The 111,465-nt window shown below is 42.8% G+C and overlaps 3 protein-coding genes and 1 pseudogene across 4 annotated transcripts; all 4 read right to left on the reverse strand.

Annotated features, from left to right (window-relative positions):
- Nucleotides 1-20,166: 20,166 nt before the first annotated feature.
- LOC117487401 lies at nt 20,167-24,796 on the reverse strand. The gene is made up of 2 exons (XM_034136014.1): nt 24,706-24,796; nt 20,167-23,903 (listed from the first exon to the last, which is right to left on the reverse strand). The coding sequence occupies exons 1-2, from the start codon at nt 24,779-24,781 to the stop codon at nt 20,722-20,724; spliced, it is 3,258 nt and encodes a 1,085-aa protein (XP_033991905.1). The 5' UTR covers nt 24,782-24,796; the 3' UTR covers nt 20,167-20,721.
- Nucleotides 24,797-49,047: 24,251 nt separating this feature from the next.
- LOC117487402 (histidine N-acetyltransferase-like) lies at nt 49,048-63,113 on the reverse strand. Of its 2 annotated transcripts, none has more exons than XM_034136015.1 (7): nt 59,597-63,113; nt 58,344-58,481; nt 57,454-57,537; nt 52,460-52,685; nt 51,082-51,303; nt 50,609-50,946; nt 49,048-49,895 (listed from the first exon to the last, which is right to left on the reverse strand). In XM_034136015.1, exons 3-7 carry the CDS (start codon nt 57,501-57,503, stop codon nt 49,667-49,669), a joined length of 1,065 nt encoding a protein of 354 aa, XP_033991906.1. In that variant the 5' UTR covers nt 57,504-57,537; nt 58,344-58,481; nt 59,597-63,113; the 3' UTR covers nt 49,048-49,666. The 2 variants fall into 2 exon arrangements, with proteins under 2 accessions (XP_033991906.1, XP_033991907.1); XM_034136016.1 differs by having other exon boundaries at nt 58,344-58,514.
- Nucleotides 63,114-69,638: 6,525 nt separating this feature from the next.
- LOC117487403 lies at nt 69,639-88,684 on the reverse strand (annotated as a pseudogene).
- An 11,927-nt stretch (nt 88,685-100,611) lies between these two features.
- Nucleotides 100,612-108,714, reverse strand: LOC117487405 (zinc finger protein 300-like). Its single transcript, XM_034136017.1, has 3 exons — nt 108,622-108,714; nt 105,889-106,009; nt 100,612-101,565 (listed from the first exon to the last, which is right to left on the reverse strand). The coding sequence occupies exons 1-3, from the start codon at nt 108,640-108,642 to the stop codon at nt 100,853-100,855; spliced, it is 855 nt and encodes a 284-aa protein (XP_033991908.1). The 5' UTR covers nt 108,643-108,714; the 3' UTR covers nt 100,612-100,852.
- Between the last annotated feature and the right edge of the window lie 2,751 nt (nt 108,715-111,465).

Consider the following 111,465-nt stretch of genomic DNA (forward strand, 5'->3'; position numbering starts at 1 on the left):
AAAAGAGAGAGAGAGGGAGAGAAAGAGACATACTTTCATAGGGGGAAAGTAGAAGGTCAATGATAGAAATATAGAATAGAACATATCAAGAAGATACTGTAGTGATCTCTACAATAAAACAGTTTAGTGCAGGACGTCCAAAGATATTAATATGAGGATGTGCAAAACAGACAAACTAATAATGCTTTATTTAAACTTTAAAGAATACTTTAGGTTAAGGTCTTCTTTTGAATAAGAAAAAAGCTTTGGGGGCATCTATATTAAGCCTGACAAAGTACTTAACGTCTAATATATTGCATAGTTTGTTTTGGGACTTGACAATCAACTTTCCTGCAATGTTAACTATGTTGAAGCACTTATTTTAACTGATATTATACATATGTATTATACTCTTATAAGATGTATGTTGATAGAATAAGAAATGTGCAGAATATGACAGTCTAATGGTGGAGGTACACACATATCAGGAGAGGACTCTTTAAAGTGATTCAAGATGGCGCCTGTGTCGGCTCGCCGCTCGCTCAGCTCGCTCAGCTCTCTACCTTTAGCTATCCTGTTTTTGTTTTATGTTTGTCAGAATGTCTCTGCTCTGCTCGTTTATGATCGCCAAGCTCTCCTCCACCTCAGACCCTCACTGGAGTTGATATTGCTGCCCAAACCTACATCTGGCAACCATAAATCGCCCCCCCCCCCTCTACTGTCGGATATCCCCACTTACCTACGCCGGTCACACTGCATCCTGCCTCGCCGAAAGCGCTTTCGACGACGGGGAAAGCGTGGTGGTGCACTGGTCCATCTGAAGGCATACCTGACGGCTTCTTCTGTGAATCATCCACGCCTTGGATGTCATGGCCCTCCCGCTGCACGCCATGTGAGGGATCGGTGGATTCGCCCTGTTTTTCCGGCCGACAAACTGCACGTCAGACAGCATTCCCTCTCGCCTTCTCAGAGATGTTTTTGATTCAGTTGGAGCAAGTATTTTATTACTTTTAAACACCTCTCTTACCTCAGGATGTGTCCCAGCTGCCTTCAAACATGCCGTGGTTAAGCCACTCCTTAAAAAGAAAAATCTCGACCCCTCCATTCTCGCAAATTTTAGGCCCATCTCCCAGCTACCATTTTTATCAAAAGCCCTGGAGCGAGTAGTCTACGCCCAGCTGCAGTCTTTTTTAACCATCCATGGAATCCATGAAAAGTTTCAGTCTGGCTTCAAACCCATGCACAGTACTGAAACAGCCCTTTTAAGAGTTTTTAATGATCTGCTCCTAGCCGCCGACTCAGGTAGCCCAGCTGTCTTGGTGCTGTTAGACCTGACAGCTGCCTTTGACACTGTGGACCATAGCATCCTGCTGTCACGGCTTGAACAGTCCGCTGGCATCACAGGCTCTGCCCTTCATGGTTCAGGTCCTACCTGACAGACCGTAGCTTCTCGGTACAGCTAGGTGCCTTCTCCTCTGCCAAAGCCCCTCTTACCTGTGGGGTTCCCCAAGGCTCGATTCTGGGCCCCATCCTTTTTCTACTGTACATACTGCCCCTAGGTTCGATTCTCACAAAACATAACATTCCCTTCCACTGCTACGCCGATGATGTACAGATCTATCTGCCTCTCAAAGCAAATGTCACACACTCACTACAGCAGCTGATGGACTGCTTAACAGAGATAAAATCCTGGCTGAGCAAAAACTTCCTCAACCTCAACGAGAGCAAGACCGAGGTCATCTTTTTTGGACCGCAACCTCTAGCCTCTCCGGTTGATATTCTGGGTTCTATCAAAAAAAACATCCTCCCCTCGGTCATGAACCTTGGAGTGACCTTCACTAGCACTTTTAAATTCGACAAGCAGGTCAGCACCGTAGTAAAATCCTGCTTTTTTAAAATAAGACTATTGGCCAAAACCAAGTCGTATTTATCTTTTAATGACTTAGAAAGGGTTATTAATGCCTTTGTTACCTCAAGACTGGACTATTGCAACGCTCTGTATGTGGGTATGGACCAGGCCTCAATTAAACGCCTACAACTAGTCCAAAACGCTGCTGCACGTTTGCTGACTGGCCGCAAAAAGCGTGACCACATCACCCCTATTCTGGCCTCACTACACTGGCTTCCAGTTCGGTTCAGAATTGATTTTAAAATCCTTTTATTTGTTTTTAAAGCACTAAATGGGCTGGCTCCGGCCTATATAGCTGAACTCCTCCAGCGCTACACCCCAGCCAGAGATTTAAGGTCTGCTGACCAGCTGCTGCTGGTAGTGCCCAAGACCAGGCTTAAAACCCGAGGGCACCGAGCCTTCGCAGCAGCTGGCCCTAGGCTCTGGAACACTCTGCCCCTCCATGTGAGGTCGGCCCAGACCCTAGGGGTTTTTAAATCTAAACTAAAAACACACTTCTTCTCTCTGGCTTTCTAGTTAGAGCGGAGCACGACTCCTGACTTTTCCGTGTGTTTTATTTTTATTTTGTTTTTAAGATATATCTGTTGTAATTTATTGTCGTTTATTGTGATTTGTAGCAATGTATTTTTATTACATGTACAGCACTTTGGCTCGACCAAAAATCGCTTTTAAATGTGCTATATAAATAAAACCTGATTTGATTTGATTCGATTTTATTTGATATCGATAGATGTCTTGTAATGCACTGTTGAGGAACCTGCGACCCAAGTTTTTTTTGGGGGAGGGGGGACGGGGTGCGTTCAAATCCAGTTTTGGACAGTCTGCCGTGTTTCCATCCCATTTCAAAGTGCTGTTCGACGCTCGGGTTTGTCAAGCGAAGCGGAGAGAATACTTACTTCCGGGTGTAAAATTCTCTAAAGCAACTACTATGAGCTGCTCCGACCCTCGGTCCTGACGGACTCCAACTTGTGTTTATTAATCAAACAAATAAATAAACACAAGGATAATGGTGTCTTATTGTTGAGTAAATAACAGTGTGTGGTTTAGAAAAGAATACAAAATTAGAAGGAAAAAACGATGAAACAATATAGATGTCAGTTTTCTGAGCCCCTACTCTCCCCCTAACTGACAGCAACAAAAGTCCTACATTATTCAATTAAAATAAAGAAGTAAACACAATAAGTGTGGCTTGATATTGAGTTAGAAAAAGGTTGATAAACGCTGTGAGAATGGATCTGCGGAGAGCATTTCTCTGCGATCCCAACTCGTCTATTACCAACGTTCAGGGAGCTCTATGCAAGTCAATGGGACTCCCTGAAACTCGACTCTAAAGGGCCCCCCCTTGCGTTGGAAAGTGACGACAGGGACCCTGACATAACGTCAACATAGGCCGAGTTGGGAGTGAGAATGTGTTGCTGAAACAGAAAAATGTATTAATAAAGGTTCCAAATAAATCAAAACAAAATCAACTTAAATGCGGCTCCTACACACCGGCCCCTAATTGTTCTCTCAGAATCAATTACTCAAATTAGCCAAAAAATAAAGGGAGCCGTAAAATGACCAACAAATAATGAATTTAGAAAAATAAAGTACATACATTACATCCCTTATTGATGTTTAAGGAAGACCTATTATTCTTCCTTCTCCAGGAGGCGGCACAGCTTAGCTATGGGCCTGTCAATAACGGAGGTCTTCGTCTGGAGCTTCACTGTACGGGTCAGACCTCTTGCATCAGGCTTGGTCTCCAGTACTCTGCCTAATGGCCACGACCCCCATGGAGCAGTTGGGTCAACTACCAGGACGACATCTCCAACGCTAAAGTTTTTTCTCACTGTGTTCCATTTCTGTCTCTCTTGGAGCAGCAGAAGGTATTATTGTGTCCATCTATGCCAGAACAGATCCGCCATGTACTGGACCTGCTTTCAGCGGCGCCTGGCATAGAGGTCAGATCTCTGAAACGTTCCCGGAGGTAGGATAGGTTGCGTTTTTAGCAGGAGGATGTGATTGGGAGTCAGTGGTTCCAGGTCGTGTGGATCGGAGGACATGGTGGAGAGAGGACGGTTATTGAGGATGGACTCTACCTCGCAGAAGATGGTTTGTAGGCCTTCATCGTCGAGGGTTTGCTGATGGAGAGTGGAGGTCAGCACCTGACGGACAGATCTTATGAGTCTTTCCCAGACTCCACCATAATGTGAGGCTGCTGGTGGATTGAAACTCCACTGGATTCCTTCAGGGTGCAAAGCGCCTTGGATTTTCCCTTCGTTTAGTGAACTCATGGCCTTTTTGAGCTCAGTGTGGGCATCCACCAGGTTTGTACCATTGTCCGATCTGATATGCTTAACCTGACCTCTCCTGCAAACAAATCTTCTCAGAGCATGAATACATGAGTCTGTGTCTAACGAGTAAGCCACGTCCAGATGTACAGCTCTGCTACTCATGCAGGTAAACAGGGCTCCATACCGTTTAACCATACTCCTTCCTCGCTTCACTTTAAGCGGTCCCAAATAGTCCAATCCGACGTTGGTGAAAGGAGGGAGGTCAGGTAGGATTCTTTCTTGTGGCAAATCGACTATTTTTTTATTTTCTGCAAAACACTTTGAGACTATTTTCCTTGCTGCAGAGTTTCCCTTTAAAACCCAGTACTTTTTACGGAGCTCTGAAACCATTATTTCTTTCTATCAACCCTGCTGACTGTGGATGATAAGAACAATGTCGTTTTAATTGTATTCCAAATACAGCTATCAAATCCTGAATTACTTTATTTACGAAGTGTGTGCCATTATTGCTATAGATCTTCTCTGGAATTCCAAAACGTGGGCTTCTGTGATTTGTCAATGCTTTAGCAACTGTCAATGCATTTGGATTTCTAGTTGGAAAAAACTCCAATCCATTTTGAGTACATGTCAATGATTGTTAGACAATATTTCATTCCCTCACATTTATTTAGTTCAATAAAGTCCATGCAAATGTGCTGAAACGGATACTGGGGCTCAGGTATTTGACCTCTCTTTGGTCTAAACTGTCCCTGAGGGTTATACTGTGCACACACAGAACATGCTAAACAATTATGTTTTTTAGAGTAGTTTGTAAAGACTGTGAATATCTTCTGTATTATGTCCACCATTCCCACTATTGAGCCGTGGTCCAACCCATGGCTCAATATAGCTGCATATTGAAATAAGCTTTTTGGTAATACAACAACCCCTCTTTATTCTGTGTACACAATTTCTGCTTCCAGTATATCTTCTCTTTTTCAGGTACATTTGCTTGCATGTCTTTTAGTATGTCATGATCAATGTGTTGCATATTTTCAGAAATATATTGGTCATTGTCATGTCACTGTCTTTGTGCTGCTTTCTTAGCCTCCTCATCTGCCTTTCGGTGTGGAAACTGGGTCCGTCCCTGTAGTGTGTGCTGCACACGTACAGACCGCCACTCTCTTAGGGAGTCGTACTGCATCCAAAAGTGATAGGATCAAATCTTTATGTGTAATAGGTTTGTTTGTGGGTGTTACCATACCCCTATTTTCCCATTGTTGTGCAAACACATGTATACATGAATACGCATAGTTGCTGTCTGTATAAATGTTAACTGTCTTCCCTCTTCCCAGTTTGCATGCTCTGTTAGTGCGATTAGTTCTGCTGCCTGTGCTGATAAGTGAGACGGCAATGATGCGCCCTTGAGTAGTTTCGTCTGCGTCACTACAGCATAAGTTCCGTCAAGATTCATCTTGCATGAACCGTCAACATACATTGTTATGTCTGCATCAGGGAAGGGAATGTCAGTCAGGTCTGTCCTTGGTAGCAAGGACAGACTCTGTTCTCAGTTTCTGCGATACAGTCATGTGGTTCCCCATCTATCTCTAGCTGGATTTAAAGTAGTACATCTCTCGATAGTGAGATTTGTTTGTGATAGCAACGTAGCCATGCATGCTAAATGTCTAGCTGGTGACATATAGGTTTGTTTATTTTGTAACAATAGTACGGACACTGCGTGAGTTACTTTTAGAGTTAATGATCTAAAGAGCACTATTGTTGCAGATGCCTGTACTGCCATGGAGGCTGCTATTACTGCCTGTAAACAAATGGGCATGGCTCGAGCTATGGTGTCTAACTGTGAGGACTAAAATGCCACTGGTCTATTTCCCCCCCCATGCAGTTGAGTGAGTACTGACGTCATGAATCCAATTCTTACAATCTGCTGTCTGAACAAAGGTTTTGCATAATCTGGTTACATCTATTCCCATTACTTTGAAGGTAACACATGGTTTCTCTATGTGAGCCAGCATTAATTCTACTGTACCTAATTCTAAAATCTCCACTTCCTCATCGGATGAGCTGATAGACACGTTATCTGAACTTGCTTCTGTGTCACTGTCAAGGTCTGAGTCATTTTGTCTTAGGTCATCTTGATTTGGGTTATCTTGTTTTTGGGTTAGTCTGTTCTGTAGTTGTTTCTGTTGTTTGACTTTCTACGTTAGCCTTTTTCATCTGTTCAGGGTCTGTGTTTGTGTGTGATAAATGAATACATGACCTGATTCTGTAGATGCACTTAGCTTTAGTCATGCCTGCTCCACCCAGTCCTCCGTTCCCTCCTGCGGCTTTCTTCATTTGCACTGGTTTCTCCAGTGTCCACATTTGCCACACAAAAAGCAACTTTCCTTCTCCTCCCCGTCCTCCACCTCGTGCCCCACCTCGCCCTCCACCTCGTCCGCCACGGCCCCGTCCGCGCCCTCTTTGATCACCTCGGAAAAGCAATTCAACAGAACATACATCAGAAGTGTAATCATCAGATTCATCCTGTGTTAAAAACACGGCAGTTTGCTTTTGTTTTTTATTTGTATTTTGTTTGCCAATTTCACCACATTCAGAAAATCAGTCACATTCCCTGATATATTCATAACTGGCATAACGGGCATTCTGAATGTCTTACCTGACCGTGTGTTGCTGGGTTCCCCCCTCATGCTGGCTGTTCTCTGCACGGGAGCATGAGGGTCGGTGTGTGGAGGTGTAGGGCGGAGCATGAGGGTCGGTGTGTGGAGGTGTAGGGCGGAGCATGAGGTTCGGTGTGTGGAGGTGTAGGGCGGAGCATGAGGGTCGGTGTGTGGAGGTGTAGGGCGGAGCATGAGGGTCGGTGTGTGGAGGTGTAGGGCGGAGCATGAGGGTCGGTGTGTGGAGGTGTAGGGCGGAGCATGAGGGTCGGTGTGTGGAGGTGTAGGGCGGAGCATGAGGGTCGGTGTGTGGAGGTGTAGGGCGGAGCATGAGGGTCGGTGTGTGGAGGTGTAGGGTGGAGCATGAGGGTCGGTGTGTGGAGGTGTAGGGCGGAGCGGGTGGCCGAGGCAGCGGAGTCGGTGGGGGGGCAGAGGGGTGAGACGAGCAGGAGGCCAGGGGTCCGAGGAGATCCCCGGGGTGTTGAGCTGGTGCATGGTTTTCATCTATCCATTGCTCCTGCATCACAGCAGGTCCCACAGGAGGGAGATACGGAGGAGGGGGTTGGCGGCGTCTGCATACCACTTGATCGTCAAGTTTCTCCAGTTTCTCGGAATAGGGGAGATTAGGATACAAGTTATACAAAACCTCATTTTCTGATTTCTCTTTTTCTGAAAATGCTGTTTCCTCAGCATTTTCCCTTTCTCTCCGTCTCCTCTCTACCTCTCTCTCATGTCCGTCCCTTCTATTCCTTGCTTCGGCTAACCACATCATAGCCCCTAATAAATCCTCTTCTTCCACCCTTTTTCCATTCCCGTTACATTTGTTCTCGATGCTATCAATCAGTTGTTGGCTCCTCTACCACTAACCTCCCTTTCCCTTTACACTCGTTCTGTGCTTCACCTGCATCCATTTAGCATCTCCTGATATGATGACTATTTCTGTTTCTATCTTCTTCCCACGGGTCTCACTGCAGCATGAACCCATGATTAGACCTCTATAGTTTTACCAAAACTAAGAAAAAGTTGTTCTATAGTCCTCCCACAAACTATAAAACTCCCTTAGTTTTCCCCAAAACTAAGTAAAACTGCCCTATAGTCTACGCATAACAAAACTCACAACGGTTTTAGCAAAACCCAGAAAACTAAACTGTCCTAGTTTCCCCCAAAACTAAGTAAAATGCCTATAGCCGTACCTCGTACTATAAACTCACAATAGTTTTAGCAAAACTAAGAAAACTAAACTGTCAAAGTTTTCCCCAAAAATAAGTAAATACCCAGTCGTACCTAGTAACCCACTATAAAATAGTCGTACCTTGTATCCTACTATAAAGCTCACAATAGTTTTAGTAAAACTAAGAAAATGTACCCTATAGTCCACCCTCGAACTATAAGATCCTTTAGTTTTTTCCGAAACTAATAAAACTGGCCTCTAGTTTGACCCACAAACCATTTAAAAGTACTTTAGCTAAGTTTACCTGTGTCTTTCTAGGACTTTTTTGGTATCCTTCCGCGAACCAGGGGTTTGAAACCAAAACGGTGCCTGTATTGACGTTCTCTCCTGTGTCGGTAGTTCAAGGATCCGTCACTCCTCTCCTCTCCAGCGTAACCTAGCCCCCCTATTTACCAAATGGTTTCTTTGTAAAGGAAACAAGGTAGGGGTCTTTTCGTAAGAGTCTCTTGACTCCCTGTGCACAGTGTCAGGCTCGTTCGCTCGGAGAAAAAAGGAGATCTTGGATCCGGCTCGAAGGAACAATATGTTAGAAAAATATCACTCGACACCAGGTTGAGAATCAATGATCAGGTTCTAGTTTATTCTTGCAAGAAGTTAAATCACATACAAAGGATACGGGTTAACTCACACACATGAGGTATGTTGCTCAAAGGAACAGCAAAAAACTTCAGGCGTTGTTGGAGCAGAACACCTATTGTGGTGGCTGATAGCCACCCCCTCTGCTACGCGCCGTTCATTGGATGAGGCTGAAATCTCTATTAAATAAAGAAAGGAATTGAAAACACCGGAATCAAAAGTTATAACAATTATCTGAGTTTACTTCTGGTAGGAAACCAAACACATATACAAGTTATACAGAGTACTCCGGACTTCAGGCCTGTGATGCGGTTTTACAGGTAGACAGATCAGCTTTCAGAAAACGAGAAGTATGGACTCCTTGTGTTTGCGCTATATAATCTCCATTCAACCCTAAAAAATAAAAATGTATTTTGAAACAATTAGCTTATAAATAAGTGAATACATTTATAGACTGTATGGCTTCTCTTGAGCCCGAGGACGGCCATGACCGCTCTTGCCTTGGGCTTGAGGATGCCATGTCGCTAGCAGTTTCGGCAAGCCTCTTCAATGACGAGGTGGAGGACGAGGCCTCGCTCACTCTCGAGGAGGCTTCCCACTCCTCTGCTCAGAGCTCTCTGCAGGGCATGGAAGACGCCTCCATGGCGGACATTATTCGTGCGGCCCTGGCACGCTTGCAGCTTCAGGTTCCGCAGGCCGACTCGCCTCAGGCTAGCACATTCTTCAGGCGTAACCCTGCCCCTGTCACTCTCACTGTTCCTCCTTCAGAGGAGTACCTGAGGGAGCTCCATGCATGCTGGAGAGATGCCAGGGCCCTCTCCCACTCTGGCTCCGATGCCCGGACCTTGGCTGCCATGCAGGATCCGGAGAAGGTGGGGCTGGGTCGCATGCCACCCTTACGCAAAGAAAATATATTTCCCCATATGTTAACTGTCAATATATTGCATTATTTTGTTTTCTGATTTACTGGTTAATTGAAAAGATTTAATAAAGGAAATCTTGCTGTTGGCTACACCAACTGATACTGATTAATAATCAACATGAAAAACATATTTATTCATATCTACAAAATATATTGAAGATATATAGAATAATATATTGTGTTAATATATTACAATATATTGATATATAGAATAATATATTGTGTTAATATATTGCAATATATGGGATAATACATCAGTAATTGCCGCTTTCCATATATTGAGTAATATATGTAAATATATATAATATATTGGTTGTGTATATATGTGAACATACATTTACTATATATTAACATTTATATGGGGACATGTATATACTATATATTCACAATTATATGGGGACATGTACTATATATATTCACAAATATATGGGGACATGTATGTACTATATATTCAGATTTATATGGGGACATGTATTGTTGTAGCAAACACCTTGGTGGTGGCTTTAAAGCCCCCCCCCTCCGCTACGCGCCGTTCGTTCGATGAGGCTGGTTTTATTTAATAAAGAAAGGAATTCAAAACACCGGAATTAAAGGTTATAACAATAATCTGATTTTACTGGTAAGAAACAAAACACGTATACAAGTTTTACAGAGTACTCCGGACTTCAGGTTTCTACTGCGGTGCGATACAGGTATCGGGACCAGCCAGTCAGCAAACAAGAAGCATTTTACATGCATAAACAACAGTATTCATATTCATATTTTGGGGCGGAGATGTGTTGACTTCTTCCTTCCCATTTTACTCCAAAGCGAATCAGAGAGTCCGTGGGGAGGAGCTGTGTGAGCTGCTCACTCCCCCAGGTGTTTTTACTGGTTGGATTCACTTCTGGTCGGGTCCAATACAGCGAATCAGAGTTCTGAGAAAAAGTGTGTTTTCTTCTGAGATTCGGAAGTTCACAACGGCAGAGTCAATCTTATCTCTGCACCTATATTCACTCCCTTACTTTCCCAAGGAATATTTCACACAAACTATTCTTTCCCAGACAACCAAACATTGTACACAGATATATTGATGCCCAGAAAGAACCTTGAAAAGAATATGTGTGTGTGTGCTGGTGGGAGGAGGTGTAAGGGTGTGTAACAGGATCTCTGGGTCAGTGAGTTGTAAGTGAGAATACAATATGTATATATGTGATTACTTAAAACAGTTCAAACAATACATGTTTACTAAAATACAATTCAAAATAATACATGTTTACTTCAATACAGTTTAGAACCATATCTGTTTACTTTAGTATGTAGAATATATTCACAATTATATGGGGACATGTACTATATATATATTCACAATTATATGGGGACATGTATGCGCTATATATTCACAATTATATGGGGACATGTATGCACTATATATTCAGATTTATAAAAGACCATGTACGTACCATATATTCTGAACATGAGTGCAATATATGTTCACAATGAGGAGAAATGCATGTTCTGATAAAAAAAATCTTTCATTTAATTTCAAACCTTTATTTATGCAGGTGAATCCCATTGAGATCATTGATCTCTTTTTCAAGGGTGACCTGCTGCAAGTAGGTTCCACATGAATACATATAAACATAACAGAAAAACAAAAAAGGACATCATACAGCATATTTACAGTGACTACAGTTTACATAGCTAGTAACATTTACAGGTTCCAACAGTTTCCGATTGGATAGCATCTATCCTTGCTTTAAAAACATTTAGTGGAACCAAATTGCTCAGACTGTTCCAAGTTAGCGGAGCTGCGCATCTAAAAGCTATCTTCCCTAAGACAGTCCTAGCAGTTGGCACATTTAATAAAACCACAGCATTCGATCTCAGGCAGTAGCCACTTACAATTCGCCGTGAGATCAGGGAGCAGATGTAAGATGGAAGTTTCCCTAACATGGCTTTGTATATAAAAATGTACCAGTGACTGAGCCTCCGTACAGTTAGTGAAGGCAAACCTGCCCTTGCATACAGGGTACAGTGATGGGTTAATACTTTACAGTTTGTCACAAATCTCAGTGCACTGTGATAACAGTCTGAACCTGCCAGCCTGAACGCAATATAAAATACATTTCCCTGCATTTTGTAATAAATTATTACATTTTGCAATGGTTATTACAAAATGTGTGAGTTGCCCTTTTCAAAAACTGTAATATTCATTATGTAACCATAACCAAACTGTAAATATATCCCAAAATTGATGTTGATATACATGTTGGCTAATGAATATGGTAACACTTGATCTAGTTTTGGGCAATGAAAGATATTCTACTGAAATATTTTTAAATTATGATTAAGGATGATTCATGGTTGAATAAATAAATAAACAGTTGTAATGTTATTGTTTGCAACTCATTTTGTAATAACCACAGCAATATGTAATAATATATTTCAAAATGTGGCGACATGTATTACATATTTGCATTGAACTTGTTTATAATGGGCAAATTATTACAAAAGGAGGTGTTATTACATAATGAAGGGAAAATGTATTACATTTTGTATAGGTATAGTTAATAAATGATGCATTGTTGTTTCACCTGGTGACAACTTTAAACATGAGCTGATCACTCATTAAAACAATGTCCGGAACAGGGCCAAAAAAACAGTCTTGTACCCTATTTGATCGTCAATCTTGTTTTTTTCGTGCCTTAACTCACAAATTATTGTGTTAATGGATGTTCTTATATCTGATGTCTTGGTCCCTGGATGGTGGTTTACTACAGCATCTGTGGAACAGAACAATTACAAATAATTAGAAGTTCACAAAAGACAGCAGGAATTATAACAATATCCATAATATCTATATTAAAGCATGGGCTGGCTTGGTGAATAATGTGGGAATACAAATAGTGGAAGAATAGGCTTTGTACATTTTCGTCTGAGTGTGGCGCTACTGGTTGGTATATTTTATGGAATTTGGACCAAGCATCTGCATCTGTAACAGTTCTGTTTAAAACTTTTTTAAATGTAATTGCATTCATCTTTAAAGGTGGGGTAGGTAAGTTTGAGAAACCGGCTCGAGATACACTTTTTGTTATATTCCATGGAATGCTCTTAACATCCCGATAGCAATGAATATCTTAAGTGCTTTGACAAAAAATCCATAAAAAAATATCATCTGTGGAAGCCGTAGTACTGTAAAAAGCACGACCAATCATTTTAGCCGGCCCGGCTGAAATGACTGGATGGCCTACCTGCCTGTCAGCCTTCCATCTGTGCACAAACTTATCTCGTGCCCTCATTGGTCATGTGCGCGTTTGTGTGTGTTGGAGGAGGGGCTCTGTAAGGAAGTGGCAGATTTTTTCCGGCTGTGTATTTTCAAATTCTAGCGCACCCAAGCTGGTTTCTCCAAAATTACCTACCCCACCTTTAAAAGACTACTTTTATTGAATGAGAGTTTTACCTAGCACAATGAGCCTGGGGTGGTGGGAAGGGAGAACTGGGCCTCGGCATCGGCAGGAGTTGTAGTCGCCTATGAGTATTAGAATTTAGATGAACAAAGGCATAGAAAAACCCTGAAATATGTACTGACACAAAGCTACAACCCTCGATTTTGTAAGTAGTAGTAGTAAATACATACGTATATACAATATACAACAATACGCATAGTGCAATTAGCAGTACCAGTAATAAAATAACTGAATAAATAGTAGTAGAACCTTTATTTAGCCAGGAAAATCAATTAAGAACAAATTCTTATTACAATGATGACCTGACAGGAGGCAAAAGGCGTCCTGAGGGGATGGGGTTTGGGAGGAAAAAAATAAAAAGACAGACTCCGGGCACTACAGAACCCAGGAGACAACACAATGACACAGAGCAGAGATGACAGGCATAGCAGTTAAACATATAACATCTCTAAAACAATATTGCTGTGGTTCAATCTGTCATTAAAATAATATAGAACATTCATCCATTCAATCATTCATTCCTTCATGGCAAGGATAACTAAGCTGAATAGTGAATAAAGTGATATGTGAAAAGTAAAATTACAGTGAAATTAAATGACAGTGCGTTCCTCACCACTGCGATCTGGCTCCTCTGTCCTCGTGTCTTTTGGGTCTGATTCCTCACCACTGCTATCTGGCTCCTCTGTCCTCTTGACTTGTGGTTCTGCAGGCTTAGTTCGACCTATGAATTTCAACAATGCTCCTGTAAAATATATAGATATATAGTATTATGGATCAACATTAAAATAACATACACTGGAGAGCAAAATGTGAAATGCCATTGACTGTAGGCTACATATTATCCACACAATTGTCAGCAGGGGCAATAACAACTAAAATGTGAACTAACTTGAATGCATTAGTCCACAACACATAGCCTAACTAATGTTAGCCTACATAGTTACTAACATCAGAACACATAGACTAACTGTGGTTACCTCACTTAACTAGCTCATCATCTTCACCAGTCAGAAGATGTCCGTTAGCCGCGGGGCTAGTTTTCGCTATGTTAAACTCCATTGACTTATGCTAAAAATGTTAGCGATCTAAAGGTCCGCTATTTTTGGCTGTTTTGGGTTGACTTCAGTTGACTGTAACATCGAAAATCTTCGAAATTGAATGTTCACAAAGCTGCGGACCGGTTATACACTCATACACGAAGGAACTAACATAGCTAATTTAACTAACGTTAGCTAATGTAGCTGTTGTAGTGCCGAGAGACGGGACATACGGATTAAGCAACTAGACTACTTGTAGTGTACATGCAGAATTATTTCAATTTAAAATAGTTTTAAATGCTCACACACATACCTGACTCTCGTGCTGTATTTTCCTCTCGTTTCTTTTTAATTTTCCGTTTCGAAGCACCTGATGAATGCTTTCTCTTTGACACTCAGCGACAGAATCAACAGACAGAGGCAGCAACGCAGATTTGAATCTGCCAATCAGATCAATCTATTGCTGGAGAGGGGGGGGGCCTCCCCGAAATCTGTGAGATTGATTGGTGATGATCACTGGCACGTAATGTGTCCAATGAGAACGTTAACACGTTTTAGAGAGTTATGTTTAGCGAAGACGGAGGTCAGCCACTGTCAGCCGGAAGTGGCGCATTCGAATACTGTTTGGGCTGTCTGCCATGAATGGGCTGCATTCCACTCCAAATAGCCGGTCGGCCGTAATATATGCATATATATATATGCGTGCATATATGCATATATATATGCGTGCATATATGCATATATATATATATATATATGCATATTTATATATATTTGCATATATATATGCATATATATGCGTGCATATATGCATATATATGCGTGCATATATGCATATATATATATATATATGCATATTTATATGCATATATATGCGTGCATATATGCATATATATATGCGTGCATATATGCATATATATATGCGTGCATATATGCATATATATATATATATATATATGCATATTTATATATATTTGCATATATATATGCATATATATGCGTGCATATATGCATATATATGCGTGCATATATGCATATATATATGCGTGCATATATGCATATATATATATGCGTGCATATATGCATATATATATGCGTGCATATATGCATATATATATATATATATGCATATTTATATATATTTGCATATATATATGCATATATATGCGTGCATATATGCATATATATGCGTGCATATATGCATATTTATATATATTTGCATATATATATGCATATATATGCGTGCATATATGCATATATATGCGTGCATATATGCATATTTATATATATGCATATATATATATGCGTGCATATATGCATATATATATGCATGCATATATGCATATATATATGCGTGCATATATGTGTGTGTCTATATATATTTATAAACTGTATATTATTTTCCATCATTCAATGGACAATTTTTACTTTTTTAATATATAGGCTACCATCAAACATATGTTCATATATAAAGTGGGTAACTATACAAAACGAAGTGAGATAACTGTTTATGAATATCTGTTCAATTTTATGTAAACTTGTGTAACTCATGAAAGATAAATGAGTGTTTCAATAAAACTATTACATATAAATGTATAGTGCAGTTTTTGTTTTCATTGCAATATATATTTTTTATATGTATCAATATATAGCCATACATGGCCCATGCATATATTGCAATATATTTAAAAATATAAGGACTACTTTCCCATATATGGAAATGTATGATCCAGTATATTGTATTATATTTACCAATATATTACAATATATTTTTGTTTCATAAGGGCACCCATTGAGCATGCCATCGCCTCCCTGATTCTGGCTCCTGATGAGGCTTTGAGGCCTAATGCCAGGTGCCCTCGGCCTCAGTGCAGGGTCACAGACGAACTGCTCTGTAGAACCTCCGATGCAGCGGCACGCATGGGTCGTATCGGGAACTCCCTCTCCCATCTAATGCTGGCTGTCTCTACCTCTCTGCAGCAGGCTCCGGCTGAGCCTTCTTTGCTGGGCCTTTGTGATGCATCACTGCAAGCCTTTGCCCTAATGTCTAGGGAATTGGGACGAATTATGTCCTTATTGGTGCAGACTCGTCGCCAGGTTTGGCTTGCTCAGTCACCACTGACGGAGACATGTAGAGAAGTCCTCCGTAGTGTGCCAGTCGAGCCAGGGGAGCTGTTTGGGTCAGCTGCCTGCTCCCAGCAGGCCCGGGGGCCCCTCCGCTGCTTCCAGTTAGTGAGTAAGTGCTTGGATTCTTCATGACATTGTTGGTATAAGTAATCCAGTGCTTGAAGCACCGCCTCTGGCGGTCAGCAGGGATGAAATAGAACTTAAAGGGGACCTATCATGCAAAATGCACTTTTGTACGTCTTTTATACATGAATATGTGTCCCCGGTGTTCCAGGGAACTCACCAAGTGTCAGAAAACACAACCCTCTCTATTTTCCTCCATACCCAAATCTCTAAAAAAGGGGCTGCAACGGATCTGATAAAAACTGATCCAGATTTGAACACTGTCCTGACGTCAGGACAGTGGCGCTACGGCTATTGGGCCAACTCCACCAATCAGGAGGAGACAACCACGGCATTGCCGTTCGAAAGCGCTGGAGACGTTGTAGTACATATGCCAGGCCTCTAGATGGTGCTGTTGCTCACAGAATCTGCCCTTGCTAAAACAGATCTAAAAAATGTCAAATTGAGCGAAATGAGGCATGGCTAAAATGCATGATCTGTTTGGTATTTTGAAAGAAAAAAGTATAAATATGCCTTATATAGGTATGGTCCTACACTATATTATTCAAATATAGCATGATAGGTCCACTTTAAGTTACGACTGTAACTACGGTTCTATGAATCCCGGATGACCGCAAGACTATCCTGTCACTCAGAATCCTTGTGTTCTCGCGAGAAGATTCTGGGAACAGATCCTCTGACGACACCGGCAGATATAGCCCGGTGTCACGTGGGGTCACAGGTGACTTTGTTGGTATTGGCACTCGACCTGCGCATGCGCGTGATGGACATATCCAGTGCTTCAAGCTCTGGCGGTCATCCGGGATTCATAGAACCGTAGTTACAGTCGAAACTTACGTTTCTTCACACGAGCGTTTCCCGGAATAACATACCCAACTTCTTCTTTGGTTTTAATGGCAGAGAGCTCACTAACTTGAAGGTGCATTACCGCCACCTACTGGGTTGAACAATAAATAATAATAAGAATTTAAAAAAGGAAGAAAGTGATAGAAAAATAAGGAAATAGGCCCAGAATTATCCAAAATAATAGTAACAATAATAATAAATATACATTATTAATATACATTTTTTTAAAGTATTAAAAAGGGAATACTTGGCAGACTGCTAAATAACATTAAAGGTGCATTAGCGCCACCTACTGGGTTAGAGTGTGGACTACAAAAAGTAAATAATAATAAAGAAAAAATGGAGAAAATTATAAAAATAGTAAGAAAATGGGCTAGAATTGTGTATCCATAAAAGTAATAAAAACAACAATAATAATAATCAATAAAAATAATAAATACACTAAAATAATTATTTTTCTTAGGACCAGAATTCCATATAAAAAGTACTAAAAATTAACCAGAATTGTCTCTCGTTTTCCATAACAGTACAAATTAAAAATTATAATAAAATAATAATTGATAATTATTATAATTGCTTGGTTTCTTCTAGTAACTTACATTAAAGGTGCATTACCGCCATCTGTTGGTTTGAATTATTCTGTTTTTTTAAACAATGATTTATTTTAGTGTTTGTCACAGTTTTATCATCATATTATTATTTATATTGTTTTGATATTATTTAGACTTTTGTGAAATGGTATTATTGTTTTTGGAAACAAGACGGTGCATCTCAAATGATTTCCAATGGTAGACACTTCTTTGTTTTTTGGAGAATGATTGGAAAACTATTTCTGATTAACCCTTGAATACTCTGTTGTGGCAATTTAGCACTCATAACAGGAAAGAATGAAACAGAGGAATCAATAAAACACAAACACAGATATAGTTGATCAATTATTATTTCGTTGTACAACAAACAATAATAATGAGGAAACATTACCTTTGCTCTCAAGCAGTCATACAGTAATGCTTCAACGAGTCTTTCACATCATATATAGCAGCTGTAATGACCACACACACATATTACAACATGCAGCCAACCACACGAACATCCGTATCACATGTATGTTCCAGATGTCGGAAGGTCATTATCTCATGACGTCTTTAGGTGTAATTGTACCTTGTCAGCATATGAACCTTGGACTTCCTCTGACTTTGGCGTCAGCTCACTTAAAGTTGATAATTAACAAAGAGACGATAAGCCTCTCTAAATCCGGAAACTGTAATTTAATAACATACAGTCTTTGACCAGGTCCAAGACTTGATATAACAACTCTTATTCATATTTAATTATTGGAGGGGTTTAAGGGGAAACGGCCTCTTTGGTGTAACTGATAAAAACAGACTGCAAGACTCTTTGTAAACCACTGGTTTAACAATACAAACCACTAACAACATTATATAAGCGAGTCCTGTTATTATTTAGAAATGTCTGTACCTGAAAGGTGACAAGTACTTACAGTAAAGCTATGTCTGATAAACGTAATGCAGTAAAATATACAATATTTCCATCTTAGTTCTCAGTAACTTTGCAGAGAAGTCAGAATAAAGTCCACACTGACGAAAAGCACGACAGACAAGACTTGAGGCAGAACAGCATTTATTTATTGTTGATTATTTAATAGTTTCTCCATATGTCAATCAAATGTAATCAAATCAGGTTCTGTGTTTCAAGACGGCAAGAAAATGAAACTAATAGTAGATACAAATGTAAAAATAAGAAGTAAACCGAAAACCAGAGCAGTTAAAAAAAAAAGAAACGTGTAAAATTGGTGCAAAAATGTTCCTTCGAAATTGTTCTTCTTTAATCTCACTCTACTAAAACTTGTTGTTCTGATTTAAATCTCCCATTTCCATTTGTCTGAATTATTGTTTAATAGCGTCTCCTTGATCCAGCAGAAGTCACCTTATTACTTCAGGACACTCAACATCATAACAAAGTCATTAACATAATACACATACATATTTTAATCTCAAAGAAAACAAAACGAAGAGCAGAAGAAGCTCAAACCTTTAACAAGAAGCTGGTAATAATGTTTTAAAAACTGCATTGAACAATGTCAACGCGGTGCAGCGTCAAAATAATTGAATTTAAAGAACAAAAACATTAAAGTAAATAAAAAACACAATTTTGAATGTTCAGGTTATTCATCGTTGGTGGTAATGGTGTCAGGACGTTCATGAATTCTGCACAAAACATTCACACTTTAACATTTGTTCCCACACACGGTAAACTTTCCTTATTAAACAGAACATGCAAAAAACTCCTGCAGGAATACAAGGTGAAGAAGAAAACAATAAGCATTATTATCATTCACAAAAGTTCAGACCTATGCTGCGTTCACGCTAGTGTTTCACCGCAGCTCTCAGCTGTGTTTACTCGCTGTTACAGCCACAGCTTCTACTCAGCTGTAGTGGCTCGAGGTGAGACCCGCAACATGAAAAAATACACGCAACAACCAGTAAACTTAGTATCGACCATTTATTATTATTGAGCCGTCTTCTTACTTTAGAAATGAAAAAGGTATGGAGGACTGGCCAAAAAGAACAAAAGGAAGGTGGGAGCCCGAGCCAGCCACACCATGGGCCGTAGGACCCAGAGCTCCGCCCCTAACTAAAAGTCAGGCGTAAAACCTATGGAAACAAAGAAAGCCGCGAAAACTGGACTACCAAGTCCTCCAGGCTAAATATAAACAAGTCTACAAGACACAGTATCGCTCAAGCCCAACTACACAAAAAGGGTCTTCAGAGGAGAGTGTTACCCGGCCTCAGAAAAGGTGAGAGATCCTTCTCCTCCAGCTTCTCTTTATATATCCGTGACTGAGTGGAATTGGGAACACCTGGGCAGAGGCGGAGCCAGGGGCAGACCAGAGAGAAAGAAGACAAGGAGGGGGAGCACGTAACACTCACGTCATTCAAGCAAGACAGGCTGTCGAGGGGGCGGGGCTTATCACCATGTAGATACTATGGTAGATACAAACAACAACAAAATTAACATATTTTACAGTGATTTAATTGTAATGCATGTTTCAAAAATAATGCTATTCTAACAACATACTGAAATCGGTTTGTAAGAACCATGAATTAATGCTTTGAAGAGTGTGCTTACAAGACGGGAGGAGAAACACTTTTTTAAATGTGTGTTTCTTGAATAGAGATGGGATCGATCAGGCTAAGCTAACGTTGTAACTGCTCCGTCCACACTCACAACAACGTCCTACAGACACAGATAAAGCAGTGATTGTATTAGCCATGCCAAAGATAGTCTGTGGTTTGTACACGATGCGATTTTGTACGCCCAAAAATCGCATCGCGTCCAGTGTGACCGCACCATAAATAATTTATTTGTCGAATCGTTTAAGTCTCTGTCCTTGGGATGAGCTTTTATTTGCACTTTATATTTTTGCCCCAGTGGTGGAAGAAAGTCGTTTTTTTACTTTACAAATGAGTGAATCCATCCGAAGAATCTATGAGAATGTTTCTCTTGTGATTGTGATGTTTTGATAAATGTTTGTTTTTCTTGGATTGTGTCTTAATATTTGTCATTGTTGCTAAAGGAATGCCAGCTGCCGAGACACAAAGTGAAATGTCCGTAATAATTGCCTAATGCAAAATCGTAGGTTATATCCGAGTGGTGGCTCGGTAATCGTGCCCATCATTCTCTGAAGCTCAATGTTTGAATCAAGCTCATCAGCGATTCCCATCAACGCGATCATAAGCCTCTGGACTTTATCGGATTTCTCCATGTCTTCAATGTTTTCCGTTGTCTCTGTTATTTCCTCTAGCTTGGCTAACGAAACTTTGATTTGCTTTTGCAGATTTTCAATTGTCTTCTCAAGCTGCTTTTTTTCTCTAGAAATCTCGCTTGTCATTGACAAGCTTTTGGTTGTTATCTTATCTAAAGCAACAAAGAACCTCTCCGTGCTTTTTGCCCCCATTTGCCAAAACATCTGAGCAAAGCCTCCATCTTCCTCATCCCCACTGGAGTCAGCAGCAGCAGATGATTGGTTCTGTGCAAACAATGCAGAATTATTGAATTTGAAGTGAACTGGCAGCCCGTCTTCTGTTTTAGGACATGGGACACCTGAAGCTTTGATCGCCTCTAGAACTGGTGGGCGTTGGCCGTCTGAGAATGTCACCAGAACCTGGAGGTTTTCTTCCACATCTTTGCCAAAGATTGAGAGCACAGAATCAAACACATACTTCTGTGATGGTGTGAGCCGAGCTGAAGAAGCTGGAACTACAAAACACACTGCGTCAATTTCACTGACGCCACGCTCGGCAGAGAAGAGATTAAGAAGCTGTTCTGTGATCTCCTCGTCTCTTTTTATGCTTGTATCTCCAAAACCTGGAGTATCAACAATGGTCAGAGAGAAAGGGATTTTAAAGTCCTCTTGGTGGTTGATGTTGTACACAGTGACTTCAGAGGTCTGGCTCTCAGCTTGAGATCTCGACTGGTCCTCATCAACTAACTTGAATCTGAAATTGTCCTTCCACTCTACACCAACGATGTAGTTGATGAGTCCATTGATCAGAGTGGACTTTCCAGATCCAGTTGCTCCAACAAGCATTATTGTGAGATTTTGTCTCTTGCTTTCTTCGCCAAAGTTGTACCTCCGGCATCCATCAACTTCCATGTCTTCTTCTGTCAGAGGCAGTTTGTAAACTGAGGGAGATTCAGAGTTGATCCTTTTGCTTTTACTTTTGAGGGATTCTGTGAGATGTGCAGGTTTAGTTGTGCGGACATTAACAGCGATGCTTTCTTTGCTTCTTCCAGCTGCACCACAATCACACCTGACCCTGACAGCGTATTCTGTCTCTGGCTGAAGTCCTGAAATGATCGCCTTCTCAGCTCCCGCCTTCATTTTCTCCCAGTGGAGATCTTCCTCTTTCACCTGTTGGTCTTGTTTGGCGTACTCCACGATGTAGCTCAAAACGTGGACATCTTGTCCGAGCTCAGCAGGTTTCTCCCAGCTGACTGATATCTCACGTGAGTTAGATTCAACGTGGAGTTTTCCAGGAGGGCTGCAGGGTAAGGTTTTAATGGATCCACTGACTTCATTGACTGGCCCGGCACCTACTGGTGTCTCTGCCCTGCATCTGAACATGTACTCTGTGTTAGGACTCAGGCCGCTCACTGTGACTTCTTCAGCTTTGGATGCTGTCTTTTGTTTCCAGCCGTCCTCTCCACTGACACAGTACTCAACAGAGTAGGAGGTGATGTCCTCTGCTCCAAATCTGGGTGGAGAAATCTTCAGCGTCACACTGTTGTGGTTTATATCACTTCCTGTTACTGTTGCAGGCTTTGAAGGCAGCTTAAAGTTCTCATTGACAGAAAGGCCGTATGTATAAAGGTAGATGCTGGCACCTCTCTGTGTCTCGTTTGTTAAACCCACCGTCAGAAATGTGATGTTCTTGTTCTCCTTGTTGGCCTCTGCAAAATCACTGAAGAGCTTTTCTTTATGCCGCATTGCTTCCCTTTCTTTTCTTGAGTTGTACCATTGATCTGGAGGATGTGGATCTTGGGCTTCGTCTGGTTTCGGTGTTTGTTTAAGGTAGTTTGATAAAGTTGAGAGGTACAGTTCATCACTTCCCAGCGAGGTGAAGACAAAACACACAGCATGCTCTGCTTTGAGAATTTCTTCATGAAGATCATTTTCGCTCGGAACGATCTTGGTATTTTTCATCATGTTGGTGTATGACTTTAAAAAATGTATTTCCCTGACCTTACAGTCCATCCACTCGTTCAGGTCCTTGCTGTTGAAAGGAGAAGAACATGTCTTCCTCAGGATCTCTGCGAGCACAGCTTCTTCTTCTCCTCCTCCTCGGATTGATGGAAGTTTCTTTGCCAGGGTTTGTTGGAATTCCAGTTTGAACTGAGAGCACTTCTGTTTAAAGGTTTTGAGTTTTTCTCCAATCTGTGGGAACTGCTGTGCAGTTTGGGTTCTCAGTGCATCATTGCACCTCATTTCCAGGTGACTGAAGTCCTCCAGGACACTCTGACATTCTTCAACTAATCCTATACTTATCTGACGGACAAGTTTAGCGGCAGAAGAATCTAAACATGTCAGAGGCAAAAGCCAGACCTTCACTGGTACTGCGTTTTCCCCGTTGGCTCCCAGCAGCTTTGGCAGACTTTGGTACACCTCTACTGCATCCTGAAAGGATGTTGGAGGTTTCTGGACTAAAAAGTCTCCAAAGAATCTGCAGGAGAATTTCTCAACATTAGCTTTGTCCTTGTCTTCCATTTTCAACAAGCCTTCGCCCTCTATTGAAAGGGAGGGAATGTTCTTGATCATCACCTTCAAGTTGCCCTGAATGTCTCGATGGTTCTCGTTGGCAGACACCTCACGGTCAAAGACAAAGAAGGCTTGAGCCCCATAAAGGATACCTGTGACTACATGTGTTGCTATTCCCTTTTCAAAGACATATGGATGCTTAACATTTTCTCCTCCGAGATGATTCATGGACAGTTCATGGAACTTTGTGGTAGTTTTGTACTTCAGAGTTACTCTGGCATAATTTTTGGAAGTCTTGCTATCGTTCAGGTATTTGGCTGATCCTTCAACCTCTACCAGTCCACTCAAGAAACTTGCCTTCAGTGATGCTTCAACATTTAGTGCTTTAGATTTGTCCTCAATTGATTCAGATGCAACTATATTACAATCATTATAGCGCTGTGGTCTTTCTCCAATATGATTTTTAAGGTCATCACGGTCCCACAAAGTGATTCCTGAAAAAGAAGAAGCAAAAATCAAGCTCCCACAAACAGAAACTACAAACTGACCTTATAGTCTGGTTGTCAGCAGTTTTATGATAGAAATGTATAGCAGGGTCTCCAGCACATAGAAAGGACCGGATGCTAACTTGCATATGTTGGGATATTTGTAAATTTAGCATAAATGGTGTGCTTTGAAATTATTGGGATTATATCTTATGCAGACAATTGAAAAAAAAAAACGACATGTGGCGTCAGTGGAGTACAGCGCTTCGCGATTGTCAAGCGCAGGGCTGCTGTACAGACCGACGTTAACAGCAGCCCTGTCTGTGTGCACACGGAGACCGACTCTGTCGTCCGGTGAACTAACCGCCTTCTGGAAAAGCTTCACATTTACGTCGGTACGCAAATGCGCATTTCAGATTGTTGCCGCGCATGCGTACCTGCGTACCAGTTATGTGCACCCCTGGCTATATAACATGTTGTTATGTTCTCTCCACTATGACAGACCCTTTTAATTGTGTCGCACTTTTCTTTGTGTTAATATTTCAGGTTTTGGCAGCATATGGGCAGCTTTATGAGGGAGACATTATCTGGATGGTACCTTCCAGACAGGTTCTACCATAAGTTAGAAAGCCTAATAGTGTGGGGTTATGGCCTATTAGCACAGACTGAGAGTGATGGTGACCTGTCTCACAGGGGATATTTGAGAGTCAGGGCCTGATCTTAGCCCATAATGAGGGCTGTGGCAGTGAACCGTCCCAGAGGAGAAACATGAGAGATGGGATGATGATAGTAGAGGTATGTGAGTTCTCACCAGGAACGAGTGAGTCTTTGCGGCAGTCGTACAACATCCCGATGCTGAAAGGCCGTCCGAGCGCCGCAACCTCCATCGTCCCGCTGCCTTCCATCGCTTTGAAGGAACTGCAAATAATCGATAACAGCTTGTTAGTTAAAGGTCACCTATTATGCCAAATCCACTTCTTCATGTCTTTTCTACATCAACATGTGTTCCCTCCTGTCTGAAAATGAGCTGATCAGATTTTGGCCACTTTATGATGTCATAACGATGTTTTGTCTTGTCTAACCATTAGCCAATCAGCAACCAAGGTAACCCCCCCCCCCTTATCACCTGAATCTCCTCCTAGAGCACCATTGAGTTCTTTGTAACCAAATCTCTCTCAGAGGGGCGTGGGGAGGGGCTCCTTATTTTCATCTGAAGTAACAGACAGAGAATCAGCACTTTGGAAACAGGGCTGAAACAGAGGGGATTATGGGTAATGCTGCAATGACCTGTTGGGTGTTTCAGCCAATCAGAGACAGGCTCTGGATATATCTGAGACCTGTGATATATTGATGAAAAACAGTATAATAGGGGACCTTTAACTTCAATGATTTGGTAATATCATGTCCAACCACCCTAATATTAAAACGAATATTAAAGCGTCAACGACGAGACGCACAAAAGGACTCAATGAATTGAAAGTGACACAAACACACTGGAAAGGGAAAAAGGACTACAAAGCAACATTTACACTGCAGTGTGTTAATTAATAAATGTATCTATTTATTCCACACGCTCCTGCATTACTTCACCCTACAAACCAGACAACATGTAATCAACATGTTGTCGAGTGCAGAGGTTGTTTCCTTACCTGCAGATCTGTGAAGGAAAAAACCAAATACACTGAAAAACTGAATCTTTGGCTGCATCTCAGGTCGATTAACCTGTTTCACGCCTTCCCCCCGGTACCGGGCGGATAAACGCGTCATTTGCAGGAAACAACGTCTAAGGAATCTTAATATTGAATAAAACTATGAATGTGTTATATCCATGTAACGGGAAGAAACTCAGCTAACTGATCTTTTTAATTTTTTTTTTCAAAAAAACCCCACAATGCTAGCACTCAGCCTCTGGATTAGCCTCGATCGAAAAAACGGGACCTACTAAGGCACTTAAACTCACTCATAACTCCCTTATTACTTATCCTAGATGCACAACCAAACACTCTTTTTTGGTGTCCTGGAGACACTGAATCTAACGGTGCCCACCTCAACACTCAGTGATAAACATTCGCGACGCTATCAACGAAAGCGTACATCATCACATGTGGAGCAAAGAAGCTAAACATGTAAATATGGCTCACCTTGGTCAAAAGTGGTCTTCAATGGCATTAAAACGATAAAAAAACGATGCTGCAGTTAATCCATAGGTTCATCCTATGTGTCTGTGCCTTCTTTGAAATTATTTCTGATAATCCATAAGCAATACAACTGCGTTTTAGTTTCCAAACTCCAGAAGGAGACATTCCTCCAGTTTAGTTTCGCTTTCCACACGCGAAGCGGCAACATTTTTTCTTTACAACCTGTCTGGGTGGGAGCCTCCTCCTTCGATTCTATTGGCTCTAACGGTCACAAGGGTATGTCAACCAACCAGATCGAGCAAGGGGGGCCAGAGATAGGTCAAATCCACCCATATGACCCCAGATGGCCCAGTTTTTGGCTAAATCTCTCTAAAAAGGTCAAATTTCACTTGTTTTGCATCAATCTTGATACAGGGTACTTATTATATGTTGTACTTTGGATTCCTAAAGCTTTTAGTCTACTAACCCATCATCCAAGGGTAGTTTTCACTATCTGTAAAAAATAATTTTTGGACGGACACTATAATTTACAGTTTTTTACTATGTAAAATCTGAATTTTCTTTAAAATAAAAAACATTTATATTGATTCTGACACTTCTACATCCAACTCACAGGTTTATCATTACTTTGAGAAAAGATTATTAATTTAACCCTTTTAGAAGGGAAGATATGGTCATTTGTTCTGGGAATGTCATTTTCGAGCCTGAGACCTGAAAAACAGGCTCAGAGTGGAACAGGTTAAATGGATTCCTTGCGTCCCTCACTTGCGTCGTTTCCCTGCGACTAGTCCCTCCCACCAGGAAGTATGGAGAGACGCAAGGAAACCACGAGAAGCAGGAAAATGAGTTTTAAGAGCAATGGGACGTCCTTTCCTCCGGAGCGTCACGTGAAGCGACGTCCGTTTGTGATGACGCTGCACAGCTGATGTCTGACAGCAGCTCTGTCCCCGTTATTTTCACAAACACCCCCGCCTCTGTTATTTACTGACATATACATTTGTATCATCTGTTGTAGACCCAAATACATTAAATAAAATAAGAACTCATTCTCAAAAAAGATAAACGCCATTCTTAAAATGTATAAACGAACAATAGTTGGATTAATATTGATTAGAGTGCAAAATAGAAATAAAATAATTCAGAGAAGAAAAAGAGATATGTTATCTATCAAAACCCAGTTAGATTAACATTCATTGGATTGCACACTTTGTCTGTTTGTGTGGATATGTAGCACATTAACATTTTAAATAGCACTTAATGACTGACTGAATGGAAATGACAATAAATGAAAATGTAAAACGAAAAAGCGATCATGAAAATGTTTCCAATAAATGAATAAAATAATTTTTGTCCACTTTGTTGTTCAGATATATCACATATTTGTAACTGAATGATGCATTCATTGAAACAAAACACAGTATAAACTGAGGAGTGAGTCCCGTGAGTTTCATGTGTTTTCTTCACTCCGCTGGGAAACTGCTCTCATGTCAAGAAGCATCAGATCAGTGCATGCGCTGCATCGTCCAATCAGTGAGCGATACACAGTAAGGGGGCGGGGCGAGTGGCTGAGGATTTCATCGGAGGATGGTCTGGTGGCTCCTCGCTCCTCGCTCCTCGCTCCTCGCTCCTCGCTCCTCCGGCAGAAATAAGAGCCATGGGACGCTACTCAAGATGACGCAGACAAATCAACTTCCGGTGATACCGAGGACCAACGAGGAAATGAAAATAGTCGACCTGAGACGCAGCCTTTGACTGCATTTAAATGTATTGTGTCATCCGGTTCTCCCCTCCGGATGTTGTTAGACCCCCTCTCTGCGGTGATGGTAAACCAGAAGTTCCACCCTATTTTAAAAGTTTTTTAACTAATGTAGCTTTTTTTAATTAACTATTTAATTATTAGTGTATTATTTATTTATATTGTAGTATTTATCTGTGTATTATTTATACATATTTCCTATCTATTATTTTACAAATCCTCCTCATCTGGACTCTTTTATGAATTTTAAATGCATGGGTTTTATTGTTTATTATTAGCGCCTGAGAACAGAGGTCGGCGAAGACCCTATTGTAATCGCTCGCGCAGCGTAACGTCGCATCACGTCGCGTAGCGTCTCGTCTCCAGACAAGGGCGACAAAACGATATAACGGAACTCTTCTTTTCTTTCGCACGGCATAGCCGTGATTTGGCGCCAAAGTTTGCGTTCGCTCGATGCTAGGCGATCCCTCGCCATGGAACACGATGATGTCATAACGCCAACTGACATGCTCAGAAGAGAATCTTCACTTGTATATCACCGGTCCATGCCTCAACAGCTCTACGTGAAATCTGAGATCTCACCATATGCCGTTTCCATGGCAACGCATCCCTCGCCATAAAACACAATGTTGTTGTTCTCAAAGGAAAATGGTCCAAACGGCACCAGATTTCAGATGATGGCTAATGGTCCGGCCCTCAACAGCTTTATATCAATTATGGGGTGTCATCATATGCCGTTGCCATGACTACAAATCCCGCGCCATGAAACACGGTGTTGTCATAACTCGATGGAAAATCGTCCAAACGGCACCAGACTTCAGATAATGGTGAATGGTCCGGCCCTGAACAGCTCTATGTCAATTATGGGATGTCATCATATGCTGTTTCCATGGCAACGCATCCCTCGCCATAAAACACGATGTTGTCGTGACTCAATGGAAAATTATCAAAACATCACCAGACTTCAGATGATGGCTAATGGTCCGGCCCTCAACAGCTTTATGTCAATTATGGGATGTCATCATATTATGGGTTGCGTTTCCATGGCAACGCAACCCTCGCCATAAAACACAATGTTGTCGTAACTCAATGGAAAATGGTAGGTAATAAAGTATTTTTAAACATCATCCGAGGCGTGTGCCATGTCTCGCCTGCAACCCCCCTCTTAACCTCGATCTGGGTTTTAAACACTTTTAGGGACACTTGGTTGACTTTACTTTAACATATTTTCCCTCCCCGTGTGCCTCCTAACCCGTATTGTTTTTATATTTTACATTTTACATATTTGTTTTATATTTTACATATTTTATACCTTATATATTATATTTCATAGTTCTATATATTGTGTTTTTATATATTTTATACTTTATGCTATCTTGGAACATTTGGGTTGATGTGATTTTTATTACCAGCACTTATTTTTAAAGCACCTTATTCCACCAAGGACTTTTATGTATTTATTTATCATTTATTTGTTCACACTAATTTTACCTGCATGCCGGATTTAAACAAAGTCAACCTCGGTCCTTTTAGCCAGATGTTTTTAACCCACTTACCAGGTCTTTTACCAGATGTTGTGGGACACAGCCTCGGACACACCACCGGGGGAGACCCTCGGGGGGGGGCAGGAGTACAGGTTTTAACCACGCCGCACATGCTCTATGCTTCAGTTACAAAAATAAAATAAACACAGCAGCATAATAATAAAACTGTACACTAACACTGCAGTAAAAAGAGCCATTAATTAACTACAGGAAACATAGACGGTCACATAATTAGATACTGGTCAGTATCCCACAGAATTTGATTCTATTTGTGGGGGGGCACCGCACCGCACCGCACCCCCCCCCCCCCCCCCCCCCGGCAAGAAAAGATAATACATGCGAGTTCATGGCAACTGTAGACAACGTTCTTGTTGCTCTGTGTTGCGTTGTTAATGAGTGAGACACACCGGAGTTGAGTATCTGTGGGGTTTATTCTCCCAAAAATATAATTTACAATTTAGGCATTTAGCAGACGCCTTATTCCAAAGCGACTTACAATGACCAATTACAGGAACATTCTCCCTCGAGTAACCGAGGGCAAAGTGCCTTACTCAAGGGCACACTAGTAGTGGTGTTCCAGGCAGGATTTGAACTCGGATTTTTTTTTTATGAGATCCATTTGTGGCGGACGATATTTAATTGTGGCGGCCCGCCACAAATAAATCAATGTATGGGAAACACTGCTGGTAGATAAGTTTGATGAATATTAAGCTCACTAAACCTCACTGAATCTAGTGGTTAAACAATTAAGGACCAAACAGCCAAAACAGCACTTACTGCAGGGACATCAGCATAAAGCTCTCTGAGCAGGGTCAAAGTGAAAGTGTTGGCCCAGTCTAATGATAAACACATGACTTCACACACAATGTCCAGAACAACGAGTTAACCAGGTTAACAGACAACAGTTTGCAAGCATAAGAGATGCGTGGCGTCTGACACCGATTCAACGCCCTGACTGCCGGCTGTCCACAGCTTATATGGGCAACAACAGCAAGTCGTCCATCTTTGAGAGAGTTAGTCTGACAGACAGCAAGTCTCCTCCTGCTCTGCTTCACTTAATGCAGTGAAGGAGGAAGCAGCCTCAAATGCTAATTGTTACAACAATATTAACAATCAATGTCATATATTATAATATAGCACATATGGAATCCATTTTCCTGGAACATTAGTACCCTTACTTTGATACTTTAAAAGTGAGATTAAGTGTGGTTTAAAATGCATTTACTTGTGAAAGGAGTCTTTGATATTAACCGGTACGTTTACTGAAGTAAAGACTCTGAATACTTTTTCCACCAAAGTAAAGTACTAGTCAGAGATGGAGTACTCGAGTCCTGGACTCGGACTCGAGTGCCGATTTTCGGGACTCGTGACTCGACTCGGACTCGCTCACTGATTGACGCGACTCGGACTTGGACTCGTAAATTCTCGCGCACGATGACTTGGACTCGGACTCGGACTCTAACACAGGTAATGATGACTTGGACTCGGACTCGACTCGGACACTCCTTGGGTGACTCGGACTTGGTCTCGGACTCGAACACAGGTAATGATGACTCGGACCCGGACTCGAGCAAGTTTTCTCTGGAGTCTGATGTCCTCTGTCCTGGCGTGTGCACCTGCGAGGCGAGTTCACATACTGGGCGTGCCCCCGCTGCTATACCAGTCTAAAGATGTCCAGAGACACACCCCGCATCGTGCTGTATGCTTTCAAAGATTTCGTTTCCATATTGGGAAAGAGCAGCGCAAAATGCACATTATGTGGACAGAAGATTGAAGAAAAGACTGGGACAACGTCGAATTTCAATCGACACCTTTCACGGCGGCACCCAGAAAAGTAAGTAGAAATGCTATTGTTAGCTTGCTAACCCACGTTAACGTTAGCCACTAAAGTGACTCCACGAAGGTTTAAGATCATCGGGTTAGGTGGAGGTAGGGAAGGATATCACATCCTAGGGACCAAGTGCAGTTTTATTGTCTAGATAGATACTGTTAAAAAGCTATACATGTCCTTGGTGATACTGCAGATGATGAGTAGCCTAGCCCTAGCATACTGTGAAAATGAAAATTAGAGACTGAAAATGATCTCCGTCACGGAGGCTCCATAACACATTACTCTAAGGATGGAGTTCATACATATAGGTAGGCTGTATTGAACACTATCATCAGAGTAATGTGATCAAATAAATAAATAAAGATTCAGCCGATAACACGAAAGCACATGGCTACTTAACATGCAGAATGTCGTAATTGTGCATGCTAAGTATCCATGTGCTTTCTGGGGCTTAATCTTTATTGATATCATTTAAACGTTCACTTGTTGGTTGTTGGACATTGTGATAGAATATTTATTATATTCGCTTTGTGTTCGACGTTCATAAGTGAAGTGATGTTTTGCCGACTGTGTTGAAATAAATTAACAAAATATTCGTTAATTCCAACACATTTAGAATCATATCCCTTTTTAGCATTAGTGTGTGAATAGGTGGCTTGCTTTGTTTGTGCTTGAACATTCTATTTGTGAAGGCTCAGAGTTATGGTTTTGTATTTCACTGTTATATACACACTGATAACAATGTTACTTTTTACATTGTTTCTCAATCCTTGAACTCAAACCATATTTGGATGGTCCAAAAATGTATTTAAATTATTATCATAAACATGCCACAACTAGTTTGCAATGGTTGAAACTAATGATTAGTAGTTGGGGTAGCCCTATTTTTAACCATACAATTTATTTAGCAATAAGAAAGATTTTTTGAAATTATTTGGCATCAACAAGCTAAAGTGTGTATTATTTCTTCCCCTAGGCACCAACAATACCGTGCATCACTTTCCTCCGATGTGACATCGACTGCTGGGTCTAGTGGTCAGAGTATAACATCATTTCTCAGTGAAGGACAGCGAAGGATCTATGACCTCAGTCATCCTCGTCAAAAATCCATAAGTGATGCTGTTGTGAAAGACCTTATCATTAAATGCTGTTTGCCTCTCTCCATTGTCGACAACGAGGACTTCAGGCACTTCCTCCATGTCTTAGACCCTCAATACAGGCCAATAGCAAGATCAACCATCTCCTCTGTGACCATTTCAGGAATGGTCACAGTCCTTAAAGAAAAAATAAAGAACCAACTAGCAGCAGCATCAAGTGTTGCTGTCACCGCAGACATTTGGAGCGATCGAAAGATGCGGTCGTTCCTTGGAGTGACAGCACACACAGTGTCTGAAAAAAAAGACGAACTCAGCCTCCAGCCATATCTGCTAACGTGTGAAAGAGTGCATGGAAAACACACAGGAGAGAAGATAGCCAATATGTTTGAAAGCTGTGCAGAAGAATATCTTATTAAGGACAAGATCAACTTTATTATAACTGACAATGCATCCAACATGCGAAAAGCATTCCAGGCCAGCTTTCCACCAGAGGAGGCGTGTGAGGAAGAGACTAATGATCCAGGCACATTAGAGGAGGAGGAGGAGGAGGAGGAGGAGGAGGAGGAGGAAGGGGAAATATGGCAAGACCTGACGACAGAGGATCAACAGGCAGTTACTGCTGCTCTGGATCAGAACTGCAAGATGGAGAGACTGTCATGCTTCACGCATACATTGCAGTTGGTGATAAAAGATGGTCTGAAAGAAGCCAGTGGGCTGTCAGGTACACTAGCCAAGCTATCCCGCACAGCCAGCCTCCTCCATAGTAGCACCTCATTTAAAGACCGCTTTGAGTCCTGCTTTGGGGATGCCACAATTCCATCAGCAAATGCCACACGATGGAATTCAACTTTAAAGCAGGTAAAGGCGTATGTTAAATTTGACATGCAAAATCTCTCCTATGTGTTGAACTCAGAGGCACACAAAGCCCTCATCTTATCCCAGCGAGATTATGCTCAGCTGAAAGAACTCATCGAAGTTCTTGACCCATTCCTGGAGGCAACCGACCTGACTCAGGGAGAGAAAACTGTCACAGTCAGTGTGGTTGTGCCCTGTGTCCTTTCTCTGCACTGCCATCTGCAGGAAATAAGAGGAAGAGTCAGATACTGTGGGCCCCTGGTGAGAGCTCTGGCGAGCTCCTTGAAAACAAGGTTCACAGAAATCTTCCACGCAGTGAAGATGCCAGGATGCGAGCCAGCTGAAGGAAGAGGTCCCACCAAATTTCCTTTCACGACTGCCTACTTCATAGCATCTGTGTTGGACCCATCGTTTGGTTTCCAGTGGCTAAAACATGATGTGCAGCTGGACAGTGATGACAAAGATCAGCTAATGACTCAGATCATTGGTGAGACATGTTCACTTGATATATATGTATGCAGGCTCTAACTTAAACTAGTTATTATTAATTATAGTTATATGTGTACATGGATGTCTCGAAGTGGTTTATCTGTTTGTAGATATTGGGGTGTGTGTAGCCAAAATAAGAATACTCAATCCTTATCGAAATAATTACCCAAATATAAGGCAATTTTTACACATTAGCCTCTTCAAGTAAAACAAATTAACATCATCATCTATAATATGGTATCACAAACAAAAGAATAAGATCAGTAGCAGATTTATTCACAAAAGTATACCCTCTCATTTCAGATTGTATCAAGGCAGAGGGTGAGAAGCAAATGATCTCAACAGCAGACACAGCAGCAGGACCAGAACCAGGTGATGTTCCAGTGTCTCCTCCTGAAGCTCCTCAGAAGAAGCTGAGAATGTTCTCCCACTACAGCAAGACTCCCTCCTCCACCAACAGTCGGTCTGTCCATGCTCAGCTGGCTGCATACCTCGACTTGATTGACAACCAGGCCTCAGACCCATGCTTCAAGTTTTGGCAACAAAATAAATCCCAGTTCCCTGCCCTCTATCGGGTTGCCACACAGGTATTCTCCATCCCTGCTTCCAGTGCACCCATTGAAAGGGTATTCAGTCATGGAGGCATTTTTATGAGGCCTCACCGTGCAAGGTTGAGTTGTACCATGTTGTCAAATCTGATGCTTTTAAAATGCAACATGCATGTTTAAGTGTGTGTGCCTGAGTGGGTGCTCACCTGCTCCTGACGTTAGCAGCTAAAAACATATTGTTATGCCAGACTAAAGTTCCCTGTCAGCTCTCCTAACAGGATTGGATTTTGTTGTATGTTTGTTACGTGGTAAAAAACAGGATGGTTGTATTTAAATTTGGGGAAATATTTTGTTCGGATTGATTGGAGTTTTGAGGTTGTGCTCAGTTAATCTGCCACACAGTACTGTCTGTTTAGGGCCAGATGGCACTGCATTTTGCTGTGTGAATTAGTTTGTGTATTCCAATTAGTGTTATAGTTCTTTTTCTGGTGATTTATAATTGTGTTGATTAATATAATGTCAGGCTGGTCCTGAGGCTGAACAGGGTCCAGAAATTGACTCAAGCTCAGCTCTTAGCATTGCAGGGCTTTCTGGTGATATAAGAGTGGGTCACTGTTTTTAAGATGAGGCCAACATTTATTTGCTCTTTTTATCTTATTTTAAGATGTAATACTCTATGGGAATTGGCCTCATTCGGCTCTGCTGGTGTTGTTTGTGCTTTTTCCGTACACCTGTAAGATGCTTTTTAAGCATTCTAAATGCATAATTTCAACTGGGTGTCTGTCCAATAGGGCCAAATTATGGTAGGAGAGGGGACTCCATCACTTCACTAACATAGAGAGGAATTGGTTCTATGACTTTGTAATTCGAGCCAGATTCAAATTGGAAATGTAATGAAAATGTTACTTGTATTGCGTAGAAAGCCCTGCGTGCTTTCTCTCATGTTCTATTGTTCTTAATAATGTCTTTTCAGTTTCTGTGGGTTTTCAAACCATTAAATAAGTTAAAGAAAATTGTGACAGTGTGTCATTGTGTTTAATGTATACCATTTTCATTTGTAAAGCAGCTCTTTGAAGATGCCAGAACGGAGCACTGGAAGCAATATTGGAACTGGACTCAACCTTGATGATGATAATAATAATAATAATAATTAATATTAATATTAGTAATAAGCTTTATATTTGTATAGCACCTTTTTAATAAAATAATTGTAGCCAAACTGGCTTCACAGCAGTTCAATAGACAGATTAGTATAACATGACAGGATGAAAGCAATGTAGAGGAGCAGCTACATTTCAACACATATATCCACGAAGATTAATACATGAAGACTTGTGACTCGGACTTGACTTGGACTCTTCTTAGGTGACTCGGACTTGGACTCGGACTCGAACACAGGTAATGATGACTCGGACTCAGACTCGACTCGGACACTCCTTGGGTGACTCGGACTTGGACTCGGACTCGACTCGGACACTCCTTGGGTGACTCGGACTTGGACTCGGACTCGACTCGGACACTCCTTGGGTGACTCGGACTTGGACTTGGACTCGACTACGACTCTCCCTTGGTGACTCGGACTTGGACTCGGACTCGAAGAGTGGTGACTCGAGAGTGACTTGGACTCGTGAATTGGTGACTTGACTACAACACTGGTACAAGTTGTCTGATCCTCCTCACCGTCTAAGTTTCTGTTACTTTATATAAGAACAAGGTGAACGTCTTCTTGAATATCAGACAGTATATGCCAAAAGGTGGCGCAGGAATGAGTTCTAAAACCAGCAAATGATTCAGCATTTTGGCACTTCCTTATTTTACATTTTGTTCTACGACATTGATCAAAGACTCTGCACCACTGTAAATAAGGAGAGAGTTATCAAAAGTATTGTTGACATAATATCAAAGTAATATCACCAGAAGTAAAATGTTAACGGCCAACAAAAAAGAAGCAACTGGAAGATTTCAGAAAGAAGTATGATCTGTATCTGTATAAAATGCAATGTGCGTCCGCGGTCCCCAAGCAGGTAAACAATACAGAACATGTACCAGTACCAATAAACAATCAAAAACATACAATACACAAGTAAAAAGACAAATTAAATGACGTTAGACGAGATCCTAGTTCTGGTTTTCCTTAAAGAGTATTCCCAGTGTTTCCCCTATATACAAATAGCGGCGGCGCAGCGCCGCTGCTGAAATATGCGCGCCGCTGCTAGGGGGCGCCAGCCAGGTACCCAAAACATCTTTTTTTTTTACTTTTTATTAAAAATAATAATAATTGGCGACCCTTTTTCATTTTTGAATTTTTGTTATGTGGATTTGTAGTATTTGTGTTACTGTATGTTCAATAAAGGTGTATTTTTGCTAAATCTTGAGACATTGCCACTGTATGTACTAGGCAGGGCCGATTTTTGGCATAGGCGACATAGGCGGTCTGGGGGGCGCTGCGCTGGTAGCTCTGGGAGGGGAAAAAAAAAGTTTGACCGTTGGTGCTCATCCTAACGTATATTGAAATCCCATATATCTAATGTATTCTTAAATTAACCTATTTATTGACAACCAGAGATGTGGGAGTTTATCTCATTTTAATGTTGAATGCTCTGAATCTTTCTCTGTTTTAAGTTAAATGCAATCTAAATCATTTATTATTTCATGTTGGAATGTCCAGGGTCTGAGGTCCTCTGCTTTTGGCCTTAAGAGCAGGACCCCAGACTTCACCAAAGAGTTAGGAGATGCAGATGTGATTGTTTTACAGGAGACCTGGAGTAGAGGAGACATTTCCACTGGTTGTCCCTTAGGCTATAGAGAGATAGTGTTCCCTTCCACCAAACTCAAAGGAGTTACCCAGGGCAGGGATTCAGGAGGAATGCTGATTTGGTACAAGGACACACTTGTACACTCAAGGACACACTTGTACACTCAATAGAATTCATCAAAAAAGGTGAATTTTCTATTTGGCTCAAAATAAAAAGAGAGGTGGTCGCCATGGATAAAGACATATTCATGTGTACAGCATATATCCCCCCATCAGAATCACCGTATTATAGTGAAAATAGTTTCTCCATTCTTGAAGATGAGATCAATCAGTACCAGGCCCAGGGAAGTGTACTGATCTGTGGGGACCTTAATGCCAGGACAGGTATAGAACCAGATTCTATTAGCCCACAGGGAGACAAACATATACCTGGCCAAATCAGCATTCCCCTCCCTTCACATCCCCACAGGAACAACTTTGACAAAACTGTCAACAAAAGCGGGCAGCAACTACTGCAGCTGTGCCGAACGCAGGGTCTGTGCATTGTTAACGGTCGGCTTCGAGGGGACTCCTTTGGTCACTACACACACAGCTCTCTTCTTGGCAATAGCTCAGTAGATTATAGCATCACAGACCTCGACCCCTTCTGTCTGAGGGCATTCACAGTCAGCCCCCTAACACCCTTATCTGATCATAGTAAAATTACACTCTACCTTAAAAAGACAGTAACAGACCCTCACGCAGCAGAACCCAGTAAACTGAACTATACAAAACAACCTTATAGATGGACAAACAATAGCAAGGACGACTACCAGAAAGCAATCAGACATCAAACAATTCAATCCCAATTAGACCATTTTCTATCCAGCCCATATCCCCACAGTAATGATGGCCTGAATCAGGCTGTATGGGACATTAACAGCATCTTTGACAATGTGGCAGATTTATCCAATCTGAAAAAACCACAATATCATAAATCAAAAAAGTCAGCCAATGAAAAGTGGTTTGATACAGACTGCAGACATCTGAGAAAAACCCTCAGAAGTTTATCAAATCAAAAACACAGACAACCTGACAATCCTGAGCTCCGCCTCCAATATTGGGAAACACTGAAACTATACAGAAGAACACTCAGAACTAAAAGGGAGCAACATGCGCAGCACCAACTTGAAATCATTGAAGAGTCCATTGACTCAAATCATTTCTGGAAGAGATGGCACTCTTTCAGCAAACCACACAAGGAAGAACTGGCTATTCAAAATGGGGACATTTGGAAAACACACTTTGAAAACCTGTATAGTAGCGTTACACTGAATTCGGCCCAAAATGATCTCCTCAACAAACTACACATTCTAGAATCAGTCGTTAAAGACAACCAGAACCCTTTAGACTATGACATTACTGAGGAAGAGCTCCTGGCTAAAACCCAGGCCCTACAACCAAGGAAGGCCAGCGGTCCTGATGGCATTTTAAATGAAATGCTGAAATTTAGCAGCCATAAGTTCAACACTGCCATGTTGAAACTATTCAACCTGGTTCTGAGCATTGGACATTTCCCTGACATCTGGAGCAAAGGAATCATCACACCAATATTTAAAAATGGAAATAAATTTGACCCAAACAATTACCGAGGCATATGTGTCAGCAGCAACCTGGGGAAGTTATTCTGCAGCATCCTAAACAGCCGACTGCAAGACTTCCTCAGTGAACATAATGTCCTGAGCAAGAGTCAGATTGGATTTACACCATCGGACTACAGACCATATATATACCCTCCACACCCTCATTCATAAACATGTCCACCAAAATAAGAAGATTTTCTCTTGTTTTGTAGATTTCAAAAAAGCATTCGACTCAATTTGGCATAACGGTCTGTTCCTGAAGTTGATTGAAAACGGTGTAGGGGGGAAAACATATGATATCATTAAAACAATGTATACAAATAATAAATGTGCTGTGAAAATGGTCAATATGGAAACAGATTTCTTCCCCCAAAGTAGAGGGGTGAAACAGGGCTGCAGTCTCAGCCCCACCCTATTTAACATTTATATTGATCAATTGGCTAAATCATTAGAACAATCCGATATTCCTGGACTCACACAAATGAAATGCCTCCTGTTTGCAGATGATCTAATATTGCTAGCTCCATCTAAGGATGCATTACAACAGCAAATGGATCATCTGCAAAGCTTCTGTCAGACCTGGGCCCTGACAGTTCATCTGCAAAGCTTCTGTCAGACCTGGGCCCTGACAGTTCATCTGGAAAGCTTCTGTCAGACCTGGGCCCTGACAGTTCATCTGGAAAAGACCAGAATTATGGTCTTCCAGAAAAGACCCGCTTCTTACTGGGCTCCACTGACATAGAACACACACACAGCTACACATATTTGGGACTCAAAATTACTTCAACAGGAAATTTCAATCTGGCCATTAATGATCTCAGAGACAAAGGAAGAAAGGCTTTCTATGCTATCAAAAAGTCTTCAAATATAGATATACCTGTTAGAATCTGGCTCACAATATTCAATTCAATAATAGCACCAATCATACTGTATGGTAGCGAAGTGTGGGGTCCCCTTGGAAATCAAGACTTTGATAAATGGGACAAACACCCAATAGAAACCGTACATGCGGAGATATGCAAGAGCATCCTGAGAGTCCACAGGAACACCCCGAACAATGGATGCCGAGCTGAGCTAGGCCAATTCCCCCTTTTAATTAGGATACAAAAAAGAGCAGTCAAATTCTACAACCACCTAAAAACCAGTGATCCCAACTCCTACCATTACAAAGCCCTCCATTGCCAAGAGGAGAACATAGAGAGGAGTCCCCTCAACCAGCTGGTGCTGAGGCTCACCTCCTCTAACAGGACAAGGCCTCAGGACAGCCCTCACACAATCTGGCCCAACCAAATCATAGCTAAAGCAAAAGAAAATGACATCAACTATTGGACATGTACCACGCAAACCCAAAACAAACTTCAATGCTATTTGGCTCTAAACAGACAGTACACGGTGGCAAACTATCTGACCGCCGTGACTGATCCCAAACTGAGGAAGACATTAACAATGTACAGACTCAGTGACCACAGCCTGGCCGTAGAGACTGGCCGACACAGGCAGACCTGCCTAGAGAAGAGAGGCTGTGTCAGCTCTGTCCACAGAGACAGGTGGAGACAGAGCAACACTTCCTGCTGCACTGTCAAACATACCAAGACATTAGAACAAAGTTCTTTACAAAGATAACATGTAAACTCCAAGATGTTGAATCACTGTCTGAGCAGAATAAAATGCAACATGTACTTGGAGAAAATAGTGCCAGCAGCATAGAAGCAGCGAAATATGTGAGCGCATGTCACAGCCTCAGAGACAGCAACAACACATAACAGCTGTTCCTCACAGCTCACTCTGATCACTCCTCTACTTCATGGGTCTCTTTTCTTTCTTTCTTTTTACATTTCATACTTGCGCTTTTGTAATAATATATTGTTGTAAATTGTTTGATGAATTAATTGTATTTGTATTTTTATCAATTTTATTGAATTGTATTATCCTTGACGCTTTGGCAATATTGTTCACCTGACATTCATGCCAATAAAGCTTATTGAATTTAATTGAGAGAGAGAGAGAGAGAGAGAGAGAGAGAGAGAGAGAGAGAGAGAGAGAGAGAGAGAGAGAGAGAGAGAGGGAGAGAGAGAGACAGAGAGAGAGAGAGAGAGAGAGAGAGAGAGGGAGAGAGACAGAGAGAGGGAGAGAGAGAGGGAGAGATAGAGACAGAGAGGGAGAGAGATAGAGAGATAGAGAGAGAGGGGGAGAGGGAGAGAGAGAGAGAGATGACATGGCAATCTTAAACTCTTAAAGAGATATACAAAAATAAGCAGTTTTAAAACGAGATAAACCCACAAATATGAAATAATAACTTAAAGGAAAATACATTGCAGAGGGTAACCAACGAAAACAACCTACAAGAAAACAAGGAAGAATAAGCGACAAGCTAGGTCAAGCTAGGTCAAGCTAGGTCAAGCTAGGTCAAGTTAGGACAAGCTAACACAGTAAACCAGGCAGGTAGGCAGCCAACAACTACTTGTTTATTATTATTACCACCATTTTATATATTTTTATATATTTTATCTATTATTATTTATATTCTAGTTATTACTTTCCATTTTATTGTAAATGGATGTTGGAGCCCCCCGCAGGGAAACGCCCTGAAATAAGCCTTTAATAAAGTATTTTTAAACATCACCCGAGGCGTGTCCCATGTCTCGTCTGCACCCCCCCTCTTGAACACTTGGTTGACTTTACTTTAAAATATTTTCCCTCCCCGTGTGCCTACTAACCCGTGTGTATTTTATATTTTACATATTTTATACCTTATATATACTGAGTCCTACTTTGCGATTTCTTTAAATCAGATTGTGGTTCTAACCGAAGTATTCAGTGTGTTTGAGATTTGTAGGAAACTCACCAGAGATTCTGCTGTTTGTTGAGAAAAACCTGAGATCGTTGATTCTTCTTCAGAGAGAAACAGAGAGACACGGAGAGACACGGAGAGACACGGAGAGACACGGAGAGACACGGAGAGACACGGAGAGACACAGAGAGACTTTTCTCGACTGCAACCTGAGAGAGTTTGACTTTCAGCTGAAGGCGTGGCGGTTGTTGCTCAATAGGTTCAAGGTTCAAGGTTCTTTATTGTCAATCTGACATAACTACAGAGTAATTATGTAGTTGAAAATCTTATGTCACAGGCTTCTCCAACAATGCAACATAATAACAATAAGAGCAAGAGCAATACAAAAAGAAAAATAGTTATAAAATAAAGTGAGCATGTGGAATAGTGCAGTACGAGTCTATATACAAGTTATTGGAATGATATATATATATTAGATATTAGATACATACTACTGAGTAGCAGATGAATGTTTTGAAGTTGTTTCAACAGTTCAATTTTTTAACAGTCTCACTGCCCGCGGGAAGCAACTGTCTCCGAATCTTCTTGTCCTTGCCAGGATTCTGCGGTAACGTCTGCCAGACGGCAACAGAAAGAACAGTTTGTGGCTGGGGTGATGGGGGTCTTTGATAATCCGTAGTGATTTCTTCCTGAGCCGCTGGGAGTAAAGGTCCTCCATGGATGGCAGCTCCGTCCTGGTGATGTGCTGTGCAGTTTTCACCACCCTCTGTAAAGCCTTACGATCGAGGTCGGTGCAGCTGCCGTACCAGGCCGTCATGCTGCCAGTCAGGATACTCTCTATGGTGCACCTGTAGAAGGTCAGGATGCTCTCTATGGTGCACCTGTAGAAGTTGCAGAGTATCCTGGAATCCATTTTGAACCTCCTCAACCTGCGGAGGAAGAAGAGCCGCTGTCGAGCTTTCTTGGTGATGGTGGTGGTGTGAAGAGACCATGTCAGGTCCTCAGTGATGTGGACCCCAAGGAACCTGAAGCTTTTGACTCTCTCCACCGTAGTCCCATTGATGGCGATGGGGGCGTGTCCCTCTCCCTGCTGCTTCCTGTAGTCCACAATCAGCTCCTTGGTTTTGCTGATGTTGAGATGGAGGTTGTTATCCTGGCACCAAGATGTCAGGTTTTCGACCTCCTCTCTGTACGCCGTCTCGTCATCGTCTGTGATCTGGCCGATGGCGGTTGTGTCATCAGCAAACTTCACGATGGTGTTGGAGCTGTGTGTGGCCACGCAGTCGTGGGTGAACAGGGAGTAGAGGAGAGGGCTGAGCACGCAGCCTTGAGGGGCTCCGGTGTTGAGGATTAGGGTGGAGGATGTGATGTTTCCCACCCTCACTGCCTGGGGTCTGCCCGTCAAGAAGTTCAGGATCCACTCACAGAGGGCGCTGTTGAGCCCGAGGTCTCTGAGCTTGATGGCCAGCTTGGAGGGCACAATGGTATTGAATGCTGAACTGTAGTCAATGAACAGCATTCTCACATATGTGTTCCTGTTCTTCGGGTCCAGGTGTGAGAGGGCAGTGTGGAGGGTGAGGGCTATGGCGTCGTCTGTGGACCTGTTTGCTCTGTAGGCAAACTGCAGGGGGTCCAGAGAGTCAGGGAGGGAGGAGGTGATGAATAATTTGACTAACCGCTCAAAGCACTTCATTATGATGGAGGTGAGTGCTACTGGGCGGTAGTCGTTGGGGCAGGTGATGATTGTCTTTTTCGGGACAGGAACGATAGTGGAGTGTTTAAAACATGTGGGGACTACAGACTGCAGCAGGGACCTGTTGAAGATGTCTGTGAACACCTCTGCCAGCTGAACTGCACACACCCTGAGAACACGGCCAGGGATGCCATCAGGTCCAGGAGCCTTGTGTGGGTTAACCCTTTTAAAGGATTTACACACATCTGCCCTATTTAAAACAAAAGGGCAGTGTAGCTCCTGGTCCCTCTGTACCTCCACAGCCTGGCTGCTCTCAAAGCGTGCAAAAAAACTGTTCAGCTCATCTGGGAGAGATGCGCACGCAGACACTCCCGCAGCACCCCCCGCTGCTCCTTTGTAGATGTTATTGTCCTCAAACACACTCCAATCCGTAGATGCAAAGCAATCCTGCAGTGCTGAATCTGACTCCTCGCTCCATCGCTGTACTGTCTTTGTAATCGGTCTGTCCCTTTTAAGTTTCTGCTTGTACGCAGGCAGCAGCAGCAGTGAGATGTGGTCTGATTTGCCGAAGGGAGGGCGAGGGAGAGCCTTATATCCATTCCGGAAAGGGGAATAAACAGATTGCAGATTGCAGCAATTTGGAACATTAACATGCAATGAAAGAAACAAAACGTACAGCTTCTGCCAAATTCATTTGCATGCCATTGTCAAATTGCTTGGAAGCCATAATAATAAATATCCCAAAGATGCTTTTATTCACATGTGATGATGACTGAGTCAACTTTATGGAATATCTCTGCGTATATTGTTCTTAGTATTTCCTTCCTCTCACTCTGTCTTTTATATTTTATATATTCATTCTGTATACATTTTTTTTTAGCTAGTGGATCGCCGGAGCTGTATTAACATTAACATGCTTATTGTAGTTGTAAGTGCACTGCCTTGCGGCCTGTAGCACCATGGAGCATATGTGTGGGCTGGACCTGTATTACAGGAGAGGAGTGAGCAGGGGGTCGAGTTGTCGATTCTTGTTCAGTTTTCTGTGACTATCTTCCTCACCCTCTCAGACTTTGAGTTGCGCGCGCTGCTAAAGAGGCGCGCTACCATGGAAACCAAACAAAGCTGTATTAAAGTCTGAGTGGAAACAGTCGTGAGTAAATCTGATTTTGTCAGAAATCGGGAGAAATGCGGGAGAAATATGACCCCGGGAGGAAACCGGGAGAGGGCAATGAAATCGGGAGTCTCCCACGAAAATCGGGAGGGTTGGCGAGTATGCCTATAACCCTTCTGTTATATATTGTTTTCACTACAGTGTCCCATCGCCGCCATTGTTTTTACGCCACCTGTCTGGGCCCTCCTCCTGTGCCTTCCGCTGGGCGTACACACTCTCCGCCCTGTGGTTGCAGGTATCAGCTGGGATTCCCTTCCAGAGATCCTCTGACTCCGCAGCATCATGATTATAGCACTGACTAACAGATACACAGCACTGACTCAAGCCCCTAGAGGGGGGAGGCAGCGGAGTTTTAAAAGTAACCCTCCCGCTGCTCTCCCCCTAGGGGCTAACACCCATCCAACACAGCGACACAAACAAAGAGATACTTCACATTATTACAGGCCATTCATCACGCAGAAATCCTCAATAACACACTCAGCAAATCACTTTTCCACAGGGAATGATGACCAAAGTCAACCGGTTAACAGCTTTCATAAAACCCTCTTCACCTAATGACAATCCGGACCCCACTACCTCAGCGTAACCCCAGACGGTGAGTACAGGTAGAAATCCATCCACTCTCTCAGAGGGTGCTCGACCGTTTGGGGAGAACCCGGGCCGGACCCTTGGCCTGCCCCTCCGTTTCCCCTCCTTCCTCACCCACTCCCCAGACTACAGACAACCTCTCAGAGCAGACACAGTTTTTCAGCCATGTCCCTCTGCCATGCAGTAACACCATTTCATCCTTTTCACCCTCAGATCCACCACACCACCAGCAGAGGGACCCAGAGTTGTTTGTCGCAGAGCCCTGTGAAGCCACCAAGAGCATTGAAGTGGATGTTAACTCTACATCAATGATGATAAAGGGCTCTATGAAAGTCAGAATGACCTCAAGCCCAACATCTGAGGCATCCACCTCTCAACCTACCAGGGTCTCCGCGCCAGCACCTGGTTCCCCGGAGCTCAAACAACCAGGGGCGGGAGCCTGTCCCGTTCACCGGACCGTCCACCTGGGAACCATACACTGACACATTAACACCTGAAATAACACAACTCATCAATAAGAACCTTGACACACTCAGACATTGGCGCCCCCTTCCACATAGTACACCCAACATTAGTCAGGAACATAGAAATATTATTAAAACATTAGGTAACAGCCAACACATAGTCATTAAACCAGCAGACAAGGGGGGGCAAATAGTCATACAGGACAGGGACAATTACATATTAGAAGCACATAGACAATTAAATAACAACACATATTACAGACCACTGACACACTCACTACAATTAGAAACACAAACACTAGTTAGGAACATTACAGAAACAAATCCATCAACAAAAGACAATATCGGGATGGTCCGGAGGAGCCCAGGCCCCGTCTCTTCTACCTGCTCCCCAAGATCCACAAGCCTGTGGAGACGTGGACGGTCCCCTCTGGTCTGAAACCTACAACATCACAGAATACATAGATCACTTCATCAATCCCCTCTCCAAACTCCACCCTAGCTACATCCAGGACACCTATCATTTTGTAAATAAAATAAAAAACCTCCCCATTCCCAGTCACACCCTTCTTTTTTCTTTAGACATAGACTCCTTATACACCGATATAGAAACTCCACGTGGCCTCTCTGCCCTTCAACACACCTTCAATAAATACCCCAACCCAGCCGGACCCGCCAGTCACATCATCCAGTTACTCCACCTCACCCTCACCCGGAATGATTTTGTTTTCAACAGTAACCAGTACCTCCAGCTGTGCGGCTGTGCTATGGGCCGCAAGTATGCTCCGGCATATGCAGATATTTACCTGGCCCACTGGGAGGAAACGGCCTTCATCAAGCTCACCCTCAAACCCCTCCTTTATGTCCAGTACCTGGATGACATCTTCGGCCTATCGCACCACTCCACCGACGACTTCACGACTTTCATGGACACACTCAACTCTCATCACCCTAAAAGAACACTCAAACATACCCTTCAACCCCTCACAGTAGAGTTCCTGGACACCTGCGTCTTCTTCCGTGAATCCAGCGACCTGACCAAAACACTGTCCACCAAAGTGTTTTTTAAAGACACGGACCGATATGCACTCCTCCACAGGACCAGCTACCACCCAAAGCATACGTACAGAGGCTTAATCAAATCCCAGCTGATCCGCTTCCACAGGATCTGTACCTTCGCGAAGGATGGGTAGGATGCTATACCTGGACCCTCTTCAGTGCGCTGAGGCCGCGGGGCTATTCAAGGCACTTCCTGAGATCCGTCAAGGCGGAGGTCGGCCGTACCTTTACTGAGAGATATCAAGACACCTCCACTGGGCCGTCCGGTCCTGCCCTCATCCCGCTGATAACTACCTACTCCAGCAGCCTGGGAAGCCTCCTCAGTGGCCTCAAAGCCAACTTCGAGGGGGCGAGGGCGGACTGCGACGCGCTCAGGGAGTGTCGGCTGATCTCCGCCTACCGCAGGAACAAGAACCTGAAAGACCTGTTAGTCCACACCAAGCTAAATGATAACAGTGTTCGGGCTAGGGAGGCACCTCGAATGTCTGAGGTTGGTTTCATCTGCCTCCCCCACATTTGTAACCCCTTCTCAAAGCTCGGAGCTAACCTCGGGCGGGCCCTGCAACCTACAACCAAGAACGCGGTTTACGCCGTCAGGTGCAGGGCCCGCCACAAGCTCTATGTGGGGGAGACGTGGAATGAAATCAGCCTCAGGATAAAACAACATTTATATAGAATCAACAGCGGTGACGGTACGAGCGTTCTCTACCTTCATTTTAAACTCCACGGCCCAGAGAACCTCCAGTCTTTGGGCTTGGAGAGCAGCGGGAGCTGGACCACGGCACAGAGACGGGCGGCGGAGAGGAGGTGGGTTCATCGCCTCAAAACGATAGACCCTACAGGCCTCAATGAAAAATGTCAGTGATGGGTCTGCCTCCTTTTTATCAGATGGTTTTTAAATCTCTTTTACACATTTTAAAATGATTACTTACCTTTTTTAAGACTTGCAACTCAACAGGTCCCTCCTGTCCTCCCGACGCGTGCTTCTCCCCTCCGGATGTTGTTAGACCCCCTGCGGTGATGGCAAACCAGAAGTTCCACCCTATTCTTTTTATCTTTTATATATATATATATATATATATATATATATATATATATATTACCTAAGGGGATTGCTTTTTAACTAATGTAGCTTTTTTAATTAACTATTTAATTATTTATTTATCAATGTATTATTTATTTTATATTGTAGTATTTATCTGTGTATTATTTATACATATTTCCTATTATTTTATAAATCCTCCTCATCTGGACTCCTTTATGAATTTTAAATGCGTGGGTTTCTTTGTTTATTATTATTATTATTATTATTACCTTTTTATATATTTTTCTTATATTTTATCACACATTTAAGTCACAGTTTATTCTATGCTTGCACGGTGTATTGCATGTGTTCTTATTTTATTAGGTTCCTAATGAGGAGGTTATATCTTTTATCCTTTTATATATTATTAATCCCCCGTTTCCTATTCAAACATTGCTTGTATTAGTTTATTTATATATTAGTTATTACTTTCCATTTGATTGTAAATGTATGTTGGAGCCCCCCGCAGGGAAACACCCTGAAATAACCCTTTAATAAAGTATTTCTAAACATCATCCGAGGCGTGTCCCATGTCTCGCCTGCACCCCCCCTCTAGACCTCGATCTGGGTTTTAACACTTTTAGGGACACTTGGTTGACTTTGTTTTAGAATATGTTCCCTCCCCGTGTGCCCACTAACCCGTGTGTATTTTATATATTTGATCTTATATTAGACCAGCACTTATTTTTAAAAGCACTTTTATGTATTTATTTATCATTTTTTCACACTAATTCTACCGGTTTTAAGCAAGGTCAACCTCGGTACTTTTAGCCAGATGTTTTTAATCCACTTACCAGGTCTTTTACCAGATGTTGTGGGACACAGCCTCGGACACTCTACCGGGGGGGACCCCCTCGGGGGGGCAGGAGTACAGGTTTGAACCCCGCTGCATACGCTCTGTGCTTCAGCCGCTGCTCTTTTTGATCCCTTTTATTGCATTTTCTTTATTAAAACATTTTAAACACAGACCAGACAGGGCTTTTATAAACTTGTATTGGTTTTATTACAGGAATTTTTAAACAAAAAATATTGACCCGAGAGCCCGTGCACCACGCTGCGCTCCTACGGAGCACCGCGCGTTACCCCAAAACCCTAACCCTAGACCAGTCAATCTACTCTAACCCTGAATGAACAGCAACGACCGAAAGGAATGAGATTGCCGATGCAAGCAGCACTGGGTGTCTGTTCTCACCTTTAAAGAAAAAAGGGAGAGGAACTACACACCTGGAAGACTCTATGAGCCAATCCTTCACCTAAAACAGAATCAGTTGACCTGGTTCACCCTGCCTCAAGAACACCTTTCTTTAGAGGGTATTTGGGCATGTTCAATTGGGTGGAGAAACCAGTTCAGACAAAGGTCATTCTGATTTGAATACAAAGGTCATCGCATCGGGGAATACCTTGGAATTAGGGCTGTGCAATTAATCGTATTTTAATCTCGATTACGATTTTGGCTTGCAACGATTACGAAAACAACGTAATCGAAATAAAACGATTATTATTTTTATAAAAAAAAAAAAAAAATGTAATTATTATATTTTTTAATTTTTTTGGTTTTTCAGTTGAATTATACTTAAAGTTCAGGGTAATCAACTGTTAAAAACATACTGTTCACATTTTTGTTTCAATAAATGGATGTTTTCAAAGTAAATGGATAATCGTTTTTAATAATCGTGATATCAATTATTGACCAAAATAATCGTGATTAGGATTTTTGCCATAATCGCACAGCCCTACTTGGAATCCCCCAGGAATAGCTAGTGGTTGCGGCTAATGGAAAGTATAATTGGACTTGCTTAGACTGAAACCAGGATGAATGAATGGAAATGATCAGCTCACACACTAAATAAACTGGTTCCTACCACTGGGAAACCATCTCTAGCATTTTAAATGAAACTAGTCTAATTGTCTATTTAAAAGGGCATAAGATACATCATTTACGAATATTATAGGGAAATATTTGAGTAATTGTTTTTTTAGGGAAATCCAGAATATGAGCTACCAAAGCAGAATGTTAGCAAAGGGCTTTTGTCTTAAAGTGGGGCATCTAAAATCTACTCCTTTTTGGCTTCACAATGAATTATTATCATATCCGATCAGAATTTAGGTATCGTTAAATGAAACTGCGCTACCAGTTTTGTTTTGAAGAACCTACATTTTGTTTGCCTGGTTTCTACCTCCTCATTACAAAGGGTTGTGTTTTTTGTGTAATTGAGTTGTTTTGCCCCTTGTCCTTAGTCCTTTCTGGCTCCAACGTCTCCTACTCCTCTCCATCCACCTCCCGTAGCTACATGACGTCTGACTCCACCACGCATTGCTGGGTGTACTCCTTCACCAGCTCCACGTTCAAGATGTTGCGGCAGAATTCCATCATGGGCTTCCAGAGTGGGGGGTCCAGGAACACCTGGCACATCACGTGACCCTTCAGAGTGGCAGTGTGGCGCTGCAGGTGGCACAGGAACTGCTGTTGGACAGGATCCAGTTCCTTACCGAACATGTTAATGTTCAGGGAATACCTGGTTTAAAAGAAGTGTAAATACAAATAGTCAATTGAGTGAAAATACTTTCTTGTTCTAAAGTAACTTCTGGAAATCTTAACCCTCCTGTCGTGTCTGTTTCTCCCCCCTTACTTTGGTGTTCCTGGGAATCCCTCATTGGTCATGTGCGCGTTCGTGTGTGTTGGAGGAGGGGCTCTGTAAGGAAGTGGCAGATTTTCTCCGGTTGTGTATTTTCAAATTCTAGCGATCTCGAGCCGGTTTCTCAAACTTACCTACCCCACCTTTAAGATGCAAACAATGTCTCAGACTTCTGGTTTACATGAATGGGTGTGTACTATCTGATGGATGAACATACTCTAGACGTTACCCATTCATTTCCTATGGTGGTCATTTTTGACTGGGAACACCATCATTGTTACAAAGTTAACTAAACCACTCAAAATTCAAAGAAAGTGGTGATCAGCAACTTTATATGTTCAAATGTCGACCGTGGAGAATATCATAAGGTCTTGACGCAATCAAATATAACACACAATATTTATGATTGATGAAAGAAGTAATCATTCCAATTTGATCCGAACATGACAGGAGGGTTAAAACCACTATGTATATAACAAATTATCAAATCTGGCACCAATGGTATTATTGTAAGACAACATTATTGCATATTTTTCTGCACAGTAGTTGTCCCTGAATTGAAATTATTATAATAAGAAAGAAAGAAGAGTTACCAGTCATCTCCAATGGGCACCCTGTAAGGGAATGTACAGAGGCTGGCCACAGTAGGGTTGGCCACATCATCGACCATCCAGTCAATGTCCTTCTTCAGTAGAATAGCCATGTTACTGGGTAGAAGCTTGAATGGCTGACCCTCTTCAATGATGGTGGCGTTAGGAAGGACCCCATGCATCCGATCAGAGGTCAGATACAGCCGGCGGATGGCTGTATTGTCGAGACGCACTGGAGGAGGTTTGAAGGAGGTGGACAAAGAAGATTGAATATCTCCAAGACCAAGATCAGACAGACGCAGCTTGAGTTCTTCAGCCCTGAAGCGCACCAGGAGAATACCCTATAGAGAAGAAAGCCAATGCGTGAGCTGACCATGGACTATATCGTATATAGTTACATCAATAGTGTAACCAACGGACTTAAATTGAGGCTTATAAAGCACAAGCCGATACATAGAAAGGCTTGTTGCTTGTACCTGCTTGGTTATGAGGCGATATTTCTGGAAATCCTTTGGTCCGAGCTGATCACGGGTCATGCGGGTTACTTTGACATCAGGGAACTTGGATTTGACCAGATCAGAGCAAAAGCGCTGCAGAACCCCAACCACACCCTTACCCCTTTCCTGAGGGGCGACGCGTAGAGCTTGCACCAGCATAGTCTCCCCATCGTCAATCACAAACACTGACTCCAGAGCAATCTGTTGAGGAGAAAAAGAAAAAGAAAAAATGCGAAGAAAATCATTGACATGTCCTTTTTAGAACCATTTCTGAAGCTGGTCTGGAGCTGACAAATTATGAATGATCTTAAATGTCTAAGAGATTTGGGAAACAAGAACATGCTAATCAGAGCATGAAACATGAGCCAATTTCTGTGTGGCAATGGCAGCAGACTAATTCATGTACCACCAGAACCAGAACATCTGTAAACAGTCAACGAAGTTTAGCTTGGAACCACTGATCTTTGGAGCTAGAAGGGGCCAGTTGAGATCTTTCAGGCATCTTATTAGCATGTTTTCTGGAAACCTTCTTTTGTTACTGTGTTCTGGGAATGTCCAACTGGAAGGAGAACCCCAAAAACTCAGAATAGCTAAAGAGATTATGCATTTGAACTGAAAATACCTTGGGATGACCCAGGATATGTTGGATACTTTGCCTTCTGTCACTGAAAGTTATCTAAAACACTTTCAATGTCATTGAAAAGAAAGAAAAGAAAGAAGTCTTCCTAAATACTCAAAGCTGGTGTAGTATGCAGTGTAACTTAAAGTAACTACTACCAATTGAAAGTGCCACCAAAGAGCTCAGTGCATAGTTTCTATCCATACAACATGTCAGCATCAGTGCTTGGCGTGTACAGGTTACGATTTAAAATTCAGTAATTATATAAACAGTTCCTAACCCAAGTAACCCCCCATTACTACGAGGTTTTTCTCGATTGCTGTCTTGCTGGACGTTAGAAAGGTTAATCACATTGGTGGGCTCTACTTTAGAGAGACTGGTCTGGGACATATTAGAATGGCAGTTAGTCTCCAAAGTAGGACAAAGGTGACTCCCAGTCATTCGCAATTGTTTCATTTTAATACAGTGTGTTCTTGGATAGTTGGAAAATGGAAAGTTCCCAGTAGAATTCTGCTTATTAAACGCAGTTGCTGAGAAATGAAACCAACGAGGAATGGCCTTAATTATGACAAATGTAATTTTTACCTTTTTCATTTTAAGTCATGAAACTCTTACTTTTGCACAGAGAAATGTCTTGGATAAGAAAACTATTTTCCGACTTCTGTAATTCAAGAATTCAGCTTTTTATATCCATAAGTTATTATATTACTCACAATCAAATATTTTGATTGAACTTACTACTTTTCCCTGTTTGCGGGCCAATATGACGGTGCGGTTGGTCTCCTGCAGCCAGTCGGTGTATCTCGTGGGCAGGTAGTCGAGGCCTCCATCTATACCCTGGCTTATGCCCATGATCTCATCAAAGTCCTCCTCAGTGGCCCCAGAAAACTGAAGGCCTGCCTGGGACAGGGCCTCTGGGAGCTGGCGCATGGTCAGGCTGGTGACAATCTTCCTCTTGAAATAACTGATGAGATACAAAGTGGGGGAGAGGTTATTATGGATTGTAGTTATTTTCTTAAACAAGGACTTGGAAAAGCCCAAGAGCTGTCCCAACCCATGTGGAAAATGCTGGATGGGGCTAAACAAGCTTCTTCAAAATGTGTCTGTTTGATAACAGGTGTTTGTGTCAAATCCACACCAAACTAAGCTGTTAGTTCTTAATTATAACACATTGAATAATGTTTCTGCCACTTTAAATAGATATAATGGAAAGAATAATCACATTAGTGACTCCCGGCACAAAGGTTTATGTGTTATGGCTTGTACAGTGTAAATGAAACATCCTGTAAGCAGCCTGTGAAAGCAGAGTAATAGCAGTGGTAAAACACAGACAGACAACATCTATACACATTTATTTTCTCACGTATTACATAATATAGGCATCCAATACAGTGGAAAAATAAATAGGAATTCAATTGATGAGATTGGTGTAGGAATTGACAACTGAAACAAAACAAGTGAAAAACCTTTCATTTTCATTCAATCCCCAAAAGAGTGAACCAAATACAAATGACTGCAGGAATGATAATGGCCAGTAACTGAATGAGATTAAGCAATAGATGAGTAGAAAGCAGAATAAAGACTTATACAGGAAAACATGAATGGATGGATCAGAAGGATAGAGAAATGCAAGACATGAAACCAACTGGAGAGGCAGAAACAGACAGAAAGACGGGCCAACAGATCAATCAAAAGAGACTGGCACCTATCTTGATCCCTATGTCTTTTCCGATTCATCTGGTAAATCCATACCCCTCAGCTCTCTAATCCGGACACTAATACCCTCTCCACATTATAATCACTGGTATTTGTCCAGAACTTGGCTAAAGAATTTACAGAATTAAAAAGACAAGAGAAAAGAGAAAACTTTAAACACATTTGAAGACCACAATGCTGTTATTTCACCCAGATAAGACACATCAAGACAAAGTCAAGATCAAAGTGTGTGGGCATTAACCAAAAAAAAAGTATATTGAATAATATTGAAGAAAACAGTGCACATGTGTTAAAGTGCACCTATCATGCTATTTTTAGGCATATATTATGGGTCTCAGATATATAAAAAAATATAAAAACATGTCTATGATGTGTTTTTCTCAAAATACAAACAGATCATGTATTTTAGAATCCCTCATATCCAGGGGTGCACATAACTGGTACGCAGGTACGCATGCGCGGCAACAATCTGAAATGCGTAACGTCACTTGTGTCACAACGCGCCTTTGCGTACCTGATAGGTCATCAAAACAAAAATATGGGCTCAGAACAGTCTCATAATACACACATGCACACAGAAGGATTCACACTTGTATTTCATGATCCACAAAAGGATTCACACTTGTATTTCCGGATCCACACTTGTGTTTTTCAATGCACACACAAATGTGTTCCGTTTCATATACATGTAAATAAAATCCAAATACAGAAAAAAGTTTTACATATGTATTTTTGATCCTCACATATTTGTTTTCCGTTTAAATCCCCTGAACCTGCAAACACAAACCGCTTTCTGTGCATGGATCGCTCTGCATTCGTGTGTGGGTTTTTTGAGACTCCCCTGACGGTCACCCGATTCGTACTTGTAATTTTTTCTATCTATAGCCAATCAGATGTCTCCTCAATTCTAAGCCAATCACATGAGCGCGCCCCCACGAGGGTAGATTTCTTGCGTTCATGTCACTTCATATACGCATTTTGCGTAGTCCGGAGCAGGGTTTCCGCGGACAGAATTTAATTTTACCGGACAAATTTGAAACTTACCGGTCATGTTTCAATAATAATAATAATAAGAATTGTGTAGCAGCGTTTCCGTTAGGTAATTACCGGACTATGACCGGATAATAACACGGGAGTAAGGATCATCTCTTTTCCTCTCTCCCTCCCTCTCTCCTGACAGCCCGTCAGTTTCTCATGCAGCTCGCTAAAACTTCACTCGCGTTTATGTCCATATCGATCAGATCCAGCTCTCCTGATCGGCCTTTATAGAGAGCACCGATCAAACTATTAAGAGTGAATATCGGCCGATAATGACCGGCGGGGCTCCCCCCGTTGACAGTTCACTGTCTAGCACTGGCTTCGTAGTGCACTGATCGATTAGGCTAAGCTAACCTGTAGCTGCTCCCTCCACACTCACAACAACTTCATACAGACATAAATAAAGCAGCTGATCACCATACAGGAAACACACATTTAAAACAGTTTTGCCTGCCGTTTTTGTGTACACAAGCATTCATTAATGGTTCGGAAAGTGGCACTGTACCTTAATAATATAAAGGCTTGTATTTGCGTGCATTTCCTGATCGGAAAGTGGCAATGTACTGAGAGTGGAGGTGTCCTGAGATTAGCGCCTGCAGGCAGGCTCCATGGACCTGTCAGCTCCGGACAGCGCAAAATGCGTACATGAAGCGCTACGTCATGAACGCAAGAAATCTACCCTTGTGGGGGCGCGCTCATGTGATTGGCTTAGAATTGAGGAGACATCTGATTGGCTATAGATAGAAAAAATTACAAGTACGAATCGGGTCACCGTCAGGGGAGTCTCAAAAAACCCACACACGAATGCAGAGCGATCCATGCACAGAAAGCGGTTTGTGTTTGCAGGTGCAGCGGTTTTAAACGGAAAACAAATATGTGAGGATCAAAAATACATATGTAAAACTTTTTTCTTATTTGGATTTTATTTACATGTATATGAAACGGAACACATTTGTGTGTGCATTGAAAAACACAAGTGTGGATCCGGAAATACAAGTGTGAATCCTTTTGCGGATCATGAAATACAAGTGTGAATCCTTCTGTGTGCATGTGTGTATTATGAGACTGTTCTGAGCCCATACAAAAACACATATTTCGTCTATACGTGTTTCTTGTCAACACTCAGTGGAGTAAATTATTAGACATGTCCAAAAAAAACAAAGACATTAAGCAGCCACTTTGCCGTTTCGCTCCCTGCAAAAATCTTCGGACTTTCTATGACTGATTGAACTGGGTGCTGGCCGTGCCGCGCAGGGCATAACCGACGGACCTGTGAAGCTTCACAGGAGAAAGAGGCTTAGATCACTGGACGACAGAGTTGGTCGCCGTGTGCACAGACGGGGCTGCTGTTAACGTCGGTGTGTACAACAGAATTGTACCAAAACTACATCAACTGGCTGCAGTGGGAGACTCCCCTGTGCACATTCTGTGCCCCGCGCACACACTGGAGAACTGCGCAAAATCAGCTGATCACAACGTTCACGCTCTGTGGTCAAGCTGCTGCAGTTTTATTTACAACAGTGGAGTAAACACACAGCTGCCTGCAAACTTACTCAGGCTGTTAATGGAAGAGTTTGAAATCAGACAGGGTTAGGTGGATGAAGTGTTACTCAAGTAAAATTAGAAAAGTATTATCATCAACACCTAGTTAAAGTAGCGACAGTAAAAGTAGTCATTTTGCAGATTGGTCCATTTCATAATAATGTATATGATATGTTTTATAATTATTGATCATTAAAGTGTTTAAAAATTAGTTTGAATGACTTTGTATAGGCTACTGCAGGGTAGCTTGTGAATTTACTCCAGGTGGAACTAAAGTCTGATTTAACACTTGATTATATTTCACATCATTCATCCACATCTGTGAAGTAACTAAAGGGATTAAATACATGTAGTGGAGGAAAAGTACATGATTTACCTCTGAACTGTAGTGGAGTAGAAGTACAAAGTAGCATAAATTGTACCTAAGTACAGTACTTGAATAAATGTACTTTGTTACTTCCCTCCTCTGAAATCAGATATGACTACAAGTCATGTGATAATTTCTTAGTATTTGATCCTTCAACTTGGCCTCAGGAAATGCAAGGACTTCACAGTTTTGGCAACAAGTTTTGGAGAAAGCAAATCGGAGGCTTAAAAAGAGACAGGGAGGTGCATCTTCATCATCTAGCATGCAAGAAGTGTAAATAGAGGACAGTGAAGGAGACACTGAGGAGGACAGTGAGGAAGACTGCACTTATTAAAACCACGCTTCATGTGGGGTGAGTACCAAACGCTGTCTCCTGGTACTCATCTGAGTAACTCACTAAAAAAGTTATGTGCACCCCTGCTCATATCCCTCTATTCCAGCCCTGTTATGGCACTTTTCCACTTCAGCACGTAGCACGGTTTAAGGTTTCTCAGGGCTACTTTTTCACTTTTTTCTGGCCCTCCAAAATCAAGGTTCTTACCGGGCCAACAACCGGGCTGAGTATGCTAAACTAGTGACGTAAACACTCTCGACTGCTGAATGTTCAGAGAGAATCGCTGGCAAGGGGGCTACAACTACAACAAGATGAACATATTTGACCGTGATTTAATTGTAATACACGTTTCAAAATGATGAAGTAACAACATACTGATACCGGTTAGTAAAAACCTTGAATTAATGCTTTGACAAGTCTGCAGACAGACGGCAGGCGAAAAACCTTTTAAAATGTGAGTTTTCTGAATGGAGATCGGTGAGATAACCCTCACTGAATCTAGTGGTTAAACAATTAACAACCAAACAGCCAAAACAGCACTCACTGCAGTGACATCAGCATAAAGCTCTCTGAGCAGGGTCAAAGGGAAAGTGTTGGCCCAGTCTAATGATAAACACATTACTTCACACACAAAGTCCAGAACTACGAGTTAACCAGGTTAATGCAGTGAAGGAGGAAGCAGCATATGCATTTACCAGCATGTTGTTTGTTCATACCTGAACCATGATCACATACCTTGAGAGGGGGTAGCTGGCTCTGTTTGAGAGCAGGAAGGAAGGGAACATGCTTTACTCCACAAAGAGGAGCAGTGTGTGTCATCTGTAGATTACAATAAGCAGTAAGTAACTGAAGTAAAATGCTAATTGTTACAACAATATTAACAATCAATAATGTCATATATTATAATAGAGCACATATGAAATACATTTTCCTTCTAAATTAGTCCCCTTACTTTTGATACTTTCAAAGTGAGAGTAAGTTTGGTTTAAAATGCATTTACTTGTGAAAGTAGTCTTTGATATTAATCGTATTGGTACGTTTACTGAAGTAAAGACTCTGAATACTTTTTCCACCAAAGTAAAGTACAAGTTGTCTGATCCTCCTCACCGTCTAAGTTTCTGTTACTTTATATAAGAACAAGGTAGTATATGCCAAAAGGTGGCGCAGGAATGAGTTCTAAAACAAATGATTCAGCATTTTGGCACTTCCTTTTTTTACATTTTGTTCTACGACATTGATCAAAAACCCTGCACCACTGTACATAAGAAGAGAGTTATCAAAAGTATTGTTGACATAATATCAAAGTAATATCACCAAAAGTAAAATGTTAACGGCCAACAAAAAAGAAACAACTGGAAGATTTCAGAAAGAAGTATGATCTGTATCTGTATAAAATGCAATGTGCGTCCGCGGTCCCCAAGCAGGTAAACAATACAGAAAATGTACCAGTACCAATATACAATCAAAAACATACAATACACAAGTAAAAAGACAAATTAAATGACGTTAGATGAGATCCTAGTTCTGGTTTTCCTTAAAGACTAGTCCTACTTTGAGATTTCTTTAAATCAGATTGTGGTTCCAACAGAAGTATTCAGTGTGTTTGAGATGTTTAGGAAACTCACCAGAGATTCTGCTGTTTGTTGAGAAAACCTGAGATCAGCGGATTCTTCTTCAGAGAGACACAGAGTAGGAGACTCAGGAGCACAAATGCTGTCTCTGATAAACTGTTCACCTTTATCTGAAGACGTGGCATCAAACTACTGAACACAAAAAGAAGACGGACCAGATCACACCTGTGATGTGCATGGCTGTCACTCAGAGAGAGAGAGAGAGGGGGGGGAGAGGGGGAGAGAGAGAGAGAGAGAGAGAGAGAGGGAGAGAGAGAGGGGGAGAGAAAGAGACATACTTTCATAGGGGGAAAGTAGAAGGTCAATGATAGAAATATAGAATAGAACATATCAAGAAGATACTGTAGTGATCTCTACAATAAAACAGTTTAGTGCAGGACGTCCAAAGATATTAATAGGAGGATGTGCAAAACAGACAAACTAATAATGCTTTATTTAAACTTTAAAGAATACTTTAGGTTAAGGTCTTCTTTTGAATGAGAACAAAGCTTTGGGGGTATCTATATTAAGCCTGACAAAGTACTTAACGTCTAATATATTGCATGGTTTGTTTTGGGACTTGACAATCAACTTTCCTGCAATGTTAACTATGTTGAAGCACTTATTTTAACTGATATTATACATATGTATTAAACTCTTATAAGATGTATGTATATAGAATAAGAAATGTGCAGAATATGACAGTCTAATGGTGGAGGTACACACATATCGATAGATGTCTTGTAATGAACTGTTGAGGAACCTGCGACCCAAGTTTTTTTTGGGGGAGGGGGGACGGGGTGCGTTCAAATCCAGTTTTGGACAGTCTGCCGTGGTTCCATCCCATTTCAAAGTGCTGTTCGACGCTCGGGTTTGTCAAGCGAAGCGGAGAGAATACTTACTTCCGGGTGTAAAATTCTCTAAAGCAACTACTATGAGCTGCTCCGACCCTCGGTCCTGACGGACTCCAACTTGTGTTTATTAATCAAACAAATAAATAAACACAAGGATAATGGTGTCTTATTGTTGTGTAAATAACAGTGTGTGGTTTAGAAAAGAATACAAAATTAGAAGGAAAAAACGATGAAACAATACAGATGTCAGTTTTCTGAGCCCCTACTCTCCCCCTAACTGACAGCAACAAAAGTCCTACATTATTCAATTGTTTTTTATTTGTATTTTGTTTGCCAATTTCACCACATTCAGAAAATCAGTCACATTCCCTGATATATTCATAACTGGCATAACGGGCATTCTGAATGTCTTACCTGACCGTGTGTTGCTGGGTTCCCCCCTCATGCCGGCTGTTCTCTGCGCGGGAGCATGAGGGTCGGTGTGTGGAGGTGTAGGGCGGAGCATGAGGGTAGGTGTGTGGAGGTGTAGGGCGGAGCATGAGGTTCGGTGTGTGGAGGTGTAGGGCGGAGCATGAGGGTCGGTGTGTGGAGGTGTAGGGCGGAGCATGAGGGTCGGTGTGTGGAGGTGTAGGGCGGAGCATGAGGGTCGGTGTGTGGAGGTGTAGGGCGGAGCATGAGGGTCGGTGTGTGGAGGTGTAGGGCGGAGCATGAGGTTCGGTGTGTGGAGGTGTAGGGCGGAGCATGAGGGTCGGTGTGTGGAGGTGTAGGGCGGAGCATGAGGGTCGGTGTGTGGAGGTGTAGGGCGGAGCATGAGGTTCGGTGTGTGGAGGTGTAGGGCGGAGCATGAGGTTCGGTGTGTGGAGGTGTAGGGCGGAGCATGAGGGTCGGTGTGTGGAGGTGTAGGGCGGAGCATGAGGGTTGGTGTGTGGAGGTTGTAGGGCGGAGCATGAGGGTCGGTGTGTGGAGGTGTAGGGCGGAGCATGAGGGTCGGTGTGTGGAGGTGTAGGGCGGAGCATGAGGGTCGGTGTGTGGAGGTGTAGGGCGGAGCATGAGGGTCGGTGTGTGGAGGTGTAGGGCGGAGCATGAGGGTCGGTGTGTGGAGGTGTAGGGCGGAGCGGGTGGCCGAGGCAGCGGAGTCGGTGGGGGAGCAGAGGGGTGAGACGAGCAGGAGGCCAGGGGTCCGAGGAGATCCCCGAGGTGTTGAGCTGGTGCATGGTTTTCATCTATCCATTGCTCCTGCATCACAGCAGGTCCCACAGGAGGGAGATACGGAGGAGGGGGTTGGCGGCGTCTGCATACAACTTGATCGTCAAGTTTCTCCAGTTTCTCGGAATAGGGGAGATTAGGATACAAGTTATACAAAACCTCATTTTCTGATTTCTCTTTTTCTGAAAATGCTGTTTCCTCAGCATTTTCCCTTTCTCTCCGTCTCCTCTCTACCTCTCTCTCATGTCCTTCCCTTCTATTCCTTGCTTCGGCTAACCACATCATAGCCCCTAACAAATCCTCTTCTTCCACCCTTTTTCCATTCCCGTTACATTTGTTCTCAATGCTATCAATCAGTTGTTGGCTCCTCTACCCTAACCTCCCTTTCCCTTTACACTCGTTCTGTGCTTCACCTGCATCCATTTAGCATCTCCTGATATGATGACTATTTCTGTTTCTATCTTCTTCCCACGGGTCTCACTGCAGCATGAACCCATGATTAGACTTCTATAGTTTTACCAAAACTAAGAAAAAGTTGTTCTATAGTCCTCCCACAAACTATAAAACTCCCTTAGTTTTCCCCAAAACTAAGTAAAACTGCCCTATAGTCTACGCATAACAAAACTCACAACGGTTTTAGCAAAACCCAGAAAACTAAACTGTCCTAGTTTTCCCCAAAACTAAGTAAAATGCCTATAGCCGTACCTCGTACTATAAACTCACAATAGTTTTAGCAAAACTAAGAAAACTAAACTGTCAAAGTTTTCCCCAAAACTAAGTAAATACCCAGTCGTACCTAGTAACCCACTATAACATAGTCGTACCTTGTATCCTACTATAAAGCTCACAATAGTTTTAGTAAAACTAAGAAAATGTACCCTATAGTCCACCCTCGAACTATAAGATCCTTTAGTTTTTTCCGAAACTAATAAAACTGGCCTCTAGTTTGACCCACAAACCATTTAAAAGTTGGGTTTTGGGTTTGAAACCAAAACGGTGCCTGTATTGACGTTCTCTCCTGTGTCGGTAGTTCAAGGATCCGTCACTCCTCTCCTCTCCAGCGTAACCTGGCCCCCCTATTTACCAAATGGTTTCTTTGTAAAGGAAACAAGGTAGGGGTCTTTTCGTAAGAGTCTCTTGACTCCCTGTGCACAGTGTCAGGCTCGTTCGCTGGGAGAAAAAAGGAGATCTTGGATCCGGCTCGAAGGAACAATATGTTAGAAAAATATCACTCGACACCAGGTTGAGAATCAATGATCAGGTTCTAGTTTATTCTTGCAAGAAGTTAAATCACATACAAAGGATACGGGTTAACTCACACACATGAGGTATGTTGCTCAAAGGAACAGCAAAAAACTTCAGGCGTATATAGTCCCAAAACACGGAGAGTAAAGCCGTAAAAGGACGGTGGCTGCGGGTGTCGGAATGTCAGCCATAGGTGAAGGGAAGATGGGACAACTGGATGTGTCATCTGCGACTTCTGGACTCCCAGCAATGTGAGATAATATAGGAGACAACAAATATGTGCCTGTCTCCTCAGAATAGAACAACAACCTGAAATGCTCTGCCTTCTGTTATCATAAAGAGGCAGCTGCAAGGCCGTACACGTCTCAGAGCCACACATGATATCAGTGTATTAAAACAACCCAAAGAGTGGAGAAAACAGTATTTCTCCAACAGAAAGCATGTCGTTTCTCCCGCTGTGTCCAGAGCGTTCGTGGATGTGTCGTAGTAGGAGATCTGAAGTGTGAGCATCTTTGAGCAGGTGCGCAGGACCGTCAAGTTCCTGTGTGCCGTGGCTAAAGGAATCCCCATCGTCACCACACACTAGCTGGATAAGAGTTGCAAGGCCGGGAGCTTCCTGTCTCCTAATGCATTTGTTGTGAAGGATCCGGAGCAGGAGAAGAAGTTTAGTTTCTGCCTGCAGGAGTCTCTGAGGATCGCCAGCAGTCAGCCTCTCTGACAGGGTTATGAAATCATACCTCACCAACAAACACCAGTTCATCCACATCAATAACTGCACTTCCTCCACTGCCCCTCTGTCCCAAGGCGTCCCCCAGGGTTCGGTGCTTGGTCCCCTCCTCTTCGGCGGATGAAAAATCATCCGCCGCCACAACCTCCAGTATCACTGCTACGCCGATGACATCCAACTCTACATCTACACAAAAACCATCACTGCCACAACTCACTACACACTCACCAACTGCAAACAAACTACCTTCAACTGAACAGCGACAAATCAGATATCATCATAATCGGACCCACATCCCGCACCAACACCACCCAGAACTTCAACCTCACCAACCCCCTCTCCTCACATTCACAACCTTGGACTAATCTTTGACAGCCAGCTCAAATTCGATAAACACACAAACCATATCACCAGGACCGCCTTCTTCCATCTAAAAAACATTGCCCGCCTCCGCCCCTCACTCTCCTTCCCGGCTGCTGAAACCCTGATCCACGCATTCATCACTTCAAGACTGGACTACTGCAACAGCATCCTGTATGGCTCATCATCCAACATCCTAAATAAACTGCAATATATCCAGAACTGCGCTGCCCGCCTCCTCACCCACACCCGCTCCAGAGACCACATCACCCCCGTCCTTCAAAACCTGCACCCGCTCCAGAGACCACATCACCCCCGTCCTTCAAAACCTGCACCCGCTCCAGAGACCACATCACCCCCGTCCTTCAAAACCCACACCCGCTCCAGAGACCACATCACCCCCGTCCTTCAAAACCCACACCCTCTCCAGAGACCACATCACCCCCGTCCTTCAAAACCTGCACTGGCTCCCTGTCCGTCAACGAATACACTTCAAAATCCTTCTGCTAACATACAAAGTTCTCAATAACCAGGCCCCCCCCCCTACCTCACCGACCTGATCCACCACCACACCCCTTCCCGCAGCCTTCGTGCATCAGAAGCGAACCTCCTTTCTATCCCCACACAAACCAAGCTCCGAACCTGGGGGGACAGAGCCTTCTCCATCGCTGCCCCCACCCTCTGGGGGGACAGAGCCTTCTCCATCGCTGCCCCCACCCTCTGGGGGGGCAGAGCCTTCTCCATCGCTACCCCCACCCTCTGGGGGGACAGAGCCTTCTCCATCGCTGCCCCCACCCTCTGGGGGGACAGAGCCTTCTCCATCGCTGCCCCCACCCTCTGGGGGGACAGAGCCTTCTCCATCGCTGCCCCCTCCCTCTGGGGGGACAGAGCCTTCTCCATCGCTGCCCCCTCCCTCTGGGGGGACAGAGCCTTCTCCATCGCTGCCCCCACCCTCTGGGGGGACAGAGCCTTCTCCATCGCTGCCCCCACCCTCTGGGGGGACAGAGCCTTCTCCATCGCTGCCCCCACCCTCTGGGGGGACAGAGCCTTCTCCATCGCTGCCCCCTCCCTCTGGGGGGACAGAGCCTTCTCCATTGCTGCCCCCACCCTCTGGGGGGACAGAGCCTTCTCTATCGCTGCCCCCACCCTCTGGGGGGACAGAGCCTTCTCCATCGCTGCCCCCTCCCTCTGGGGGGACAGAGCCTTCTCCATCGCTGCCCCCACCCTCTGGGGGGACAGAGCCTTCTCCATCGCTGCCCCCACCCTCTGGAACTCCCTTCCACAACACATCAGAGACAAAGACATTTCCCTGTAAGGGATTAATAAAGTGTATCTTCTTCTTCTTCTTGTAGTGCTGGTCCCTTTTCATCTTCCTTTTTAAGCCCTGCAGGCGCTGTTCTACAATTTGGCGGTTGTTAGGCATGCTGACATTGGCTTTCCTGAACGGCAACTTTAGACTGTAGTGTCCGTTTTGCAGGGTAGCTAGCCTCACTGGCTACTTTCAAAAAACATTTAGTCCTCAACTGACATCTCTGGCTTTTCCTCAGATGACACTTCGTTGAAGTCCTGGTTGTACTGTGACATTAGAAGCTCTTCCAAACTTGTGGCTGATATCCTATTCACAGTCACTCTCACCGTACTGCCCTCACCACCATTTCTGAGTGGCCCATTTACAACCCACCCCAATAGAGTTGCACTGATACTGGGAAGTTTGACTTTATCCAGGTACGCCCACTGCGTTAAGTCATTCTGGTTGGGAATGCTACTGGAGGTGACTGGCATCTCTTTCTGGGTGAAAATGTCAGGAAGAGGTAAGAGGTTGTCGCTGTCCAGTGCTGAAACTTCAATTCCAGGTATGACATGAGATGGCACCAGTTTTTCTGATTCATTGTGCTTAACAGAATATGTGTTTTTCTGCCTTTCAGATTGAGTTTAGACATTAGTGCTTTGGAGCAGAAGGTAGCGGTGGAACCAGGGTCCAGAAGGTAGCGGTGGAACCAGGGTCCAGAAGGTAGCGGTGGAACCAGGGTCCAGAAGGTAGCGGTGGAACCAGGGTCCAGGAGGGCATAGACTTGCAAGACTTGACTGCCTTTTGCTGCCTTAACTTGCACTGGGACAATGGACAGCACATTCTTTTGTTCTCCGGCCCCTATGTCCGACCCCTAGGGTTCAGGCTCTGTTTCTTTTGGGGAAATAGTGACACATGTGGCAAAACGGCTGTCATACGCCTTTTAGATCTGCGACTTAACAGGAAATCTAGTCTTTACAGCCACCTTTCCTTTGGCAGCTGACTGGTCTTGAAGGTCACCAAAAACTGGGTCTGCTGCTATGCGAGCTTGCCTTTCAATGAAATAGACAAGGTCTAAAATCCTTACTCTACGACTGCGCTCCTCTTGCAGTGCGTAAGCTTTGCTGCGCCATCTCTCCCTGAGCTTGTATGGTAGCTCAAGCACAATGCTTCTCATGTTGGACACTGTGTCTAGTTCCTCCAAGTGCTCCATTTCCTCCATAGTGTTGCAGCTACTCCTTAGAAACATGGCGTAATCCTGCAGCGACCTTGAATCTTCAGATTTAACTGGGGGCCAGGATAGAGCTTTTTCCAGGTAAGCACAAGAGTTTGTATTCGTTCCCAAAGTTTTCCTTCAGTAAACGTTTTGCTTTCTGATAGCCTCTGCCTGGAGACATGTATTCACAGCTTTTGACTAGCCGCTGAGCTTGGCCTCTGGTAAACTGTATAAGGAACTGCAACCTGTCTCTGTTGTTGTCTGTTTTGTTTTCAATACAATGTTCAAATGAGTGAATAAAGGACTTGTACTCCAGAGTGTGTCCATCAAAGGGTGGAATATTTCCTTGCGGCAGCGTCGAGAGAAGTTGTTGTTTCAACAGAATCCTCGTCAAGCTGCTTTGATTAGAATCATGTGGTCATCCTGTGCTGTGCTGGGCGTAGCGGGGCTTTGTCCTTGTGGCAGAGTTGGCTGTGTGTTTTGGGGTATGACAGGTGGAATATTGTGCACTGAGGTTGGTTGTGGCTGATGCTGATCCTTAATGCTGTCTTCATAATGAACATCGGGCCAACTGTGAGTGTTATCTTCACGGACATTAAAAAAGGGAAAGTGAAGTGGGGCGCCTGCCTTGCTCCTAACAACTGGAGCACCTCTGTCATAAGGATGAAGTGAAATATCTGGCTGTGTATCTACCAGTGCTATAGCTGCTGCTTCAGCCTGTACAGGGCTAAGCCTGGCTAATTCATTGTCTTTAAGATAATTAATTTTGGCTGTGTTGGCGGCTATTTCTGTATGTAGTTCTAGTGTTTCTCTTCTTTTTTGTAACATTTGTTCCTGTTCTTCAATGGCATGTTTTTCTTGTAAGATAGAAGCTTTGGTCAATAAGGCTGCTCGCTCTGCCTCAGCATTGATGCGTAGTGAGGAGGAGGAGGAGGAAGAGTGGCTGGATTTTATAGACCTCGTTGAGTGTGTATCCACCTCGCTCAGACCGCCGCCTTCATTTGCATATTCAACTTCTTCAGCTGGCAGACCTTCCACTTGAGACAAGTTGAGTGAATCAACATTTTCTATGTCGCTTATCCATTTTGTAACTTTGGCAAGGAATGTGATTATGTGCGTACATCTCGGCTGATACCATTTCTCATCGTCCTCTTTTCTTGCGCTCTCATCCAACATTTGCGCATGGCTTTAAAATCATCCGAAAGTTCGTTAAACTTCAACATATTCCCTTTGACTTCATCCAATATAGAAACTCCACGTGGGCTCTCTGCCCTTCAACACACCTTCAATAAATACCCCAACCCAGCCGGACCCGACAGTCACATCATCCAGTTACTCCACCTCACCCTCACCTGGAATGATTTTGTTTTCAACAGTAACCAGTACCTCCAGCTGTGCGGCTGTGCTATGGGCCGCAAGTATGCTCCGGCATATGCAGATATTTACCTGGCCCACTGGGAGGACACGGCCTTCATCAAGCTCACCCTCAAACCCCTCCTTTATGTCGGGTACCTGGATGACATCTTCGGCCTATCGCACCACTCCACCGACGACTTCACGACTTTCATGGACACACTCAACTCTCATCACCCTAAAATAACACTCAAACATACCCTTCAACCCCTCACAGTAGAGTTCCTGGACACCTGCGTCTTCTTCCGTGAATCCAGCGACCTGACCAAAACACTGTCCACAAAAGTGTTTTTTAAAAACATGGACCGATATGCACTCCTCCACAGGACCAGCTACCACCCAAAGCATACGTACAGAGGCTTAATCAAATCCCAGCTGATCCACTTCCACAGGATCTGTACCTTCGCGAAGGATGGGTAGGAGGCTATACCTGGACCCTCTTCAGGGTGCTGAGGCCGCGGGGCTATTCAAGGCGCTTCCTGAGATCCGTCAAGGCGGAGGTCGGCCGTACCTTTACTGAGAGATATCAAGACACCTCCACTGGGCCGTCCGGTCCTGCCCTCATCCCGCTGATAACTACCTACTCCAGCAGCCTGGGAAGCCTCCTCAGTGGCCTCAAAGCCAACTTCGAGGGGGCGAGGGTGGACTGCGACGCGCTGAGGGAGTGTCGGCTGATCTCCGCCTACCACAGGAACAAGAACCTGAAAGACCTGTTAGTCCACACTAAGCTAAATGATAACAGTGTTCGGGCTAGGGAGGCACCTCGAATGTCTGAGGTTGGTTTCATCTGCCTCCCCCACATTTGTAACCCCTTCTCAAAGCTCGGAGCTAACCTCGGGCGGGCCCTGCAACCTACAACCAAGAACGCGGTTTACGCCGTCAGGTGCAGGGCCCGCCACAAGCTCTATGTGGGGGAGACGTGGCATGAAATCAGCCTCAGGATAAAACAACATTTATATAGAATCAACAGCGGTGACGGTACGAGCGTTCTCTACCTTCATTTTAAACTCCACGGCCCAGAGAACCTCCAGTCTTTGGGCTTGGAGAGCAGCGGGAGCTGGACCACGGCACAGAGACGGGCGGCGGAGAGGAGGTGGGTTCATCGCCTCAAAACGATAGACCCTACAGGCCTCAATGAAAAATGTCAGTGATGGGTCTGCCTCCTTTTTATCAGATGGTTTTTAAATCTCTTTTACACATTTTAAAATGATTACCTTTTTTAAGACTTGCAACTTAACAGGTCCCTCCTGTCCTCCCGACGCGTGCTTCTCCCCTCCGGATGTTGTTAGACCCCCTGCGGTGATGGCAAACCAGAAGTTCCACCCTATTCTTTTTATCTTTTATATATATATATATATATATATATTACCTAAGGGGATTGCTTTTTAACTAATGTAGCTTTTTTAATTAACTATTTAATTATTTATTTATCAATGTATTATTTATTTATATTGTAGTATTTATCTGTGTATTATTTATACATATTTCCTATTATTTTATAAATCCTCCTCATCTGGACTCCTTTATGAATTTTAAATGCGTGGGTTTCTTTGTTTATTATTATTATTATTATTATTACCTTTTTATATATTTTTCTTATATTTTATCACACATTTAAGTCACAGTTTATTCTATGCTTGCACGGTGTATTGCATGTGTTCTTATTTTATTAGGTTCCTAATGAGGAGGTTATATCTTTTATCCTTTTATATATTATTAATCCCCCGTTTCCTATTCAAACATTGCTTGTATTAGTTTATTTATATATTAGTTATTACTTTCCATTTGATTGTAAATGTATGTTGGAGCCCCCCGCAGGGAAACACCCTGAAATAACCCTTTAATAAAGTATTTCTAAACATCATCCGAGGCGTGTCCCATGTCTCGCCTGCACCCCCCCTCTAGACCTCGATCTGGGTTTTAACACTTTTAGGGACACTTGGTTGACTTTGTTTTAGAATATTTCCCCTCCCCGTGTGTATTTTATATATTTGATCTTATATTAGACCAGCACTTATTTTTAAAAGCACTTTTATGTATTTATTTATCATTTTTTCACACTAATTCTACCGGTTTTAAGCAAGGTCAACCTCGGTACTTTTAGCCAGATGTTTTTAATCCACTTACCAGGTCTTTTACCAGATGTTGTGGGACACAGCCTCGGACACTCTACCGGGGGGGACCCCCTCGGGGGGGCAGGAGTACAGGTTTGAACCCCGCTGCATACGCTCTGTGCTTCAGCCGCTGCTCTTTTTTATCCCTTTTATTGCATTTTCTTTATTAAAACATTTTGAACACAGACCAGACAGGGCTTTTATAAACTTGTATTGGTTTTATTACAGGAATTTTTAAACAAAAAATATTGACCCGAGAGCCCGTGCACCACGCTGCGCTCCTACGGAGCACCGCGCGTTACCCCAAAACCCTAACCCTAGACCAGTCAATCTACTCTAACCCTGAATGAACAGCAACGACCGAAAGGAATGAGATTGCCGATGCAAGCAGCACTGGGTGTCTGTTCTCACCTTTAAAGAAAAAAGGGAGAGGAACTACACACCTGGAAGACTCTATGAGCCAATCCTTCACCTAAAACAGAATCAGTTGACCTGGTTCACCCTGCCTCAAGAACACCTTTCTTTAGAGGGTATTTGGGCATGTTCAATTGGGTGGAGAAACCAGTTCAGACAAAGGTCATTCTGATTTGAATACAAAGGTCATCGCATCGGGGAATACCTTGGAATTAGGGCTGTGCAATTAATCGTATTTTAATCTCGATTACGATTTTGGCTTGCAACGATTACGAAAACAACGTAATCGAAATAAAACGATTATTATTTTTATAAAAAAAAAAAAAAAATGTAATTATTATTTTTTTTAATTTTTTTGGTTTTTCAGTTGAATTATACTTAAAGTTCAGGGTAATCAACTGTTAAAAACATACTGTTCACATTTTTGTTTCAATAAATGGATGTTTTCAAAGTAAATGGATAATCGTTTTTAATAATCGTGATATCAATTATTGACCAAAATAATCGTGATTAGGATTTTTGCCATAATCGCACAGCCCTACTTGGAATCCCCCAGGAATAGCTAGTGGTTGCGGCTAATGGAAAGTATAATTGGACTTGCTTAGACTGAAACCAGGATGAATGCATGGAAATGATCAGCTCACACACTAAATAAACTGGTTCCTACCACTGGGAAACCATCTCTAGCATTTTAAATGAAACTAGTCTAATTGTCTATTTAAAAGGGCATACGATACATCATTTACGAATATTATAGGGAAATATTTGAGTAATTGTTTTTTTAGGGAAATCCAGAATATGAGCTACCAAAGCAGAATGTTAGCAAAGGGCTTTTGTCTTAAAGTGGGGCATCTAAAATCTACTCCTTTTTGGCTTGACAATGAATTATTATCATATCCGATCAGAATTTAGGTATCGTTAAATGAAACTGCGCTACCAGTTTTGTTTTGAAGAACCTACAATTTGTTTGCCTGGTTTCTACCTCCTCATTACAAAGGGTTGTGTTTTTTGTGTAATTGAGTTGTTTTGCACCTTGTCCTTATTCCTTTCTGGCTCCAACGTCTCCTACTCCTCTCCATCCACCTCCCGTAGCTACATGACGTCTGACTCCACCACGCATTGCTGGGTGTACTCCTTCACCAGCTCCATGTTCAAGATGTTGCGGCAGAATTCCATCATGGGCTTCCAGAGTGGGGGGTCCAGGAACACCTGGCACATCACGTGACCCTTCAGAGTGGCAGTGTGGCGCTGCAGGTGGCACAGGAGCTGCTGTTGGACAGGATCCAGTTCCTTACCGAACATGTTAATGTTCAGGGAATACCTGGTTTAAAAGAAGTGTAAATACAAATAGTCAATTGAGTGAAAATACTTTCTTGTTCTAAAGTAACTTCTGGAAATCTTAACCCTCCTGTCGTGTCTGTTTCTCCCCCCTTACTTTGGTGTTCCTGGGAATCCCTCATTGGTCATGTGCGCGTTCGTGTGTGTTGGAGGAGGGGCTCTGTGAGGAAGTGGCAGATTTTCTCCGGTTGTGTATTTTCAAATTCTAGCGATCTCGAGCCGGTTTCTCAAACTTACCTACCCCACCTTTAAGATGCAAACAATGTCTCAGACTTCTGGTTTACATGAATGGGTGTGTACTATCTGATGGATGAACATACTCTAGACGTTACCCATTCATTTCCTATGGTGGTCATTTTTGACTGGGAACACCATCATTGTTACAAAGTTAACTAAACCACTCAAAATTCAAAGAAAGTGGTGATCAGCAACTTTATATGTTCAAATGTCAACTGTGGAGAATATCATAAGGTCTTGACGCAATCAAATATAACACACAATATTTATGATTGATGAAAGAAGTAATCATTCCAATTTGATCCGAACATGACAGGAGGGTTAAAACCACTATGTATATAACAAATTATCAAATCTGGCACCAATGGTATTATTGTAAGACAACATTATTGCATATTTTTCTGCACAGTAGTTGTCCCTGAATTGAAATTATTATAATAAGAAAGAAAGAAGAGTTACCAGTCATCTCCAATGGGCACCCTGTAAGGGAATGTACAGAGGCTGGCCACAGTAGGGTTGGCCACATCATCGACCATCCAGTCAATGTCCTTCTTCAGTAGAATAGCCATGTTACTGGGTAGAAGCTTGAATGGCTGACCCTCTTCAATGATGGTGGCGTTAGGAAGGACCCCATGCATCCGATCAGAGGTCAGATACAGCCGGCGGATGGCTGTATTGTCGAGACGCACTGGAGGAGGTTTGAAGGAGGTGGACAAAGAAGATTGAATATCTCCAAGACCAAGATCAGACAGACGCAGCTTGAGTTCTTCAGCCCTGAAGCGCACCAGGAGAATACCCTATAGAGAAGAAAGCCAATGCGTGAGCTGACCATGGACTATATCGTATATAGTTACATCAATAGTGTAACCAACGGACTTAAATTGAGGCTTATAAAGCACAAGCCGATACATAGAAAGGCTTGTTGCTTGTACCTGCTTGGTTATGAGGCGATATTTCTGGAAATCCTTTGGTCCGAGCTGATGACGGGTCATGCGGGTTACTTTGACATCAGGGAACTTGGATTTGACCAGATCAGAGCAAAAGCGCAGCAGAACCCCAGCCACACCCCAGCCACACCCTTACCCCTTTCCTGAGGGGCGACGCGTAGAGCTTGCACCAGCATAGTCTCCCCATCGTCAATCACAAACACTGACTCCAGAGCAATCTGTTGAGGAGAAAAAGAAAAAGAAAAAATGCGAAGAAAATCATTGACATGTCCTTTTTAGAACCATTTCTGAAGCTGGTCTGGAGCAGCATAACTGACAAATTATGAATGATCTTAAATGTCTAAGAGATTTGGGAAACAAGAACATGCTAATCAGAGCATGAAACATGAGCCAATTTCTGTGTGGCAATGGCAGCAGACTAATTCATGTACCACCAGAACCAGAACATCTGTAAACAGTCAACGAAGTTTAGCTTGGAACCACTGATCTTTGAAGCTAGAAGGAGCCAGTTGAGATCTTTCAGGCATCTTATTAGCATGTTTTCTGGAAACCTTCTTTTGTTACTGTGTTCTGGACTGAGAATAGCTAAAGAGATTATGCATTTGAACTGAAAATACCTTGGGATGACCCAGGATATGTTGGATACTTTGCCTTCTGTCACTGAAAGTTATCTAAAACACTTTCAATGTCATTGAGTTGGATAAGGGAATGCTCTGGTTTTTGGACAAAATTAACATGGGATCACTCCCGTCACCGGACGTACTTCGTCTCACTGGAATAGTAACGGTCATAGTGAATATAAAATCGTCCCCATGTATCCGGCCAATGACGGGAGAGTTTTGAAAGAGACAAAACACTGTTCCATACATTTAAAAACACTTAAACAATTAAACAATGTTTACCCCAGGATTCAGGCATCTTCCCTGACTTGTAAAGTGCAGTTATGCGCCTTGGAGGTATTGCACTATTTACAAAATGTATACCCAGGATTCTGGCCTCTTCCCTGGCTTGTAAAGTGCAGTTATGCGTTTCCCCGCTTTCAAACACTTATTCCTGGGTACAAGTGTTATCTTTCCCCCCCTGGGTGTGTGTGAGACAAGTGAACTGAGTCAGCCTGCCAACAAGCAGCACCGTGCTGTCATTTGAAACAAGTTACCCCACAGTTTAACACACTTTTACCTGTGTTTTGAGGACTCTTTCCTGGGTCAATGTGTGCTCCAATGTGTCCTCTTTCACCCCCCTGGGTGTGTGTGAGACAAGTGAAGTGAGTCAGCCTGCCAACAAGCAGCAGTGTGCTGTCATTTGAAACATGTTACCCCACAGTTTAACACACTTTTACCTGTGTTTTGAGGACTCTTTCCTGGGTCAATGTGTGCTCTTTCACCCCCCCCTGGGTGTGTGTGAGACAAGTGAAGTGAGTCAGCCTGCCAACAAGCAGCAGTGTGCTGTCATTTGAAACATGTTACCCCACTGTTTAACACAGTTTTACCTGTGTTTTGAGGACTCTTTCCTGGGTCAATGTGTGCTCTTTCACCCCCCTGGGTGTGTGTGAGACAAGTGAAGTGAGTCAGCCTGCCAACAAGCAGCAGTGTGCTGTCATTTGAAACAAGTTACCCCACAGTTTAACACACTTTTACCTGTGTTTTGAGGACTCTTTCCTGGGTCAATGTGTGCTCTTTCACCCCCCCCTGGGTGTGTGTGAGACAAGTGAAGTGAGTCAGCCTGCCAACAAGCAGCAGTGTGCTGTCATTTGAAACAAGTTACCCCACAGTTTAACACACTTTTACCTGTGTTTTGAGGACTCTTTCCTGGGTCAATGTGTGCTCTTTCACCCCCCCCCTGGGTGTGTGTGAGACAAGTGAAGAGAGTCAGCCTGCCAACAAGCAGCAGTGTGCTGTCATTTGAAACATGTTACCCCACAGTTTAACACACTTTTACCTGTGTTTTGAGGACTCTTTCCTGGGTCAATGTGTGCTCCAATGTGTCCTCTTTCTTCCCCCTGGGTGTGTGTCAGACAAGTGAAGTGAGTCAGCCTGCCAACAAGCAGCAGTGTGCTGTCATTTGAAACATGTTACCCCACAGTTTGACACAGCTTTACCTGTGTTTTGAGGACTCTTTCCTGGGTTGAAAAGACATGTGCTGTAGCCTGGTTCTCTCCCAGTACTGGGTACTAGTTAATGCCACTATCACCACCACATTTAAACCAGATGAACTGGTAGTTATCCGGGGTGCTGCAGAGTCATTTTCAGGCTCCTCTCCACAATTTTCCCCCTAAAATGATTTTAAATCATTATTTTTGCATTTAAATGCATTTATTCTATCATTTATATGGTTCCCCAACACAATGCACATAGTCTGGAGCTCACTGGGGTCCTGCATATAATTTAATCAGGCGTTTTAACACTTTTTCCCATGAAAATGATTTTTAATCACTATCGTGGGGCTATGAAAATAAAATTCCGGGTAATACAGAGCACAAGTGCACCTTTTACTATTTTAATGTATTTGTATTATATATATTTGGGCTAGAAAGGTGACCTCTCTGGGTGATCTAGTCAGTTTATGGAGCTTAGCCCACAAATCCTGGATGATCCAGGCCGAATTTGGGTGCTCCTAGGCGGCCTGCCAGGCGCCCCCACCCGTGGAAAGCAAAAAAAAGTGAAGAAAACGCTTAATTATATCTTAAAATAATCAAAAATGAAGTTTTGAAAAATTGTCAACATTTTTCTGAGTGCCAACGGGAGAAGCGGCCAGACTATTGGCGCTTCGGGCCGATTTTTCCCCTTCTCCGATGGTTGGTGCAACGGAGAAGGGGAAAAAGTCCCTGGGCTTCATTTCCACTTCTCTGTCAAAAAGATTCATCCATACTTTTCAGACTACCGTCCGCACGAAATCGGAAACCCAGTTTTTGGGTGCACTCAGAAAAAAAAACGGCTGTTGGAAATCATGGAAGAATGTATCCGCTCACCAAGCACTCTGAGTGGGCCTAATTTTGTGCCTCAAGACCCCCCAGCCTGGTTCTCCCAATACTTTAAGTTTGCCATGGAGGAACGCGAGGGCACTTTCCAGGTGACTCTACCCGATTTCGAGACACTATTTTGGGGCGTATTTTTTACGTTTCCCTGGTTCTCCAAATAGTTTAAGTTCGACATTTTGAGCCATGGAGGAATGCGAGGGCACTTTCCAGGTGACTCTACCCGATTTTGAGACACTATTTTGGGGCGTATTTTTTACGTTTCCCTGGTTCTCCAAATAGTTTAAGTTCGACATTTTGAGCCATGGAGGAATGCGAGGGCACATTCCAGGTGACTCTACCCGATTTTGAGACACTATTTTGGGGTATACTTTTTACATTTTGACCCGTTTGCCCGGTTATCACCAAAGTTGAGTTGGATGATTTCGACCATGGAGGAATGTCAGGGGAGTCCGCGGGGGACTCCTGCGGGGTCATGAGGCCCTATTTTGGGGTATAATTTTTACATTTTGACCGCTTTGCCTGGTTCTCACCAAAGTTGAATTGGATGATTTCGACCATGTCAGAATGTCAGGGGAGTCCGCGGGGGACTCCTGCGGGGTCATGAGGCCCTATTTTGGGGTATAATTTTTACATTTTGACCGCTTTGCCTGGTTCTCACCAAAGTTGAATTGGATGATTTCGACCATGTCAGAATGTCAGGGGAGTCCGCGGGGGACTCCTGCGGGGTCATGAGGCCCTATTTTGGGGTATAATTTTTACATTTTGACCGCTTTGCCTGGTTCTCACCAAAGTTGAATTGGATGATTTCGACCATGTCAGAATGTCAGGGGAGTCCGCGGGGGACTCCTGCGGGGTCATGAGGCCCTATTTTGGGGTATAATTTTTACATTTTGACCGCTTTGCCTGGTTCTCACCAAAGTTGAATTGGATGATTTCGACCATGTCAGAATGTCAGGGGAGTCCGCGGGGGACTCCTGCGGGGTCATGAGGCCCTATTTTGGGGTACATTTCCCCCATTATCAACACGGACTAGAGATGTCTCGGAGATGGCTCGGACCCCACACCCTGGTTCTATGTAACCCTGGAGGAATGTCACATGAGTCGACAGGGGACTGCTGCTGGCTAATGAAGGACTATTTTGGGGTACATTTCCCCCATTATCAACACGGACTAGAGATGTCTCGGAGATGGCTCGGACCCCACACCCTGGTTCTATGTAACCCTGGAGGAATGTCACATGAGTCGACAGGGGACTGCTGCTGGCTAATGAAGGACTATTTTGGGGTACATTTCCCCCATTATCAACACGGACTAGAGATGTCTCGGAGATGGCTCGGACCCCACACCCTGGTTCTATGTAACCCTGGAGGAATGTCACATGAGTCGACAGGGGACTGCTGCTTGCTAATGAAGGACTATTTTGGGGTACATTTCCCCCATTATCAACACGGACTAGAGATGTCTCGGAGATGGCTCGGACCCCACACCCTGGTTCTATGTAACCCTGGAGGAATGTCACATGAGTCGACAGGGGACTGCTGCTGGCTAATGAAGCACTATTTCCGGGTACTTTTTTTTCATTTTCACCCAAATTTCCCTGGATGAAATATTTTTTAGTTTTTTTAGTTTTTAGCCCAGTTTTGGCCACAGCGTTGCCTGGAGGATAGGACCGAGATATGACAGACTCTCTGGCCGCCTCACAAGTCACTATTGTCGGACACTTTCTTTGCTTTACCCCGGTTCTATCACTCTTTCCTCCTTTGACCATACAACCCGTTTCCTGCTGGGGTGGTTCCGGGGTACCCCAAACCCTCTCATGGTCGGGGCACCATGTATTGATGCATCGGACCCAATGTTGCCATCACCAGCCCCGCGTTGGTGCGGAAGTGGGACCATCTGACCCGGTGGTAACCCAATACTTCCCTTCGTCCATGCACCATGTATTGATGCATCGGACCCAATGTTGCCATCACCAGCCCCGCGTTGGTGCGGAAGTGGGACCATCTGACCCGGTGGTAACCCAATACTTCCCTTCGTCCATGCACCATGAATTGATGCATCGGACCCAGTGTCGCAACCACCGCTCACGCTAACGCATATAAACGTAGAACTATAACCTAATTTTGATCAAATTCATTATGTGTGTTTCAGTAAGGATGTCATCTGAATGCCCGGTGTGCAGACTCTTCTATCTGGCATTGAACAAACACCTTAAGCACAAGCATGCAGTGCGGAACTTGGAGGAGAGGGGAATCCTCCTGAAAATAGCCAGTGGAAGGATAAATGTTCGGACCAAACCCTGTCCCATCGCTGGGTGTTCGTACGCTGGGAAGAGACTGGACCGTCATGTAAAACATGACCACCCTGAGTTGTCCCGACATGAGGCACAGCAGGTCATGGCAAGGCTGAAGCATAGTGTGGCACTGCAGTTGCTCCATGACCTCCGTGAGACTAACCCCATCATTGGAATGGCTACATCATTGGATATAGACAATGAGGAGGAATACCCCGGGCACCCTCCACCCTTCTCCCCACATACCGAGTGTGACAACGAGGACTGCAGGCAGGTGATGCTGGAAAATGTGGCATTGAGGGCTCAGAAGGATGCCCTCAATGATGAGGTGAAGACCCTGCGCTCCAGGCTGAAAAAGGAGCTAAAACCCAGGAAGCAGAGTGCTGCTGTTCTTGAGGAAGAGGACGAATGTATACGATTTAAGGGCCTGGCAATCCCAAGTACCTCCGGCATAAACACAGTAGCCTCAGGCAGCAATACCCCTGTGAAGAGCCCGGTGAAGACTGTCATGCAGTCCCCAGTAACCTCCGGTAGCGAGACCCCTGTGAGGAGCCCGGTGAAGACTGTCATGCTTGCAGTAGCCTCCGGTGGGAAGAGACCGGTAAAGAACCCTGTGAAGAGCCAAGTGAAGACTGTCATGCTTGCAGTAGCCTCCGGTGGAAAGAGACCGGTCAAGAACCCTGTGAAGAGCCCAGTGAAGACTGTCATGCTTGCAGTAGCCTCCGGTGGAAAGAGACCGGTCAAGAACCCTGTGAAGAGCCCAGTGAAGACTGTCATATTACCAGTTTCTTCCGGTAGCGAGACCCCTGGGAAGAGCCCGGTGAAGACTGTCATGTTTGCAGTAGCCTCCGGTAGCGAGACCCCTGTGAAGACCCCGGTGGAAACTGTCATGTTTGCAGTAGCCTCCGGTAGCGAGACCCCTGTGAAGACCCCGGTGGAAACTGTCATGTTTGCAGTAGCCTCCGGTAGCGAGACCCCTGTGAAGACCCCGGTGGAAACTGTCATGTTTGCAGTAGCCTCCGGTAGCGAGACCCCTGTGAAGACCCCGGTGGAAACTGTCATGTTTGCAGTAGCCTCCGGTAGCGAGACCCCTGTGAAGACCCCGGTGGAAACTGTCATGTTTGCAGTAGCCTCCGGTAGCGAGACCCCTGTATGCCGGAAGACCCGTGCCTCTAAGCTGGCTAATGACTTGCCCTCTCCCTCAAATTACTGGTCCACTGGGTGTGGACGGGGGAATACCATGCGTGAAATCACGTTGCCTAGAAGCATGGAGGCGTACCTTCAGACATACTTGGATCATTGTTTGGGTGTCGCTCCGACAGTAAAACAGAAAGACAATGTTGTGTCGAAGATCAGCCGGATAAAGAACTTCATAGTATACATGGCCCATGGTGTTAACCGCCTGTCAGACTGGCTGTTCCTAAGAAACATGAAGATGATCCGTGGCTGGAGCAAGTATATTGTAAAGCCGGGCCGGGCAGTCACAACATCAGAGTTCTTCCTGAAGAATGTGCACCAGTTCATGGGGTACATGTCTGAGTCAAAGCCCCGGGGGTGCAAGCTCACCCAGTCTGATATGACCCACATAATGAGAGAGGTGAAAGCCAACATGAAACACTTGAATAAGGCAGTCACTCTACATCAGTTTAAGGTGAAGAGGAACAAACTGGATCGTCTGCCGAGCCAGGCGGAGCTTCTCGCCGCCATGGCGGCCGCTGAGAAGCGCATCCCGGAGCTCCTCGACCTGATGGCCGGCACGCCGACCTCAACCACCCAGAAGCTTCTCTATGGCTATCTCACCCTCCATTGGAGCCTCCTGTATGGCCACCGTACGGGCGTGTACGCAAACATGAAAAACAGTGAGGTCTTAGAGGCAGCCATAAGGGGAACTGCTGAGGGCTACATCATCCATGTGCAGGATCACAAGACGGCCAAGACATATGGCGAAGCACAGCTGGCGCTTACAGTAAAGGAGTTTAGCTGGGTCATGCGGTGGATGGGGATTAAAGAGGCATTGCTGGGTCCTCAGAATGAATTCTTCCTTTTCACAAGGGGGAATCGGGCCTCCAAGAACCTGAACGCTCACTTGAAGAGGGCATGGGCTGATGCTGGGCTAGAAACAGCCGTCACCTTCACAATCCTGCGCACTGCCCTGGCTGACAATATCAAGCATCACCAAGATCCAGAAAGCCGGTCGATTCTCGCCAGGTTTATGTGTCACGACGTAACCACGGCGGACCGGTTCTACGCGAATGCGCCAGGAATAAAGGAGGCATTGAGAATCCGCTCCATGTTCAGGGCGTCATCAGATGCGGCAGCAGCTGCATCATCATCAGAAGGATGTCTACCGCTGTCAGATGGGGAGACCTCCGAAGAGGGCTGCTATAACAGTACTGCTCTATCATCTTCACCTGATGGGTCATTGGAGCGGCAGCAGCAGCGGAAGCGGAAGCGGGAGGGAAAGAGGCCAATGAAGTCGGGACCGGGGCTGGTTGACACTCCTGATGATGGGGCAGGGGCCGTGGACTCAACCTGTTTGCCCTGGTGCACCGTAAGAATTAGACGCCTAATTTGGTCCCCTGAATCCCGCTAAACATTGTGAATATGTATACCGTGTATATAATTATTATTATAATCCTGTGTATACATTTTGTAAATAGTACAATATCTCCAGGGCGCATAACTGCACTTTACAAGCCAGGAAAGGTGCCAGAATCCTGGGCATACATTTTGTTAATAGTGCAACACCTCCAGGGCGCATAACTGCACTTTACAAGCCAGGAAAGGTGCCAGAATCCTGGGCATACATTTTGTTAATAGTGCAACACCTCCAGGGCGCATAACTGCACTTACAAGCCAGGAAAGGTGCCAGAATCCTGGGCATACATTTTGTTAATAGTGCAACACCTCCAGGGCGCATAACTGCACTTTACAAGCCAGGAAAGGTGCCAGAATCCTGGGCATACATTTTGTTAATAGTGCAACACCTCCAGGGCGCATAACTGCACTTTAAAACGTAGGTTAAGAAATTTAGTAGTACTGTTATAGCAGCAGTAGTACGTGTAAATAGTTTATGTTTTAGTCTGTGTGTACTGTGATTTTTGTTACTGCAACGTGTAAATAGTTGATGTTTTAGGCTGTGTGTACTGTGTTTTTGTTGAAATAAAATAAAAAATAAAAAAAAACAATAACCTTGATGGTTACCAGGGGCAGATAAAGTGCCACTTTCCATCAGCACCGGGGAGGCACTCTCCTTGGTGCTGAACCCTGTGATGAGCGCTCAAGTGTTGGCGGAGGAGGTGTAAGCCAGAGGAGGGTGAACAAAAGTTAAAGTGTTTGAACCTCCAGCCCAGAAGGGGGGTGGTGGTGCCAATAAGTAGGCCGAATATGGATGCTGATGGGCGGACACAGAAGCACCATAAAACCACCCCCTTGTAAGACCACCAGGGGCACGAGAATACCCTCCACAGAAGGGGGGGTGATGCCGTGAATAAGGCCGAATATGGATGCTGATGGGCGGACACAGAAGCACCATAAAACCACCCCCTTGTAAGACCACCAGGGGCACGAGAATACCCTCCACAGAAGGGGGGGTGATGCCGTGAATAAGGCCGAATATGGATGCTGATGGGCGGACACAGAAGCACCATAAAACCACCCCCTTGTAAGACCACCAGGGGCACGAGAATACCCTCCACAGAAGGGGGGGGTGATGCCGTGAATAAGGCCGAATATGGATGCTGATGGGCGGACACAGAAGCACCATAAAACCACCCCCTTGTAAGGTCACCAGGGGCACGAGGTTCTGGTGGGTGTGAATACCTGTGTTTAGTCCGTGGGGGAGTGCTTAACTGTGGGGGCCCGGGGACTCAGGGTGTGCAAGGTTATGGAGGTCCCACTGTTATGGGGACATGCTGGAGGTCTCTAGTCCGTCCTTGGGGCTCTGTGAGCGGGCAGAGAGAGGTGATTTCCCCCTGGTCTCTGCTGGAGGTGCAGAGTCCCACTGTTAGGGGCCCATGCTGGAGGTAATTAGTCCGTCCTTGGGGCTCTGTGAGCGGGCAGAGAGAGGTGATTTCCCCCTGGTCTCTCCTGGATCTGTGAAATAAACAGAGTCCCACTGTTAGGGGAACATGCTGGAGGTCTCTAGTCCGTCCTTGGGGGCTCTGTGAGGGGGCAAAGAGAGGTGATTTCACCCTGGTCTCTCCTGGATCTGTGAAATAAACAGAGTCCCACTGTTAGGGGAACATGCTGGAGGTCTCTAGTCCGTCCTTGGGGGCTCTGTGAGGGGGCAAAGAGAGGTGATTTCACCCTGGTCTCTCCTGGATCTGTGAAATAAACAGAGTCCCACTGTTAGGGGAACATGCTGGAGGTAATTAGTCCGTCCTTGGGGCTCTGTGAGCGGGCAGAGAGAGGTGATTTCCCCCTGGTCTCTCCTGGATCTGTGAAATAAACAGAGTCCCACTGTTAGGGGAACATGCTGGAGGTCTCTAGTCCGTCCTTGGGGGCTCTGTGAGGGGGCAAAGAGAGGTGATTTCACCCTGGTCTCTCCTGGATCTGTGAAATAAACAGAGTCCCACTGTTAGGGGAACATGCTGGAGGTCTCTAGTCCGTCCTTGGGGGCTCTGTGAGGGGGCAGAGAGAGGTGATTTCCCCCTGGTCTCTCCTGGATCTGTGAAATAAACAGAGTCCCACTGTTAGGGGAACATGCTGGAGGTCTCTAGTCCGTCCTTGGGGGCTCTGTGAGGGGGCAAAGAGAGTTGGTTTTCCCGGTCTCCGCCCTGGAGGTGTGAATGCAGGTGCCTGCATTTAAACAGATTCACCAGTTTCTAACATTACTTTAGCCCTGATCAGAGCCCTGTTTTATGGGTAAGAAAGCGATGTGCTGTACCCTGGTTCTATGGCTCTCTGAGACCCTGCTAAAAGCAGTGACTATGCTGCCTGCATTTAAACAGATTCACCAGTTTCTAACATTACTTTAGCCCTGATCAGAGCCCTGTTCTCAAATCGTATTTTCAGAATCTGACCCTCTGCCGTAACTCCGCTCCCCGAGGTCCTAGAGATTCGGCGATGGTACCGTTGGATTCGGGGTACGTGTAAATGGGGGGGTAGAGAAAAAGCCTGAACCGAACAGAGCTTGTTATCAAAAGTTATGGATTAGTAGCAAGATTTCACAATGGAGCTCTCCGGGGTGCTGGAGGTCTCTAGTCCGTCCTTGGGGGCTCTGTGAGCGGGCAGAGAGAGGTGATTTTCACGGTCTCCGCCCTGGAGGTCTGAAATACAGTCCCACTGTTAGGGGAACATGCTGGAGGTCTCTAGTCCGTCCTTGGGGGCTCTGTGAGGGGGCAGAGAGAGGTGATTTCACCCTGGTCTCTCCTGTAGCTGTGAAATAAACAGAGTGCTACATTTTGTAAATAGTGCAATATCTCCAGGGCGCATAACTGCACTTTACAAGCCAGAAATAATGTTTAAATGGTCGGGGAAAGTATTTTTAAATGTCTGGAAGAGAGTTTTAGACAGTCATTTTGCAAGAAATCATTTAACATTGACGCTTTCCTGAAAATGCACAGAATATGTGCTTTTTCAGGAGACTGTCAATGTTAAATGATATCGCGCAAAATGACTGACTAAAACCCCGGAATAAGTGTTTGAAAGGCGGGGAAAAGTTGTTTAAAATAGTATAATATATCCAGGGCGCATAACTGCACTTTACAAGCCAGAAATAATGTTTAAATGGTCGGGGAAAGTATTTTTAAATGTCTGGAAGAGAGTTTTAGACAGTCATTTTGCACGAAATCATTTAACATTGACGCTCTCCTGAAAATGCACAGAATATGTGCTTTTTCAGGAGACCGTCAATGTTAAATGATTTCGTGCAAAATGACTGGCTAAAACCCCGGAATAAGTGTTTGAAACGCGGGGAAAAGTTGTCTAAAATAGTCTGATACCTCCAGGGCGCATCACCAAAAATGTACAAGCCAGGAAAGATGCCTGAATCCCGGATACTTTAGGTCTGTCACTTAGGGTGACCGCACCACTCCGACGCTCCCGAGAGCGGACGTCCATTGTTTGTAAGGCACCTAAGATGGATAAGACGTAAACACAGAAAGAAGTCTTCCTAAATACTCAAAGCTGGTGTAGTATGCAGTGTAACTTAAAGTAACTACTACCAATCAGAGATGGAGTACTCGAGTCCTGGACTCGGACTCGAGTGCCGATTTTCGGGACTCGTGACTCGACTCGGACTCGCGCACTGATTGACGCGACTCGGACTTGGACTCGTGAATTCTCGCGCACGATGACTTGAACTCGGACTCGGACTCGTGAATTATCGTGTACGCTGACTTGGACTCGGACTCGTGAATTTTTCCCCCATGATGACTCGGACTCGACTTGTATATTGACGCTCTGACTTGGACTCGGACTCGGACTCGTGAATTTTCCCCCCCACGATGACTCGGACTCGACTTGTATATTGACGCTTCGACCAAGTTTTCTATGGAGTCTGATGTCCTCTATCCTGGCGTGTGCACCGGCTGCGAGGCGAGTTCACGTACTGGGCCCCGCTATTCCAGTCTAAAGATGTCTAGAGACACACCCCGCATCGTGCTGTATGCTTTCACACATTCTGCTTCCACTTTGGAAAAGAGCAGCGCAAAATGCTCTATGTGGAAACAATATTGAAGAGAAGGCTCCGTAACACATTACTCTAAGGATCGAGTTCAGACATATAGGCTGTCTTGAACACTATCATCAGAGTAACGTGATCTAACAATACATAAAGATTCAGCCGATAACACGAAAGCACATACTTAACATGCAGAATGACGTCATTTTGCATGCTAAGTAGCCATGTGCTTTCTGGGGCTCAATCTTTATCAGTAAACCGATTTAACCGGTAAAAGTTCCTTCAAAATAAGAGTCCCGATCTTATTACTATCAAAATAAAAGCGCAAAACGAAAACTTTACCATAGGAAAATATTGGCATACAAATATAATCACTTCTCTAAAAGGTAACTCATTTTAAACATAGTTTATTTATATATAATAATAATAATAATATTAATATTAGTAATAAGCTTTATATTTGTATAGCACCTTTTACAAGAATTGTAGCCAAACTGGCTTCACAGCAGTTCAATAGACAGATTAGTATAACATGACAGGGTAAAAGCAATGTAGAGGAGCAGCTACATTTCAACACATATATCCACGAAGATTAATACATGAAGACTTGTGACTCGGACTTGACTTGGACTCTTCTTAGGTGACTCGGACTTGGACTCGGACTCGAACACAGGTAATGATGACTCGGACTCGGACTCGGACTCGAACACAGGTAATGATGACTCGGACTCGGACTCGACTCGGACACTCCTTGGGTGACTCGGACTTGGACTCGGACTTGACTACGACTCTCCCTTGGTGACTCGGACTTGGACTCGGACTCGAAGAGTGGTGACTCGAGAGTGACTTGGACTCGTGAATTGGTGACTTGACTACAACACTGCTACCAATTGAAAGTGCCACCAAAGAGCTCAGTGCATAGTTTCTATCCATACAACATGTCAGCATCAGTGCTTGGCGTGTACAGGTTACGATTTAAAATTCAGTAATTATATAAACAGTTCCTAACCCAAGTAACCCCCCATTACTACGAGGTTTTTCTCGATTGCTGTCTTGCTGGACGTTAGAAAGGTTAATCACATTGGTGGGCTCTACTTTAGAGAGACTGGTCTGGGACATATTAGAATGGCAGTTAGTCTCCAAAGTAGGACAAAGGTGACTCCCAGTCATTCGCAATTGTTTCATTTTAATACAGTGTGTTCTTGGATAGTTGGAAAATGGAAAGTTCCCAGTAGAATTCTGGTTGAAACCAACGAGGAATGGCCTTAATTATGACAAATGTAATTTTTTACTTTTTCATTTTAAGTCATGAAACTCTTACTTTTGCACAGAGAAATGTCTTGGATAAGAAAACTATTTTCCGACTTCTGTAATTCAAGAATTCAGCTTTTTATATCCATAAGTTATTATATTACTCACAATCAAATATTTTGATTGAACTTACTACTTTTCCCTGTTTGCGGGCCAATGTGACGGTGCGGTTGGTCTCCTGCAGCCAGTCGGTGTATCTCGTGGGCAGGTAGTCGAGGCCTCCATAGATACCCTGGCTTATGCCCATGATCTCATCAAAGTCCTCCTCAGTGGCCCCAGAAAACTGAAGGCCTGCCTGGGACAGGGCCTCTGGGAGCTGGCACATGGTCAGGCTGGTGACAATCTTCCTCTTGAAATAACTGATGAGATACAAAGTGGGGGAGAGGTTATTATGGATTGTAGTTATTTTCTTAAACAAGGACTTGGAAAAGCCCAAGAGTTGTCCCAACCCATGTGGAAAATGCTGGATGGGGCTAAACAAGCTTCTTCAAAATGTGTCTGCGCGGATAACAGGTGTTTGTGTCAAATCCACACCAAACTAAGCTGTTAGTTCTTAATTATAACACATTGAATAATGTTTCTGCCACTTTAAATAGATATAATGGAAAGAATAATCACATTAGTGACTCCTGGCACAAAGGTTTATGTGTTATGGCTTGTACAGTGTAAATGAAACATACTGTAAGCAGCCTGTGAAAGCAGAGTAATAGCAGTGGTAAAACACAGACAGACAACATCTATACACATTTATTTTCTCACGTATTACATAATATAGGCATCCAATACAGTGGAAAAATAAATAGGAATTAAATTGATGAGATTGGTGTAGGAATTGACAACTGAAACAAAACAAGTGAAAAACCTTTCATTTTCATTCAATCCCCAAAAGAGTGAACCAAATACAAATGACTGCAGGAATGATAATGGCCAGTAACTGAATGAGATGAAGCAATAGATGAGTAGAAAGCAGAATAAAGACTTATACAGGAAAACATGAATGGATGGATCAGAAGGATAGAGAAATGCAAGATCAAAGTGTTGTGGGCACGAACCAAAAAAAAAATATATTGAATAATATTGAAGAAAAGAGTGCACAGGTGTTAAAGTGCACCTATCATGCTATTTTTAGGCATATATTATGGGTCTCAGATATATACAAATATATAAAAACATGTCTATGATGTGTTTTTCTCAAAATACAAACAGATCATGTATTTTAGAATCCCTCATATCCCTCTATTCCAGCCCTGTTATGGCACTTTTCCACTTCAGCACGTAGCACGGTTTAAGGTTTCTCAGGGCTACTTTTTCACTTTTTTCTGGCCCTCCAAAATCAAGGTTCTTACCGGGCCAACAACCGGGCTGAGTATGCTAAACTAGTGACGTAAACACTCTCGACTGCTGAATGTTCAGAGAGAATCGCTGGCAAGGGGGAGCTACAACTACAACAAGATGAACATATTTGACCGTGATTTAATTGTAATACATGTTTCAAAATGATGCCGAAGTAACAACATACTGATACCGGTTAGTAAAAACCATGAATTAATGCTTTGACAAGTCTGCAGACAAGACGGCAGGCGAAAAACCTTTTCAAATGCGTGTTTTCTGAATGGAGATCGGTGAGATAACCCTCACTGAATCTAGTGGTTAAACAATTAACAACCAAACAGCCAAAACAGCACTCACTGCAGTGACATCAGCATAAAGCTCTCTGAGCAGGGTCAAAGTATCAAATCAAATCTAATCAAATCAAGGTTTATTTATAGAGCACATTTAAAAGCGATTTTTGGTCGGGCCAAAGTGCTGTACATGTAATAACTACAATCACATGAAAACACATTTCTATAATCACAATAAAAGACAATAAATTACAACAGATATTTAAAAAGAAAACACAGGGTTAAAGTCAGGAGTCGTGCTCCGCTCTGACTAGAAGGCCAGGGAGAAGAAGTGTGTCTTAAGAGTAGATTTAAAAACCCCTAGGGTCTGGGCCGACCTCACATGGAGGGGCAGAGTGTTCCAGAGCCTCGGGCCAGCTGCTGCGAAGGCTCGGTGCCCTCGGGTTTTGAGCCTGGTCTTGGGCACTACCAGCAGCAGCTGGTCAGCAGACCTTAAAGCTCTGGCTGGGGTGTAGCGCTGGAGGAGTTCAGCTATATAGGCCGGAGCCAGCCCATTTAGTGCTTTAAAAACAAATAAAAGGATTTTAAAATCAATTCTGAACTGAACTGGAAGCCAGTGTAGTGAGGCCAGAATAGGGGTGATGTGGTCACGCTTTTTGTGGCCAGTGAGTAGACGTGCAGCTGCGTTCTGGACTAGCTGCAGGCGTTTAATTGACGCCTGGTCCATACCCACGTACAGAGCGTTGCAGTAGTCCAACCTTGAGGTAACAAAGGCATTAATAACCCTTTCCAGGTCCTCAAACGATAAAAACGACTTAGTCTTGGCCAATAGTCGTAAAAGTAAAAGTGTTGGCCCAGTCTAATGATAAACACATTACTTCACACACAAAGTCCAGAACAACGAGTTAACCAGGTTAATGCAGTGAAGGACGAGGCAGCCTCTGCATGTACCAGCATGTTGTTGTTGTTCATACCTGAATATATAAAAGGGAGGGAACCATCACATACCTTGAGAGGGTGTAGCTGGCTCTGTTTGAGAGCAGGTAGGAAGGGAACAGGCTTTACTCCACAAAGAGGAGCAGTGTGTGTCATCTGTAGATTACAATAAGCAGTAAGTAACTGAAGTAAAATGCTTATTGTTACAACAATATTAACAATCAATAATGTCATATATTATAATAGAGCACATATGAAATACATTTTCCTGCTAAATTAGTCCCCTTACTTTTGATATTCTAAAAGTGAGAGTAAGTGTGGTTTAAAATGCATTTACTTGTGAAAGGAGTCTTTGATATTAATCGTATTGGTACGTTTACTGAAGTAAAGACTCTGAATACTTTTTCCACCAAAGTAAAGTACAAGTTAACTGATCCTCCTCACGTCTAAGTTTCTGTTACTTTATATAAGAACAAGGTCAACGTCTTCTTGAATATCAGACAGTATGCCAAAAGGTGGCGCAGGAATGAGTTCTAAAACCAGCAAATGATTCAGCATTTTGGCACTTCCTTTTTTTACATTTTGTTCCACGACAATGATCAAAAACCCTGCACCACTGGAAATAAGGAGAGAGTTATCAAAAGTATTGTTGACATAATATCAAAGTAATATCACCAAAAGTAAAATGTTAACAGCCAACAAAAAAGAAACAACTGGAAGATTTCAGAAAGAAGTATGATCTGTATCTGTATAAAATGCCAATGTGCGTCCGCGGTCCCCAAGCAGGTAAACAATACAGAACATGTACCAGTACCAATATACAATCAAAAACATACAATACACAAGTAAAAAGACACATTAAATGACGTTAGATGAGATCCTAGTTCTGGTTTTCCTTAAAGACTAGTCCTACTTTGAGATTTCTTTAAATCCGATTGTGGTTCTAACAGAAGTATTCAGTCTGTTTGAGATGTTTAGAAAACTCACCAGAGATTCTGCTGTTTGTTGAGAAAACCTGAGATCAGCGGATTCTTCTTCAGAGAGACACAGAGTAGGAGACTCAGGAGCACAAATGCTGTCTCTGATAAACTGTTCACATTTAAATACCTGATTTGATTTGATTTCATCTGAAGATGTGGCATTAAAGTACTGAACACAAAAAGAAGACGGACCGGATCACACCTGTGACGTGCATGGGTCTGACTCAGTATGAAGAATATGCAACCACTGTCAATACAATCTACAGCCAAAAATCAGCAGGAAAGTCAGTAAACAAGTCTGAACTGATTTTTTAATAAATATGAGGGGTTCTTAGTATCAGCTGACCACAGGTTCTTCGGGGTAGAAGTTAACATTTACCACTACAACCATCATAACCTGACTCATCTGCTCCAGAGAAAGGAGAGAAAAAGAGAGAGAGGAGAGAGAGAGAGAGAGAGGAGAGAGAGAGAGAGAGAAGAGTGGAGATGAGAGAGAGAGAGGAGAGAGAGAGAGAGGAGAGAGAGAGAGAGAGAGAGAGAGAGAGAGAGAGAGAAAGAGAGAGAGAGAGAGAGAGAGAGAGATCAAACTCAATTCTGGGATCTGTGGAACAACTTCAACTTAAAACAACAAGCATTACCCATCCAAAACGATGACATCTGGAGAGAAAATTTTGAAAGTTTGTACAAAGACATACCAATAAGTCTAAATAATTCAGATCAATGTATTACAAAAGAAACTATTAAAGACCACCAAAAGCCCCTTGATTTCCCAATGACTGGGGAAGAGTTGACCACACAGACACAATCTCTCCAGCCAAGGGAAGCTTGTGGCCCAGACAACATTTGGAGTGGCCAAAATCCCGAAAAGTTTGTCTTGTAACTCGATACCTCAAAAGTTCTTGTTCTTGGCCACATGTAGAGCTTGGGGCTGGGAAGCAGTGTCAGACTCGCAGTACAACATCCACTGGACGTTTCGGTTGCTTTTCAACGTTTATTTCCAGCAAACATAAAACAAAATAGGAAAACAATATTTAACATAAACTTAAACAACAGATCCTAATAATCCGTCTTCTATAAGCCTAAGGTTGCGTCTGCGTGTCAATGACGGTATTGCTGCTGCCTGCTGCCCTCCCGTCACACACCGCACCTCCAACTTAAAGCTTTAGCCCTGCCCCCTTCACCTGAGCAAAGCGCACCTCTCACTGAAACAACACATTCTCACTCCCAACTCGGCCTATGTTGACGTTATGTCAGGGTCCCTGTCGTCACTTTCCAACGCAAGGGGGGGCCCTTTAGCGTCGAGTTTCAACTATCAGGGAGTCCCATTGACTTGCATAGAGCTCCCTGAACGTTGGTAATAGACGAGTTGGGATCTGCGGAGAAATGCTCTCCGCAGATCCATTCACACAGCGTTTATCAACCTTTCTCTAACTCAATATCAAGCCAAGGCAAGGCAAGGCAAGGCAAGTTTATTTATATAGCACCTTTCAACACAAGGTAATTCAAAGTGCTTTACAAAAATGGAAGACATTTTAAAAATGGCATTTAAAATCAGTCATTAAAAAGGAAAGATAATAAAATAAACATTAAAAGAAAAAATACATGAATAAAAGTTAAAAGTTACAGTGCAGTTTAAGATGTGAATAGTTCAATTAAAAGCAGCGGCAAAAAGAAAAGTCTTCAGCCTGGATTTAAAAGTAGTAAGAGTTGCAGCGGACCTGCAGGTTTCTGGGAGTTTGTTCCAGATATTTGGAGCATAATAACTGAATGCTGCTTTACCATGTTTAGTTCTGACTCTGGGGACAGAAAGCTGACCAGTCCCTGAAGACCTGAGAGTTCTGGATGGTTCATAATTTAGCAGTAGGTCAGACATGTATTTTGGGCCTAAACCATTCAAAGCTTTATAAACCAGCAACAATATTTTGAAATCTATTCTTTGACACACAGGAAGCCAGTGTAAAGACTTCAGAACAGGAGTGATGTGATCCACTTTCTTAGTGTTAGTGAGGACTCGAGCAGCGGCGTTCTGAATTAGCTGCAGCTTTCTAATAGATTTTTTAGTGAGACCTGTAAAGACACCATTGCAGTAGTCCAGTCTACTGAAGATAAAAGCATGGACAAGTTTTTCCAAATCCTGCTGTGACATTAGTCCTTTAATCCTAGATATGTTCTTTAGGTGATAGTAGGCTGATTTAGTAACTGTTTTAATGTGACTGTTGAAACTCAGGTCAGAGTCCATGACTACACCTAGATTTCTGGCTTTATCTGTTGTTTTGAACATTGCAGACTGAAGCTCAGCGCTAACTTTTATACGTTCTGCCTTGGCTCCAAAAACCATTACCTCAGTTTTATCTTTGTTTAATTGGAGAAAGTTCTGACACATCCAGTCATTGATTTGTTCAATGCACTTACTCAGTGTTTGAATTGGAGCATAATCTCCTGGTGACATTGTTACGTAAATTTGTGTGTCATCCGCATAGCTATGGTAACTTATTTTGTTGTTTTTCATTATCTGAGCCAGTGGTAGCATGTAGATGTTAAAGAGAAGAGGCCCCAAGATGGAGCCTTGAGGTACCCCACATGTCATATTTGTCAACTCAGATGTGTATTTACCTATAGAAACAAAGTTTTTTCTGTCCTTTAAGTAGGACTCAAACCAATTTAGAACTGTTGCCGAAAGTCCCAGCCAGTTTTCTAGTCGGTCTAGTAATATGTTGTGGTCAACAGTGTCAAACGCAGCACTGAGATCTAATAATACTAACACTGAAGTTCTGCCACTGTCTGTGTTTAAGTGGATGTCATTGAAGACCTTTACAAGAGCAGTCTCAGTGCTGTGGTTTGGACGAAATCCTGACTGGAACACATCCAAACAGTTATTTAAATGCAAGAAGTAACTCAACTGTTGAAATACTACTTTTTCAATGATTTTACCTAGAAATGGCAGGTTTGATATTGGCCTGTAATTGTTCATTACTGAGGCATCTAGATTATTCTTTTTTAAGAGCGGTTTAATGACTGCAGTTTTCAGGGCCTCTGGAAAAATACCTGAGTGAAGAGATGTGTTTACTATATGAAGTAGATCTGAGGCCATGCAATGAAAAACATTTTTGAAAAATCCTGTTGGAATAATATCAAGGCAGCAGGAGGAGGATTTCAGAAGTTGAATAATGTCCTCTAAGTTTTTACCATTAATCTGATGGAATTGTGTCATGGTGTTTGAATTGATATTAGGTGGACATAGGGACAAAACATTTGCTGTACCTGATGTAGAGGCACTGACTGCTTGTCTAATGTTCTGAATTTTGTCAGTGAAGAAGGAGGCAAAATCATTGCACGCCCTGGTGGATAGAAATTCAGAGGCTACTGACACTGGGGGGTTAGTTAGTCTGTCGACGGTAGCAAACAAGGCACGTGCGTTGTTTTTGTTTTTGGTAATGATGTCAGAGAAGAAAGACTGTCGTGCGTTTTTCAATTCCAAATTATAAAGGCCAAGTCTCTCTTTATAGATTTCAAAGTGAACCTGGAGATTTGTTTTTCGCCACCTACGTTCAGCTTTTCGACACTCTCTTTTTTCTGTTCTCACGGTCATGGCCTTTCTCCATGGAGATATTTTCTTGCTAATCACTTCCTTTACCTTAGTTGGAGCAATGGTATCTATAACATTTTTAATTTTTGAATTAAAATTATCTACTAGCTCATTTACTGAGATGTTAGCAGGGGCAAGTGTGGATGAGAAATTATGAGTAAACATTTCCCTAGTATTTTCTGTTAAATATCGCTTTGTGGTTACCTCTTTCTGAACATTTTTGTGAACAGAAATAGAGCTCTCAAAGAAAACACAGGAATGATCAGAGAGTGCAACATCAGTCACCACAACCTTTGAGATATTCAGACCCTTTGAGATAATTAAGTCCAGAGTGTGCCCCTTATTGTGCGTGGGCTCCGCCACATGCTGAGTCAGTCCATAGTTATCAAGAACACAAAACAGTTCTTAGCCCCTCTGTCCTGGGGGTTGTCAACATGGATGTTAAAATCACCAACAATGACTAAACGGTCAAAGCCACACTTATTGTAACCCCTAGATTCCACCGGGTCCGTCTGTGGCGCGTTACGGCCCCGTTACGGCTGCGCCACGGCGCTCACGGCGCTCACGGCGCTCACAGCGATCGCGGCCACTCTAGTCAATGGGTGCTATTCCACCACACGCGGCGCGTTACGGCTCAGAAGCGTCCCAGAAGCGTCTCGGCGCAGGGCTCCTCTAAAATTAGGATGAATCCTATTTTTGACGCAACGCAGCCGTAAGGTAATGTCGGGCAGGCAGGAAGTGGAACGTTCAGAGCTATATATACACACACACAAACTAATTTTGCAGACCCTATCCCTCCGTAGTCTTTCAAGTAGGAGGAGAAATGCCAGCGTTCTCCTCCGGTTTACAGGCACTGTGTAAATTATATATATATAGAATAATTATGATGATGAATGCATTTTTTTACCACTAAAATACAGCAACACATCTTTGATTCATGTCGTTTATAACTGGAATATTACAGTTATTATTAACTTTGTCTGTACCAAGTAGCCTGTCCAGGAAATATGCCCAAATCAACAAAAACTGCGAGCCGGCAGGCAAGACGCTCCGCTTCTGAAATGCTCCTGAAACGCGCCCGGTAGGGTATGACGCCGGAGGAGGTAGGACCAAAACCGCGGCGCAGCCGTAACGCGGCGCAGATGGACCCGGTGGAATCGAGGGGTAAGAGAGATTTCTACCGGGAGAAACTCAGCTAAACGCTGCTGTGATTAAAGGAGGGGTAGGTAATTTTGGAGAAACCGGCTCGAGATCGCTAGAATTTGAAAATACACAGCCGGAAAAAATCTGCCACTTCCTTACAGAGCCCCTCCTCCAACACACACGAACGCGGCCACATCTACGAAGAAATATGAACTTTCCCATGATTTATTTCTGTTATTAGGCTTTCTGAAAGTCTGAATCAGATCAGGGACGTCCCAGGATCTGTTACTGTGGTACCAAGTTGATGCCAAAACTCTACAGACTAACTTCGTCCTGTTGTCCAGGGACAATAGAAAAAACCCTATTGTTCCTTATGATAACAATGTTATTTTGTATATTGAATGTTGTGCCTTTTATTTATGCCTCCTAATGTGTGCATTTGTATTTATTTGTCTATGTTTGATTATGTATGTGTGTATATACATGTATATATACACAAACTGTATAGTATACTGTACAGTCTATGGTTAAACCCTGCTTAAATGGTACAACTACGCCGCCTGCTGTTGTAAATGTGAGATTATGGGTTAACCCCATAGCAACCGCGTAGCAACCGCACAGCAACCGCACAGCAACCGCATAGCAACGGAGGATCTTCTGAGGTAAGGAGAAACCGGCTCGAGATCGCTAGAATTTGAAAATACACAACCGGAAAAAATCTGCCACTTCCTTACAGTGAGGGCACGAGATAAGTTTGTGCACAGATGGAAGGCTGACAGGCAGGTAGGCCATCCAGGTATTTTAGCCGGGCCGGCTCAGATGATTGGTCGTGCTTTTTACAGTACTACGGCTTCCACAGATGATATTTTTTTATGGATTTTTTGTCAAAGCACTTCAGATATTCATTGCTATCGGGATGTTAAGAGCATTCCATGGAATATAACAAAAAGTGTATCTCGAGCCGGTTTCTCAAACTTACCTACCCCACCTTTAAATGCCATATTATGTTCCCAACCACTTCAAGCATTATTTCTGAAACAGTATGGAGCTCAAACCTTTCTCTCTTGCAGGGTTTACCACAAGGACATTACGTTACACATATTCTCTCCAGTACAGGTTAGCTCTGACTGTTAGCTAATGTGAACACAGACCATATTACACCCAAAACACGCCGTGCATTGTTTCCAGAGATGGGGTCGTTACTAAAAAAAAGTAATGTATTACATATTACATATTACTTGTAAAAAAAGTAATATATTACACTACTTCGTTACTCTCTACATAAAGTAACTCGTTACTTTACTCGTTACTTTACTCGCAGGGCCGGCCCGCCCCTCCCTACAGGCAGATCACGCAGACTGCTAAAGTTTCAAATGTTCTCTTTAGTTCAGTTTCCATTGTCGCATAAGACTGATCCAGATAGCTCTGACTATGTCCTCTGTCTCCTGCTATCTGTATTTTGCGCAGTATATCTCTGAACGATGCGATGGTGATTCCACTGTGCAAATGGGCAACATTTCCTAGACGACTGCGCGCATGCGCATTGCTTTCATAGCTTATGCTAATCATTTTATGCATAATACACTTTGTGTAAGATTTAATTTTGAGCCCAGAGATGCCGTGCTGTTGAGTTGCAATTATAACTTCCACAAGCTGAATGGTAAGACTCAGTAGCTTGGTGCTAAAGTTAGAATCAGTGGATATGTATTTTGTCGTTTAGTTTTCCATAGCACTCATTCATGCATATTTTACTTTTCCTCAGGACACTGACCATGAAGAACGATTGCTCAGAGGTGTGTCTGTGGCCATCCTCACCGTCATTGAAGATGATGATGCCGCCATATCGCCAAATGTGCGAGACGTGGCTGTTGTGTTGGAAGGGACCATTGTACTGCATGACCTACCAGACCTCTCTACTGCCTTTGCATACCTCTTTGGCCTACTTTATGCAATGAACATGGATTATCCAAAGGAGATGAGGTATACCTTTGAAGCCATTCAGACTATCTTTTACGAGCTTGGCTCTCGACGCTCGCAGCGCATAAGGTCTCGGAAAACAAAGCTTTTGCTGTGAATGTTAATGGGGAAGCCAGACATGACTTTAACCTATGTTTCGCTTGTTCTAGTGCATTGTGGTTAGTGCTCATGTAAAACCTCACAGCATTCATTTCATTTTAAGCATATAAGTTCCCTTCTGAAATAGAGAATCAAAGAATGTGTGGATGTGTAAGTTGCCAGTTCAAAAGAGGGGCATATCCAGTATTTCTACTGTTCAAGTTCATTGTTAGTGATCAGGTAAAACTTCAATGTATGTACATGCACATGCAGTCATTTTAAGCATGAAGTCCCATTTGCCTGTGAAATTGAAATGTATGGAATTGTGAGTTGCCAGTTGACAAGAGGCACTGGATTGTAATTGTTATATTTGTTTATTCTTAAATTCTTTGATTGTGATGTGCTGAAGAGGCTGAGGCCTGATATATCACAATGGTGCCAGGTGTGTGAATCCTATTTTGACCTGATGGATAAAAGCAGAAGCAGAAACGATCCTCAGAATCTGTGTTCAAAGGCCATCGTCATTTTCTGTTTAAAGCAGCTTTGCTAGATGTTTATTATGTCAAGAAATGTCCTTAACTTGTGTTATGTTGCAAAACGTGCATTTTTTCAAATCCATATCTTCAGCATGTGAAGAATGCATGTTATCAACATCTAGCAAAGCTGCATTAAAGGGGACCTATCATGCAAAATGCACTTTTGTACGTCTTTTCTACATGAATATGTGTCCCCGGTGTTCCAGGGAACTCACCAAGTGTCAGAAAACACAACCCTCTCTATTTTCCTCCATACCCAAATCTCTAAAAAAGGGGCTGCAACGGATCTGATAAAACCTGATCCAGATTTGAACACTGTCCTGACGTCAGGACGGTGGCGCTACGGCTATTGGGCCAACTCCACCAATCAGGAGGAGACAGCCACGGCATTGCCGTTCGAAAGCGCTGGAGACGCTGTAGTACATATGCCAGGCCTGTAGGTGGTGCTGTTCTCACTGAATCAGCCCTTGCAAAAACAGAGCTATAAATTGTCAAATTGAGCGAAATGAGGCATGGCTAAAATGCATGATCTGTTTGGTATTTTGAAAAAAAAAAAGTATAAATATGCCTTATGTATGGTCCTACACTATATTATTCAAATATAGCATGATAGGTCCACTTTAAACAGAAAATGATGATGGCATGGGGTCTGCGAGACAGCGAGACACAGAGGAACTCAGGCTGTGAGTGAGTGTGTGTGTGTGTGTGTGTGTGTGTGTGGTGTGTGTGGTGTGTGTGTGTGTGTGTGTGTGTGTGTGTGTGTGTGTGTGTGTGTGTGTGGTGTGTGTGGTGTGTGTGTGTGTGGAAATCCGTTACGTCACTTTACTCAGGAAGAAAAAAATTGAAAAAGAAAAATCCCCAACGAGGCGTTCTGGGGCAGCATAGCAGGTATTTTCTGTGTTAGAGTTTTACTCGCTACAGGGTGTACTTTGAGGGTTTGTGACTCTGCATGTCGTTGTGTCCCTGAGACACTTCACCCCAAAAGTGCTCCTGTGGGGATTGCCCACAGTATTGAGTATGTAAGTCGCTTTGGATAAAAGCGTCTAACAAGTAACATGTTTACATGCAGAAAAAGCTACATAACACACAAGGGGACGGGTAATAACCAGAAAAGCATATGATGAGACCTTTAAAAGAGAGAATGTTTTGTGTGCTAAAGTGGACAAAAGATGGACAAAATGTTCATATAATTGAATTAAATCGTAATAATTAACTGAATAAATAATGGCTCTTTTTTTGTTAGTTCATTTTCAATGTCTGACATCAATGTTGATCACAATCTTCAGCGTGACAATATCTCAATGTTGATTCAATGACTTTTTGCTATCTGAGCCTCCAGAGCAAGTCGGACAAAATGACTAACCATCATGCAACGCACTAGCAAGACGTTGATCGCAATTGCGCAGGTCTGCGCGGGTCTCGCTCGTCTCAAACAAGCCTAATAACTTTTTTAAATCTTTTTATCTTTATGTTTTAAACATTTTTTTTTAAAGTTTTTAACATTGTGGATAAATCCTTGCTCCCGGCAACACACTGAACGTCAACTTTGCCTCCTTATTAGACTCACCCAGTGTGCGAAGTAGTTATAATCGGGGGGGGTCCCCATCTCCCGTTTATTGCGCAATATTCAGGTCGAAGATTTCGCAATATATTCTCAATATTTTGATCAAAGTCAATGCGGAAAACGCGCACTCACACGGGGGGGCATGTAAATAGTGCCTTGCACCCTTCAGGTGGAGGTGAAGGGAATGAGCACTTTTACAGCCTTATTGGCGAGGTGGGGGAACTCGGTCCCTCCTCTCCACAGACAGCCAAAAGTGTGCAAGTGACGTTTTCTGCCAGACACCGTCTCCTCTCTCACTTTAGGTAACTTCACTAAAAATCGATCCATGTTGCCGCTCGCATAAAGTTAGCTGAAGTTAACTAGCTAGAATTCACTGTCTCCCCCCCGGGGAGGCGCGCCTCACACTTTGAAAACTGCTGAGCTAGACGACTGTATACAGAGACGATAGGTTGGGACGTGTCACGTGTGCCGGAGACGATAGGTTGAGACGTGTCACGTGTGCCGGATGTCGCCAATGACGTCATAGGAGCCAAATCCTGGCTTTTTTTTTAGAGATGTGGGTAGGGAGGAAAGAGAGAGGGTTGTGTTTTCTGAAACTTTGTGAGTCTCCTGACACACCGGGCGGGGACACATATTTATGTAAAAAAGACATCAAAAAGTGCATTTTGCATATTAGGTCCCCTTTAAACAACAATGTTTTGCCGCTTCCCCGCTGATCATGTGATTCCAGCTTTACAGTATCAATATGCAGTATTTCAGATAGATGGATGCTTTATTTATCCTAAATTGGGAAATTATGTTGTCACAGCAGCAGTGTTATCCAGCCTTACACACAAGTTAAAAATATGTAAAAGATACAGTAAGATACAAATCTAGTAAAAATACAAATGAACATTAACAGCAAGTATTTACAAATTCACAATAGAAATACATATATCACTTTTTCAGCAGGTTTCTCCAAAGTGTTTGTGAATTTCCGTCTCCTGCTGATGTTCAGGTGTATATCAGTATGTAGTGTCTCTACTTTAAAGAGTCCTCTCCTGCTGATGTTCAGGTGTATATCAGTATGTATCCGTCTAAACGCTACTTTAAAAGAGTCCTCTCCTGCTGATGTTCAGGTGTATATAAGGAATGTAGTGTTCTCTACTTTAAATAGTCTCTCCTGCTGAATGTTTCAGTTGTCTCTCAGTATGTATGTCTCTACTTGTAAGAGACCTCTTCCTGCTGATGTTCAGTTGTAATATCAGTAGTAGTTGTCTCTACTAAAGAGTCCCATCCTGCTGATGTAGTGTATATCATTTGTGTGTCTCTACTTTAAAGAAGTCCTCTCCTTCACTGCTGAATGGATCAGCGTGTATTCAGTATGTAGTGTCTCTACTTTAAAGAGTTCTCTCTGCTGTGTTCAGGTGTATATAAGTATAGTGTCTCTACTTTAAAGAGTCCTCTCCTGCTGATGTTCAGGGGTGTATATCAGTATGTAGTGTCTCTACTTTAAAGAGTCCTCTCCTGCTGATGTTCAGGTGTATATCAGTATGTAGTGTCTCTACTTTAAAGAGTCCTCTCCTGCTGATGTTTCAGGTGTATATCAGTATGTAGTGTCTCGTACTTTAAAGAGTCCTCTCCTGCTGATGTTCAGGTGTATATCAGTGTGTAGTGTCTCTACTTTAAAGAGTCCTCTCCTGCTGATGTTCAGGTGTATATCAGTATGTAGTGTCTCTACTTTAAAGAGTCCTCTCCTGCTGATGTTCAGGTAGTATATCAGTGTGTAGTGTCTCTACTTTAAAGAGTCCTCTCCTGCTGATGTTCAGGTGTATATCAGTATGTAGTGTCTCTACTTTAAAGAGTCCTCTCCTGCTGATGTTCAGGTGTATATCAGTATGTAGTGTCTCTACTTTAAAGAGTCCTCTCCTGCTGATGTTCAGGTGTATATCAGTATGTAGTGTCTCTACTTTAAAGAGTCCTCTCCTGCTGATGTTCAGGTGTATATCAGTATGTAGTGTCCTCTACTTTAAAGAGTCCTCTCCTGCTGATGTTCAGGTGTATTTCAGTATGTAGTGTCTCTACTTAAAGAGTCCTCCTCCTGATGATGTTCAGGTGTATATCAGTATGTAGTGTCTCTACTTTAAAGAGTCCTCTCCTGCTGATGTTCAGGTGTATATCAGTATGTAGTGTCTCTACTTTAAGAGTCCTCTCCTGCTGATGTTTCAGGTGTATATCAGTATCTAGTGTCTCTACTTTAAAGAGTCCTCTCCTGCTGATGTTCAGAGTGTCATATCAGTATTAGTGGTCCTCTACTTATAAAGATTCCTCTCCTGCTGGATGTTCAGGTGTATATCAGTATGTAGTGTCTCTACTTTAAAGAGTTCCCTCTCCTGCTGATGTTCAGGTGTATAATCAGTATGTAGTGTCTCTACTTTAAAGAGTCCTCTCCTGCTGATGTTCAGGTGTATATCAGTATGTAAGTGTCTCTACTTTAAAGAGTCCTCTCCTGATGATGTTCAGGTGTATATCAGTATTAGTGTCTCTACTTTAAAGAGTCCCTCCTGCTGATGTTCAGAGGTGTAATATCAGTATAGTAGTCTCTACTTTAAAGAGTCTCTCCTGCTGATGTTCAGGGTGTATATCAGTATGTAGTGTCTCTACTTTAAAGAGTCCTCTCCTGCTGATGTTCAGGTGTATATCAGTATGTAGTGTCTCTACTTTAAAGAGTCCTCTCCTGCTGATGTTCAGGTGTATATCAGTAATGTAGTGTCTCTACTTTAAAGAGTCCTCTCCTGCTGATGTTCAGGTGTATATCAGTATGTAGTGTCTCTACTTTAAAGAGTCCTCTCCTGATGATGTCAGGTGTATATCAGTATGTAGTGTCTCTACTTTAAAGAGTCCTCTCCTGCTGATGTTCAGGTGTATATCAGTATGTAGTGTCTCTACTTTAAAGAGTCCTCTCCTGCTGATGTTCAGGGTGTATATCAGTATCGTAGTGTCTCTACTTAAAGAGTCCTCTCCTGCTGATGTTCAGGTGTATATCAGTATGTAGTGTCTCTACTTTAAAGAGTCCTCTCCTGCTGATGTTCAGGTGTATATCAGTATGTAGTGTCTCTACTTTAAAGAGTCCTCTCCTGCTGATGTTCAGGTGTATATCAGTGTGTAGTGTCTTCAAAAAGCTCTTATGGTTGTTCTCATACTGCCTGTGCTGCAGCACCGTCTTTTCACACCCTCTGAAACCAGAGCCCAGTCTGCTCGTGATTGGTTAGCTGGGCCACGCTGTTGTGATTGGTCACAGATGTCCCGCCCCTTTAGCTCATCCTGCAGAGCCTTGCTGTGAAAATCCAGTTAAGCTGTTACCTGATTGGTTGTCCATCAAACGGTCTGCTGTAACGTTGAAATAATCTACCATTTTAAGCTTTTCCCTAGAAACAAAACGGCAACCTCAGCGCTGAATGTTTTTACGCATATCATGTAGTGGCAGGTTGACAGGCCCCTTCACAGAAAACTGAATATCCCCTCATGGGATAAATCAAGTTGTTCTTCTTCTTCTGGTTAAAGCTGCTGTTGATCCGGATGGTGTTTCTGCAGGTGGATCCTCAGGTTCTGCTTCCCGGCGAACCTCTTCCCGCAGTGCGTACATCCGAACGGCCGCTCCCCGGTGTGGACGCTCTGGTGCGTCTTCAGGTGTCCGGACTGCGTGAAGCGCTTCCCGCACTGAGCGCAGCTGTACGGTCTCTCGCCCGTGTGAACGCGAAGGTGCGTCTCCAAACTTCGCCCGGATGTAAACCATTTCCCACAGTAACTGCAGACGAAACGACGATCCCTGCAGAACCGACTCATCTCCAATGGGTCCAGTTGGGATCCTGCGAGCTGGAGCGCTAACGGGAAAGCTGGGACGTTTATATCGGATCTGTTGTTGTCGAGAAGTCGGTGAGACGGCAGAGTCTGATTGGTCCACGAGGAACAGCAGATATCTGAGTCGTAGGAGATTAAAGACCCGCCTATTTTCAGCTCAGAAGTCCCGGGAAGCAGCGAGTTCTTTCCTCCCGACGCCCCAACGACGAGGAACTGTTTATCCGGAGACTCACAATCCGACTCCACGTCAAAAACAACGTCTGAAGAGTCGCCTCCTCGGCCTGGAGACCCAGGTGCACTCTGGGAGTTTTGACGCTCCGATGCCACCTCACTGTTCTGGTCCCAGAGCCTCGTTTCCCCCGAGGGTCCAGCTTCACTGTCGTCTGTATCCAACAGCTGCACCGCCGATCCTGCATGAACACATCAACACATCTTTTGGTCATTTGTATGCAAAATAGTCATAAAATACAGTTTTTTAGCCTCTCAAATAGAGAGATTTCCTGTTTATTATCATATTAAAGTGAATATATTTGGGTTTTGGAAGATATTTCAAGACATCACCTTGGACTTTGAGTAAATGGGATGGATATTTTTCACTATTTTCTGACATTAAATAGACCAAACAACGAACAATAACCCACAGATTTATTAATAATCAAAATACTCATTAGTTGCAGTCCTACATGTAGGTAAGACTGTATGAATATGTTACTGATATTATGATTTATAACATGACAGTTGTCCTTATTGGAACTTTTACACATTGTTCTAGGATTCAGAGACTTCAAGCTGATTTAACAATAACACTTAAGAGATAATATAAGAAGATAAGATAAGAAAGTACTTCATTCAGGGTTCCTGCAGGTTCCACCAACGCAAATGTAAGACTTTTTAAGACCTTTTTAAGACCACTTTGAATCGAATTTAAGACTTATTTCACGGCTAGAAAGTATGAAGGAAAATTGCTATCAAAGAAGAAATACGTCCCATAATTACTTACAAAGTAAATGTATTCATGTTCAACATAAGAACGATGACTGAACATAACAGCACACAGAACTGTGTTAGCGTGTTAGACAAAAAGTGTGTGTGTGTGTGTGTGTGTGTGTGTGTGTGTGTGTGTGTGTGTGTGTGTGTGTATTGTTACAGCTCAAATGCATTGCAATGACTTCCATGTTAAAAAAAGACTTTAAAAAGCTGAATGTTTTAAAAAGTATAACATATTTTGAAAAAAGTTGAAAAGTTTTCCCATCATGTGCTGAAAAGGCTGAATTGTTTGATATTTGAATGGTTCCTGCAGCTGAAATTAGGCTGAAGGAGTTAAATAAAGACATTAAATGTAAGTAGTAGTGAATGAATGTTTACAAACACCTGTGTGTGTAAACCCAGAGATGAAAGGTTACCATGGTGACGACTTATGACGATTTACCAACTGCAGCACTGAGTCCCATTAAGAATGCATTGAGGATTATATCTGACAATTCTGCCACCTGTTCAAAAACTATGGCTCCTATCAAAAAATGACCAGACCGTGAGCATCAGGGAACCCCAATGAAGGTTCAAGGTTCAAGGTTCAAGGTTCTTTATTGTCAATCTGACATAGCTACAGAGTAATTATGCAGTTGAAAATCTTATGTCACAGGCTTCTCCAACAATGCAACATGATAACATAACATAATAACAATAAGAGCAAGGGCAATACAAAAATAATAATAGTTATAAAAATGAAATAAAGTTATGATGTGGAATAGTGCAGTATGAGTCTATATACAAGTTATTGGAATGATATATATATATTAGGTATTAGATACATACTACTGAGTAGCAGATGAATGTTGGATGTTGTTTCAACAGTTCAATTGTTTAACAGTCTCACTGCCCGCGGGAAGAAACTGTCTCCGAATCTTCTTGTCCTTGCCAGGATGCTGCGGTAACGTCTGCCAGACGGCAACAGAAAGAACAGTTTGTGGCTGGGGTGATGGGGGTCTTTGATAATCCGTAGTGATTTCTTCCTGAGCCGCTGGGAGTAAAGGTCCTCCATGGATGGCAGCTCCGTCCTGGTGATGTGATGTGCTGTGCAGTTTTCACCACCCTCTTTTTCACCGCCTTACGATCGAGGTCGGTGCAGCTGCCGTACCAGGCCGTCATGCTGCCAGTGAGGATACTCTCTATGGTGCACCTGTAGAAGTTGCAGAGTATCCTGGAATCCATTTTGAACCTCCTCAACCTGCGGAGGAAGAAGAGCCGCTGTCGAGCTTTCTTGGTGATGGTGGTGGTGTGAAGAGACCATGTCAGGTCCTCAGTGATGTGGACCCCAAGGAACCTGAAGCTGCTGACTCTCTCCACCGTAGTCCCATTGATGGCGATGGGGGCGTGTCCCTCTCCCTGCTGCTTCCTGTAGTCCACAATCAGCTCCTTTGTTTTGCTGATGTTGAGATGGAGGTTGTTCTCCTGGCACCAAGATGTCAGGTTTTCGACCTCCTCTCTGTACGCCGTCTCGTCATCGTCTGTGATCTGGCCGATGACGGTCGTGTCACTATGAACTGATATATGTTGTTTTTTTTGGTTTTGTGTGTAAAATGTGGAGATGGGAGCAGTTTGTCTAAAGTGTACTTCTCTCTGTTCTGAAGAAAGTTCCGGAAAGATTTAACATGGGAATCAATTGGGAGCTAGGTGGACTTTTTGTCACTTCATACCCTCAAGAGGCATTTTGATTAATATTTCTTCTTCATTTTTTTTTATTTTCCAACCTAGGACAACGTTTTCCTACGTTTTTCATGAAAAATTATGTCTGAGGAGTGTAGGGTTTGGGAATTATGGCAGGTTTAAAACATTTTTGGGGGAGAATTTGAAGCACTGCTGCACTCTAGACTTAACGAGCTGCTCCATCCACACTAATGTTAAAATCTGAAAAAGGCCTCTCTACCAAGCTCCAAACTAAGTTAAATATCTCAAAAAGTGTAAAAGATATCAAAAATAAAAATCAAGTTTGAATAGCTGAAGGTCTTGTGATCATTTGAAAGTTGGAATGAAGTGTCTAGCTGAAAGTATGTGGAAGGAGTAGCATTTGGCGCAAGGTGTAGGAAAATAGGATTTGAAGGCATCTCCCATTGACTTCCATGTTAAAAAAAGAGTTTAAAAAGCTGAATATTTCAAAAAGTATAACATATTTTTAAAAAGTTGAAGGTTTCCCATCGATTCCTGAACAGGCTGAATAGTTTAATATTTGAATGTTTTCTGTAGCTGAAAATAAGCTGAAGTTATGGAGTGCCAAAGTATAGAGTGGCGAAGTCCCTCCCCTTCCGGTGGACCTCCATGGGACCTTATTTCGGAAAAGTTATGCATTGAAGTCAATGGAGAGAGAAAGATTATCTTTCGATCCCGTTTGAATTGTGCCACGAATTACACATATGATGTTTGTCAATTAAAAGATAATTTTGCAAGTCAAAAAAAAAAAAAGTGTCGTAAAACTGTGAAGTAACACATTTGTTTGTGTGAACGCTCATGAACTACATCTCTTGTCTCACAGAACAACACACGTCACCAAGATGGCCGTCACTACTGTCTTGTCAACAAAACGATTGACTACCCTCACTATCACCACAATGAAACACGTCCTGAAGAATGTCATGCAAAGCTGCCTGCCTGCCTTCCTTTGATTCTCTCTGAACTGCCTGGTCGTTTTAATGTTTTAATGTTTAATGTCAACCATTTGTGCAGATAGCATGAAGTGCAAAAGATCGCCGATGCTAGCGTTAGCATTAGCATTTCTCCCCCGGTCTTAAAGTGTGTATTATAGAATGATCACACCGGTGACAGTACTCTTCAAATGGTTCACGAAATATGACTACTACTCTTACTGTTTAACATTTTGGGTTACTTAATGTTACTTCATGTTAAGGCTAATACAAATGACATGGCTGTAATGCTAACTAACGTGCTAGCTACTAGCTAGGTAGCTAACTTGATCCAGACACTCCTGGTCCTTTCATCAGACGGGAAGCGAAAGAACGAGCAAGACCCATTGCTGGTATAATAACAACCTGGTACTAAGCACACAGGCATCTTGTTAAAGTTATCTTATCTTAGCCAGCGCCATATAGATAGATTCTATCTATATGGCGCTGATCTTAGCTATCTCTTAGTGTCTCAATTGTGACATCACTTACGCGACTCTGGGATTTGTAGTCTTTCTAGTTGCGTATTTTTCATAGTCTTATATTTCAACAGTTTTACGACAAACTGTGACTTTTTTGACATGGAAATGATTTTTTAAGATTGACAAACATCATATGTGTAATTCATGGCACAATTCAAACGGGATCGAAAGATACGTTTTCTCTCTCCATTGACTTCAATACATTATTTTTCCGAAATAAGGTCCCATGGGGCGGAAGTAGATGGGCGTGACTTCGCCACTCTATTGGCTGAAATAATAATAAGGGGAAGAATAAAGATTTTAAGTACTATAGTGGAATGCTGTGGCACAGCATTCCACTAATAAATACCATCATTATACGCAGCGTGAATTTGCCAGACTCCATTTACTATGTTTTATGATCCAGAGAGTGCAGTTTGTATATAAGATGATGATGATGATGATGAAGATGATCAAAGCAGCCTCACACCTACTTCCAGTTCTTCCCACTCTGTGGTTTTAGCTTGATTTGAGACTTCTGCAGTAAATGAATGAGCGACTTCCCGGATATTTAACGGTCTGTTTCCTGTCTCACCTTCCTCGTTGAGAAGCAGATCGCCTGCATCGTCGCTCACTTCCTCTTTCGTGGTTTCCTCCTTTATCAGAACGACAACATCCTGTTCCCTCGACTCCTCTGCGGCTCTGCTCGAGGAGTCCTGAGGGTAGAAAATACAATGGTGACAAAATAAAATGCTTTTTAATTCACTCTTAGAGACTAATTTCAACCAAAACCAACCAATATTTTAAATTGAAAGTACGCCATTTGTGCAGAAAATAACCGAAAAATCACAGCAGGATAAAAATACACTTGAGTTTGTTAAAATAAGCATGTATTCAAACATTAACAGGATCAAATAAGGTGATTCATGTCTCATAAATCTAAAAAATAAATGGTTTGTAGTTTGTAGGAAGAGCTGAAACTATTTTATTTTGATAAGTAATACATTTTTTGGGTCATTTTCCATGCAAAATCGTCATAAAATACAGTTTCCAGCCTCTCAAATGGAGATTTCCTGCGTTTGTCTATTTAATATCATATTAAAGTGAATATATTTGAGTTTTGGAAGATATTTCAAGACATCAGCTTGGATTTGAAGTAACTGGGATGGATATTTTTCACTATTTTCTGACATTAAATAGACCAAACAACGAACAATAACCCACAGATTTACTAATAATCAAAAATACTCAGTAGTTGCAGTCCTACATGTAAGGTAATACTGTATGAATACGTTACTGATATTATGATTTATAACATGACAGTTGTCCTTATTGGAACTTTTACACATTGTTCTAGGATTAAAGAAAAGCACCAACTGTAGTTTGTAAAGTATCGAGACATTGAGCATTCATTCAGAGATAAGGACAGGGGGGATGTGATGGTAAATGTTAAAGGTCCCATGTCATGGCCATTTCTACTGATCATGATTCCATTGTTGAGGTCTACAAGAATAGATTTACATTGTTCAATGTTCCAAAATCACATTGGTTTCTCATACAGCATCTCTGTATAGTATGTGTATTCACTCTCTGTCCTACACGGCTTGTTGGAGCTCCTGCCCCCCCCTCCCTGTGAGCCCAGTGTGCTCTGATTGGTCAGCTCGCCCACTCTGTTCTGATGAGTCCACCACCGTTACAGCTGAACATCAGTGATTATGTGTTACTATGGCGTTAGTTAGCGACCAGGAAATGACACCAGTAATGACAAACAGATGAGAATGCTGCGTGGGGTTACTGGTGTCGTTTCCTGCAGCGAGACACCGCGGAGCTCAGCCTGAGCACACACACACACTCAAAGCCAGGCTGTGAGTGTGTGTGTGCATTACGTCACTATGACCGTTACGTCACTGTGACCGTTACGTCACTGTGACCAGGAAGAAAAAAATGGAAAAATAAAAATGTCCAACGAGGCGTTCTGGGGCAGCATAGACAGGTCTTTTCTGTGTTAGAGTTTTACTCGCTACAGGGTGTACTTTGAGGGTTTTTGACTTTGCAGACCATTTACATGCAGAAAAAGCTACATAACACAAGGGGACAGGTAATAACCAGAAAAGCAGGACATGGGACCTTTAACCTGTTAGGCACCAAGCCTGTTTTTCATGTTTCAGGCTCGAAAATGACATGCCCAAAACAAATGACTACAACTTAACTTCTAAAAGGGTTATATGAATAATTTCTTTTATCAAAGCAAGGTTACATCTGTGAGTTGGATGTAGAAGTGTCAGAATCAATATAGATGTTTTTTATTTTAAAGAAAATTCAGATTTTACATAGTAAAAAACTGTAAATTATAGTGTCCGTCCAAAAATTCTTTTTTACTTATAGTGAAAACTACCCTTGGATGATGGGTTAGTAGACTAAAAGCTTTAGGAATCCAAAGTACAACATATAATAAGTACCCTGTATCAAGATTGATGCAAAACAAGTGACATTTGACCTTTTTAGAGAGGTTTAGCCAAAACCACCCCACCTCTGAGGTGATTTGGGTGAAAATGTTTTTTTCTCCATATCTCTGGCCCCCCTTGGTCGATTGTGATGGTTGACACCTCTTTCTGACCGTTAGAGCCAATAGAATCGAAGGGGGAGGCCCACACACACTCGTTGTGAAGAGAAGAAGTGGGGGCCTCGCGCATGTAATTTAGCATCAGAGTGGACCTATCTCTAGCTCTGACATTTGGAAACGAAAAAGCAGTTTTATTGCTTATGGATTATCAGAAATCATTTCAAAGAGGACACAGATACATTGGATTAACCTATGGATTAACTGCAGCATCGTTTTTTTTATCGTTTTATAATGCCATTGAAGACCAGTTTTGACCAAGGTAAGCCATGTTAGCGTTTCTAGCTACCTAGCTCCACATGTTCTGATGTACGGCTTTTCGTTTATAGCGTCGCAAATGTTTATCACTGAGTGTTGAGGTGGGCACCCCCAGATTCTGTGTCTCCAGCTGATGCAAAACGAGGGGTTGGCTGTGCATCTAGGATAAGTAATAAGGGAGTTATGAGTGAGTTTAGGTGCAGTTTTAGGTTAAATTTTTTCGCTCGTGGCTAATTCAGAGGCTGAGTGTTAGCATTGTGGGTTTTTTTTGGATTTCTTTTTTTAAAAGATCAGTTACCTGAGTTTCTTCCCGTTACATGGATATAAAACATTCATAGTTTATTAAATATTAAGATTCCTTAGACGTTGTTTCCTGCAAATGGCGCGTTTATCCGCCCGGTACCGGGGGGGCGGTGCGTAACAGGTTAAATAAATGGTAATTAAACTCACCTCTTTAATAGCATGGGTCATTTCTATAGCAGTCTCACACACAGAGACTCTTCCACTGCTGGTGAATTCTGTTTTCTGCTGTTTGGCCCCGACTGCAGCTGGGGAAACAAAAAAAACATGTTAAAATATTACAACACAGATCAATTACTACTGAAGTGCCAGTGAAAAGGAACTAACTGAAGAATTGTAATTAAGTACTTTTTTGACATATTTGAAATTTACTAAAGTTTTTCCATTTAATGCTACATTATATTTCTACTCCTCTACATTTCGGAGGCAAATATTGTACTTTTTTCTCCATTACATGTGTTTAACAATTACAGTTACTTTGTACACATAATAGCACATGACATATATATATATACTGATATGGTCATACTGTATACTGTACCATAATAATAAAATACTGTGAAAAGAGTACTTTCACTGTTGATAATTGAAGCTGATAATACTTCTGTACTTCATATTATTCTGAAATGGGTCATTTGTGTACTTTTCCTCCACTACATGTATTTAATCCCTTTAGTTACTTTACAGATGTGGATGAATGATGTGAAATCTAATCAAGTGTTAAATCAGACTTTAGTTCCACCTGGAGTAAATCCACAAGCTACCCTGCAGTATACAAAGTCATTCAAACTAGCTGCACCTTTACCAGCTTTGAGAACACTTTCATGATCAATCATTATAAAACATATCATATATATTATTCTGAAATGGACCAATCTGCACAATGACTACTTTCACTGTCGCTACTTTCACTATATTTTGATGATAATACTTTTCTACTTTCACTTGAGGAACATTTTGAATGCAGGACTTTTACTGTAATTGAGTATTCATACACTCTGGTACTTCTACTTTTACTCAAGTACAAGATCTGAGTACTTCTACTTTTACTCAAGTACAAGATCTGAGTACTTCTACTTTAACTCAAGTAAAAGATCTGAGTACTTCTACTTTTACTCAAGTACAAGAATTGAGTACTTCTACTTTTACTGAGGTACAAGATCTGAGTACTTCTACTTTTACTACGTACAAGACCTGAGTACTTCTACTTTTACTCAACTACAAGACCCGAGTACTTCTACTTTTACTCAAGTACAATAATTGAGTACTTCTACTTTTACTGAGGTACAAGATCTGAGTACTTCTACTTTTACTCAACTACAAGATCTGAGTACTTCTACTTTTACTACGTACAAGACCTGAGTACTTCTACTTTTACTCAAGTACAAGACCTGAGTACTTTTACTCAACTACAAGATCGGAGTACTTCTACTTTTACTCAAGTACAAGGTCTGAGTACTTCTACTTTTACTTGAGTAACATGTTGAATGCAGGACTTTTACTGGGTGCTATATCTTAGTTAGTGCGAATGCTGTTTACAGCATTCCACTATAGTTCTTCGAATCTTTATTCTTCCCCTTAATTAGTGCGAATGCTGTGCCACAGCATTCCACTATAGTACTTCAATTTCTTTATTCTTCCCCTTAATATTATTTCACCAATACTTTGGCTCTCCATAACCTCAGCTTACTTTCAGCTACAGAAACCATTCAAATATCAAACTATTCAGCCTGTTCAGGAATCGATGGGAAACCTTCAACTTTTTAAAAATATTTTATACTTTTTGAAATATTCAGCTTTTTAAACTCTTTTTTTTAACATTGAAGTCAATGGGAGATGCCTTCAAATCCTCTTTTCCTACACTTTGCGCCAAATGCTTCTCCTTCCACATACTTTCAGCTAGACACTTCATTCCAACTTTCAAATGATCACAACACCTTCAGCTATTCAAAATTGACTTTTATTTTTGATATCTTTTACACTTTTTGAGATAATTAACTTTGTTTGGAGCTTGGTAAAGAGGCTTTCTTCAGATTTTAACATTAGTGTGGATGGAGCAGCTCGTTAAGTCTAGAGTGCTTTGATCTCAAAACAGAGTGGAGGTGTGCTTCAAATTCTCCTCAAAAAATGTTTTAAACTTGCCATAATTCCCAAACCCTACACTCCTCAGACATAATTTTTCATGAAAAACGTAGGAAAACCTCTCCAAGGTTGGAAAATAAAAAAGAATTAAGAAAAAATATTAAACAAAATGCCTCTTGAGGGCATGAAGAGACAAAAAGTCCAGCTAGCTCCCAATTGATTCCCATGTTAAATCTTTCCGGAACTTTCTTCAGAACAGAGAGAAGTACACTTTAGACAAACTGCTCCCATCTCCACATTTTACACACAAAACCAAAGAAAACAACATATATCAGTTCATTGGGGTTCCCTGATGCTCACGGTCTGGTCATTTTTTGATAGGAGCCATAGTTTTTTAACAGGTGGCAAAATTGTCAGATATAATCCTCAATGCATTCTTAATGGCACTCAGTGCTGCAGTTGGAAAATCGTCATAAATCGTCACCATGGTAACCTTTCATCTCTGGGTTTACACACACAGGTGTTTGTAAACATTCATTCACTACTACTTACATTTAATGTCTTTATGTAACTCCTTCAGCCTAATTTCAGCTGCAGGAACCATTCAAATATCAAACTATTCAGCCTTTTCAGCACATGATGGGAAACTTTCAACTTTTTCAAAATATTCAGCTTTTTTTAACATGGAAGTCATTGCAATGCATTTAAGCTGTAACAATTCACAGACAGACAGACAGACAGACAGACAGACAGACAGACAGACAGACAGACAGACAGACAGACAGACAGACAGACAGACAGACAGACAGACAGACAGACAGACAGACAGACAGACAGACAAGACAGACAGACAGACAGCAGAACAGACAGACAGCAGACAGACACAGACAGACAGACAGACAGACAGACAGA

This window comes from Trematomus bernacchii, unplaced genomic scaffold (genome assembly GCF_902827165.1).
Source record: "Trematomus bernacchii unplaced genomic scaffold, fTreBer1.1, whole genome shotgun sequence".
Taxonomy (NCBI): Eukaryota; Metazoa; Chordata; class Actinopteri; order Perciformes; family Nototheniidae; genus Trematomus; species Trematomus bernacchii.

Coding starts and splice junctions, on each gene's coding strand:
- LOC117487401 (XM_034136014.1), bottom strand. CDS start 24,781: ATGGAGGTTGCGGCGCTCGGACGGCCTTTCAGCATCGGGATGTTGTAC. Junction 23,904..24,705: donor CAAAGACTCACTCGTTCCTG/GTGAGAACTCAC, acceptor CTTCTTTTTCAG/GAATCACTTTGTGGGACCGT.
- LOC117487402 (XM_034136015.1), bottom strand. CDS start 57,503: ATGTTCCCTTCCTTCCTGCTCTCAAACAGAGCCAGCTACCCCCTCTCA. Junction 51,304..52,459: donor CCCGCAAACAGGGAAAAGTA/GTAAGTTCAATC, acceptor TCTCCTCAACAG/ATTGCTCTGGAGTCAGTGTT. Junction 50,947..51,081: donor ATCGCCTCATAACCAAGCAG/GTACAAGCAACA, acceptor TCTTCTCTATAG/GGTATTCTCCTGGTGCGCTT.
- LOC117487405 (XM_034136017.1), bottom strand. CDS start 108,642: ATGACCCATGCTATTAAAGAG. Junction 106,010..108,621: donor TGACCCATGCTATTAAAGAG/GTGAGTTTAATT, acceptor TTCTACCCTCAG/GACTCCTCGAGCAGAGCCGC. Junction 101,566..105,888: donor TCTGCTTCTCAACGAGGAAG/GTGAGACAGGAA, acceptor GTGTTCATGCAG/GATCGGCGGTGCAGCTGTTG.